General features: G+C 41.3%; 11 protein-coding genes, 2 long non-coding RNA genes and 2 pseudogenes across 20 annotated transcripts; 4 read left to right on the top strand and 11 right to left on the bottom strand.

Annotated features, from left to right (window-relative positions):
• Positions 1–596: 596 nt before the first annotated feature.
• On the bottom strand, positions 597–4975 carry LOC115680691 (uncharacterized). 2 transcript variants are annotated; one of them, XM_056303631.1, is made up of 5 exons: positions 4667–4975; positions 2729–3924; positions 2099–2281; positions 1779–1956; positions 597–1708 (listed from the first exon to the last, which is right to left on the bottom strand). In XM_056303631.1, the coding sequence occupies exons 1-5, from the start codon at positions 4770–4772 to the stop codon at positions 831–833; spliced, it is 2541 nt and encodes an 846-aa protein (XP_056159606.1). In that variant the 5' UTR covers positions 4773–4975; the 3' UTR covers positions 597–830. The 2 variants fall into 2 exon arrangements, with proteins under 2 accessions (XP_056159606.1, XP_030460370.1); XM_030604510.2 differs by having other exon boundaries at positions 1782–1956; positions 4667–4974.
• Positions 4976–8283: 3308 nt separating this feature from the next.
• Positions 8284–9103, bottom strand: LOC115680719 (uncharacterized). The gene is made up of 2 exons (XR_008814642.1): positions 8924–9103; positions 8284–8825 (listed from the first exon to the last, which is right to left on the bottom strand). It is a non-coding gene; the product is annotated as an uncharacterized LOC115680719 (long non-coding RNA).
• Positions 9104–15039: 5936 nt separating this feature from the next.
• LOC115680718 (heavy metal-associated isoprenylated plant protein 28) lies at positions 15040–16077 on the bottom strand. Its single transcript, XM_030604549.2, has 2 exons — positions 15833–16077; positions 15040–15429 (listed from the first exon to the last, which is right to left on the bottom strand). Exons 1-2 carry the CDS (start codon positions 15957–15959, stop codon positions 15182–15184), a joined length of 375 nt encoding a protein of 124 aa, XP_030460409.1. The 5' UTR covers positions 15960–16077; the 3' UTR covers positions 15040–15181.
• Positions 16078–21897: 5820 nt separating this feature from the next.
• Positions 21898–23837, bottom strand: LOC115680717 (heavy metal-associated isoprenylated plant protein 9-like). The gene is made up of 5 exons (XM_030604548.2): positions 23510–23837; positions 23256–23394; positions 22919–23097; positions 22689–22779; positions 21898–22424 (listed from the first exon to the last, which is right to left on the bottom strand). The coding sequence occupies exons 1-5, from the start codon at positions 23528–23530 to the stop codon at positions 21958–21960; spliced, it is 897 nt and encodes a 298-aa protein (XP_030460408.1). The 5' UTR covers positions 23531–23837; the 3' UTR covers positions 21898–21957.
• Positions 23838–26557: 2720 nt separating this feature from the next.
• LOC115680716 (protein NTM1-like 9) lies at positions 26558–31594 on the bottom strand. Of its 3 annotated transcripts, none has more exons than XM_030604547.2 (6): positions 31421–31594; positions 30677–30954; positions 29607–29840; positions 29199–29522; positions 28555–29001; positions 26558–27890 (listed from the first exon to the last, which is right to left on the bottom strand). In XM_030604547.2, the coding sequence occupies exons 1-6, from the start codon at positions 31584–31586 to the stop codon at positions 27813–27815; spliced, it is 1527 nt and encodes a 508-aa protein (XP_030460407.1). In that variant the 5' UTR covers positions 31587–31594; the 3' UTR covers positions 26558–27812. The 3 variants fall into 3 exon arrangements, with proteins under 3 accessions (XP_030460407.1, XP_030460405.1, XP_056159618.1); XM_030604545.2 differs by lacking the exon at positions 26558–27890 and adding an exon at positions 27944–28455; XM_056303643.1 differs by lacking the exon at positions 26558–27890 and adding an exon at positions 27944–28455 and having other exon boundaries at positions 29199–29360.
• Positions 31595–37574: 5980 nt separating this feature from the next.
• LOC115680645 (protein WALLS ARE THIN 1-like) lies at positions 37575–39162 on the bottom strand. The gene is made up of 4 exons (XM_030604456.1): positions 38982–39162; positions 38768–38839; positions 38054–38171; positions 37575–37842 (listed from the first exon to the last, which is right to left on the bottom strand). The coding sequence occupies exons 1-4, from the start codon at positions 39160–39162 to the stop codon at positions 37575–37577; spliced, it is 639 nt and encodes a 212-aa protein (XP_030460316.1).
• Positions 39163–40995: 1833 nt separating this feature from the next.
• Positions 40996–43827, bottom strand: LOC115680644 (WAT1-related protein At5g64700-like). Its single transcript, XM_030604455.1, has 7 exons — positions 43628–43827; positions 43392–43454; positions 42645–42761; positions 42218–42443; positions 41960–42118; positions 41299–41450; positions 40996–41191 (listed from the first exon to the last, which is right to left on the bottom strand). The coding sequence occupies exons 1-7, from the start codon at positions 43825–43827 to the stop codon at positions 40996–40998; spliced, it is 1113 nt and encodes a 370-aa protein (XP_030460315.1).
• Positions 43828–47239: 3412 nt separating this feature from the next.
• LOC115666786 (WAT1-related protein At5g64700-like) lies at positions 47240–50077 on the bottom strand. The gene is made up of 7 exons (XM_030588443.1): positions 49884–50077; positions 49639–49701; positions 48914–49030; positions 48483–48708; positions 48225–48383; positions 47563–47714; positions 47240–47435 (listed from the first exon to the last, which is right to left on the bottom strand). Exons 1-7 carry the CDS (start codon positions 50075–50077, stop codon positions 47240–47242), a joined length of 1107 nt encoding a protein of 368 aa, XP_030444303.1.
• A 17819-nt stretch (positions 50078–67896) lies between these two features.
• Positions 67897–69411, bottom strand: LOC115668408 (WAT1-related protein At5g64700-like; annotated as a pseudogene).
• A 9111-nt stretch (positions 69412–78522) lies between these two features.
• Positions 78523–79914, top strand: LOC115667062 (uncharacterized). Of its 2 annotated transcripts, XR_008814625.1 has the most exons (3): positions 78586–78764; positions 78901–79219; positions 79308–79914. It is a non-coding gene; the product is annotated as an uncharacterized LOC115667062 (long non-coding RNA). The 2 variants fall into 2 exon arrangements; XR_004004001.2 differs by having other exon boundaries at positions 78523–79219.
• A 1883-nt stretch (positions 79915–81797) lies between these two features.
• LOC115686669 (probable 3-hydroxyisobutyrate dehydrogenase, mitochondrial) lies at positions 81798–89138 on the top strand. 3 transcript variants are annotated; one of them, XM_056303579.1, is made up of 12 exons: positions 81819–81968; positions 82721–82809; positions 83197–83311; positions 83873–84023; positions 85733–85815; positions 86556–86651; positions 87463–87601; positions 87915–87976; positions 88185–88246; positions 88390–88459; positions 88580–88699; positions 88796–89138. In XM_056303579.1, the coding sequence occupies exons 1-12, from the start codon at positions 81825–81827 to the stop codon at positions 88973–88975; spliced, it is 1311 nt and encodes a 436-aa protein (XP_056159554.1). In that variant the 5' UTR covers positions 81819–81824; the 3' UTR covers positions 88976–89138. The 3 variants fall into 3 exon arrangements, with proteins under 3 accessions (XP_056159556.1, XP_056159554.1, XP_056159555.1); XM_056303580.1 differs by having other exon boundaries at positions 88185–88240; positions 88796–89137; XM_056303581.1 differs by lacking the exon at positions 82721–82809 and having other exon boundaries at positions 81798–81968; positions 88796–89134.
• A 9594-nt stretch (positions 89139–98732) lies between these two features.
• Positions 98733–100928, top strand: LOC115662368 (60S ribosomal protein L9). Its single transcript, XM_030584516.2, has 3 exons — positions 98733–99196; positions 100147–100269; positions 100578–100928. The coding sequence occupies exons 1-3, from the start codon at positions 98822–98824 to the stop codon at positions 100662–100664; spliced, it is 585 nt and encodes a 194-aa protein (XP_030440376.1). The 5' UTR covers positions 98733–98821; the 3' UTR covers positions 100665–100928.
• Positions 100929–103604: 2676 nt separating this feature from the next.
• LOC115662367 (L-type lectin-domain containing receptor kinase VIII.2-like) lies at positions 103605–106407 on the top strand. The gene has a single exon (XM_030584515.2). The coding sequence runs from the start codon at positions 104215–104217 to the stop codon at positions 106237–106239; it is 2025 nt and encodes a 674-aa protein (XP_030440375.1). The 5' UTR covers positions 103605–104214; the 3' UTR covers positions 106240–106407.
• Positions 106408–107509: 1102 nt separating this feature from the next.
• Positions 107510–109251, bottom strand: LOC115662369 (uncharacterized). 2 transcript variants are annotated; one of them, XM_056303611.1, is made up of 2 exons: positions 108558–109251; positions 107510–107776 (listed from the first exon to the last, which is right to left on the bottom strand). In XM_056303611.1, the coding sequence occupies exons 1-2, from the start codon at positions 108892–108894 to the stop codon at positions 107760–107762; spliced, it is 354 nt and encodes a 117-aa protein (XP_056159586.1). In that variant the 5' UTR covers positions 108895–109251; the 3' UTR covers positions 107510–107759. The 2 variants fall into 2 exon arrangements, with proteins under 2 accessions (XP_056159586.1, XP_030440377.1); XM_030584517.2 differs by lacking the exon at positions 107510–107776 and having other exon boundaries at positions 108327–109247.
• Positions 109252–113433: 4182 nt separating this feature from the next.
• LOC115662370 (cationic peroxidase 1-like) lies at positions 113434–115383 on the bottom strand (annotated as a pseudogene).
• Between the last annotated feature and the right edge of the window lie 2886 nt (positions 115384–118269).

The following is a 118269-nucleotide window of genomic DNA, read 5'->3' as shown; positions in this document are numbered from 1 at the left end:
TTTTAAAAATTAAAAATTAAGATATATATTATCGGTCCGGTCCGGGTGGGAGGATGGGCGGTTCCACACCTAGAACCGGGAACTGAATCAGTACCATCGGTTCCAATAAAATGGAACTGGGAACAGGACCGGTTCCCTTAGAAACCACCGATTCCAGACCAGTCTGGTTCGATTCCGGGTAGTTCCCGGTTCCTTTGCACACCCCTACTAATTACTAAGACAAAACGGGGTTAAGTGGGTTTGTGTTGATGTTATACTTCGCGAAAATGTAAGTCCGTTTTTCGATACATTACAAGTATATAAATTTGTTTACATATTTACCGTTGGACGAGAAATATGTGTCTTTGCAATTAGTTTTCTAACCAAATTCTTCCACATGTCAACCATCAGATAATGAATGTGTAACTTTACATTGATCATGCCAATATGATATAAATGATATTGATAAAGGGATTGAGGGGTGGGGCCAGAGAGTCTTAGGTCCAAGGTTCGATTCTCGTGAGCACTACACACGTATTTACATAGAAGAGAGGAGATACAAAAAAAAAACCTTTACATTAATAGCGAACCCAATGAAAATCCCGTTTTTTCGGCAGTTGTTACGAGTGGTAATGTAAAATTCGGAGAAATGACAGTGTTAAAACCATAGGGGAGGGGGTAGTACTAAGCACAGGTTCAAGCAGAGATTTACACGCGCTAAACTTATTCAAGCAAAACCGCAAATTATCAGAGGTTCCTGGTTCGGATGGATGACGAGCCTTCGTGAGGTCATATGGTTAAAGGAGAGTCCGTGCCTTCACCTCTAGGGACCATTGCCGAATTTGGAGACGTCACACTTCCGCTGACAAATCTCTTTCACCACAGAGCTCCCAGTCAGATGATGAAGAACTATCAGAGCGCCTCGCAAAATTCAAATTCGCGGAACCACCAATGCACTGAGATTGAGGTGCTTCATCGTCCTCAGGAATTGCACGTACGTCCTTCAAGGTCGACAATTGATCAGGAGGATTTGCAGTCTGATGTAGAAAGGCAGCAGAATTACTGAAACTCAGCACATCAGTTTTCTCTGCCCAGCCTGAAAAATAATCTTTCTTCAAAAAAGACCCAAGACAAGCAGCCTCCTCTGGCCTCGGTTGAATATTCACAGAGACCAAACTATCATCCCTTTGTCTCAGGATAGATAATCTCTCCATTACAGAAGCATTTGCGTTCTCCATCCGCTTAGTAGGGATATTCACAGGAAAATTATCAGAGTTGCCTTCAACAAAACCACCCACAGGACATGCTCTGCTTGTTGATTCATCAGCTTCCATGAGATTTCGAGATTTAGAGTCCTCAGGACTAACACATTCCACATCATCTCCAGCAGACAAGGCATTTGAGTTAAAGTCTCGACCTTTGAGGATATTAAATCTGGCCAAAACATCATTTGAGTCATGACCCAATTTAGAATTCTCAGGACTAACACATTCCACCTTGTCTCCAGCCGAGAAGACATTTGAGTTAAAGTCCCGCTCTTTTAAGATGTTAAATCCGGCCACAACATCATTTATTTCGGTACCTGCACTAAAGGCAGGGAAACACTGGGTAGTGGTGATTTGGTTTACATGACATCTGGCCTGGGGGGCTGATTTGTCTTCTGCCTGGGAATAGGAGGAGTGATTCGAACTCGATAACTTCTCCATATCCCACAAGTTGTCAGATGAATCTGCAACGAAATAAATTTGTGAATATGACGTTGGAAAAAAGTAACAACCGCTACTAGGTCAGTCTACAACCACCTCTTTGAAAGGACTTGAGCCTCTCCATCTCTGTCTTCACGCGCTTAAAGCAAGACTTGAACTTCATGGAACATAATGCAGCCTCTGCCTCAAGCCATAAATTCTTAAACAATTGAACTTGCAGATTCGGTTCCACCTCGTCATCAAGATTATCTATAAGAATTTTCTTGATGGCCTAAAACCATCAAGCAGACAAAGGAGTTTGGCTATTATTTGAAGGGAAAATATGAAATTAGGATCATTAGCCATAAAAGATACAGGTATTAAAACTTATCACTGCACTTTTAAATATAAGAAATATACCCACAAACAAGTACCTGAGTCATTTTATCATTGCCGACATTGTCAAGATCATCACTAGCAACAAGCACTGAATCAACTTTATTTGGATCACCTTGCGCAAGATAACGTTTTCTCTCCCCGGACAAGTGCGGAAGAATGGATTGACCTTGATCATTAGCCTGTACACTCCTTATCTGTGGCTCTTCTGATCTCACACTCTGCTTCATTAACATATTATACAGCTTAGCGTTCTTCTAAAAACAGAAGCATTAAGATCTTGACAAAAATCTATGAAATTACTATTGTTGAAAGAAGCCTTTCAACAACTCAATCCTTATCCCGCAAGAAGGAATTTACACAGAAGATGCCTATTATGGAGGGCACTGATTTCCAAGCACATAATTTCAATATTAATAGGAGAACTCCTTTAACATTATACCGCTTAGCGTAGTTTAACAAAAGGAAGCATTAAGATCTATACCAAAAATTTATGGAATGCTATTTCCGAAAGAAGCCTTTTAACAACTCAACCCGTTTTCAGTAAGAAGGTATTTACACAGAAGATTGCTATTATGGAGGCAGTGATTAGCTTCCAAACACATTACTTCAATATTGATAGGAGAACTGCTCCAATAAAAAATTCCAGAAGTCGTCAATGTAAGTACCTTTACTTGAGCAGTCGACTTTCCAAAAAGTTGGGCTGGACGAGGTGGTGAAGATGGTAATTGTTGCCTTTCAGTACCTCGCCGGAAGTGTTTCAGAGATGCACTGAGGTTATCTATCACACTTTTAAGGATATCATAGTCTTCATCCTTTAAGACCCATGGACCATTGGAGCTCTGAAAGAGAAACAATTCTGACAAACAGTGCATTGATTTGACCACCAAATGGGCCTGTTCTGTCAGCACTGATTCTGTCCCGCACAATCTGCTAAGCACAGTAGAAGCCCTACCGAGAGAATGAGATGAAGTTGGGGAACTAAAGCCATGCCTCGTACTGGTGAAGGACTCTCTGGATAAGCTATCGAATGAGGAGTTATTCATAATGTTCCTCGTTTTTGACACATAATCCATTAATTGCTGACCTTTCTCAGGTGCAGCTTTTCCTACTTCATAGCTGCATTGCATTGGCCAGTGAGGTTCAAAGCCATGATAATCTGTTGACAAATCAGTCTGGACATTTCTTTTACTTCGCTCATGGATAATATCAGATGAATAAGTCTGATGGAGACAGCTTGGTCTGGAATAGCAAGAATCAACACGCATAGCGTCATCCAACCTCTTGTTTGATGTATTAGCAATTGCATGCTGCTCAAAAGAAAGTGGTGAATTGGAAACACGATTTCTCTCGCCCAGTAAACTGCATGAGTCAATGTTTACATCAGAAACTGTATGTCCAAATTTTGTTCTCCATTGTGGATCGAACACATCATCAGCAAAATCCTTCTTCTTTGACCTATTATCATCTCTTTCTGACCATGATTTCTCCAACAGATTATCACCTCTTTTAAGGTGGTAGCTGACCTGCGATGCCTCAAACAGAAGCTTTTTTTCACGATTCTGCACTGCATGAGGCTCCTCTATACTGCAGAGAGTACCTCTGCCAGACTCCTTATTAGCTGCAGCAATGCCACAAGTAGCGACCCCTGGAAAACCACCAGAGCTGGTCCCAGTAGCTGGTGGTCTGATTGCAAGTATGGGGAAAGAATGAGAAACAGAATTTCCCTCAGTAAGGCTAGAATGATGCCGCGGTACGTTAGTGGTTTGCATTCGAACATCCCCACTGTCTGAACCTAACCCTAATGACGATGCCAGATAATGTTCTTCTGATACTAATGGCCCGTTGATGTCATCGGAAGCTTCTGCAAAAATGAAAATTGTTTAGATGGACAATCTCCTCGCAAGAAAAAGGGAAAGGGAAAAAATCTGGATTCACTCCTTCAAAAAGAGTTCTCAGACATCAATGACTGCTTTAGATGTTATAGGCAGAATGACAAGAGGTAAACAAGTGGAAACAAGCAAGTAATCAGTACACTCCAGTACAGTTTTTGTTCCAAAGTCGGATAACACCTATTTCAGAAGCCATAGGCACAATGACATAAGGTAAGGACATGACAATTTAAGAGGTAAAACACAGAGATATTCCACATAGACAGCATCCATAGTTTCACTGAGAACAATCATACATAATCTGGTCCAAAAGGTAGGCTCCTAACCCTTTACTTCTAGAAAGAATACGTGGAGATGAAGCCAAAGGAAGAATTAAATGGCAGTTTTCTCTCCGATGAATCTAATTCAAAAAAAACACAGACAGTTGAAATCTTACATGGACAGTAATAGCAAAATCTACAACAAGCGAACAAACTGAAGGAGAAGGGGGTAACATGATGAACTACAAACATTGTGCGTTGGAAACAACTCGGCTACTCTCGTATTCCTCAGATGGCAATTTATTGCTATTTTCGGGTGCTTTTGTGTTGAAAATACTGAACATCCATTTCCACATGGCAAACACACAGGCAGCGAATGCAAAGAGCTACCACAGACAGAAATTACCGCAACATCGACATAGCCTCGATACACTTCGCTGAGAAAAACAACTACCTTCGTCCGTGTCCCTTCCATCTGTGGGTAAGTCAGCTTCTCTTGCCCATTCCGACCAGTACCTGTCCACCGATTCCACCCGCTCACCTTGCGCTCGATCGTCCATCTCGTTACTACCACAGCAAGATCAAAGTTGCAATACTCAAATGGGATACCCTCGACCTCACAGGGCGCTGTCGATGGACTAATTCACTCCTCGTCCCAGCACGAGCAGACCGCCGATCACGAGCACATCGATCGGTATCTCCCGGGACTTCCTTTCCAGGATACGATGTTGGCGTCACCGACTTTCAAATGACCATGCCATAAAAAAAATCAAAACTTTAAAAAAAGAAAAGAAAGACAGCCTCAGCTGCTGTGGTAGCAACAGGGATCATCATCGTACACAAACGAAAACCCGTCCCATAAAAAAGCCCGAAAATTGCACGCGTCTGACGGAAACTCTCGATCGGAGTCGCAATCCGACAGAGTGACTCAGACACCTAACCTAGGAGACTTTCAAATCGAGCCCGGACGATCGTGTGTTCGCTCGATTCCTATTCGATTCGAAAGCGGAAAAAGACAGCTCGGTTAAGATCGGAACCAACACCGACGACGAGAGAAAGCAAAAAAAAACGGGTTCATCGGATTGCGACGAAGAGCGTATCGCCGTCGCGCGAGCTCCGGTCATCGAAGGGAAGGCATGCGCAATCGGTCGGCGAGCAGGAGGGATGTACAGAGATCGCACCTTGAACGGAGCCGGACCAGGAGCGTCGGAAGCAGAGCCAACAACAACAGTCCGAGCTTTCTTCCGACTGCAGCCGTCGAAGAAAATGAGAAGGCGAATTCGTGTCGACCGGCAAGGTTGTCCTCTGTTAAACCTCATCACACTAAGGGCACGTACGGTAACATTTCTGTTTTTCTATTTTTTATTTTTTTATTTTTTTATTTTCAGAAATAGATTTGGAACAGAAATTCGTTTAGTAACATAATTTCATTTTTCTATTTCTGGAACAAATTTTTACTCCGGAAATAAGTTTGGAAGTAAATCAAAAGTAAAAAATTTACTTTTCTATTTCCTGAAGTAAATAAGAAATAAAAACTTTTCTTATCGCTACCCTCGCTACTAATTCTGTTATCCCCTTGCCACTCGCTATTGCTGCCGGCCGCCTCATGCCACCACCGGCCGCCTCATGCCACCACCGGCCGCCTCCCGTCACCGCCGTCCTCTGCCGCCGGCTGCCGTGCTCCACCGCCCAGCGCCGGCCACCCTCCGCCGTCGGTCGCCTCCCGCCGCCGACCGCCCCCCGGGTGGCCGGCGGCCACCCACCATACCTCCGCCGCCGGCTGTCATGCTCCACCACCCGGCGGTGGAGGGCAACCATGCTCCACTGCCAGCCGTCGTGCTCCATCGCCCAACGCCACCGGCCTCAGCAGTCGGCCGCCGTGCTCCACAACCCGGCGCCGGCCGCTGCCTAGGGCCGATCGCCTCCCGCTGCCAGCCGCCATCATCCATCGCCACCGGCCGGCCACCTCCCATCGTTGGCCATCGTCCTTCGCCACCCGCCGTCCTCCGCTGGTCGTCCGGAACGGAGAAATTTTATGTAGTTATCAAACAAATTTCTATTTCGGAAACAGAAATTTTGTGTTGTTATCACACATGCATTTTTGCTTAGAAATTCGTCCATGAAATAGAAATAGAAAAATCTATTTCTGGCCAGAAATTGATTTCTGGAACATAAATGTTATCATGCGCGCCCTAAAAGATTTCCGTAATTTGTTCTTCTTTCTCTTGGTCCAAATTGCTCACTTTAATGTTGTTGTCTCTTTGCTATAAATCTTCGGCCATTTTATTTCGTGAAAATTAAATAATTTATATAATATATTTTTTTAGAAGTATCGTTTATATTACTTACAAAAATAAATAAAAGCTCAATAAATTTTCATGAAAATATTTAGATATAAACTATTGTCAATGATCAAAATATATTTTATCGGCTAATTATTTCAATGGATATAAGATATCACTTTTGGAAAAAAAATATTTTATAAATTATTCATTTTTCATAAAACAAATTGATCCATTAGCGTGTATCTAGTTTGTCTCTAGTTTCCAATACAAGTGAGTCATTCTTGTAGACAACTCTTATTAAAATGAAATGGACGATACAACAAATTTTTTCCATCATAAGAAATACTTCTCGCGTAAATCGCAACGATTTATATTGAAAAACGTCAAACAATGAATATCATGCATAGATTATGGGTGCGTTTGGTGCAGCATTTGTAAAGTCCTTGGGATTTTAAAATTTTTTGGGCAAATATAAATGACGTTTGGCAAAATTTTTGAAGTGCATTAGAGAGATGCAATTGCATCTCCAAAACTTTTCAAAGGCCTTTAGCTCAATAAAGGGTTGGAGGAACCTTGAGAAGTAGCATTTTCAAACTATGCTTTTGAGTGACAACCCTCACGAGTAGCCATTTTAATAGCTTAGTCAATCATCTGCATACGTCTGCATTGTATTCATGACTTGCATACGTAGAGTGCATATGTTTAAGCAACATTTTCATAGTAGTGTTTTCATATCATAAAGATAAAATCAAGCTGTTTCGAATCATCATACACATCGTCAGTGGACGAAAGTTCGCAAGCGACTTTCCCCATTTTCAATTTGATGGCTGTGATTACCTACGCTCTCACTAACTATCACATCGAGAGCGGATCAAGCCACTATCGGATAATTTTTTCTTCATTGTCCAGTGATAAGCCGGTCGCGCCGCGTTAATCGGGGCCTATGTCAAAATTTGCCGCCCAAATGGTACGGGTACCCATCATTGACAAGGGGGTTGAACATGATTAGGAGATGGAACCTAATTCGAGCTAATCCGTCCATTCCCGGTGCACCTATTGATGACAGATTTGAAAAATCAGACGGCATGAGTGAGCATGATGATAGATTGTCACGATGTGAGGTTTCAATCCGCATGGTCATCATTTTGGTCGTTGAATCTGCCGTGCCAGAGATAGCTTAGCTACATCACTCGATCGGAATTGACGGCTGTTCTTAATGTGATTTTTTAATTGCTTTTAACATCTTAAATTGTTTTTAATCGAAGACTGGGCTTTTATTTGATATAAAATGGGAAATTATCCTATCATTTTTTTAATATATTATACGAGTGTCAATTCCGTCCTAAAATTCTCAATTATTCTGATCATTGAAAATCGCCGCCAGGGTGACAAGCCATGTAGGACAATTAGCGATGATTAGATCACCACGCCAGCGATTTTCGGATAAATTTGACTTGAATAATTATATTGAAATTTCGCGCAAAGGTTCATGACTCACTTGATAAAATCGAAGAGTTTAAGACTGAATTCGCATCCCTTCAATAGCCTTGAGACTGATTGAGTGATTACAAAATATTCAAGATCCATTAAAGTCGAAACAAATAGATATTTAACGTTAGATTAGAAAAATGAACGAATGATTAGGTCAGTTTGGAATCACGTAAATCTTTTTCAAAAATTTTCAAAGGAGGAATTATTTTAGTTAGATAGTCAGTAAGCTCCTCTTTATTCAAAATTAATCTTTTTTTTTGGGTCGAAATTTATTTAAATTAATCAAAAAAACACGAAAAAGAAGCGTTCCTTCGACGGAAATTCTTTAATTTCTTCAACGATCCATCCACCAGATACAAAAAAGATAATATAATTATTATTTGCCCGAAAATCGAAATACCATTCGCACAAAAAAAAAATGATTAAGCGAAAAAAAAATTGCTCCTAAAAAATGTCAGAACCAATGAATACAACTCGACCCGCGCAGAACAGAGAGATGAATGAATGAAATCAGAAATAGACGATGAAAGTGGAAGAAGAGCGCGAAGCCGAGGAGGAGGAGGAGGAGGAGGAGGATGCATCGTCGTCCGAGGAAGAGGCGGCAGAATAAGCCAGGCGCAAGTTCCGGAGGCCGCCGCCCAAGCTCACCCGCGGCGGCAACAGCCGCTCCGACAGCCGCCTCACCGCCGCCGCGTACTCCTCCAGCAGCCCCGCCACGACCACCGCCATCATCATCCTCGACGGCTCGGCTCGGCTCGGCTCCTGCTGCGACAGCCCCTTCCTCTGTTCAGCGCGCGGCCAGCTTCGGGAATTCCAGAACGGAGGCGGGCGTGCCTTCTACGAGGAGTTTGAACGTTCGGGGTAAGCTATGGAGGCGAATATCATGCGCATACTTATGCAGAGAGAGAGAGAGAGAGAGAGGTTGAGTGTCTTACGTTCTTTTCTGGGACCTTCGAGTCTTTGTCTGAGATTGCTTTTGGGGAATAGGAACTGCAGGAGAATCACGCCCTTGTTCTTTGCTTGTTCCAATTGGCTTCGGCCTTTGCTTTTAGAGCTCCTCCCACGTTTTGGCTTCGCATTTTTTGACTGCTGCTTTGCCAATTCCTGATACTTATATTAACAGTAGCAAGTAAGAGTTCGATTCTTCTTCTGTTTTTTTTTATACCTAAAACGACAAAATGATCTTGCTTTGATTGACAGTTCAATTCCCTTTTTTGTCAAAAAGAAAAAAAAGTATTATGTGCTAAGAGATCTGCGCTGCGAGAGAATATATTACGCAGATCGTTTTGATCGCGTTGTGCATGCCGTGTCAGGTACAAGAAGCTGTGGCGAAATTAGCATCGACAAAATGCTCGATAAGAGAAGGAACTCTTGAAATTTCATGAAGAGTTGGATGTGTTGGGGGTGTGGTTCATACTCCCAGCGACAGGACAACAAGGGAAAGTTTTCTAATTCAATTACGCTTTCTATTTTGAATAGGTTTCCTAGAAAAAGTTTTCCTATTTTGAATATGTTTCCTAATTGAATGGTTTCTAATTGGAGTAAGTTTCCTAATTAGAGTAGGTTTCCTAGAAAGAGGTTTCCTATTTTAAATCAATTATTGCCTATATGTAGTTTCTTTATCTTGTAATTGAGAGATATAACAGAGAAGTGTGATGTGTTAATTATAGTGGAATCCTCTGCTAGACACAGCTCTAGTTTAAGGGTGAACTAGAATAAAAACCTTGTGTTTCGATTCTTTTTCTCGTTTTTTACTCTCTATTTTTTTGTGATTGTGCGGCAAATCCTGACATCTTGTCGAGAATGATCTGAAATCTTAGAGGTCGAATTGATATTCACATCGTAGAGCTCGATAAGCTCACTCTTCAGCTCCATCCAGAACATAACTCATGGCTCTCAAATGCATTACGATGTGTCCACTCTAGCTTTGAACCTGCATTTATAATTATTACTTAGATGAATGATTTGTGAATTTATCGGCAATCACGTCCGTGTCAAAAGCATGTTACAATATCCAATATGTGAGTACGTGCTTTGATTTAGGAATTTTTCTTTGAGTACGTGCTTTGATTTAGGAATTTTTCTTTTACTTTTGTTTCATATGCAGGAAAAATGGAGTAAGACTAATTTAGCTAAAAGCAGGGATAAAGTAATGACAGGCATGTGATATTAATTTTAGTGGTTGCATATACAAATCCCGATGATCAAATAATGTTACTATCCAAGGACTAATTGACAAAAACTTTAATATTCTTTGGGATGAAATTGTGGTCTCTAACTTTTTGTCCTTTAGATACTTGTTCTCCTCTCGAAGCATTGAAAAGCATGGCAAATTAAGCAAACATCTGTGTTATCTTTGTGGAACCTCAGTCGAGCATTCCGGTAAAGAAAACACAATAAGTGATCAGCAAAACGTACATACACGAAACGAGTAAGTCCTTTAGTACGTGGCACAAGTATTTAGATCTTTCAATTCGGCTAATTCCGTGGATTCCATTGCCCGGGTCAGATCGTAGGCGTGATGGAGGCTTTGTGTGGGTGAATCGGGCGAGAAATTAAGGGTCGGGTGGGGACCTTTTCGGTGTAAGATTGTTCAAAAAGAAGATGTTGAAAATTGGAAGTCAAATCGTGCATGAGAATTCCACATCACGACTTTGCTTACTCCTAACTTGATCATCTCACTATCTCCTCATCGCCGCCAAGAATGCCGGCTTGCAAATTTCCCTCCTCTTGATCCAGAGATTCGCAGCATTTGTTAGGTGGCCGACGACGAAGCAATGGGGATTATCTCGACCGGTCTTGGACATGCACTTTGTACTATTTGTAATCTTGATTTTGAAGATTTAAACATTGGTTTTTCTTTCTCAAAACTGAGGTATTGAGTTTTGTAAGTCCTAAGCAATAGCATCACGTCTTTTTTTCCTTCTTTTTTTTGGGGGCGCAGGGGGTTTGCGCCATGCTTTGAGTTTTGTAAGTCCTAAATTGCGTAGTCTGAATTTGAGTCTGAATAAGATAATAATATCATATATGGTGTTTGGCGATGTCCTTTGGACCGGATTAACCCGGATATACCTAGATAAAATGCCTAATAAGAAATCCGGATTAAGGGGTGGGATAAACCCGGATTGGATAATTTTTTTTTAGAAAAAAAACTTAACAATTTTCTTCCAACAATGAAGTAACGGAGTGATGCAGCCGACCGCTGCGCAAGGATCACCTCCACGACAACCGATCATTGTCACTTTTGACCACCGTACAACAATCATCATTACCTTTGAACCGTTGCCGATTGTCATCGTCGTCCAGTCGATCGTGCTTTGACGACTAAGGGTGAAAGGGAGAAATTATTTGTCAAATGGCCCATCACCATCGAAGGACTCGAATCCTTTCACAAGTGTGCCAAATTCGTCGACCACAACATAGGCATGGTCACCCACGTTACTCACCTCCGAACCATTGCCGATCGTCACCGCCATTTAGCTAATCATGCTTTGACGACTGAGGGTGAAAAGGAGAAATTATGTGTCAAATGGCCCATCACCATCGAAGAACTCGAATCCTTTCGTGAGTGCACCAAAATTATTCAAGGTCATTGTCCACAATAGAGGTGTGGCCGCCCTTGTTACTCGTTGCCCCAATGCCGTCCACGTCCGCCTCCTCTCCGCCCCTCACTACCCCAAATCGTTGGCTTCAATGTCAAGTTGCACATGAGCTTCATGTGCAACGTCCATCACCTGGTTGCCACCCTTCACTTTTACATTGATCGTTGCTGCCTCGTCTACCAGATCACTGTAGCTGCTACCTCTCCTGGTTGCTCCACAATGCTCTCGGCAACTCGAGGCTCGTCTTCGCCGAAAGCACTGAGATTTGGATATTGCGGGAGATTGTGCTGAGTAAGTGAGATTTTCAAAGATTTTGCATCCTATCTTGGATTGCACCAAATATGTGATGAAATTTGTTACAATCGGAGCATATTTGGAGAATTCCTAATCCCACTTTATTCCATCGTACTCTAATCCAAATTTGGACGATCAAATGTAGTCTAAATATTTTGGAGCGCCTTGCCGACTAAATTAATTTTCTAAAATTTAAGAATATCCATTCGAAATGACTTTTAATTTGTTCTTCTTTACTTATAGCGTTTTAGAAATGGGCTTTTGCCCAAAAAATGAACATAAAAATTTCTTTAAAATTATACATATATTAACCCTCGAAAATATTAAAGTTATCTGAAAATTTTTGCATCCCTTCAAAATTTGGAATGATTTTCTTTAATTTGGTGGAAAATTAATCAAGTTAGGGCTAATTTAGTAGATCAAGACAAACACATGCCGAGGCCAAGAGCTTGAAAGGCTCGTTGGCTTAAATTTACATTCATTCTCGTTGTCTTAGCAGTGGCACAACAGGAATCATTAAGTACCCATTGACATGTAATTAAGAATCGTTTATTTCGTGAAAAATAAATGATTTGAAAGACATTTTCCTAAAAACGATCGCTTGTATCGCTTAAAATAATTTATCCATAGAAAATGTTTTCATTATTGCCAAAAATTTATGTTCAAATATATTCGTAGACGATGAAAATATTTTTCGTTCATACATTTTTATAAGAGATATAAACGATGATTTATAATTTCATGTACTTTACAAGGAATTGGATCTCGTGAAGACTCTCTTCCAGCTGAGAGACCTGGACTTGATCAGATGCTTTGTTTAAACGAAAAGAAAATGCTCCTAAAATGGTAAACCAATGAATACAACTCGACAGTTAGAACAGGGATGAACGAATAAAATCAGAAATAAAGGATGAAAGTGGAAGAGTGCGAAGCTGAGGAGGAAGCATCGTCTGAGGAAGAGGCAGCAGAAGCCAGGCGCAAGTTCCGGAGGCCGCCGGCCAAGCTCATCCGCGGCGGCAACAGCCGCTCCGTCAGCCGCCTCACCGCCGCCGTGTACTCCTCCAGCAGCCCCGCCACGACCACCACCATCATCATCCTCAACGGCTCGACTCTGTTGCAGCAGTCCTCCTCTTTAACGCGTGGACGCTTCAAATTCCAGAACGGAGGCGTGCCTTCGACGAGAGTTTGAACATTCAGGGTAAGCTATGGAGGCGACTATCATGCGCATATATTTATAGAGAGAGAGATTGAGTCTCTTACGTTCTTTTCTGGGACTTTCGAGTGATGTCTGGTTGCTTTTGGACTGCAGGAGAATCACGCCCTGGTTTTGCTTGCTCCGATTGGCTTTGCCTTCACTTTTACAGCTCCACGTTTTGGTTTCGCATTTCTGACTGCTGCTTTACCAATTCCTAACACTCTTATTAACAGTTGCATTTAAGTGTTCGATTTTCTTACCAAAAATATAAAAGAAAATCCGATTTTGCTTCGATTGACAATACCCCCCTCGCCACAAAGAAATGAGTAATATTTGACGAGAGAGCTATGCTACAAGAAAAGATAGTATGCAGATTGTTTTGATCGCATCGTGCGTGCCATGCTGGGTACAAAAAGTTGTCACGAAATTAGCGTCTACAAATGCTCCATAAGAGAAGGAACTTGAAATTTCGTGATAAATTGGATGCTGAGAATGATCTTAAATCTTAGAACTCGAATTGATGATATTCACATCATAGAGCTCGATAAGCTCGCTCTTTAGCTCCATCTAGATCATAAGTTATGGCTCTCGAATGCATTACGATGTGTCGACTCCGGCTTTGAATAAGCATTTTAGTTATTAATTAGATGAACAATTCATGAATTTATTGGCAATCACGTCATGTCAGAAGCAAATTGTAATATCCAATATGGAAATACGTGCTTTGATTTAGAAAATAAATAAATAAATTCTACTTTTAATTCATATGCAGGAAAATTGGAGTAAGACTAATTTAGCTAAAAGCAAGGATAAGGGAATGACCGGCACGTGATATTAATTTTAGTGGTTGCATGTACAATATCCCATGATCAAACAATGTTACTATCCAAAGACTAATTGACAAAAACTTTGATATTCCTTGGGATGAAATTGTAGTCTCTAGCTTTATCTCCTTTAGATAATTGTTCTCCTCTCGAATCATTGAAAATCAAAGCAAATTAAACAAACACTCGCATTATCTGTGTGCAACGTCAATCAAGCGTTCCGATCAAGTATCAATATACTTTACAAAAAAAATAAAATAATAGGTAAGCAAAACGTACATACACGGGACGAGTAAGTCCTTTAGTGGCACGACTATTCAGACTTTTCGACTCGGCTAATTCCATGGATAGCAAATGGTCAGGGTGAAATCGTAGGCGCGATGGAGGCCTTGTGAGGGTCAATCGGGTGAGAAATTAATGGTCGGGGGACCTTTCCGGTGTAAAGATTGTTCAAAAAGAAGATGTTGAAAATTGGAAGTCAAATCGCGCGTGAGACGACCACTGTTCCACATCACGACTTGCTTACACCTAACTTTAATCCAGAGATTCACTGTATTTATTAGGTAGCCGACGACGAATCAATTAATGGAGATTATCTTGACCAGTCTTGGACGTGAATATTGTGCTATCTATAATCTTCATTTTGCAGATTTAAACATTGGTTTTTTCTTTCTCAAAATTGAGGTATTGAATTTTGTAAAAGTCCTCAACAATAACGTCTCGTCTTTTCTATTTATTTATAATTTTTTGGGGATTTTTGCGTTATAGTTTAAGTTTTGTAAGTCCTGAATATTTTGGAGCACCTCTACCAACTAGCATCGCCGTCGTTTTTCTACCCAAATCACTTTGTAACCCGTTTAGCTAAATTAATTTTCTAGGATTTGAGAATGCCCTTTTGAAATGACTTTTAATTTTTGTGCTTCTTTACTCGTAGCATTCTAAAAATGGGCTCTGCCCAAAAATGAACATAAGAAATCTTTAAAATCATACATATATAAACGCTCACAAAATATTTAAAGTTATCTGAAAAATTTTCGTGCCTTTTGAAAATTTGGAATGATCGTCTCTAATTCGGTGGAAAACTGATCGAACTAGGGCTGATCTTGTAGATCAAGACACATACATGCCGAGACCAAGAACTTGAAAGGCACATTGGCTCAAATTTACATTCATTCATTCTCGTTGCCTTTAGCAGTGGCACACAACAGGAATCATTAAGTACCCATTAACACGCAATTCAAGATTATAAGCAATTTTTTATTGGTTTGACGTGCTCTTTCAAAAGGAATTGGATCTCGTGAAGACTCTCTTCCACGCTCTCCAGCTCAGAGACCTGGACTTGATAAGATGCTTAACATCGTCGGTGCCCTTACGAGATTCCAAGTCATCTGCACTGTTGTCTTCAGGGTTCCAGAAACGAGCTTCTTTTCTCTTGGTCCTCATGGTCTCCAGCACGTCGTATTTGTTGCAGATCCCCCATATTGTCACCTTCTGCTGGTTGTAGTCCACGTTCACCGAGTATATCCCTGCGAACCCATCATTAACGATGCGGATTAGGGGTCTAATCAACTGTGTTTTGAGAGCAAAATGGTGGGAAAAAGAGAGAAGTTGCATCACGAATTCGGAAGCCCTAATGGGCCGAACTTTGTCAGTATAAGAACTCATTCTCTTTCCACCAAAAGAGCCCGTGGGCCTCCTGATAACTGGTGTGATGACAATGTCATGTTCTTGCAATTTTTTCAGTTTTCACTCTTCCAAGAATTTTGTTTTGTAAATTATCTTCATTTCATCCGGTTTCTATTATTTTGTTTAGGGTTGTTCATGGAATCAGAAGTTCCTTCTCCATCCGATTGAAACAAGAAAAATAATTAACATAAAATGAAAACAAAGGCACCCGAAACTCGAAAAACATCTGCTTATGGAAGTTACCCTTTGTATGAGCCAATGCCTTCTTGATCTTCTTCTCACAGCCATAGGAATACAGAGGCACCATCATCTCCACATACTGTGCCTCCACATTTGTCTTGTAAGCGGGAACGATCTGCATGTCCGTCATGATTCGATTTCTCAAGCCAACACTTCCAAACTTCTGCTGTCCTTGATAAAGAAGAGATTGGCTGATCGCTGCATTGCTCAATCACGTCCTTATATAGGATCATCAGGATCATTTTTCAATTGAAAAGGGTCTTAGCTAATTATCTATTTTCTTGTATTCCTTCACCTTTTTTCGGCTCTTGCTTTACATTTTCTCGACGTGTTTTGTTTGTGCTTTGCTTTACAGTCGTCGGCGGCTAGAGATCAGTTGGCCTTTTGAGAGGTTGATGTTGCAAGAAAACTAGGGTTTGTTCGGTGAACATGGACGATACGCGGGATCGTGAGTTGGAGCAGTGCGACGCTGCGTCAGCCACAATCGGAAAGTGCAAGACTAATCCCTACTTTTTCTTAGGGTTTCAGTTTCGACGTTTTCTTTTGCTTTCCCAGGTTGCATGTGGATGTTTCTACTTCATCAAGAAAGCGCCCCAAGACTTTGATGGAATAATATGTAGGGTATTTAGAAACCTTTAAGCTGCGTTTGGTTGTACGGATTTGGATTGAGATATGATAGGATAAGATCGAATTATAAATCCACCAAATATCCTCCGAATTATAGAAAATCCCATTACATGTTTGGTACAATCCAAGATAGGATAAAAATATTTAGAAGTCTTTGAAAATCTCACTTGTCCAGCACAACCTCCCGCGATATCCAGATCTCACCTCTTGAGCTCCTTCGCTGGCATCTCAAACCCGGTCTCTCTAGCTCCCTCTGGTTCGTCTCCTTCACCGCTAGTTCGCAAGATCCACCGTCACCTTCACCTCCAGACTATAGTCCTTGCTCAGCTTTATCATATCAGAGGCAATTCGAATGCTGGTGTAGATGAGCCTCAGGTCGCCAAGACTGTGAGGTAGCATTCGCAACAATCTAGTAAACAAGGCATCAATGGCCAATGTAGAGCTGAAGGGTGGCGATGGGATGATGAACATTGCGCGTAAAACTCAGGTGCCACTCGACGTTGAGCCGACGATCTGGGATAGTGAGGGGCGAAGAGGATGTGGACTGAGATCCACCAATGGCTAGCACCGGGGCAGCAAGTAACAAGGGCGGACACGCCTTTGTTATGGACGACGAGATATTTCAAGCATACTCATGAAAGGATTCGAGTTCTTCGATGATGATGGCCATATAACATATAACTTCTCCTTTTTACCTTCAATCGTCGTAGCACGATCAACTAGATGGTGATGACAATTGGTGGTGGTCGGAGGCAAGGACAATTGCACGATGGTTGGAAGTGACGATGATAGCTTGTCGTTGAGGTGCTCCTCATGTGGTGAGCGGCGAAGGTCACTCCATCGTTGGAAGAAAATTGTTAAGTTATTTTAACAAAATTTTATTCAATCCAAGTTCATCGCATCCCCTAACCGGAATTTAATTGGCATTTTATCCAGATATGTCTCGATTAATTCAGTCCAGAGAACATCTCCAGATATCGGATAAGAGAATTTGTTATTCTATCCAGACTCAAATCTAGACTATGAAATGCAATCTACATGGAAAAAAAGAAGCTTAAAATCTCTGACCTATTTTCGATTTGCTCAAGCCAAATCATGCCCCCATTCAGGTGCATGCATCCTCTTCTTCGTAGAGAGACCTATGGTTGTCGTATACGGGGTGCGGATATGCTGTAGCCATTAATGTGGCCATCTAATGTTTTCTCCACACTATTTTGCCACGTGTCCAACCTATTTTACACCTTACCCCACATGATTAAATTCTATACAAAAGACCTTGCTAATATCAAATCTGACCCAACCTCCCCCCCCTTCTCTTCTCTTCTCTTCTGTACATCTCCACCGTGGCCGCGGTGCTTTTTTTTTTTGTTGGAAGCCACGGTGCTTGACAGCCCGGGCTTTGAGCTTGTCGCCGGTGGCAGGGCCCCGCGCAGCACGCACCGAGCCTACAAGATGTGTACTCGTCCACGATCGTCTGAAACAAACGACGTTCTTTTCCGAGAGTTAAGGACACGACTGCTGAAATTGCCAGAATATCACATGAAACACGAGATAGAGATCATAGAGGATTCTAGCCATCACCCAAGCACTATATCCCTTAGATTTCAATTCTGGGCATATATAGCCCAAAAGACCAATTGGGTTCCTATCCGGTCCATCAATATTAGTAAAAACAATGCACTTTTTCGCATTTCGTGTGAAGGTATTAACGAGCTGGCAATTTTCTTCTGTAGGTTTTTGCAATTATAACAACGCCAATCTCCTAAAATACCACCATTATTTTTCCCCACTTTTCGTGGACCAAAGTAAAATTTCAGGTATGAGTTATATGTACAAACAGGGAAGGCAAATGAAGCAAACTCTTCCCTAACGGAGTTTTCGATGAAATATCTTTCACTGAAAGTTATTCTTTGACTTTTTAATTGAAGAAGACAGATTCTGCGCCGACTCCGGACAGGAAATATGGTAGATAATAAGGAAATCAACCACTTGGAGTCAAACGGGAATATACAAATATAAACCGTATTGGAATTTAATCAACGACAAGACTTGGAAAATAGAGACTCTATGACGAAACCAAGTGTAAATAAATTGTGCCGGAATTTAGTTGATGATAAAGCCCGAATTGCAAAGATGATAAGCTGGAATTTAATTGACGATACAACACCCAAGATAAAGATACACGCCGGAATATAGTCGACGACGCTAATCTGGAAACTACAGCAAAAAATTACGCCATAATTTAATCGACGACGCGAGTTCGGAAAAGAAAAGTACAATGCAAGAAAGTAAAGATAACTGAAAGATAGTAAATTTATTCGATTTGTGCAGAGTGCTCTTAATTAGATGAGCAACGGTATTTATAGGGATAGTGCCATAACCGTTTCTGAGCAGTTTTCAGCGGTTGTATTCATGTTCTTCCATCTCCGGGAATTTTGTGCTCATAGTCTCATGATGCCATGATCTTATTCTTGGACGGTTGCTCCTTCAAAAATGCATGCCAGTTGTTCCCTGATCTCAACTACTTTGTTCTTCAATGACTTCAAATTGGTAACGGTATCTCAATGCTCCTTATGTATTCGGCAATCTTCTAATATCTTGACCACTTACCAATCCTTACTTGTCGATGCTCTTGGCGATTGTCGTCGTAGGTTGACAACCGCCCGGTGAGACGACAAATGCCCGGTGACAATCATCGATGCATGCCAACATCTATACCGATTTTAGTCATCAACAATGGGTCACATGCTTATCACTATTTAATGTTCTAGTCACATGTCTACTTATGTTGACAACCTGGTCGCTTTTTGGTGCAAACAAACGGGAATAAGCTTAACCTTGTTGTCTTGAAGATGGTCCACTGCCTAACCTGATACAGTTTCAATTCCATGGCGATCTTCTCTTTAGTTACCTTTCTGTTGTAAAAGTCAGTGGACGCTCGTTCTTCTTTTTATCCATCCCCTCCACAACATCTTTTGCCCTTTAGCCACGAACCTTTTCTCTCCTTTGGCGATCTCTATCGAAAAGCTTTTCCTTACATTTTATACATCATCATCCACAACATCCAAAACCCTTATCGATTCTCCATCATTACTAGTCGCAAGCCTCATCACCGAATTGGCTTTCTTTCGTCTTCAAAGTTCAAACCCGAATCTTTCCGCAACAGCACCTCACTTTTGTCCTCCACTTCATGGCATCTTGAGCGGATCAGGGCACGACGAACTGCTGTCTAGTTTTTCTGGTTCATGACACGCAACAAGACGACAAAAGAGAGACGGGCCTCTTGGCATATTCTTCGTAGCGATGTCATGACACGTCGAAAAGGGTCCCACGTTCTTTCTTTCTTTTTGCCCTTTAGCTTGTGATTCGTGTCTTGGCTGATTCAGATGACTAGGATCTCCAAAATGTTATCGGGGCCACCATGTGAAACCCACAACCCTAGATTCTGATTTTATCGAAGAGAGAATCTCTAGTTGTTGTATGGTGCTTTTTATCGATCCGGCGCCTTTTGACATGTGATGTCCACAATATCATTAACACGTAGTCAAGATACGTGGTTTTGTCTAGGGAATGAATTGGGAAGCTTAATGCAGACAAAACCCGCAAGATTAGTTTATTGGAAGAAGATTCTGCTGGCGTTAGGAATTTCATGATTTTTTTATAAAGAAAGAGAGAGAAAAAGTTAAAAAGCAATACTGTAGAAGCTCGATTTCTTGGCATATTGTGGGTCCACCCTAGCTCATTCATCGTGTGATAATTAACCTGTCTAATTTGAATCATTAAAATAATTTGGTGCGATTTATTCTCTTGAGAATCATGTGAAAAGTACATCTCGATCACGTACAGTTTTTAAGAGGCGAATCGAGCTGACTATCATTACGTAAAAGAAAATTTTCAAATATAGATTCGAAGTGTCCTCATTTTCTCAAAAGATGGCCCAAAATGGATAATGTTTTAAATAACGGCCTAAAGTGGTCATGTCAGTTTTAAATAAGGGTTTAACCTCGTCGTCTAGCTAAATCTTCTGGCTGGTCAAGGGCATTTTCGTAATCCTAGAGAAAATACTGAGAAGCTTTCGAGATCGACAAGAGAATGCACGAGAGTTTCGAGACTAGCAAGAAATCGAGAGAGAGCTCCGACTTGGGGAGCGGAGAAGGTAAATCCAATAGGAAGAGTGAGAAAAATAGAGGTAGCTTGAATTTCGAGGAGATTGAGGAGAGAAAGCGCGTGAAGAGCGACAAGATGAAGAGGAGGAGGTCACAACTACTATACAGTAGTGAGTAAGGTGCCGATGATTTGAGCTTGGAGGATGTCAATTCTAAATTGGAATCAAAGAGTTTGAATTCAGTGAGAGAGAGAGAGAGAGAGAGAGAGAGAGAGAGAGAGAGAGAGAGAGAGAGAGAGAGAGAGAGAGAGAGAGAGAGAGAGATGACGAAGAAGAGGCAGAGAGAAGAAAGAAGAAGAAGAGAGTAAAGAAAAATTCAAAAAAAATATCTTGGGACGAAAATGCCTTTGACCAGTTGGAAGATTTGGTCGGCCGGCGAGGTTACACCCATATTTGAGATTGATGTGGTTGCTTCAAGTCCTTATTTGAAATAGGATTAACTTTGGGGCCTCTTTTGATAAAATTAGGACACTTTAGGTTTATTTGGAATTTTCCCTTACCTAAATCGCGATATTATCCTCATTTGAACCATAGGATAGGTTTTTTTATTTTTTGCTTTTGAGTCCAGACATAATCATCATTTAGTGATTTCAATGGATTCATCACATATGTCGATAACATGGATCTCCTGAAGAATTTACGCATGTAACAATTTTCTTTTTCATAAATTAGACCGATTTATGGAATTTATGTAGTATAAATGGTCTGTGCAAAAAATTTAGTACGTAACAGATGTAAGGTCGATTGACGAATGTACATTCTATTTTAGATGCGCCATTTGTCTTAAACTTTCATGTCCTAAAAGTACTGAAACCAATACATTCCGTGGATGATTGCTATAAAGGTGCAATATTCATCCCTTCTCCTGCACAAAACCTAGAAAATTGCCCATGCCCAACAAGATGCGATCAGTTGAACTAGCATAGGAAAACGGAGGAAAAAATCTGGCTAGCAGTTGATACAAATTTGATAATGCACTGAATGATACTAAAAATACTATTAGGGATTTATAAAATTTGTAGACAAAATGACTTGACTAACGTATGTTGAACATTTGAATATGATTCACTTATTTAAAACTCCAAACATAGTTCACCACACATTAGTTATTATACCAATTTTATGAAGTAGCAGCTTTCTAAATTTCATCGATGCGCATTACAATTTAACGAATACTTTTGGATAACATTTCGCCTGCCCGCCCGATCATGAATTACCCATAAATCGTCAAGATAATATATTGAAAATCCTTATATATACTAACATTAAATCGAGATACAGACGATGATTAATTACTTTATTGATGTTGAAACCCTTTTTTTGACATTGACAAAGACTAGGAGATACAACAAGCATTGGGGTTCTCATCACTGAAAAGCTGAGGAGGTGGGAGTCTCTCAATGACATAGAGCGGCTGATAGTAATACATCATTCTCTTCATACCCTCTTCATCCACAGTGATATGATTCACCATTGCTTCTTCTTCTCCTTCCTTCTTGTCCTCCTCTTCCTTACCTTTCTCTTCACTCTTATTTTCTTCTTCTTTTTTTTTCTTTACTTCTGGCTTATCCTCACTTTTCTGCTCACCATTCTCTTCTTTCTTTTCCTCCGGTTTCAGTTCCTCTGCCGGCTTCTCAGCTTCCTTCTTCTCCTCTTTCTGTTCGGGCTCGGGTTCGGGTTGAGGAACTATTTGGGCGTGCTTTCTGGTCCTTCTGTAGACATAGTCAACGAGCTTTTCGGCATCCATGGTTCCCGTCACCGTGACCTTCCCAGCACTAAGTTCCGTCACAGCTGTTTGAACTCCTGTAAGCGTCACAAAAATTATAAATCAATTTCAATAGTAAAAGAAAAATGTACTTTAAGAATCCCGTCCAAAGGAGTATGTATGTAAAGGTAGCCTTTTCTTTTGTCAAAAACAAGATAGGGTCCACTGTGGTTTCTTTGCTATGATTGATTTTGTCCATGAAATCTATATTAGAGCAATGTGATGCAGTTAATTACAAGACAAAGGGAACAATATATACATCGTGTGCATGCAACGCATCTCTCTTTTTTAGGGTTTAATACCTCTCATTTTCAGGATCTTTCTTTTAAGTTGCTCGGCACAGGCCTCGCAATGCATGTTCACATTCAGCTCCACAGTCGTCGGTCCACTAACCTGAATCAGCGAAGAACATAGTCCATATTAGACATATATATAAATCGCTCTCTACAATTGACATAATTAGCATAACCAGATTAAATTTGACAGTATAAAAGTACTAAAACAAGGTCAACGTGAATGAGGGGGCTGAGACCTGTGAACTGACAACTTGTGGAGCTGCTGCTTCACCTTCGGCCGCAGGTAATAAAGGAGATATAACTTTGACTCTCCGCTTGGTTCTCTTCATGATCATGTTGCAAACCGCTTGAGGATCGACTATGCCTTTCAATGTCACTTGGTTTTGAGCCATATCGATCACCACTCCTTCCACGCCTACAAATCATTATCATGCCGCGCACACCATTACTGAAATTTCTTAGTGGTTAATGTAAATGGCATTTACCACATCGGTCGTAGAATTCGTCTGTCTAATAATTTCGCGCGCTCAGGATTGTGATTGTGGGGGCCTTAGTTAAGAGAGAAGTATGTACCTCTTATTTTCATGATGCACTTCTCTATTTTCTTGGAACACCCAACACAATGCAGGTCAACATACAAGATGACCGGAGAGGGTGGCTGCGGTCGCTCTTCCTTCTTCTCCTCTGGCTTGGCCTCTGCCTTAACCTCTTCCTATATCATGAAAAATGCCGAAAAAAAGAGTCAGAAAACATACCGATGAAAACTACATCTAGTTTATCCATTCAAAATCAAAAACAAAAGGGCCATATTCAAAATCCCACATTACCTGTTTGGCCTCTTCCCCCATCTTCTTTTTGTGTCTCTCAGTCAACAAGAGCTAGCTTAGTTGATAACAGCAAAAGGGGCAAAGTTTCAAGAAAGAGGAGGGGGAGGACAAAAAGCAAAGGCAGGGAATTGGAAAGGAGAGGAGGGGTGAGAATATTTAGAAGTAAAGCTGTGAGCGATCTTTTTATTGCAGGACTGATGAGAAAAAGTGCCAAAGTGTATGGGCAGTCTTGTTTTAGGGTTAATAAAAAAGCGAGTCTCTGATCTCAAAAGAGACCACATGCAATGCATTCTTTAGTTTAATATTGGTTTTTCTCAGTCTTCATGGTAGGGAGAAGTACCAGGGGATCAGGGCTTGCAGATTAACAGAGGAAGAGAGAGAGAGAGAGAGAGAGAGAGAGAGAGAGAGAGAGCTGGAGAATTTGTTTTATTTTTCTTTTTCGGCTTTTGAGACATCAAGAGGATGAAACTTCAATCAACCACCGACCGGTTGATTTTTCATGACAAAAGGCCAAAGGGGTGGAGTGTCATGCAGGCGAGAGAATACTCTTCAAGAACTTATGAGAAAGTCCAGGGTTAAACTAGAATGTAAATTGATCTGAAGCATCAATTCTTGACATGAGAAAGGAACACGACACGAATTTATTGAGAGAAATCCGACTCCTATGTGACCCGAAGACACAACTTGCTCGAAGTTGATGGGGAGTATCACCACACACTAATTTTTTTTATAAAAATAAATAAATGAATTATCATCAAACCGAGATATACTGGTAACAAGAAAAATGATACGTATTATTAGAATGTTCAACCTAAAAATTTAAATTTATAAGCAAAAAGAGACCCCACACACACATATATATACTCCGTAGATTAGCAATGTCGATATCTTAACATCTCCTCTTATGTGCAACCCGGAATAAAAAAAGACGCGTGTAATTTGACGAGCAGAGGGCCGCACACGTATACTGTGTTAACACGTATCATACATACAATGGCCCAAAAAAAATCAATAACTCTGCTTTAAATCACATATCTTAATAATGTCTACCACTTAAAAGTTTCAAATAACATACTTTGTAAACTGATTTGTGTGAAACTTTCACCCTGATGAGTGATGACCTGGAGAAGTTATTCTACACTAATGTTAGTACAATTATGAAAAGTAGATAGAATATAATAGCATCATTACCTGAATAGTAAACGAATTTTTTTTAGTAGTTTCTCAAAGTTATAACCCTAATTGGGACGGGTGAAGCATAGGGACCCTAATAATACTGCAAGGCTTTTGCGTGTGAAACACTACGAGGTACGAGAGAAATTGACATCGCACATGGACATGGTCCTTTCCCTTTCCTTCGACCGCAAAACTCTCTCTTTTTTAACTCATCATCCTTCCTTTTGCTGTTCTTTAAGGTTATCTTAAAGCTCTGATTGGTGTTTTCAATCTCTCTTTGCTCACCCCTAAATTCATTTGTCGAGTTACTTATTAATAAGATTATAAGATCGATGTTGAAGTCCTTGATTGAGACAAGTGCGTGTCGATTACATCGTTCACGATGTCTATCACTTCGACAACAAAAGAGGTAACTGCATAGTTAGCTATATCATTTCATCAGGTTCTAAACTATTCCATCTTATCAAATTTAATTTAAGTTAGCTTACTGCTGCATGCAATAAACAGTTGAACTAAGAGAAAACAGCCAAGAACAAAAGGCACGTCGCAGAGTACTTACGTTAACCTAATTCGGCTGATCATTCCTTTGGTCTATTATGTTATCAATTAAGGAGATTCTAAAGAAAAGAGAATTGTGGGGTCCTTGTTCATTGCCAGACGAATGGAATATGGTGATTGCTTGGCTTAGGTATGTAAAAGCAACCTTTGTGCTCTTTCCACCTAGATGATTCGATCAGAACAACAATCATGCTCAACCGCTCCATTAGGACATTCAACCACTGATGACGATGGGTGTGTTATGCAATTGATGATTGCCTTATTATGGGATGATTTAGAAATTGAAACCTGGTAGTACATGAGGTGCTCATTATAAGGACAAGTGTATGATTGTCGTGCGCACAAGAGAAGTGATTAATATGCCCCTCTTTTATTTGAGAGAATTACCAAAAAAATTCTAAATCTATTATAATTGTGTCAATTTAGTTTTAAACCTTTTTTTTTGCCAATTGAATTATAAATATTTTGTTTTTGTGTAAATTCAGTCTATCCGGCTAATTTTGATCAGAAATCGCTAACGTTGACACCGACCGTCCTATATAGTGTGATTGGCACTGACGTGGACATATTTTAATATTTTTTCAATTTTTTATTAAATTTATAAAAAAAAATCTTTTTTTTGCCTTCCTCCGTTTGTTTCCCATTGTGGCCACCGAGCTGTGGCCAGCAAGGGTCACTGGAGCTCGCCGGCCTTGCCGGCCACTAGTTGAGGGCCGCAAAGCCCTCACCATCCGCCGGTGAGAGTCGTGGCCCTTGCTCGGCCTCGCCCAGATTTGGGGGAGGGAAGCCTTGCAATGGCTCTTCAAATTGTGGGATATCCGCAATTTGATTCTCATCTATCCTTAGTGCTCGCGACAGTCCTCGATTCAAACCTTTCTTTCATGATTTCTCATCTTAGTTGAATCAAGCCGAAGTATCATTCTCGTGTGGAGCCTTAGGGGATCAAAATCGAAGCCCTAAAATTGACAGTCGTCCAATTGTTCCAGAGTCGAAGTTGATACTCGAAACTTCAATCTCAAGGGCTTAGAGGTTTCTTCAGATCATCGCGAGGCGCAACTACGAGCGAAGGTGGCCTTCGCCTATGGTCAACGAGGGCATCGCGGCCCTTGCCTAATGGCCAGTGAGCTCTGGCAAATCTTGCCGGCCACAGTGGGAAACAAAAGAAGGAAGGGGAAAAAAAGAAAAAAATTCAAAAAAATATTATTAAAATATGTTCACGTAAGAGCCGACCGCGCCACGTAAGGTGCGTGGATGCGTAAGGTGCTTGGCATCCACGTTAGCGATTTCTAATCAAAATTGGTCAAATGAACCGGATTGGCATAAAAACAAACGATTTAAGACTCAATTAGCCAAAAAATAAAGTTCAGAATTGAATTAGTATAATTACAATAAATTTATAATTTTTTTGGTAATTCTCCCTATTGTCGTAGGCACAAGGGAAGTGATTAATGCCTCTCTTTTCTCTGGGGTACTCCTGATAATGGTACTGATGAACCTAGTGACTGGAATGATTGACAAAGAGTATATATCTATTCAGTCAACGTAAATGAACATGATCGAGTTAGAGATTTCTCCTATGAATAGGCGCTTGAATCATACATCAAATTAATGGGTTAACCAAAAACATCCTTCTAGATTAAGAGTAAAAATTACAATTGAAATGCCGAGAAGTCGTGAGACGCCAATTGATCATCCGCGGATTGAGCGACAAACTCGCGAAGGTAGCTTTCTATCTACTGTATGTTGTGAGGATGCCACTGTTTCTTCATAGATAGGAATTCGAGAGCTGTACTCTATATGTGAAGAGCGCATAAGCACAGAATACATCATTTCAGGGATGCTGCTTCTTCTGCTAGGCCATACACCAAAAGAAAAAGGGGGGGAAAAACGAGAAGCTTTTTTGCTTTAGGAGATCAATGAAAACTCGAGGATGCATCATGGGTCATTGATAAGGATCTCTTGACCGAAACAGAAGGTGGGGCAGGGATATTCGTTTGGTATGGGGTGGGTCCATTCGTGCGAGGATCCGAGATTTGCAATCTCAAAATGGCTTTTTGAGCACGTTAAGGAATCATTCCTTTGGTTCAATGTATGAATGCAAGGGGGTCTCTCACTTGTGTCCCACTCTGCATATATGAAAGCAAATTCCTCCTGTGCATCGTAGCCGAGTGAGCTTGAAGAAAGTATGGAGTCGTTGAACGCCATTTCTCTTCTCAGAGCAAATTATGATTACACGTACCACGTTAACCATTTGCTTCATACACCAAACCACCGATCTCTGTTGTCAATCGAGAACTGTCGAAATAAGTATAGACCTCGCTTGAAAGCCACGACATCCGGCGGCTCGGTTGCCTTAACCAGGAATGGACTGAGAATCAACCTCCAAGACTACTTTTTTAACCCAAAATAACATCACCATGACCCACAAAAAAGCTAAAGCTAAATCCAGCAGACTATCTTCTTCAAGTTTCTGATTCCTCCAAGCGACAGAACTCCTGTGCTTTCCAAAGTCCTCGGGCTAAACTAGCTGCAAATGTATGGCTTCCTCACATAAAAGCTGAGCTTCCTTTTAACCTCTCACAATTTCCCCTCCTTCATGCACGGGCGTGGGGGGGCAGAAATGCCATTTGACATGTTGTGCAGAGTGCTAAGAAAATGCAGAAATGATCGACAGAAAACAGAACTTCAGGGCAGAATAAATTGAATGAATAGACGAATGAATAGAAAACCGTATGATTAGAGTATCCATTGATCAGATCAGCCTAAATACACAATATATTAGACAAGGGGAAATCTACTGAATCTCCTCCACCTATGAGGTTAACTAGTCTTATGAAAAACGGCAACTATAACAATACACACAGAGGAATGATTGCTCAAGGGCCTCACAGGCGAACATATCTCCACGCACTGATGGCACCCAGAGAAAAAACTAAGAAAACCAAAAAGCTAAACCGATTAATGTGTGGCCACACTGATCGAATAGCTGGTCCCTTTGTGAACAGAGAAGAGACTAGTAATCTGCTCCTAGAATATTGCTTATTCGATCTCGCATCCGGTGTCAAGGTACTGACTACTTCTCGAGAAACTTCACTCTCTTCATTGATATCAGAAAGAGTAAGCTTCCGGGACTCACTAGAACTACTACTAACAGATTCGTCACCAACCGAATCTTCACCACCCCCAACCAGCTTATTGAAAACTTTTTCCTCCTGCGCACAACACTTTGATAAGATTCACACAGCAAATACAAGGCAACCTATAGAGAACTATTCTGTCAAAAAGACTACTGGTGCTCATGAACTTCTTACCTCTGCATTAACGGACTTGGATTTTTTAACTTCATCACCAGACATAAAATCACTCGACTTCCTACTGCAGCTTACTGGACCAATTTGAAGTTTACACTGTATACGTAACCTTCTTGGTGCGGAACCTTGTTTTCCATAATCAAACTGAGGTTGCAAATTTTGTGAAGAACGAGGCCTTATCCTGATTCCAGTTCCAGAAGTGTCACCGCTCTGAAAAGCGGTTGAACTAGTGCCCGGGCCTTGAAGGTGAATGCTATTTGGATTCGCATCAGATTGAAAAATTAGTTCTTCCCCATAAGAGACTCCAAGCATTGAAGCTTCTACAATATAGTCCTGACCAACATTAGACTCAGGGACCCCCATTTGGAAGTTTCCAGGAGCCATTCCCATTTGTAACGCGTCTCTCCCATAAACGTTTGCTTTATCCCACTCTAATTGAGATCCAATCTGCAGTATACAAAAAATGGAAAAGATTAGACATACAGAAAATGTTAAAACTATCGCCTGCTTGGCAAACAAACATTTAATAGAAAGGCACTCGTAAAGTCACATTGTGACCAGAAGCATTCAAAGGACAAGGTGGACAGAATTTAAATTCTGAGGTATTCTTAGGGAAAAGAGAAAGTTCAACTTCACAAGATCACCTGTCTTTCAGTCGCTTCGTTAAGTAGTTCATTGTATAACAAATTGTCCTCGCCTACAGGCCCGCTGCCAAAATCCAAATTACGCTGACCACTCCCATCACAAGAGCCGTCATAGTCGGCATTGAATATCGAGTCCAAGAAGTCGGATATTTCCTTGTCAGTCTGAAGCCGCGAACCAGTTTCGTTAATGCTAATATCATTCGTAACCTCAGGCATGTAGGGAGTTTCCAGCTCTTCTTTCACCGGCCACGGTAATGGTGGGAGAGAAAGCTCCATCGTTGGATCTCCAAGCAAGTTCAAATCACTGCCTTGTGGCAAATCCACCTGAAGCAGGAGCATTAATGAAGAAACTAAGCATTACAAAAGTGAGACAACAGCACCATGAGTGATATTTAGTTGCATTCTCACCACATTATTCTTTAAATGCACACACTGGTGTTGTTCTGAATCATGATCTTCATCTGGCGGTTCATCGTGTGTCGCAACAGATGGTCCATCTTGAGCTATCACTAACTCTGACTCAGTATCATCAGGTGAAGATCTGGCTGCTGGAGAAGTAACTGCTGGTTCTGCAGCATCACAAGTTGAGCCCTCAAGAGTCTCATCTTGCTTCCTGAACAGACGGCACAGAACAAATGCACCCTGCAATAGATGCCAATCAGATAAGGAAGTATACGACAAAATCGGGAGTTTAAAATTTGCTTATTTATTTTTCGAATAGCACGCTTTTTGCATTGATTTATTTTGAGGCCCACAAAATTCTCGTTTAGAATGATAGAGGTCACAAAAAGGAGATATCAACTATTCTTTCTTTACAGAACTGAATTAAGCAACAATGACTGCTACTACACATATTTTATCTTACCTAGAAGGGTCAAACTAATACATGTAACTGGTTAATGGGTTCACATTATAGCGCGGTAGCAGATAAGTGTAGAATTATCTGCCAATGACAATGCATGTTTATTTTAAAATGAACAATCCTCCTGCAAGAACTTACTAACTCTGCATGAGTTTAACATACAAAGTGTTGCACATGAACCTGCAGAGGAGGAGAAGACCATGACTAAACAAACTAACAGAGGAATCTACAATATAAATGCTACTTCATTTTGGGTAACACTACTAAAATCACTACACATACAAAGCTACAGAATCCGTATCATTTCTCAATTCGTGTGCAGTCACACGCCATTGCGTAAATGCAATTGGAGGCGTTTGTCAATATCGAGACCATTCTTGAGATCAGTGGGGGCAAAGTTATCAAATCGCCGCCTTTTGAATAAACCAGTTTTCTCTTAAAAAGGAAAAAAAAAAAGAAAGAAGAGAAAATCGGTCAAGTCCTTTCACTCACGAAAAAGAATGCAAACAAGATAATATCAGTTTGAGGCCCAAACAGAATCCTGAGTGAACACACACGGTACAATGAAACCCAAATGAAGATCAAGATCCAAAATTGAAGAGGCAGTCAATCTAACCTGTCCGGGATGATTACCATCCAGCTCTTCTAAAGTTGTTCGGTATTCATGCATCACCCAAAAGGTCCTGCTCCCCCTGGGAGCACGGCCGGTGTAAAAGACCAGAGTCTTCTTCATCCCAATCAAATTTCCTCCCAATTTTATCTTCCGGTCCTTCCCCGTCGCTTTCCAGTAACCAGCTCTTGTTGCGCGGTTAAGCCGATGCCCATTCGGGTACTTCCTGTCCCTCGGACAGAAGAAGAACCATTCTGGATCCTTTGTCTGTATAGCCGAAAAACCTACACCACCATCACGAAACATGAACAGATTACTTTTGTGAACCAACATGTCAAAGAGAGCATTTTTCGAAACAATCATCGATTGATCATAGCTACTCCACCACTAAAGAAATCATTTTGACTACGCAGGAGACGAATCCATTCCATCCAGAACGCGAAATCAAGCACAAGTTTCGTTCTCACATCAGAAAGAAAGCATTTTTAGAAAAATCAAGGAGAACCGCGAACCCCACTCGTTGACTACGCAACAGGCGAAAGAACAGAGAACCCCCACAATCACTCGTCAAAACAACAAATGCAGCAGAAAACGCGCGCACAAGCCAAAATGAAAGAAGAGGCGAAAAATCAAACAGCACGAGCGACGCAAAATCAAGCGAAACCCAAGAAACGATCAAGTTCAACGGCATCCCCAGAACACGAGATGAACACGAAACACGCGAAAAAGGCAAAAAAGATAAAAATTTACCGGGCAAGTCCCAGGGCTCCACTCTGCAGACGTCGATTTCTCTGATCACCCTCACCTCCCTGTCCCGCCCATTGATCTTCAGCCGCAGGTAGTGATCGACCAGCTCCTGGTCGGTGGGTCGGAACCTGAACCCCAGCGGGAGAGAATCGAGAGGCAAGACCGCCATCGCCAGAGCCCCCGACAAACCAGCGACACCGCAAAGGAAGCCGAACAGAGAGCGAGCGGGGGGGGGGGGGGGAACAGAGGAAGAAAACCCCCTCTATATAAATTCCTCCGGGGAAACCCCCTACGAAAACGACGGAGGAGAATCGAGGGGATGCTCAGAGGGCGGTGTCGCTGACACGGCCCATGGCTTTAGAGGGAGATCGCCCCCCCGCCCGGAGGAAAGCGCGGAGAAAGCGAAAGAAGACGAAGGAGCTGAAGGGCGCGAGCGAGCAAGCGAGCCGATTACTACTTCGTCTGCCAAGTCAATTTCTCTCTTCTCTCTCTCTGTGTCTGTCCATCTGTCTCTCTCTCTCTCTCTCCGCGTTTTAAATTGCCTCGTATATTCCGCGTGGGGGCGTCCGCCCCTGCGCTTCGCCCTTATTACGCAAGGTGCCACTCGCCCGGTAATGTGCTCTCGGGGGCAAAATGGGGAGAGCGCACGCGGGGGCAGAAGCGGGAGAAAGAGTGACCGTGTTAAGGAAGCTTCGGATGATTAGAGGGTTGCCGAGTTGGCGGGCCAATGACGCGGCGACACGTCAGCCGGCGGGAGAGGGAGGGTGTGGGGCCCGCCACGCCCGGGTGACGTGGACGGGCGGGCGGACGGACGGTGACGGATTTTGCGCCGTCGTGTGTTCCCCGCGATGTTCTTTTCACGCTGCCGCGGGGGGGGGGGGGAGGCCCTGCTGCGGCCTCCGTTAGCGGTCCATGACGGCGTTAAGGAAGGACACAGCCCCGATTGGTGGTGGTGGTGGTTTCCGACGTGGATTCGGGTCGCGACCAAAAGAAAAAAAAAAGGAAAAAGAAAATGAGAAAAGGAATCTTTAGAGACTTTGCTTTAGTATTGTAATTTTGGGGAATGCAATGTGAAACCCTAACGAAGTCGTTGTTTGCATCCTAACGAAGGAGGATTTTGCCTATGTCGATTTTAAACATGACTTGAGGACCCTTAATAAGGAAAATAAACCTAATAGACGAGTGAAATGATTACAATTTTGAATTTGCAATCAAACTTTAAAAAAAAGGCATATCCGATTTGTTTCTACACAGTGACTCGTGCTCGTCTTTTTAAGGAGCGCCGACACCCCAAAATGCCATTTGACTATGTAAACTCGTACCTAGGCAAGCTTCGTATCATTGATAGTACGCTGGAAGTCTTAAAACTTGTCACGAAAGTACAATTGAATCCCGAAACTTTTAAAAATTGCAATCATGTCCTAAAATTTATCACGAAAGTATAATCTAGTCCTGAAACTTTTAGATAGTGTAACCAAGTCCTGCAACTTGACAAGAAAGTGCAATCGAGTCCTAAAACTTTCAAAAATTGCAATTAACGAAAGAATTTGATTGGACCAATTTGATAAGTTTCACGACATAATTGCATTTTTGAAAGTTTCCGGACTCAACTGCACTTTCACAATAAATATTTATGACTTAATTGCACTTTTCAATAGTGTTATGACTTAATTGCATTTTCGTTACGAATTTTATGACTTCTAATGCGTATTAACTCACGACACGATAATAGACAAGCCAAAAGCAGTCCCTCTGCTGCAACTAAAGCTCAGCATGCGTTCCCATTGTATTTTCAACATGGCTTCCTAGATTATAGCCATTGGGGGTTAGGTGATCCATGCGAGACGATGCCACGATCGCTATCGAGATTGAATTCCAAACGGGAATCGAGCGGTCTAAAGTGGGATTACATACTATACAACACCGAAAAATTAACAAAGAGCATCAGTCCATCAGAAAAACACTGCTCTTGTTCTTTAGATCTTTTATATGGATTGATTGTTTGCATCTAACGAAGGTGGATTTTTCCTGTGTCAATCGTATGACCGATGCCTTTATAAGGAAACAATCTTCATAGACGCGTGAAATGACTAATTTCGAACTTTAAAAAATCGCATATCTAATTTATTTCTGTATAATGGCTCGTGCTTGTCTTTTGAAGGAATGTTGATCCATAACGCTACTTAACTAGCTAAACTCGTATCTAGGCAAGAGTCGGATCATTGATATAAACTCGTAGGGATAAGTGCACCGAAAGTCCTAAAACTTGTCATGAAAGTGCAATTGAATCATAAAACTCTAAAAAAATGTAATCAATTCCTAAAATTTGTCACAAGTACAATTGAATAATAAAACTTTCAAAGAGTGCAACCAAGTCCTACAACTTGACACGATAGTATAATCGATGTTGATTGCAATTTTTGAAAGTTTTAGGACTCAATTGCACTTTCGTAATGAGTGTTATAACTTAATTGAACTTTTTGAAAATTTTAGAACTTGATTGTACTTTTGTTATAAGTTTTAGGATTTTCAATGCATTTATCCAAAATTCGTATTAGCTCACAATGCGATATTAGACAAGCAAAAGCAAAAGCACTCCCTCTGCTGCAATTTTGGGAATGCAACGTGAAACCCTAATAAAGTCCCGACATGGATTGATTGTTTGCACCTAACGAAGGAGAATTTTGCCTATGTCGATTGTATGACCGACGCATTAATAAGGAAACAATCTCAATAGACGCGTAAAATAACTATGATCAAATTTGCGTTCGAACTTTAAAAGCGCGCATTTTTTTATTTTGTTTCTGCACAATGACTCGTGCGTGCCTGTCCTTTCAAGGAATGCCGACCCAAAACGCCATTGAACTAACTAAACTCGTACCTAGGTAAGATTCGGATCATTGATATACATAAACTCATATTAATTCGCGATGCGACAATGGACAAGTCAAAGCATTCCCACTGCTGCAACTGAAGCTCAGCATGCGTTCCCATTGTATTTTCAACATGACTTCCCAGATATAGCCGTCGCGGGTTAGGTGATCCACGCGAGACGATGCCACGAACGCTATCGAGATCGAATTCCACAGTAGAATCGAGTGGCCTAGAGTGGAATTAGATACGACAAGACGTAGAAAAAATTAGCAAAGAGTAGCATCGGTCCAACACACTGCTCTTGTTCTCCAGATCCTGTCGTGGCACAATGTGAACGCGAAGAAAAGGTGTGGCTAAAGTCAATGGTATCTTTCCACTAGACCAATGAAAATTTGGTGTCTTTTCCATTATGGTGGGGGGGGGGGGGGGGGTGGGGTTGGGACTGTAGTACGGCATAAATTAAACAAAACATATGTCCAAAGTTTAGAAAATTAAAAAAGCAAGGCGAACCGTCGCTATCTTAACTTTGCCCTCTTACGTGGACCAATCGGAAGCGAAAGCGGCGACCCCTCTCCCAAGTTTCGCCGGTCGCGACGCTTTAGTTTTGTTCATTACCGTGTATTTTTCGGTGACGAAAGACAGGAAAAGCTTTTGCGTATAGGCTTATAGTTAATGAATAGATTCGACGCTTTGCCTCGATGCTTATCAGAACACGAGACGACCCACTTCGTAATCGCAATAAAGCAGGACGAAAAAGGACGAGGTCTCAAAGTAACGTTCGTTTAGGACGACGGACGAACGACCATGAACTTTACTAAAGGGGCAAAGGGAGAATTTCTGGTGATCCCTCCTTCGAGCTTCGAAGCGTTTTTTTTAATTCGACCTTTAGGCATATTCCTGATTTCCTCTTTTGATTTTCAAATTGGAGGGCACGCGTTTCTTATTAAAATAATGAAGCTAAAAAGGTTGCGAATTTAGAAAATTCATCTTCTTTTTCCTTACTTTTAGTTGCCCCTGCCCCCCTCCCAAAAAGGTTGCGAATTTAGAATAACATTACATAAAAATCTAGACATTTTCAATTTAGGTTACGTTTGTTTCGCGGAAAATGAATGATTTGGAAAATATTTTTCTAAAAATGTTTGCTTGAATTTGTTATAAAAATGAAAGAACGAAAAATATTTTCATCGTTCAAAGAAATATTTGGACATAAATTATTGTCGACAATGAATATATTTTCTATTGACTAATTATTTTAAGCGATACGGATGATTATTTTTAAGAAAATATTTTCTAAGTCATTTATTTTTTACGAAATATACAGAACCTTGATGGTACGAGGGATTCGATTCCATAAATGAAAAGGCCGACCCACCATTTGTCCGAGCTCAATGACAATATATATTTAGTGAGATTGGGGCAACAGCTGCAACTTTTTGCTTAATCTCTTGGGTGATTGCGAAGCAAGGCCCTACCTATCCTTCGACGTTCAACGCCTTGACTCTGATCTTCGTGACTGTGCTAGAAGCGCTCATACTTGGCGAGGCAATCCACCTCGGAACGTATGACGAATCTCGTGATCCCAAGTCCTTTCTTCGCCTTCATGATTTTCATGAGCCGCTAAGGTTTAATTCTAAATTTTCAGAACTTCTACTGAGTATGAACCCCAATTCATGGCTATTGTTGCAGTTTAGTGGGAACTTTTCTCATCGTAGTGGGAATGTACTCCTTCTTAAGTGGACAAAGGAAGGAGTTGAGGATGAATGCCATGCCCCCGGTCAATAACGTAGCGGCTATGGCTGTCGAGGCAGCGGCCGATGAATCTACAGATGATCCTGCCACCAAAAGTGACCTGCCAAAGCGATTCACTAGCTATAGATATCACCGGACAGCGACGGAGTTCGGTTGTTAGAATAGTCCTTATGCAACTTATGTGCAGTGTCACAATATGTACAAACAAATTTAGGCTCTCTAGAGTTTCAGACATTGGAGCAGCAATAGGATGCAAAATTGATCTCGCAGCCAAAAAGTATTATCTAATCAAGTTTTAGAATAGTCTATAAGGTCGAGTTGGGAGATTGACACGTGAGAGATTCGGTTACGTAATTTAATTCTGATTTGTGTAAAACCTTCTTTTTTATATATTTAATCGGTGTCCAAATAAAAATTCTTCGAATATATGTTATATCTTGTATTGTACAAGACATTATCTCTTTATAAAACCAGCGGTCCTAACGAAAATTACTTTTGCATGTTATACTTTAAAAACGTTTATTCCCAAGAAAAAATAACCCATCACGTGTCGGATCATAATCGTCAAATATGAGGAAAACAAAAGGAAAGAAAAATGGCGATTCCTCACGTAACAAGTAGTTTTGCCGCGTCATTACTTTATTTATAAATTACACTAACCTCTCGGTTTTAAAGGAATTCCAAAACTTAAATTGAATTGGGATGTTATTTATTCCGCTTTAATTGAATATCATCAAGGTTTTGCTTGTCCTAAACCTTTTTTTGTTCAAATTGAGTCCTAAACCTTTTGTTTTTGTGCTAATTTGGTCCTTCCAACTAATTTTGACCGAATTTTGCTGACGTAGACGCCAGTTGGCCGACGGCCGGTCACCGGCGCTAATGTGGACAACTTTAATAATATTTTAATATTTTTTTGAATATTTATTTATTTTTCTTTTTTTTTTCTTCCTCCCCTCCCTCCTTCCTCCAGTCGGTCGCTAGTTCGGCGAGGTCTGGTGAGCCATGTCGGATGGCCGCAAGGGCGGCCTCACGCTGAGCTGGCGAGGGTCAAGCCTCGCCGGCCATGGGCGAAGCTCTAGCCCTTGCTAGAGGCCGCGAGGTCGAAGGCCTCTAGCGAGGGCTCGAGCCTAGCCGGTGGCTGGGCGAGGCTTGACCTCGCCAGATCTGGCCTCGCCCAGCCATGGCAAGGCTCGCCTTTGCCATTGCTGGCAAGGGCGACTGACTGGAGGAAGGAGGGAGGGGAGAAAGAAAAAGAAAAGAAATAAAGAAAAAAAAATTCAAAAAAATATTAAAATATTATTAAAAGTTGTTCACGTCAGCGCCGGTGACTGGCCGGCGTTCAGGTCAGCAAAATCCGGCCAAAAATTAACCGGAAAGATTGAATTGGCACAAAGATAAAAGATTTATGACTCAATTGACACCAAAAAAAGGTTTAGGACTCAATTGGCACCAATGTAAATAAGCTTAGCCTGTTTGGGAAAGCAATGCCCACAGGCATTGTGATCGGTGGACCATTTCCTTAATTTCATGAAGGTTATTTGCAGAAAAAGTAGGAAGGTGGTGTGCACACCTGCACTATGAACCAGACACCATACCATAGGCAGCTTCCGATCAGCATTAGCGCGCCTCTCGTCCAATTAGACGGAATGTTCTTAGGGATCGCGTGAGGGCGAGAGTGTTGATGATTCACGTGGAATGGTTTTCCTTGGTAGAATACAGTGGTTAGCGCGCCAGCGACGCAGAGTATTGCTCCTGCTGTCTTCACTTTTCCTGCCCTGGTGTTTAACCTCAATGACTCCACTCTGCCACGGTCCAAAATCCATGCCTTTTAGTAGCATCAAGCGACATTGGGATCGACCACGAAAGAAAGGCGCAATTCCATTCGAGAGTAGCTACTCAAGTTGCTTTTTACCGAGAACGTTTCTATGGCAGCAACGGAACATATCATTTAGAAATAAAATCCAAGTATGCCCATTACTTATATGTACCTGAAACGTTTGCATGTCATTATACCTTAGAATGATGCAAAAGACGAAGGTGACGACCGGGATCGTGTTCAAGAAGTTGGTAGCGTATGTTGCTGTTGTATCTCGGAGACCGTAGTAGTACAGCCCCATAGACAATGATATTCTACGACATTATGAGTGATGCAACAATTAGAAATCTCTATTTCTTTTCAAAATCTGTTTAGAAAGCGATAAAGAAAAAGTTGAAATCTTTGTACTGTGGTATTTTTCTTTTCATAGACTCAATTTACATCTTAATTGTGATGGGATGAGAAAAATTAGTCCGAGGTCACTGTGGTTCTAGATTTTCAAATTTGACTGATTTTGAATCAGAACATGCTATACAAAAATGCAAAGCTATAAAGATGCAAATTGTTAAATTAATTAACAATTTACATAATCTCTGTATCATCTATCAATATTCTATACACTATACATTTTTTGCCATAAAACTCAGATGTTCATTGTGCATAAGAGTACATTTCCAAGCCCTTTTAGATTGCAATTCTCATGAATCAGATTTTCCAAACTAAGTGAATATCAATCACCCAAAAGTATATGAAAAAAAAACTATGCTACATATGATGCATTGTGATCTTAGTCAATTGCATATAGTACATTTCACCCAAAAAAAATACACTTGTTTAAAAATAGAGGCAAGAGGATGCGTTGGAGAGGAAAAAGACAGAATTTAAGGAAAAGAAAGAAGAGCCATCTCAACCGGTCAATGCGCTAATGAAGAGCCAAATCCACACCTTCAATCTTAGCTTTGTTGTGTTGCCTCTGCAATGGTGACGCACCATTTTTTAGAGATTCTTTCACCCTGGTTCATACGATGCGAAGATGAAGAACATATGCCCAAGAAAGGGGTGGGGGTGAGAACTCAGATCGAGGAGAATCAAAGATTGAGATCAGAATCGAATCTTTCCAAGTCGAGAGAGAAGGGGGCAACACAAACCTCGCCCCGACCGCGTGACGATAAGCCATGAGAGCGAAAACGAAGGTCCCATCATTTAAAATGACCTTACAAAGAACTTGCAATCCGGTAGCGAACGCTTGCACCAGCAGCATACTCACCACAGCTTTTGACGACTCATAACATTTCTCGAACTCCATCGTCAGCATCTCTCTCTCCCTCGATCTCTCTCTAGTCAAAGGTTACTAGATGGTCATCTAAAGGCAATATAAAAGGGCTGCGCACACACTCTTGCATTTATAATATCCACGTGTTCGAAGAATACCAAAGAGAAGCCCATCCAATATATGTACCGGTCAATGAGTTAGAGCATGAGAGAATTTACCGCAGATTAGGGAAGTGCGTTTGGTGGGTTCAAATGCATTCTGACGACAAACGAAGGTCTGTTCAAGCAAATTATCAAACATCCCCATCACAAATTTTGGAAAGATTCGATCCAAAGTCGTTGGTCCCAAGTGTCAGAAGAAGGGTTTTTCTTGTGCTGATTCTACGCGCTGCTTGACCAAATTGTACTATGCTTCCGCGCGTATCGATAGTTCAAAAACCAAAGTAACCTCCGAAGTTACAAACATGAAATCGACAAAGACACACGGTCTAGTACCAGTAGGTAGGGGTGTCAATGGGTCGGGTCGGGTCGGGCTTTCATGATACCCGACCCGAAAACAATAGGGTTGTGCTTGGCCCGTCCAAACCCGGCCCAAGACCTTGTTCAGCATACACCCCAAGGGCCAGGTCGGGCCGGTCTGGACCGGGTCGGGTTTCAGGTTTTTTTCTCTTCAAACACACACACACACACCTTTCTCCCACCGTCTCTCCTCCTCCTCTTCGCCTTCTTCACCGTTTCTCTCTCTCTAGTTGCAGACAATTTGCAGAGACCAGAGAGAGAGAGATGAATTTGTTCAGCAACGGCGTCCGAAAACAGGGGCGGCCATCGGGCGCGGCCGCCGAGAGCGGCGAATGCGGCGGCGGGGGACGGCGGCTCTCCGGCAACTAAGGGAAAACGAAGAAGAACTGAGACGAAGAGCAGTAGGCATCTTTGCAGTGGTCAGCAATAACTCTCATGAAGTCCTCATTCACCTAAACCATACCAAAGAAATTCGATAGCAACCTCTAAATGTTTACAGAAACTAAGGCATGTTTTTCAGCTGGACATTGATTTTGCCTTCTAAGCTACGACCTACTCCACAGTCCACGGATGGTATGTAAGAGCGACTTGCGTTCTTGACTTACTTTTGGAATCATAGACAATTGAAACGAAAAGGATGGGCAAACGGCCAATACTTAAAATTAAATCGAATTACTTTCGAAAACATTGCTTTTAGCCAGATGAAATCCTACTTAGTTTTTTTCTTTTTGTGGGCTTTCGAACAGAGTCTAATGAAGTTCAAAACTGCTCTTAATCTTAGCACATCAGCAAAATTTGGTAGGCTGTCCGAGCTATCTTTTGTCCTAGAATGAGGAGTTCCATTTGCTCCTCCCCTTTCACGATGACCTTTGAACATATCTGAAAAGATGCATTCTGATAAACCTAACTAATCGAAGCACCGACACATTTTAGTTCGATCATGATGCTGTCATGTTGAGACCGTGTTTGATACAAATATAGGTAGATATTTCCATTTTAAAGGTGATCAGATAAGAATTTTTTGCATAGATGATCGCTATGATTAATAAGCACACCTGTTACAAAAGCAATCTATAAGCATACAAAATGTTCACAATACATGTTACACTGTCGGTGAATAAAGTAAAAATCCATATTTTAATCATACAAACATAAAAATGGAGCTGTGTCTATTCTCAAATTTGATTAGAAAATACTCTTGACTGTGAGATCAATTTTGCATGCTGTAATTGCTCCAAACTGTGAAACACTACAGAGCCTAAATTTGCTTGTATATATTGTGCCACTGCACAGAAGCCGCATTAGGATCATTCCTGATTACCCAGATTGCATTGTTGCTGTATGAAACCTATTGCTCTGGTGAATCGCTCAGCAAGACGATTGTCGCTTTTGGCGGCAGGATTGCTGTGGGTTCAGTAACCATTGCCTCGACATCCATAGGCGCAACGTTATTGACCGGAGGTTGCGGATTCATCAACAACTCCTTCCTTTTTCCACTTAAGAAGGAGTATATTTCCACTAGGATCAGAATAGTTCCCACTAAGCTGCAACACACTCAGTAAAAGTTCCGAAAATTTAGAATCAAACCTCAGTGGCTTATGAAAATTACGAAGGCAAAAAAAAGGACTTAGGATCACTAGATTCGTCGTACGTTCCGAGGTGGATTGCCTCGCCGAGTATGAGCGCTTCTAGCACAGTAACGAAGATCAGAGTCAAGGGGTAGAACATTGAAGGATAGGTAGGGCCTCGCTTTGTAATCACCCAAGAGATTAAGCAGAAAGTTGCAGCCGTCGCCAATGCTCCCTGCGTGAAGTAGCTAGTCTCGCTCATTAGTCATGAAATTGTAACGTTCATCAATGTATCCACACAAACATTGCCCTCTGATACGATTGCTGACATAGAAAGTTGTTGGCACCTCAAGAATTTCACAGTTAGAGACTCGTAGCGATTCCTAAGTATGGATTATAGACCATTCGACCATGTATGCTTAGGATGGAAAATTAAGCCTATTTCACAAGTTTAAAAATTACTTTGTAATTGTCACCGAGGAAAGTTTTCTATTCCAAAAAGACTTGTGCATCTTCCGCAGCATCACATGTTAAATGTTTGTTACGAAAAGATTTGTGAAATGCTTGCAATTGTTTAAAACACACTAATCTCTATCAAAGGACAGGACGATGGAAGCTCTTGATTATGCAATTGATGGAACTTTTCTGCTCATGATTGGTTAGATGCCACTTCAACAAATCGAGGACCGATGCAAAACGATTTAAGTAATCGCTGTATAACTTGTGGATAAGAAATAACCTTACCGAGTAGACAATGGTGATCAGCTGCAGATTCCATCCCAGACTCCACGACTTCCTGCTATGATTTATACATAAGCCTACGATCGTTGCTTGTCCGGACGCGATGATGCATGTCAACATCGTGGACCAATACTTTAACGGGAAGACTTTAATCACCTTAGCCTGTTCAAGAAAGCAATGTCCACAAGCATTATGATCGATGGACCATATCCTTAATTTCATGAATGTTATTTGCAAAAAGTGGGGACTTACTCGGCATACCTGTACTATGAACCAGATACCGTACGATAGGCAGCTTCCGACCAGCATAAGTGTGCCTCTCGTCCAATTAGATGGAATGATCTTAGTATGAGAGCGAGAGCGTTGATGGTTGATGTGGAACGATTTTCCTTGGTAGAAGATAATGGTTAGTGCACCAGCGACACAGACTATTGCTCCTACTGTCTTCACTTTACCTGCTCTGGTGTTTAACCTCAATGACTCTACTCTGCCATAACAACATCCATGTGTTTTAGTAGCGTGAAGCGACATTTGGATCGACCCAAAAGAAATGCTCAATTTCATTTAAGAGTCTACGAAAGATATGTTTTACCGAGAATGTTTCTATCAAACTAATGGAACGTAAGATTCATAAACAAAATCTGAGTGCGCCCATGTATACCTGAAACTTTATCCGAATATCGTATACCTTAGAATGACGGAAAAGATGAAGGTGACAATCGGGGTTACGTTCAAGAAGTTGGTAGCATATGTTGCGGTTGTATCCCGGAGACCGTAGTAGTATAGTCCCATAGTCAATGATACTCTGCGACATCATGAGTGATACAACAATAAGGAAAACCTTTTTTTCTTTTTTTCCAAAAACTGTTTACAATGTGATAAAGAAAAAGCCAAATCTTTATGGTGTTATGTATATCTTTTTGTAGACTTAGTTTACATCTTAATTGTGATAAAACAGAGACATAATCGTCCGAGGTCATCGTGGCTCTAATTTTTCAGATATTTGATTTTGAATCATCAGGAGGACTTGTGCAGAACTTGCTATAAGAATATGAAAAGCTATAAAGATGGAAATTATTAAATATATTCACATTTACATAATCTATTGTATCGTCTATGAATATAGTATATGACATACATTTTTTGCTATCAAACTCGATGTTCATTCCAATGCAGAAGAACACATTTCCAAGCTGTTTCAGATTACAACCCTCAAGAATCATATTTTCTAAACTTATCGGGACATCGATCACTCAAAAATCTCAAAAAATTACACGGTACATAGATGCATTTTGATGTTAGTCGAGTGCATACGATAGACGTCTCCCTGAAAAAAGCACAAATGTTCATAAATGGCAAACAAATAGCCTGGTAAGAAGATGCATTAAAAAGGAAAAAAATGAAGAAAAGAGAGAAGAGAGAAGAGCCGTCTCACCCGGTTAACGCGTTAATGAAGAGCCAAAACCCCACCTTCAAGCTTAGCTTTGTTGTGTTACGTCTGCAATGAAGACATACCCTTTTTAAGAGTCATTCTTTGTACTCTAGTTCATACAATTTTTACCCCTTTTTAATAGCTCAAAAGCTCAAAAAGAAAAGGTGAAAATGAAGAACATATGCCCAAGAAAGGGAAGAGAGAACTCAGAACAAGGAGAATCAAAATCTGCATCGAACCTTTCGAAGTAGAGAGCTAATGGGGCAACGCAAATCGCACCAACCACGTGACGATAAGCCAAGATAGCTAAAATGAAGGTCCCGTCGTTCAAGATGACCTTGGAAAGCAGTTGCAACCCGGTCACGAGTGCTTGCACCAGCAACATACTCACCAGAGCTTTTGACGACTCGTAACATTTCCCGAACCCTATCATCGCCATCTCTCTCTAGTCCAAGATTACTATATGGGCATCTAAAGGCAATGAAAATGGTTGCGCACAGACTCCTGCATTTATAAGAACTGCATGATTCAAAGAATACAACAGACACACAAATACATGGATATATAAGGGGTCAATGAGTTAGGACAAGAGGGAAGTGCATTAGTGGGTTCAAATGCATTTTGACGACAAGGGAATTCATGGGTTTCAGAGAATATTGAGTATTCTTTCTTTTTCTTTTGCCCTATATACTTGATGCATTCATCCTTGTTATTGCAATTACTTGGCTCTTTTGACTTGCCCGCCACTTGAAAACTCTCCAACTCAAGACACTTGTATGGCCCTCTTCACTCGGGACGCAGAAAAACAGTTCTTGTGCTCCACAATACTGACTGTTCTAAGGACAGAAGGGGCATAAGAAAAGAAGTTGAAAGTTTATGAGATGATGAGCCGGGTACATGGGCTCTTATAGACATAAGCAGAACAGAGAGAAATTAAAAGAGCGCCAAATCCTGAAAATGGTATCTCCGTCCCCCGGGGATCGCTTTGATTAGAAAAAGACCATGAAGACCAGTTAGAAACACTCCTATTAGATTACAAATATTTGGACGACTTCATGAAAGACTCTTGAGAGAACAGAAAAATAAAACATTAGAAAATTTTGATCGTTTCACGTATGAAAAAAGAATGCGTTAATTCTTCGGCAAGTCGATCAGAATAATCAATAAGTGCTGCGAGGTTTGAGGCACCAAAATAGGCAATTCATACTAACTTGACTGGCGAAGGATTAGGGATCTAGCTTGAGGGTGAATAATTTCATGGCCAAGAAAACGAATTATTAATATACCTGACGTGATTATCGAAGTATTAACCCTGAGGCATATGACTCACTAAATGACGTGTAATATATGACGTGCAACTAAAACTATATTCAATCTATATGACACCTTTTATTTGATTTTTATTTAATGAAAATATATAAACTATCCTAATAAGTCTATATGAAAAAATATAAACTATCCTAGTCCAGCTCAAGTATATCATGTCGCATGCGCACATGATAATAATACTGATAACTACACTTTCCAAAAGTCAAATGTTAAGCGAATATGTAGATCAAGATCTGGACATGATGGTCGAGACATGCTAAACAAAATATGAGATTCCTATCTGACTTGGTGTTCTTGCAGTTTTCAAATACTATCGGTGTAACTTAATTTCTTCGCAAACAGCGTGGATCTGCCTATATGGACACGTGTACGGAGAATGAGGCCCTTGTGCTCCGAGAGTCTCTACAAGTCGTTTTTCTTTCTTTTCAGCAACTTGCCTAGGATTCTTGGCAACAAGTCATTCATTGTTTTCTCCATCCTAGGTCTCCTCCCCTAGTTCATAAGTACACTACAGTTGTAAATGTTACGAACGACGACTTTCAATGTTTCTTTGCGATGTTGTGGACCCTCGTGTTTCCAATATTGTACGTTCTTGCCGCTACATGAAGCCGATGGGAAGGGATATAAACAGCTGATTTTTGATACTGCAGCTTCTTCCAGGGTATTTTCTCGAGTACCCTTCTTTTATTTACTCATTTTTCATATGTTTTTTCCCCTTTTGGCTGCTCGTACCTTGAGAAAACTTTTTTCGTGACCTGCCGGCCAGGCTAGCAGCGCCACCAAGAAATAAACTATAAAAAAAGAAGGGAGAAGAACAGCAGAAGTGCCAAAACTTGTATACGGCGCTCACTTTAATGTCAAAAGTTTCTTTTGGCTCACTTTAGTGCCAAAATTTTTGAAAAACGATCACTTCAGTGACAACTCCGGTCAGTTTGGCTGAAAATCCGACGTGGCATTTTTTTTATTAATTTCTGAAACTGATGTGGCTTGCCGAAGGCTTAATTAGCATGTAGACATCAAAACGACGTAGTTTAGCATGTACACTTGGATTTTTTAATTATTTTTATGATTTTTTTTCTTCTTTTCTTTTTTTCTTTTCTTTCTTCTTTTTCTACCTTTGGTCACTGCCGGTGACCGGAGGCCAGCCACCGGCCACGGCCGACCGCTTGGCCTTGCCCGGACGAGGCAGCTGTCGCTCGCCACAGGCGAGGCCGGCCTCGCCGTCATTGGGATGATGCCCGGCGAGGCCGAGCCTCGCCCAGCCATGGCCTCGGCGACGGCCGGCCTCGCCGGGGCTCGCCCTCGCCCAGGCGAGGGTCGGCTGGGCCTCGCCTGTGGCAAGCGACAGCGGCCTCGTCCGGGCGAGGCCAGGCGGTGACCGAAGGTAGAAGAAGAAGAAAGAAAAGAAAAAAAATCAGAAAAAAATATTTAAAAAATCGAAATATCCACATGGAAATGCCACATAGACTGATTTTTTTAAAAAAAATTCCAACTCAGATTAAAATTTTAATTATAAAAGCCACGTATTAATTTGGCTGGAATTTCTCGCCGTTGGCAGTTAAGTAATCGTTTTTCCTCTAATTTGGCACTTAAGTGAGCCAACGAAAACTTTTGGCACTAAAGTGAGCGCCGTACACAAGTTTTGGCACTTCTAGTATTCTTCTCCCACAAAAGAATGACCCGACAACTTATTGACCATAAGGTCACCCAAACGAAAAGACTTGCTCAAAAGAAAGACAGAATTGGCCGCAGTATAATATGTTTAGGACTAAACTGGCATAATTAAAATGTTCATGACTAAATTGACAAGTTGTCAAAAGGTTTAGAACTGAATTGGCACAATAAAAAGGTTAAGACTGAATTGGCCGCTATACAATAGGATTAGGATATTTTGGAAAATTTTCCTTCTATAAATGTGCATGCATGCACAAGGTGGAAATTCTAAGAGAACTTCTGTTAGGTACAAAAAACAACTATCACGCAAGCAAAAAGTTTCTTTTGTACATGCACAGAGTGTGCAATCAACATTTCAAAGCAAGCAAATAAAAAAATATAAAATCAATAGTCATATTGAGACGGTGTTCGATACAAATATAGGTAGATATTTCCATTTTAAAGCTGATTAGATAAGAATTTTTTACATAGATGATAGGTATGATTAACGTCGGTTAACTGGAAGAGAATTATGTGAAAATCCATATTATTAGGTTATGACAGCTAATCTCTCTATATGACGAAAACAGTCTATAAGCATACAAAATGTTCACAATACATGTTACACTGTCGGTGAATTAAGTAAAAAATCCATATTTTAATCATACAAACATGAAGATTGAGCTGTGTTTATTCTCAAATTTGATTAGAGAATACTTTTGACTGCGAGATCAATTTTGCATGCTATAATTGCTCCAAAGACCGAAACACTAAAGAGCCAAAATCTGCTTGTATATACTGTGCCACTGCACAGAAGCCGCATCATGACCATTCCTGATTACCCAGATTTCATTGTTGCTGTATGAAATCTATTGCTCTGGTGAATCACATAGCAAGACGATTGTCGCTTTTGGCGGCGGGATCGCTGTGGGTTCAGTAACCATTGCCTCGACATCCATAGGCAAAATGATATTGACCGGAGGTTGCGGATTCATTATCAACTCCTTCCTTTTTCCACTTAAGAAGGAGTATATTCCTACTAGGATCAGTATGGTTCCCACTAAACTGCAATATAGCAATGAATTGGGGTTCATATTCAGTAAAATTTCTGAAAATTTTTGAATTGAACCTTAGTAGCTAATGAAAATTAAGAAGCCAAAGAAAGGACTTAGGATTATGAGATTCATCGTACCTTCCGAGGTGGATTGCCTCGCCAAGTACGAGCGCTTCTAGCACAGTAACGAAGATCAGAGTCAAGGGGTTGAACATCGAAGGATAGGTAGGGCCTCGCTTTGCAACCACCCAAGAGATTAAGCAGAAAGTCGCAGCGGTCGCCAATGCTCCCTGGGTGAAGTAGCTAGTTTCGCTCACTAGTCATGAAATTGTAACGTTCATCAATGTATCCACACAAACATTGACTTATGATACGATTGCTGAAATAGAATGTTGTTGGCACCTCAAGAGTTTCACAGTTACAGACTTGTAGCCATTGTTAAGTACGGATTATCAACCATTCGACCAGGTATGCTTATGGTGGAAAATTAAGCACATTTCACAAGCCTAAAAAATTACTTTGTAATCGTCACTGAGGAGAGTTTCCTAATCCAAAAAGACTTGTACATCTTCCGCAGCATCACATGTCAAATGTTTTTTATGAAAACATTTGTGAAATGCTTGCAATTGCTTAAAACTCACTAATCTCTATCAAAGGACAGGACGACGGAAGCTCTTAATTATGCAATTGATGGAAGTTTTCCGCTCATGATGGGTTAGATGCCACTTCAACGGATTGAGGACTAACGCAAAACGATATAAGTAATCGCGGTATAACATGTGGATAAGAAATAACCTTACCGAGTAGACAATGGTGATCAGCTGCAGATTCCATCCCAGACTCCACGACTTACTGCTACGATTGATACATAAGCCTACAACCGTTGCTTGCCAGGATGCGATGATGCATGTCAACATTGTGGACCAATACTTCAACGGGAAGACTCTCATCAGCTTAACCTGTTCAAGAAAGCAATGTCCACAAGCATTATGGTCGAGGGACCATATCCTTAATTTCATGAATGTTATTTGCAAAAAGTGGGGACTTGCTCGGCATACCTGTACCATGAACCAGATACCGTACGAAAGGCAGCTTCCGACCAGCATAAGTGTGCCTCTCGTCCAATTAGATGGAATGATCTTAGTATGAGAGCGAGAGCGTTGATGGTTGATGTGGAACGATTTTCCTTGGTAGAAGATAGTGGTTAGCGCGCCTGCGACACAGACTAGAGCTCCTATTGTCTTCACCTTACCTGCTCTGGTGTTTAACCTCAATGGCTCTACTCTGCCAGAATCCAACATCCATGTGTTTTAGTAGCATGAAGTGACATTTGGATCGACCCAAAAGAGATGCACAATTTCATTTGAGAGTAGCTACGAAAGATATGTTTTACCGAGAATGTTTCTATCAAATCAATGGAACGTATGATTCAAAAACAAAATCTGAGTGTGCCCATATATACCTGAAACTTTATCCGAATATCATATACCTTAGAATGACGGAAAAGACGAAGGTGACAATCGGGATTATGTTCAAGAAGTTGGTAGCATATGTTGCTGTTGTATTCCTGAGACCGTAGTAGTATAGTCCCATAGACAATGATACTCTGCGACATTAGGAGCGATTCAACAATTAGATAAACCTTTTTTCCCCGAACTCTGTTTACAAACTGATAAGGAAAAAACAATGTCTTTATCATGTTGTGGATCTCTTTTCGTAGATTCAGTCTACATCTTAATTGTGACATAATTTGGGATCAATGAGTCCTAGGTCAACGGGGTTCTAACTTTTCAAATTTAATTGATTTTTAATCATCACGAGGACTTGCGTAGAACTTGCTCTAAGAATATGAAAAGCTATAAAGATGTAAATTATTCAATACATTCACGTTTTTCATAATCTATCGTATCATCTATCGATATTCTATATATTATACATTTTTTGCCATAAAACTCGATGTTCATTGCAATTCAGATTACAATCCTCAAGAATCAGATTTTCAAAACTAAACGGGACATCAATGTTCAAAAGTTATCAAAAAATACACAGTAAGTATATGATAAATTTCAATCTTAGTCGATTGCATACGATAAATATCTTCCTGAAAAAAGGACAAATGTTTAAAAATGGCAAACAAATATACTGGCAAGAAGATGCATTGAAGAGGAAAAAGACGAAGAAATTCAAGAAAAGAGAGAGGAGGAGCCATCTTACCCGGTTAATGCGTTAATGAAGAGCCAAAACCACACCTTCAAGCTTAGCTTTGTTGTGTTACCTCTGCAACGAAGACGCGCCATTTTTAAGAGTCATTCTCTGTACTCTGGTTCATACGTCTTTACCCATTTTTAATGGCTCAAAAGCTCAAAAAAAGAAAAAGGTGAAAATGAAGAACATATGCCCCAGAAAGGGAAGAGAGAACTCAGAACGAGGAGAATAAAAAATCAAGATCAGCATCGAACCTTTCGAAGTAGAGAGCAAGTGGGGCAACGCAAACCGCGCCAACAACATGACGATAAGCCATGAGAGCGAAAATAAAGGTCCCGTCATTCAAGATGACCTTGGAAAGCAGTTGCAACCCGGTCGCGAACGCTTGCACCAGCAACATACTCACCGGAACTTTTGACGACTCGTAACATTTCTTGAACCCTTTCATCGCCATACTCTCTCTCTCTCTCTCTCTCTCTCTCTCTCTCTGTCTCTCTCTCTCTCTCTCTCTCTCTCTAAAAGCTCTCTGAATCTCTCTCTAGTCTAAGATTACTAAATGGGCATCTGAAGACAATTAAGGCAGTTGTGCACAGACTCCTGAATTTATAAGAACTGCATGATTCAAAGAATACAAAAGAGGAGCATATTGAGCATTCTTTCTTTTCCTTTTGCCCTATATACTTGATGCATTCATCGTTGTTATTGCAATTGCTTCGCTCTTTTGACTTGCCCGCCACTTGAAAACTCTCCAACTCAAGACACTTACATGGCCCTCTTCACTCGGACGCAGAAAAACAGTTCTTGTGCTCCACAAAACTGACTGATCTAGGACACAAGGGGCAAAAGAAGAGGAAATAAAAAAAAGTTTATGGGATGATGAGCGGTGCACATGCGCTCTCATATATATCCTGAAAATGTATCTCCGTGGAAATAGTGGATACTCGTCTGGCACCGACCGAAGTCGCTTCATTGACCATGAAGACTAGTGACAGACACCTTGTTAGAGTACAAATATATGGATGACTTCGCGGGAGACTCTTGAGAGGACTAAAGAGAACATTAGAAAATTTTGATCATCCCGTGTATGAAAATAAAATGTGTTAATCGCTGTTCGCAGAAGGTCACTTGAGGTCAGTTCAACTGATAAATGAATCTCTCCTCTTGTTCTCTGATTGGTCTGGATTAAAACCGAATAAGGCGAAGAGCAACATCTTCATCACGGGAGGGACTCAGGCGTTGCATGACCAGTTAATTCAATGCCTCGGGTTTCAACAGGGTACATTGCCATTTCGTTATCTTGGTGTGCCTATTATCTCAACTAGACTGCGTAAGGTGGACTGTAAAGCCTTGATTGATTCTATCACGGCTCGTGCCCGTTCTTGGTCCCAACGCTTTCTTTCCTTTGCTGGTCGCCTACAGCTTATAAAGTCGGTCTTGCATTCCATTCAAGTATACTGGGCCACCATCTTTTCTTTACCCAAATCAGTATTGCATAGTATTGAGGCTGTTCTGCGGCAATTCCTATGGAAAGGTCCTGACCTTGGAGTTGGTGGAGCTAAAGTAGCATGGAAGGCTGTTTGCTTACCCAAAGAGGAAGGCGGCCTAGGCATCCGGAGACTTGTTGAATACAACAATGCTATGACTTTAAAGCACATTTGGCTTCTCTTTACCGACAAAGAATCCTTGTGATGTAAGTGGATACACTCCACCTTTTTAAAGAAGGCAAATTTTTGGCTTGTGCCCAAACCTACCTTCTGTTCTTGGACATGGAAGAAAATCCTTGATATGCGGTTATCTGCTCAAGCTATGTTCCGATGGAAGATTGGAAATGGGCGCTCTGTATCCTTCTGGTTTGACTGGTGGCACAGCAGGGGCCCGCTATACTTGCTTTTTAGTAATGCGGAGATCTATCAATCGCGCATTCCTCGGGATGCTACAGTGCGATCTTTCTACGAAGGTTCTTGGCAACTTTCTAACACCCTTGCCACTATTATGGGTTGGATGGATCCCCTTCCGTCTATTGTGGATAGCTCGTTGGACAGCTTCGGTTGGACACCTCATCCTTCTAATTCCTTTTCTGTTACTCTTGCTTGGAATCATATCCGAAGGAAATGGCATCCAACCCCCTGGCATTCCTTCATTTGGGATCGGCACATAGCTCCTCGTCATGCTTTTCTCCTTTGGTTAATATCCCTTAACCGGCTACCTACCCAGGTATTCTTGTTACAAAATCGCAGGATTGTCGATGCTCTCTGTGCCTTTTGTGGATCTACACCAGACTCAATCAACCATCTCTTCTTTGAATGCACTTCTACCAGATTGGCTTCTCTTTGGGCGACAAATTGCGGGCTACCTTGGCGCAATCGTCCCGGCAAGAACATATCCTCCGGGCTATGAAAGTTTGCGGAGGATCTTCGTTTGCCCACCGCATTTCTAGATTTTCCTTTGGTGCTCTATGTCACATTATTTGGACCGAAAGGAACAACGCTATCTTCAGGAACAAAAGCGTTTTCATCCCTGGTATGCGTAAGCATCTCTTCAAAGTCGTGAAAGACAAAGCTATTTCCATGGGGACAGTTGAGGATACTTATAGGAACTGCATTGTCCAGAGAAAGTGGGACCTTCCTCCTTCTATCTTTGATTAATGACGATTATGGCTGATCTGGTGCCTTTTGGAGCGGATTCCGGAGTTGTGGGCTTCACCTCCATGGTTCGGTTTGGCCCGGCTTATTGTGGTGGTTTTGGTTTCCCGGCGCCTTTTGTGCTTTGCTTGGGTAGTGCTTGCTCCCATGCCCGGGCCCTCTTCAGCAGATTGCCGGAGTTTTTGGCGTCGCCCATCCAATCTCGTACGGATTGGTTGTCTTTGTCTTCTTATTTCTTTTTCCATGTTCTTAGCCGTCCTTCGGCTTGTTATATAGTTCCTGCTGGACCCTCTTGACCTTGTATGGACATTACTATGTCCTAATATGGTCATGAGCTGGTTTGGGCTTAGGTTGTACTTGGTGATTTGGAAAGTTATACATATTCTTACCTTACCAAAAAAAATAAAAAATAAAATAAAATGTGTTAATTCTTCGGCAAGTCGATTGGACTCACCGATATGTGTTGCAAGATTTGAGGCACCAAAATAGGCAATTCATACTAAATTGACCAGAGAAGGATTAGGGATCTAGCGCGATGGTGAAATAATTTCATGGCCAAGAAAACGAATTCTTACATTTATTTTACTTTCTTGACTCATAGGCCATATGAGAGTTCAGTTCAAGAGTTTGACCGCGTTTGACTTGCGGTCAAACCCTCATTTCCCTCAAATGGTTTATACGTGTGGATCATCATGGAGTTCCATGTAATCAATGGCTGAAAATTAGCGTTATTGACAAAGGTTAGTAGGAGATCATAATTGAAGTTGTTCAAGCAAATTCTCTTGCAACTCTCTCTCCGCGCTCCAAAGTTGTCGATATAAAGTGTTGCTTCAAAGGGCTTTTTTTCTCATGCTGATTCTATGCATTTGTTGGGAAAATCTTCTTATGCTTTCGCTGTATATCGATAATGAATAGACCGAAGTAACCTCGGAAATTACAAATACGAGATTACTAAAGACGCATGGTCTGTACTAGCAGGCGTCTTTGCAATGGTCAAAGCAACAGTTGCTAACTGCTGGATTAAAAGTCAAACATGTCGTGCGAGCAGATGACTTGTTTATGGTAGTTAACATTTGGCCGAAGAGAAAACAAGAAGCTCTAGTAACGAGGCTAGGGTCAGCAATGATTATCATAGAACGGTTGTGCATAGGCTCTTGCATTTACGACATATGCATGTTCAAATAATACAAAAGAGAAGCCCGTCCAATATATGCACTGGTCAATGTGTTAGAGCATGAGAGAATTTAGCGCAGATTAGGGAAGTGCATTTAGTGAGTTCAAATGCATTCTGACGACAAAGGAATGTATCGGTTCCAAAGAATATTGAGTAATCTTTCTTTTCCTTTTGCTCTCTATGCTTTTAGTTTTGGCTTCCTCGTGCATGGATGCTTGATGCATTCACTGCTGGACTCTTTTGACTTGCCCACCACTTGAAAACACTCCAAATCAAGACACTTGCATGGGCCTCTTCGCTCGGACGCAGAAAAACAGCTCTTGTGCTCCACAAAACTGACTGATCTCTGTGAAAAACGTAGAGGAACAAAAGGGCAAAAAGAAGAAAAGATGAAAGTGTTCATGAGATGATGAGCACAGTGTGATTATACATGTGCTCCTACGTATTGTTCAACTGAAAAGTGTCGATGAAATATTTTTCGAAGTACGAACAAATCCATATAAATTGACAAAGGTTGCGAATGGTCGTTTATTTTTTTGGACTTGAAAGTAAATGACAAGAAATTTAAAGGTATGGAGATTGCAGAAATCGAATGATCGTATCCAGCTATGTAAAATGCGTAAAACTAAAGATAAAAAAAGATAAATTTACAAGAGAATGATGAGTTTTTGGATTGATTACAAAAAGTACGATATGGCTATTTATAGCCCATAATTGACAATTACAAACTATTATTAAATTTAAAAATAAAACTTCTAATCCTATCTTCAGCCATGTTGATGTTTGTTGTCAATAACTTCCTTAGTTCACCAGACTCTATTATTATTATTTTTTTTTTTTTGTAACCGACGATCCGTCACCATTCCCCGGGAACGAGCCCGCACAGGTAATCGGGGCGCCTATACCTCGGGGGAGACTAGCCCAGCAACCCATCGCCAGGGCCCCCCACTTAAATTATGGAACCAAGTGGGGATTCGTACCCAGAACCTCTGAGAAGGGAAGGAAATCGCCCACTGTTGACACCTATTTTTAATTTGCCCAAAATTAATTGCGCAAAATTTAGGAGTTAATTTCGTTAATTCCTAAAACAAAAAGTATTTCAATTTAAATGCATTGCATATAGACATTAGGCATATGTGAATTAATAGGGCCCAGTAGAGCATATTTTCTTAAATTTTAAACAAAAATTTAAAAAAAAAAAAAATTCCGAGTCGGGCCGGGTCGGAGCTGGGCCGACCCGGCCCATTTCTTTTTTTTCCTTTTCTTTTTTTCCCCCTCCGCGGGCCCGGGCCCTTTTCTTTTCTTCTCCCCTTTTCTTCTCCCCCTTCGCGCGGCTGGGCCTGGCCCGGCCCGGCCTTCCTCCTTCCTTCTTCCCCCCGTCGCTCTCGCCGCCCCTGTTAGCCTCTGTGCTCGACGGCAGCGTGACGCACGGCGGCGCTGCTCCTCACCGTCGCTATCCGGCCAGAGGAAGGCCGGATGAGCACGCCGACGGGACTGGCATTAATTGCCAGTCCCGTCCTCCCCGATTTCACGGCTCCCTTATCCCCTCCTCCTTCCTCTCTGCCTCGGTTTTGAACCGGCCCCTCTGCTCTGCTCTGCTCTGCACCGGCCTGCAATGGCCACGAAAGTCGCGGGGTGGCGTAGGCCGGTGCAGGCCGTCGTCACGCCGACGCAGAAGAGCAGAGGGGGTCCGTCGTCCGGCTGTAAATAGCCAGAGAGAGAGAGAGACCCGGGTCGGCCGTTTCTAAAAAGACAAGGAGAAAGAGAGACTGAGCGAGACAGAGAGACCGAGAGTTCTTCCGGCGACCGCCGTGCTCGCACCGCGCCTCAGCCACCCATCCCCGCCGCCGAGCCGACGGCGGCGACACAGTGAGAGAGAGAGGGGGGGTCTTTTCTCGGTCGGTTTGTGCATAGAGAGAAAACAGAGAGTCCCAGAGAGAATCAGAAAAAAAACAGAGAAGAGAGAGGAGCCTGGGAGCGTCTCGCAGGTCCCAGCCGGTCTCGCCGTCTCCAGAAAGCCGACCGGCAACCCCCGGAAACACCCCCGGTCGGCCATTTTAGAAAAAAAACACAGAGAGAGCGTGAGAGTGTGAACTGAGAGAGAAAGAGGGCTTCCGGCGGCCACCGCGCCTCAGCTTCAGCCATCCATCCCCGTCGCCGAGCCGACGGCGGCGACACAGAGAGCCAAAGCCGCCCCGGTCGGCCGGAGGGAGAGAAAAACAGAGCAAGAGAGAAGACAGAGAGAGCTGAGAATAGAGAGAGAGAGAGAGCGAACCACCGGAACAGGACAGAACCAGCAGCGTCGCCGTCGCCTTCAGACCCGCCGTAAGCCGCCCAGACGCGCCGTCGACCGGTGAGTCGTCCCCCGGCCCGAACTGCTCTGTTCTCCCCTGTTTTTGCTCCCGGTTTGGCCGGGACCCGCGCCGGCCGTTTCGCGCGAGTCCCGGCCCATACCGCCGTCCCCCGCCGTCCGTGCATCATCGTTAAAGGTAAGAACAGGTTTCCCGAGGACGGCGGGGCCTCGAAACAGGTCGGAATCTTCTGTTTTTGGTCGCGCACGCCCGGTGTTCGACAAAATGCCTCAAAGAGGCCGGTTTTTAATTCGGTCGCCGGCCGGCGAGCGGCGGTCAAACGGCGACCCAGTGGACGGCGAGGCTTGGCGGTGTTCCTAGAAGCCGATTTGGGGCGGCGCGGTGGGTCACCTGGCGGACGGCCAATTTTGGCCTCTCCGGCGGCCCCCTCCCCGCGGGTCTGTGTGTTCGGGTCGGATTCGACCCGAATCAACAGATCCGACCCGGGTCAATGCCCGGGTCAAATCCGTTGACTCGGGTCGGTTCCGACCGACCCGGATTAATAGATCCGACCCGGGTCAACGCCCGGGTCGGATCCGTTGACCCGGGTCGGTTCCGACCCGATCCGGATTGACCGATCCGACCCGGTCAACGCCCGGGTCGGATCCGTTGACCCGGTCGGTTCCGACCCGGCCCGGATCCGCCGACCCGGTTTAATATTATATTAATATTTTTATTTTATTTTATTTTATTTAAAAAAAAAGAAAATTTAAAAAAATAAAATAAAATTTTTTTTTCTTTTTCTCTTCTGTACTATTATTTATATATGTATATATATATATATATATATATATTTTTTTTTTTCTTCTCGAAAAAAAAAAAAAAAGTTTTTTAAAAATTATGTTATATCTAAGTGTTTTAATTTATTGTTGTATTATTATGCATGTTATTGTCTTGTTTAAATTAGACAATTCTGAGGTTGTGCGGTAAGTATTTTGCATGTTAATTTTATTACTGTTATGCATGTTTTTAATACAATTGCTTGAGCTGTTGTGTTTTGAATATCATCTGACTTAGTTAAGGTTAGAACCTTAGGCTGCATGAATGGTTGTGTTCCTGACTGCTAATCGTTTCTGATTATGCACTCGCTTGATCACCTCACATGTTAGGAGAAAGGTCCTAAAATCAATCAAAAATTGCCTGACAAATGTTTTCAGAAATGAACAGGGTAAAATGGTACCGAAAGGGCATTAGTTATCTAACTAGTGTAACCAAGTCCCCGAATTCAGTTAATCTCTGGTTCGTAGGAATAGGGTGATTCTCCCATCACCCTATTTGGGTTTCTAATCGACCCACCCCAAATCGATTAGTGGCGACTCCTCGATATAAACCACTTGCATGTTAAAAACTTAAACCCTAAGTCGCGATATGGTATGGGCTTGGGAGAGCCCGAGTTAAGTCCCGAACCTAGACTTAGCACGTACCAGGCGAGCCCCCCTTCTATTTGCATGTCGTTTAAAAAAGGACTCGGGAGTTCGATCGCGACAGACTGGCGACTCCACTGGGGACTTGTTTTTTTTTTTTTTTTTTTTTTTTTTTTTTAAAGTGGACTTAGGCCAAAAATTTTATCCTGTTCAAAATGATTTTTGTTTGGCAGCAAGGACTCCAGGTATGAACCTGACATTAAGGTGTTATTTGTTCTTGCAGGTTCGAATTGATTGTTTATAATTTGTTGTGCATGCTTTAATGATTTAGCACTACACTGTTGCACACACAACCACGCTGCCGGACCTGGGCCGCGATAGGGCATCCTAGGATGGTGTTAAGAAAGATACGACCTCGAACGCGAGTCCGCGATGTAGAGGTTGCCTTTCTTTTCCCCGGAATTTATTTCTAAAAAATCGTAAAATAAGTATCTTTAGCCGCTATTCGCGTGACTATAAGATATTCCTTTCGATTTGGCCGAGGTTAAAAGGACTTGACACCAACGCGAGACTGCGACGGTCAGGCACCCTTTTAATTTCATTTTGCTGAGCCAGTCTAGATAGAAATCGAACCTCACTCCTCATGTGCATGTTGTTGCGATTGCCATGGTTCAAGGAAAGGTATGTATATTCTATCCCTTCTCATTTTTTATATATACGGTCTACTTATTCAATTGATTTGTTACTTGTTAGGCCACCCGTTGATTGCAATCTATATACCAGGGATACGCTTATTGCGGAGCTTGTCCGTAAAAATAAGCGCCTCCGAGAGACCGTGATTTCCCCATCGTTTATAAAATGAGTATCCGGGAAGGGCACCCTTTTGTTAAAAGCCTCTGTCTTTTATATTTTCCCTGTATTTATGTTCAGGGATTTTGGTTATCTCCTGTAAAAATGTTTTTGGGTTGTACAAATGTTAATATAACTCGGGCCGTTTTTTATGCTTTAAATAAAATTTTTTGCCCCTTGATGACACCATCGCGGCCTTCGGCCCAGTGGTATCCGGGGATGAGCAGTAACGGTCCGAGGCGACCGGGGTTCGAACCCCGGGGACGCCGCCTGTAATGTTAATATTAATAAAAACCCTTTTTGCTTATTTTTTTTTTCTTTGCAAATAAAGAAAATACGCAATAATAATATGACTAAGTCATAGAATGATTCTTTATTGAGCATTATACTCATTCATATTAGCGTTTTCGCAGGTAGCTACAAAAAATGGCCGAAGAAAACGTCCGTCTCAACAACATGGAAGATGAGATGAAAATGGTCATCAATGCGATCCAAAATCTCACAAAGCAGGTGGAATCCATTCATGGCAAGCTCACACCTACGCCTGCAGCAGTTGAGGTGGTGTTATCACCACCGTCTACCGGAAAAGACAAAGCCTCTCGCCAAGGATGCAAAATGCCCCTCGCTGGAGGACGATCCGCTTCCCCTTGCTTGTCAAGAAGCTTGAACTTGAAGCCGCACCGATGATGAACAGACAAACGCCTTGCAAAGGTCGAGGAGATGCTAAAACAGCTACAAGGCCCGCAGAATGCTGTCCCACTTGACCTGTCTATATACAAACGGGTCAAAGTACCAGAAAAATTCAAGATGCCGGAATTCGAGAAGTATGACGGTACCTCATGCCCCAGACATCATTTGCACATGTATCATGTGCGGATGACCCAGTACGTTGACAATGAACCCCTCATGATTCAGACCTTTCAAGCGAGTTTGACGGGGTCAGCCCTGACATGGTATATGTCGAAGGATGTGGATACTTTTAAGTCTTGGGATGATGCCGCTGATGCATTCCTCAAGCATTATCAGTTCAACCTTGACGTCACCTTCACTCGTGACGATCTGGAACGCGCTGAGAAGAAGAAGAGTGAGTCCTTTAAAGAGTATGCCACCAGATGGAGAAACTTGGCCGCCCAGGTTACCCCACAACTCACTGATCATGAACAAGTGAAGTTGTTCATAAAGTCTCTTCCATATGAATACAGACACCGCCTGGTTGGTGCCACTGCTGAATCCCTTAATCGTCTTGTTCCTGTGGGCGAACGAATCGAAATGGGATTGCGTAAGGGGTGGTTTACAGACCCCACTTCCACAAGCAAGAAACTCGACATGAAGAAGGAGAAAGAACCCCTGACAGATGCGGATGTTGCATACACCCAAACCGTTCGTCCTTCCCCAATGATTCAGATAAGCAGTGGACAGCAACCGGCCTCAAGCCGCAAGCCGCCCCAAAGGGGAAATAACAAAAAGCAGTTCACGCCACTCCCTTTGCCTATGTCTCAGATCCTGCCTATTCTCCTGGAAAAGAGGTTGCTTGCTAAAGAGCCGAAGCGTGAAAATCCTGAGCGTTTCCCCAACTACGACCCCTCCAAGGCATGTGACTATCATTTGGGCGAAATGGGACATTCCGTCAATGACTGTGCTGTCTTGAAAAATAAGGTCCAGAAATTGCTGGATGCAAAGATGTTTTCATTCCGCAATGCACCACCCAATCAAGCAGGAGGCGCGGATGTCATCATTGAGTAAACTGAAGACTCAATTTTCCTCCTTTAGAATAGAGGCATATTTAATAGTTTGAATCCTCCTATGTAGGAGCTTTTCTTGCTTTCTAAAGTCTCAGCTGTTTTCTAGAATTCCCAGTTTTCTGAATTTGTAATTATGCTTGGAATTTTAGTATTGCAATTTCCATTCCAACAAATGTAATTCGCCTGAACTATTCAAAAGAATTACAAATGTTTTGTTTTGAGGGCCTGAGGAAGTATCCCAAACCGGCCCGTTGATGATAACCAGCCATGTAAAGGAAAGTGTTCTGAGGCCCGGGCTTCCTCATGCTCCCTCGTTTCTAAACTTTTGAAAATAAAACAAACGTTTTATCATTTTTCAAAAGGGCGAAAAAGAACGGTGGTGAAAAAGCATGCATGCTCATAGACCTGTCTGTCTTTCTAACTCGTTCACTTCGTTTCTCAGAGCATACTCCTTTTTTTTTATTACGAAAGGGACATTTGGAAATGACACAAACTGAAGAGCACATCAGCCCCTGGACAAAATTGAGTAAACAACACCCATGGTGCAAGCAGCTAAAAAGGACTTCGCACATGACAAACTGGCGTCAAGGCAGATCCTGACAACCACAGAAGTCTCGATGGTAGTCATGCCCATGTTCGTCAAAGACCTTTAAAGTAGAGATTAGCTTTGCTGCGAAGATCCCCATGCAAGCAATTACACATACCTTGTGCATGTCAGGAATCATATGATTCCCGAGAAACTCCCCGACGTACCGGAGCCGCATTGACACAGCATCCGCTGACAATAGAACCCTCTATTCGGGAGCACCCCTAATTATAGAGGATCTCATTCGAGCTTCATGACCAAGAATATGGAGGAGCAGACTGAGATAGAGAAGGCTGAACAAAGTAAAGAGGAGAAAAGACTCTGCTAGCTTTGAAGGCAAAATGGAAGAAGGGTAATCTGTATCGTTCTCAATTTACCCTCAATCCTCTCATTTCTAACATAAGCTCCTGTTTTTGTTAGGAGAAATTATCAACATCCGAGAAAACTCAAGGAGTTGTCAGTTTGATCTCAAATGAAGGGAATCACGAAGGGTAATGTGGTATCGTTCCCAATTCCTGTCCCTCAAAGAGCCGTTCATTAACACGGTCTTTCTCATTACCTTGCAGGTTTGCCCTACTGTTGCAGCATAGGTAAGTATCTCTTTCTCTAAAAAATTCTCTCATACGAGTACAAAGAAACAAAGGAGGAGGAAACATGTTAAAGCAAACAAATGTTTAACCTTCCCCCAAGTGCATTGCATGTCTATTGGAAAGAATTTCGCATGGTAATTTTACCTGTTTAATTCACCAATTCTCTGTGAAAATCTGGACAATTCGACGAATGGTGTCGAACTGCTCCGATGTATTGAACGAGGTGTCTCAGGATGATGAGAGGCAATCCTTAGCCTAAACACATTCTCAAGTACCAAACCCTTGCAAGATGAGCAAAAAGGTTTCACTTCTACAAGGTAAAGAGATTTCTCGCATAAGGTACGGTAGCCAAAATGACGAGAGGCAGTTCATTTCTCTGCCCCATACACTACCATTAATCCTTTGCTTGACCATTTGAGCCCATACACTTGGAGGTTCTTTTTAAATCACCCCTGTCAAGAACCACCCCACATTGGGGCAGCTTGAGGTAAATCAGCATCACAGGGAGAATTCAAATTCAGAGGGAGCAAGAGGAGCGTCCCTCCCTTTCGATCACTACTCCCGTGGTTTCGGCCTTGTCGTCCTTACGGATCCGGCGGTCCTCGACAGAGTCCTCCAAGATAAGCACACCATCGACGGCTGAACAGTCGAGGCTAAGAGGGCTTTGTCAAGAGAGAAGCAGCAAACTAAAGCTTGTCCAAAATGCCAACATCTTATTGATAACAGTGATGAGCAAGACAAGAAGGATGAGGAGTTTGTAATATCTAAAATTTTCTATGATCATCAACTGCATCAGCTCACACAAGGTGAAAAGATGAATAGAAATTTTCTTGCTTTCATTTGCATTAATCTTTGAGTGTTTTTATTGCAGATGAACTCTCACAATAATTTAAGTGCCCTAGGATGACGAAGAGCGGTTCTTCTTCTATCCCATACACTTATATCCCTTGCTAGCCCAATTGAGCCGGCGATTTCATTTCGTACCAACCCAGTTGGTGATCATCCCCTACACCGGGGCAAGGCAAAAGTCACCACAGCTTGAGCATCAGGGTCTAAAGTACCGAATCAAGATGAAGACTCCAAGAGCCTAATAACATTGTTCTGCTCAAACTTGTTTAGGCTAGTCCTGACAATACCAAAAGAGCAGCAAAAAAAAATGCTGAAAACTAGGGGCATGAAAAAGCAGTGTGCCTGGTAAAAGCAAGGCCAATGCCCATGAATAAAAAACAAAGAAAAAGAAAAAGGAGAAGAAGAAAAACGATGAAAAGACGACCCCAAAGGGTTAAACTTGAGTTCTTCTTCGATACAAATTCCTACTTTAGGAACTCTGTCTTGACAAAGATCTGTCACAGAGATAGAATGGTATCCAGGAAAATGCTGGACGCAGAAGCTTCTCAAGAAAAAGTTGTCAAAGAAGCTAAAACAAGGGATTACCCAGGGAGTTTTCCAAAAGAGTCCCGACGGTGGAGAAAAAGGCTGGTGACAATGCCAAGATGATCACCAACTCTCACCCTTACACACATTTTTGAGCCTAACGATCCTTTTGTTTCTCAACCTGTGAACCGAGCCCACGTTACATCCCTCATGAAGTCTCTTCTGATTAGGGCACTTGATTTAACGTGAAATTTCAAATGTTTATAAACAACGCTCGAGGAAGTGCGAGCAAGATTATTTCTATCTCGTTTTGCAGGGTTCTTGACTTGTAAACCCGGAGATGATTGCAGAATATTTTCTTTCATGGCATTGACTTGAACAGTCACCTTCATTAAGCCATTGACCAAGCCTACATTACGACCCTGAAGAAGACCTCTCAGATTGGCAGCGTCGTACCGCTTGCGAGAAAACTCAGACCCTTGCGGATGTGATAACGGTCGAGATTGAGTGTTTTCGATGGTCCCGCATTAATGGACGGGACAAATAGCCCTTTTCAACGAGAGCGAGTGGAAAGTCCTTTCTGACTGAGAATCCCTCGTTCAGCATCTTGAGAAGTCCACCTCCCGAGTGAATATTGTCTTGATTGACCCTCAGTGGATGTTTGGTGATGCAAACATGGCGAAATCATCATGTATGAACTTTCAAATACACATTCTGGGATAGCCTAGCTTGTCTATCCTTGATGAATGCATGCATGTTTGTGCTAACCCTCTTTGACAGCTCAAAGTTCTAATCCTCAGTGATAGAACACGAAAATTCGGGCACTGGAGAAGCCCTGATTATCATCACAAAAGAGATGCCCTGAAAAAGGTCGGGTATTCAGCAGATGATACATCAAACCTCCGGGTAAGAAATCCCAGGTATTTCATCAGATTTCTTTTCAAACTACCCAGAAGGTAAACAGGGTGTTTCTTTGAAAAAGAAAAGCATCTTGACCAGCTGGTCAAGATATTTCATACGATATTCAAGAATAGCCTCAGTTGTCTATTTCTCCGATGAATACGTATGTCTTTGCACAAAAAAATTTGTCTGACAGGAGACACGCCCTTAAGAGGCAGGAACGTGCCCAGGTAAGTACATTTTACCCATGCCTGATTCCAAAAATCCATGTACCTACGATTGTTATGGTACCCTTTGAACATCGGAGTGACCCCGTTGTTCACCCTCTGAACATCGGAGTGACCCCGTTGTTCACCAACTGAACATTGGATTGACCCCTTTGTTCACCCTCCTGAGCACAGGAATAACTCCCTCTGTTCACATCAAGTCTTTTCAGGTACCCCTTATGATGCAGGTACTTTGGTAAAGCAAAACCCAGTCAGTCAAGGCGACCGAAGAAAGGTTCGGGTCCTAGACATACAAAATCCAGTCAGTCAAGGCGACCGAAGAAAGGTTCGGGTCCTAGACAGGCAAAATCCAGTCAGTCAAGGCGACCGAAGAAAAGTTCGGGTCCTAGACAGGCAAAACCCAGTCAGTCAAGGCGACCGAAGAAAGGTTCGGGTCCTAGACAGACCAAATGAAATCCAGTCAAGGCGACCGAAGATAGGTTCGGGTCCTAGGCAAGCGATTTCCCCAGTCAAGGCGACCGAAGAAAGGTTCGGGTCCTAGACAAATGAAATCCAGTCAAGGCGACCGAAGATAGGTTCGGGTCCTAGGCAAGCGATTTCCCCCAGTCAAGGCGACCGGAGAAAGGTTCGAGTCCTAGACAAACAAAATCCCGTCAAGGCGACCGAAGAAAGGTTCGGGTCCTAGACAAACCATTTTTTCCGTCAAGGCGACCGAAGATAGGTTCGGGTCCTCGACACACAATATCAACCATCTGGAATTACTCTACCCTTCGGCAAGGTAAGTAGCCCCAGGTATGTTTTTATTTGCTTTAGCACGCATCATCTTATCGCATCATAAAAAATGGGACTCCGGTCTCGCCAAAAATAACATTCATTGAACATGCATGGGCCAAATTTAGGTGCCATTTTATCTTTGAACGTAACCTCTGCGAGCCCAATCTCTGCGAGCTCACCTTCAAAGAGGGGCAGCTGTTGACACCTATTTTTAATTTGCCCAAAATTAATTGCGCAAAATTTAGGAGTTAATTTCGTTAATTCCTAAAACAAAAAGTATTTCAATTTAAATGCATTGCATATAGACATTAGGCATATGTGAATTAATAGGGCCCAGTAGAGCATATTTTCTTAAATTTTAAACAAAAATTTAAAAAAAAAAAAAAAAAAATTCCGAGTCGGGCCGGGTCGGAGCTGGGCCGACCCGGCCCATTTCTTTTTTTTCCTTTTCTTTTTTTCCCCCTCCGCGGGCCCGGGCCCTTTTCTTTTCTTCTCCCCTTTTCTTCTCCCCCTTCGCGCGGCTGGGCCTGGCCCGGCCCGGCCTTCCTCCTTCCTTCTTCCCCCCGTCGCTCTCGCCGCCCCTGTTCGCCTCTGTGCTCGACGGCAGCGTGACGCACGGCGGCGCTGCTCCCTCACCGTCGCTATCCGGCCAGAGGAAGGCCGGATGAGCACGCCGACGGGACTGGCATTAATTGCCAGTCCCGTCCTCCCCGATTTCACGGCTCCCTTATCCTTTCCTCCTTCTTCTCTGCCTCGGTTTTGAACCGGCCCCTCTGCTCTGCTCTGCTCTGCACCGGCCTGCAATGGCCACGAAAGTCGCGGGGTGGCGTAGGCCGTCGTCACGCCGACGCAGAAGAGCAGAGGGGGTCCGTCGTCCGGCTGTAAATAGCCAGAGAGAGAGAGAGACCCGGGTCGGCCGTTTCTAAAAAGACAAGGAGAAAGAGAGACTGAGCGAGACAGAGAGACCGAGAGTTCTTCCGGCGACCGCCGTGCTCGCACCGCGCCTCAGCCACCCATCCCCGCCGCCGAGCCGACGGCGGCGACACAGTGAGAGAGAGAGGGGGGGTCTTTTCTCGGTCGGTTTGTGCATAGAGAGAAAACAGAGAGTCCCAGAGAGAATCAGAAAAAAAACAGAGAAGAGAGAGGAGCCTGGGAGCGTCTCGCAGGTCCCAGCCGGTCTCGCCGTCTCCAGAAAGCCGACCGGCAACCCCCGGAAACACCCCCGGTCGGCCATTTTAGAAAAAAAACACAGAGAGAGCGTGAGAGTGTGAACTGAGAGAGAAAGAGGGCTTCCGGCGGCCACCGCGCCTCAGCTTCAGCCATCCATCCCCGTCGCCGAGCCGACGGCGGCGACACAGAGAGCCAAAGCCGCCCCGGTCGGCCGGAGGGAGAGAAAAACAGAGCAAGAGAGAAGACAGAGAGAGCTGAGAATAGAGAGAGAGAGAGAGAGAGAGCGAACCACCGGAACAGGACAGAACCAGCAGCGTCGCCGTCGCCTTCAGACCCGCCGTAAGCCGCCCAGACGCGCCGTCGACCGGTGAGTCGTCCCCCGGCCCGAACTGCTCTGTTCTCCCCTGTTTTTGCTCTCGGTTTGGCCGGGACCCGCGCCGGCCGTTTCGCGCGAGTCCCGGCCCATACCGCCGTCCCCCGCCGTCCGTGCATCATCGTTAAAGGTAAGAACAGGTTTCCCGAGGACGGCGGGGCCTCGAAACAGGTCGGAATCTTCTGTTTTTGGTCGCGCACGCCCGGTGTTCGACAAAATGCCTCAAAGAGGCCGGTTTTTAATTCGGTCGCCGGCCGGCGAGCGGCGGTCAAACGGCGACCCAGGTGGACGGCGAGGCTTGGCGGTGTTCCTAGAAGCCGATTTGGGGGCGGCGCTGGCCTGGGTCAGCCGGCGGACGGCCAATTTTGGCCTCTCCGGCGGCCCCCTCCCCGCGGGTCTGTGTGTTCGGGTCGGATTCGACCCGAATCAACAGATCCGACCCGGGTCAATGCCCGGGTCAGATCCGTTGACTCGGGTCGGTTCCGACCGACCCGGGTCAACGCCCGGGTCGGATCCGTTGACCCGGGTCGGTTCCGACCCGATCCGGATTGACCGATCCGACCCGGGTCAACGCCCGGGTCGGATCCGTTGACCCGGGTCGGTTCCGACCCGGCCCGGATCCGCAACCCGACCCGGTTTAATATTATATTAATATTTTTATTTTATTTTATTTTATTTTATTTAAAAAAAAAAGAAAATTTAAAAAAATAAAATAAAATTTTTTTTTTCTTTTTCTCTTCTGTACTATTATTTATATATGTATATATATAAATATATATATATATATATTTTTTTTCTTCTCGAAAAAAAAAAAAAAGTTTTTTTAAAATTATGTTATATCTAAGTGTTTTAATTTATTGTCGTATTATTATGCATGTTATTGTCTTGTTTAAATTAGACAATTCTGAGGTTGTGCGGTAAGTATTTTGCATGTTAATTTTATTACTGTTATGCATGTTTTTAATACAATTGCTTGAGCTGTTGTGTTTTGAATATCATCTGACTTAGTTAAGGTTAGAACCTTAGGCTGCATGAATGGTTATGTTCCTGACTGCTAATCGTTTCTGATTATGCACTCGCTTGATCACCTCACATGTTAGGAGAAAGGTCCTAAAATCAATCAAAATTGCCTGACAAATGTTTTCAGAAATGAACAGGGTAAAATGGTACCGAAAGGGCATTAGTTATCTAACTAGTGTAACCAAGTCCCCGAATTCAGTTAATCTCTGGTTCGTAGGAATAGGGTGATTCTCCCATCACCCTATTTGGGTTTCTAATCGACCCACCCCAAATCGATTAGTGGCGACTCCTCGATATAAACCACTTGCATGTTAAAAACTTAAACCCTAAGTCGCGATATGGTATGGGCTTGGGAGAGCCCGAGTTAAGTCCCGAACCTAGACTTAGCACGTACCAGGCGAGCCCCCCTTCTATTTGCATGTCGTTTAAAAAAGGGCTCGGGAGTTCGGTCGCGACACCCACCAACTCGGCCATGCGCAGGTGGGTAGACTCTATTATTATTGAGATCGACTAAATCTGTTACTTGTCGATTATAATCAAAATTTATATGGGTTAAGAATTGGTTTATGACCCATTTTGACAGGTCCAACCGTCTGAGCTATTTTATGTCCTAAAATGAGGAGTTCCATTTGCTCTTCCCCTTTCACGATGACCTTTAAACATATCTTGAAAGATGCATTCTGATAAACCTAACTAATCGGAGTGCTGATACATTTTAGTTTGACTATGATGCTATCATGTTTGAGACGATGTTTGATACAAATATAGGTATTTCCACTTTAAAGTTGATTCGATATGAATCTTTTACATATATGATCGATATGATTAATAAGCATACATGTTACGAAAACAATCTATAAGTATACAAAATGTTCCCAACACATGTTACTCTGTCGGTGAATTAAGTAAAAATCCATATTTTAATCATACAAACATAAAGATTGAGCTGTGTTTATTCTCAAATTTGATTAGAGAATACTTTTGATTGTGAGATCAATTTTGCATGCTGTAATTGCTCAAAAGTCCGAAACCCTAAAGAGCCTAAATCTGCTTGTATATACTGTGCCACTGCACAGAAGCCGCATCAGGACCAGTCCTAATTACCCAGATTTCATTGTTGCTGTATGAAACCTATTGCTCTGTTGAATCGCTCAGCAAGACAATTGTCGCTTTTGGCGGCGGGATCGATGCAGGTTCAATAACCATTGCCTCAACATCTATAGGCACAATGTTATTGACCGGAGGTTGCGGATTCATCATTGACTCCTTCCTTTTTCCACTTAAGAAGGAGTATATTCCTACTAGGATCAGTATTATTCCCACTAAACTGCAATATAGCAAAGAATTGGGGTTCATATTCAGCAAAAGTTCTGAAAATTTTTGAATTGAACCTTAGTAGCTTATGAAAATTATGAAGGCAAAGAAAGGACTTAGGATTATGAGATTCATCATACGTTCCGAGGTGGATTGCCTCGCCGAGTACAAGTGCTTCTAGCACAGTCTCGAATATCAGAGTCAAGGGGTTGACCATCGAAGGATAGGTAGGGCCTCGCTTCACAATCACCCAAGAGATTAAGCAGAAAGCAGTAGCTGTTACCAATGCTCCCAGTGAAGTAGATAGTTTCGCTCATTAGTAATGACATTGCAACGTTTGTTAATGTAACCACACAAACATTGAATACGATACTATTGCTGAAATCAAAATTTGTCGGCACATCAAGTATAAGAGTTTCACAGCTGCAGATTCCATCATGCAGTTGATGGAAGTTTTCCACTCATGACTGGTTAGATGCCACTTCAACAAATCGAGGACCAACGCAAATCAATTAAGTAATCGCGACATAATTTGTGGATTAAAAACCTTACCTAGTAGACAATGGTGATCAGCTGAAGATTTCATCCCAGACTCCACGACTTCCTACTACAATCGATACATAAGCCTACAATTGTTGCTTGCCCGGATGCGATGATGCGTGTCAACATCGTGGACCAATACTTCAACGGGAAAACTTTAATCAGCTTAACCTGTTCAAGAAAGCAATGTCCACAAGCATTATGATCGGTGGACCATATCCTCATGAACATTATTTTCACAAAAGTGGGAACTTGTTCTATAGACCTGCACTATGACCCAGATACCATACGATAGGCAGCTTCCGAGAAGCATAAGCGTGCCTCTCGTCCAATTAGATGGAATGTTCTTGGTGATAGCATGAGCGCGAGAATGTTGATGATTGATGAGGAACGATTTTCCTTGATAGAAGATAGTGGTTAGGGTGCCTGCGACACATAGTATTGCTCCCATTGTCTTTACTTTACCTGCTCTAGTGTTTAAGCCCAGCGACTAGGATCCAACATCCATACGACTTAGTAGCGTGAAGCGACATTCGGATCCACCCAAAAGAAATGCACGATTTCATTTGAGAGTAGCTATGAAAGATATGTTTTCCAAGACCGTTTCTATCAAATTAACGGAACTCGTCGTTCAAAAACAAAATACGAGTGCGCCCATTATATATAGATGTACTTGAAACTTTATCTGAATATCATATACCTTAGGATGATGGAAAAGACAAAGGTGACCACCGGGGTTATGCCCAAGAAGTGGGTAGCATATGTTGCAGTTGTATCCCGAAGACCGTAGAAAATGACATAATTTTCCGGTGTTGGCCTGAAAAATGAAAAAGTCTTAGAAAATATTTTCCGTTGTTGAGTATGGAAAATACTTTCCTCTTTGCAATACTTTTCATATTTTTTTAAAATATTTTTAATTTTCTTTTTTTTCTTTTTCTTTTTCTGTTTTTTCCTTCTTCTTTTCCAGCATGTCGCCGACCACGGTCGCGGCCGATGACCGGCCATAGGTGAACTCGAGCCTCACCACAGGCCTATCGCGACCTCCCCGATCCGACCTCATCGTCTAGGGAGTTTAGCTAATGGATTACTAAGTTAAACCTGGCTCAAGCTCTCCCAAGCCTATACCAACTCGCGACTTAAGGTTTAAGTTGTTAACATGCAAATCAATTTCATCTAGGAGTCACCATTAATCAGTTTTCGGTGGATCGATTAAACACCCAAGTAAAGCACGGGAGAAATGCTTCACTTCTACGAACCAGAGACTTAATGGGTACGGGGACTTCATTACACTAATTGACCAACAAGTGTCATTTTGGTACATAACCTTATTCAATCACTGCCTAACATGTTCACACTAATTGGGAGTCTCAAAATTCCAACCCTAACATAGCTAAGGGAGGCAACAATCAATATATGAACCTAGCGTGCCTAATCAACTACATGCAAAGTTAAATTCAACGCATAATTCGAAATGTGTAAATCCAGCAACGTGCAATCATACGTGGCACTAATCACACAAAAAGGACAAGAAAGGCAATTTCAAAACCCAAATACCAATTTTTATTTTCGAATTTTTTTTTAAAAATATTGATTTTTTTTATTTTTTTCGAAAAAATAATTTTTATATTAAAATAATAATATAATATTAAAAATAATATCAAACGGACCAGGTCGGATCTCCACACCCGATCCGACCTCGTCGTCTAGGGGGTTTAGCTAATGGATTACTAAGTTAAACCTAGCTCGAGCTCTCCTAAGCCTATACCAACTCGCGACTTGAAGTTTAAGTTGTTAACATGCAAATCAATTTCATCTAGAAGTCGCCATTAATTAGTTTTCGGTGGATCGATTAAACACCCAAGTAAAGCACGGGAGAAATGCTTCACTTCTACGAACCAGAGACTTAATGGGTACGGAGACTTGATTACACTAATTGACCAACTAATGCTATTTTGGTACCTAACCTTATTCAATCAACGCCTAACATATTCACACTAATTGGGAGTCTCAAAATTCCATCCCTAACCTAGCTAAGGGAGACAACAATCAATATATGAACCTAGCGTGCCTAATCAACTACAAGAAAAGTTAAATTCAACGCATAATTTGAAATGTGTAAATCCAGCAACGTGCAATCATACGTGGCACTAATCACACAAAAAGGACAAGAAAGGTAATTTCAAAACCCAAATACCAATTTTTTATTTTCGAATTTTTTTTGAAAAATATTGATTTTTTCTATTTTTTTTGAAAAAATAATTTTTATGTTAAAATAATATAATATTAAAAATAAATATAAAACGGACCAGGCTGAATCTCCACACCCGATCCGACCTCGTCGTCTAGGGGGTTTAGCTAATGGATTACTAAGTTAAACCTAGCTCGAGCTCTCCCAAGCCTATACTAACTCGCGACTTAAGGTTTAAGTTGTTAACATGCAAATCAATTTCATCTAGAAGTCGTCACTAATAAGGTTTCGGTGGATCGATTAAACACCCAAGTAAAGCACGGGAGAAATGCTTCACTTCTACGAACCAGAGACTTAATGGGTATGAGAACTTGATTACACTAATTGACCAACTAGTGCCATTTTGGTACCTAACCTTATTCAATCACCGCCTAACATGTTCACACTAATTGAGAGTCTCAAAATTCCATCCCTAACCTAGCTAAGGGAGGCAACAATCAATATATGAACCTAGCGTGCCTAATCAACTACATTCAAAGTTAAATTCAACGCATAATTCGAAATGTATAAATCCAGCAACGTGCAATCATACGTGGCACTAATCATACAGAAAGGGCAAGAAAGGTAATTTCAAAACCTAAATACCAATTTTTTATTTGCGAAATTTTTTGTTTAAAATATTGATTTTTTTTATTTTTTTTCGAAAAAATAATTTTTATATTAAAATAATAATATAATATTAAAAATAATATAAAACGGACCAGGTCGGATCTCCACACCCGATCTGATCTCGTCGTCTAGGGGGTTTAGCTAATGGATTACTAAGTTAAACTTAGCTCGAGCTCTCCCAAGTCTATACCATCTCGCGACTTAAAGTTTAAGTTGTTAACATGCAAATCAATTTCATCTAGGAGTCGCCACTAATCAGTTTTCGGTGGATCGATTAAACACCCAAGTAAAGCACGGGAGAAATGCTTCACTTCTACGAACTAGAGACTTAATGGGTACGAGGACTTGATTACACTAATTGACCAACTAGTGCCATTTTGGTACCTAACCTTATTCAATCACCGCCTAACATGTTCACACTAATTGAGAGTCTCAAAATTCCATCCCTAACCTAGCTAAGGGAGGCAACAATCAATATATGAACCTAGCGTGCCTAATCAACTACATTCAAAGTTAAATTCAACGCATAATTCGAAATGTATAAATCCAGCAACGTGCAATCATACGTGGCACTAATCATACAGAAAGGGCAAGAAAGGTAATTTCAAAACCTAAATACCAATTTTTTATTTGCGAAATTTTTTGTTTAAAATATTGATTTTTTTTTATTTTTTTTCGAAAATATAATTTTTATATTAAAATAATAATATAATATTAAAAATAATATAAAACGGACCAGGTCGGATCTCCACACCCGATCTGATCTCGTCGTCTAGGGGGTTTAGCTAATGGATTACTAAGTTAAACTTAGCTCGAGCTCTCCCAAGTCTATACCATCTTGCGACTTAAAGTTTAAGTTGTTAACATGCAAATCAATTTCATCTAGGAGTCGCCACTAATCAGTTTTCGGTGGATCGATTAAACACCCAAGTAAAGCACGGGAGAAATGCTTCACTTCTACGAACTAGAGACTTAATGGGTACGAGGACTTGATTACACTAATTGACCAACTAGTGCCATTTTGGTACCTAACCTTATTTAATCACTGCCTAACATGTTCACACTAATTGGAAGTCTCAAAATTCCATCCCTAACTTAGCTAAGGGAGGCAACAATCAATATATGAACCTAGTGTGCCTAATCAACTACATGCAAAGTTAAATTCAACACATAATTCGAAATGTGTAAATCCAGCAACGTGCAATCATACGTGGCACTAATCACACAAAAAGGACAAGAAAGGCAATTTCAAAATACAAATACCAATTTTTTATTTTCGAAATTTATTTTAAAAATATTGATTTTTTTAAAATTTTTTTAATTTTTTTGAAAAAATAATTTTTATATTAAAATAATATTATAATATTAAAAATAATATCAAACGGTCCAGGTCGGATATCCACACCCGATCCGACCTCGTTGTCTAGGGCGTTTAACTAATGAATTACTAAGTTAAACCTAGCTCGAGCTCTCCCAAGCATATACCAACTCGCGACTTAAGGTTTAAGTTGTTAACATGCAAATCAATTTCTTCTAGGAGTCGCCACTAATGGGTTTTCGGTGGATCGATTAAACACCCGAGTAAAGCACGGGAGAAATGCTTCACTTCTACGAACCAGAGACTTAATGAGTACAGGGACTTGATTACACTAATTGACTAACTAGTGCCATTTTGGTACCTAACCTTATTCAATCACCGCCTAACATATTCACACTAATTGGGAGTCTCAAAATTCCATCCCTAACCTAGCTAAGGGAGGCAACAATCAATATATGAACCTAGCGTGCCTAATCAACTACATGCAAAGTTAAATTCAACGCATAATTCGAAATGTGTAAATCCAGCAACGTGTAATCATACGTGGCACGAATCACAGAAAAAGGGCAAGAAAGGCAATTTCAAAACCCAAATACCAATTTTTTATTTTCGAATTTTTTTTAAAAATATTGATTTTTATTATTTTTTTTGAAAAAATAATTTTTATATTAAAATAATAATATAATATTAAAAATAATATAAAACGGACCAGGTCGGATCTCCACACCCGATCCGACCTCGTCGTCTAGGGGGTTTAGCTAATGGATTACTAAGTTAAACCTAGCTCGAGCTCTCCTAAGCCTATACCAACTCGTGACTTGAAGTTTAAGTTGTTAACATGCAAATCAATTTCATCTAGGAGTCGCCATTAATTAGTTTTCGGTGGATCGATTAAACGCCCAAGTAAAGCACGGGAGAAATGCTTCACTTCTACGAATCAGAGACTTAATGGGTACGGGGACTTGATTACACTAATTGACCAACTAGTGTCATTTTGGTACCTAACCTTATTCAATCACCGCCTAACATGTTCACACTAATTGGGAGTCTCAAAATTCCATCCCTAACCTAGCTAAGGGAGGCAACAATCAATATATGAACCTAGCCTGCCTAATCAACTACATGCAAAGTTAAATTCAACGCATAATTCGAAATGTGTAAATTGAGCAACGTGCAAGCATACGTGGCACTAATCACACAAAAAGGATAAGAAAGGCAATTTCAAAACCCAAATACCAATTTTTTATTTTCGAAATTTTTTTAAAAAAATATTGATTTTTTTTTATTTTTTAACGAAAAAAAAATTTATATTAAAATAATAATATAATATGAAAAATAATATCAAACGGACCAGGTCGGATCTCCAAACCCGATCCGACCTCGTTGTCTAGGGGGTTTAGCTAATGGATTACTAAGTTAAACCTAGCTCGAGCTCTCCCAAGCCTATACCAACTCGCGACTTAAGGTTTAAGTTGTTAACATGCAAATCAATTTCTTCTAGGAGTCGCCACTAATCAGTTTTTGGTGGATCCATTAAACACCCAAGTAAAGCACGGGAGAAATCCTTCCCTTCTACGAACCAGAGAGTTAATGACTACAGGGACTTGATTACACTAATTGACTAACTAGTGCCATTTTGGTACCTAACCTTATTCAATCACCGCCTAACATGTTCACACTAATTGGGAGTCTCAAAATTCCATCCCTAACGTAGCTAAGGGAGGCAACAATCAATATATGAAACTAGCGTGCCTAATCAACTACATGCAAAGTTAAATTCAACGCATAATTCGAAATGTGTAAATCCAGCAACGTGGAATCATACGTGGCACTAATCACACAAAAAGGGCAAGAAAGGCAATTTCAAAACCCAAATACCAATTTTTTTTTTTCGAATTTTTTTTAAAAATATTGATTTTTATTATTTTTTTTGAAAAAATAATTTTTATATTAAAATAATAATATAATATTAAAAATAATATAAAATGGACTAGGTCGGATCTCCACACCCGATCCGACCTCGTCGTCTAGGGGGTTTCGCTAATGGATTACTAAGTTAAACCTAGCTCGAGCTCTCCTAAGCCTATACCAACTCGCGACTTGAAGTTTAAGTTGTTAACATGCAAATCAATTTCATCTAAAAGTCGCCATTAATTAGTTTTCGGTGGATCGATTAAACACCCAAGTAAAGCACGGGAGAAATGCTTCACTTCTACGAACCAGAGACTTATTGGGTACGGGGACTTGATTACACTAATTGATCAACTAGTGCTATTTTGGTACCTAACCTTATTCAATCACCGCCTAACATATTCACACTAATTGGGAGTCTCAAAATTCCATCCATAACCTAGCTAAGGGAGACAACAATCAATATATGAACCTAGCGTGCCTAATCAACTACAAGCAAAGTTAAATTCAACGCATAATTCGAAATGTGTAAATCCAGCAACGTGCAATCATACGTGGCACTAATCACACAAAAAGGACAAGAAAGGTAATTTCAAAACCCAAATACCAATTTTTTATTTTCGAATTTTTTTTGAAAAATATTGATTTTTTTTATTTTTTTTGAAAAAATAATTTTTATGTTAAAATAATATAATATTAAAAATAAATATAAAACGGACCAGGTTGAATCTCCACACCCGATCCGACCTCGTCGTCTAGGGGGTTTAGCTAATGGATTACTAAGTTAAACCTAGCTCGAGCTCTCCCAAGCCTATACCAACTCGCGACTTAAGGTTTAAGTTGTTAACATGCAAATCAATTTCATCTAGAAGTCGCCACTAATAAGGTTTCGGTGGATCGATTAAACACCCAAGTAAAGCACGGGAGAAATGCTTCACTTCTACGAACCAGAGACTTAATGGGTATGAGAACTTGATTACACTAATTGACCAACTAGTGCCATTTTGGTACCTAACCTTATTCAATCACCGCCTAACATGTTCACACTAATTGAGAGTCTCAAAATTCCATCCCTAACCTAGCTAAGGGAGGCAACAATCAATATATGAACCTAGCGTGCCTAATCAACTACATTCAAAGTTAAATTCAACGCATAATTCGAAATGTGTAAATCCAGCAACGTGCAATCATACGTGGCACTAATCATACAAAAAGGGCAAGAAAGGCAATTTCAAAACCTAAATACCAATTTTTTATTGGCGAAATTTTTTGTTTAAAATATTGATTTTTTTTATTTTTTTTCGAAAAAATAATTTTATATTAAAATAATAATATAATATTAAAAATAATATAAAACGGACCAGGTCGGATCTCCACACCCGATCCGATCTCGTCGTCTAGGGGGTTTAGCTAATGGATTACTAAGTTAAACTTAGCTCGAGCTCTCCCAAGTCTATACCAACTCGCGACTTAAAGTTTGAGTTGTTAACATGCAAATCAATTTCATCTAAGAGTCGCCACTAATCAGTTTTCGGAGGATCGATTAAACACCCAAGTAAAGCACGGGAGAAATGCTTCACTTCTACGAACTAGAGACTTAATGGGTACGGGGACTTGATTACACTAATTGACCAACTAGTGCCATTTTGGTACCTAACCTTATTTAATCACTGCCTAACATGTTCACACTAATTGGAAGTCTCAAAATTCCATCCCTAACCTAGCTAAGGGAGGCAACAATCAATATATGAACCTAGCGTGCCTAATCAACTACATGCAAAGTTAAATTCAACACATAATTCGAAATGTGTAAATCCAGCAACGTGCAATCATACGTGGCACTAATCACACAAAAAGTACAAGAAAGGCAATTTCAAAACCCAAATACCAATTTTTTATTTTCGAAATATTTTTTAAAAAATATTGATTTTTTTCTTTTTTTCGAAAAAATAATTTTATATTAAAATAATAATATAATATTAAAAATAATATAAAACGGACCAGGTCGGATCTCCAAACCCGATCCGACCTCGTTGTCTAGGGGGTTTAGCTAATGGATTACTAAGTTAAACCGAACTCGAGCTCTCCCGAGCCTATACCAACTCGCGACTTAAGGTTTAAGTTGTTAACATGCAAATCAATTTCTTTTAGGAGTCGCCACTAATCAGTTTTTGGTGGATCCATTAAACACCCAAGTAAAGCACGGGAGAAATGCTTCACTTCTACGAAGAGATAATTAAAGCAACTCTAGAGCAGCCTTTTCCCCCTTCCAACAGGCTTATTTTGCATTAGGGTTTTGAAAGCATTGATTGTGTACAGCAATCTGGATAATCAATTTTGGTACAGGAGTCACTGCAGTCGAGTTAGTCGGGGTCCTATTATTTACATTGCCCGTCAAAAGCATTGTCATCTTGCCAGCGATTTGGAAGAGCAATAGGTTGTAAATTTGCCCCCCCACAAAAAAAAAAACGAGAATAATAAAAGGGTCATTTTAGCGCGCAGAGTTAGATGAGCAACCTATGTGCGGGCGAAAGTGGGAAAATAATTAAATCATTTCGCGACTATATTATAATTGCGTGCCTCTCATTGATTCAGAGTAGAAACTGGGTAATATAAGGAGAGTTCTAGATAGTAAGGACCACTAAGGTTCTCTTGTATTACTTTTTCCCTCTTAATTAATCATGGAAGGAAGTGAATTCGATCTCGTCGCTATTAGGCCCCTCTTTAGGGCAATTTTAATAAGATGATGATAATCTTTTTGGCTTGTGTGCAAAGTAGAGAAAAGGGGTTAAAGAACTCGTATTTTTGAAATTAAGGCATAGTTTATCATGAGCAGTTGTTGGGCATCTAGTGGGCCTGAAATGTTTAATGATTCGAGTCCAATTTCGAAAAGGCCAAGGATCTCCATCAAGTAGCTTTTTACCATAGAAAGACAAACGTGATTTGGGGCTTTGATTACTCCCTAAATCTGATCTTGGGGTCACCCAACTTGTCTTTCTCGACCAGGCCATGGACTTGTCGTTTGTATCATAATTGCATGTTTGTGTTGCGATCTCGTGTTAAATCGGCATTCGTCGCGCTATTTAGAGGAATGAGCGACTGATTTTACATGCGACGTGCGACTTGAGGACAGAGCTTGACGACGTGGATTTGTAACTGGATGGAGTATTAAAATGATCGAATGTTGTTTGTGCATTCGAGCAAATAAAATGGTGCTCGCACTAGAGCGAACAGAGTACTAGGGCATGATAGTGCCCGTGCCGATCATGTCCATGTTCTGTCAAAACTTTGATTGGTGTTAAGTATAATCATGTGATGATTCCGTACTTGATGTGCACGGATCGGTCTTGATATCCTTAAAATCCATACATGAATAGATGGCTTTAGCAACTTTAGCACGTTCCTTCTGATTACATGCTTATCCTATGATAATATGATGCAATTGATTGATACAATGGGGTCATGCACCTTCAGAATCACCATAGCACCTATACTGTACATACAACGAGACATTATCTACATCAGAGAACTGCTGCAGCTACGCAGGACATTGATGATACATGAAATGAGAAGGGCAAAACAAGATTGACAGTCCTTTCCTTTTGTTGTTACTTATCCCACGTACTAAAACTAGACATTGATTTCCAAATAAGTTGGGTCTTACTGGATCACTTGATTTATCGAATTTTGAATCTAGTATTGCATCTTTGACCAAAAAAAAAAAAAAAACCTGATATTGCATGACCGACCAAAAAACCTAGTACTGCATCAAATCATTCTTAGAAAAAAAAGCTAACTTTAAACTTAGAAACTTGTATCTCAAGCTAAATGAAGGAAAGCTAACTTGACACGCTCATCGTCTTCCCCGACAGAGCTCGTGATCGTGCAGCCGAACCCCAGATAAGGACAGATCTCAAATTCCTCCGAGAACGCAAATCCATGCGTACAGAACAAACCACGGTTTCCTTCTTTTCTTTTCTTTTCTTTTTCTTGAGTTTTCTGAGGAAGCGACACGAGGCTCGCACGTTAATGTATGAAAGAGATCAGGTCGCGAAACCGGTAACAATGCCCTGCAACTTTTGTTTCTCTCTTTCTTTTTGGGGGGGCTCTCTTTCTTATCTCCGGGCACGTCATTGACGAGGGCGTGCAATGATTTGGCCTTAAAATAATGGTCTTGCTTGTGCTATTTTACTAGCAAGAAAATCAAGAAAGCGGGTTACAGAGAGAGAGAGAGAGAGAGCGCGTTCGTTCTCTCCAATGGGAGAATGGGCAGTGAATTTCCGTGTGTTCTTGTCATTCGATGCTAAGACGGGTCGGAAGCCTCTTCACTCCGCGCCCGAGTTCGATCGACGGATCGATGATCTGATGATAGCCCGCTGCTCGAGTTGAATTGGGCTCGCGAATTTTGGGGAGCTTCTTGGGTTTGTCCCAATTTTCCTCCGATCGCGTCTGTCTGTGGTGCACGCAATCTTGCTGTTTCTCCGCTTTCAAATCCACCGTTTCTTCTTTCTCGGGTAAATCTCTCTCTTTCTCTCGTCAGGATCTGCTCGAAAGTTTCGTTTTTTATTCTTTTGACGTGGCGGGTCGATCTTTCTCTAGCAGGTTCGTCGATCTAGTTCCTTTGTGGGTTTGGTTTCTTGGTGTGGTTGGATCGAAAGTAAGGGACTTTTCTTGATGATTTTATGCTTGATCTGTTCGTCAGAATTATGTTTATCGTGGTTTTTATGAGGATGGACGATCCAGGGATTGTTTGTTCAGGTCTCTGCTTGAACAACGCGTTTCGTAGAGCTTGTATCTTCTACTCATCTTGAGCTGATGATTGTCCCATTCAACTTAACTAATGCTTTTGAGAGGAACTTAGCATGGGAAAATGATGGAAGCATCTGGTGAAGATAATTTGTTTCCTAAAGTCCTGATAATATAAGTAGATTTTCATTCAAGCTTGTGGAGAGGGTGAGATTACTTCCCGTAGGGGTGGTGCTGGTGTGTTCATCTGGGTCCGGGACAATCTATAATCGTTCGAGATGTGTTGTGAGATTGATAGGACTACCTGCTGATAGTAGAATTGGTGCTGCAAATGGATCAGATAGTATCACGGTTTCTGTTAAAGAGTTTGCACATTATTTTGGATTCGAGGATTCCTTCTCTGCATCCAAATGACCAAAGAAGTGACCACCGTACAGTTTCTCGTGCGAGAAAGAATGACAAATGGTTTAACTTAGGCTACGCATGACAACTTGCCAAACAGTATTTGATTCCGTTCTTTTGTTCCAAGAATCAGTTTGGGAACAGAAATGCGTTTGTTTAATTTTTTTATTCTGGGCACAATTTTGTTAAAAATTGTTCCCAGAATCAGTTTTGGAGCAGAATCAAGAATAAAAAAAAAGTAGCTTCTTGATTCTAGGAATAATTTTGAGAATCAATTTTTTTTTCTTCTTCATTTTCTTGATTTTTAATTTAGCTTCTAATGTCCGGCCCGAGGACCGCCCTCGCCGGATCTGACGAGAATAAAATATTTTAATAAAAAATTTTATTAATAAAAAATATTTTACCGGCCATGGCCGGCGACCAGGCCATGGCCATAAAAAAGAAAAAAATATATTTTTAATAAAAAAAATTTAATAAAAAAAATATTTTACATGCCATGGTCGGTGACCAGGCCATGGCAAAAAAAGAAAAAATATATATTTTTAATAAAAAAAATTATTAATAAAAAAAATATTTTACCGGCCATGGCCAGCGACCAAGATATGGCAAAAAAAAAAATAAAAATGTATATATTTAATAAAAAAAATTATTAATAAAAAAATATTTTACAGGCCATGGACAAAAAAAATAAAAATATATATTTTTAATAAAAATATTTTAATAAAAAAAATATTTTACCAGCCATGGCCAAAAAAAATAAAAATATATATTTTTAATAAAAAATATTATTAATAAAAAAAATATTTTACCGGCCATGGCCGACGACCAGGATATGGCCCAAAAAAATAAATTTGTATATTTTTAATAAAAATATTTTAATAAAAAATATTATTAATAAAAAAATATTTTACCGATCATGGCCGGCGACCAGGCCATGGCCCAAAAAAATAAAATTGTATATTTTTAATAAAAATATTTTAATAAAAAATATTATTAATAAAAAAAATATTTTACTGGCCATGGTCGGCAACCAGACCATGGCCAAACAAAATAAAAAAATATATTTTTAATAAAAATATTTTAATAAAAAATATTATTAATAAAAATATTATTTTACCTGTCATGGCCGGCGACTAGGCCATGGCTAAAAAAAGAAAAAATACTTTTAATAAAAAAATTATTAATAAAAAAAATATTTTACCGGTCATGGTCGGCGATCAGGCTATGGCCAAGAAGGAGGAAAAGAAAAAAAGAAAAGAAAAAAAAGAAATAAATATTAAAATATTTAAAAATATTATTAATAAAAAGAAATTTTGTGGCGTTGCCAAACGCATTTCTGTTCTTTTTCTATTACAGGGATGGAATTTTGGGCCGTTAACAAATGCCTTAAAATGCTCAGAATCAATTCCGGACACAGAATCAAAAAAAATCATTTCTGAACATAATCTGTTCTCGGTCACAGAATCGTTGTCATGAGCAGTCTTAGTATTGGGAGACCGCCCTGCTGCCCTGGAAAACTTGAACTTTTGGCACAAGTGTCCGCGGGGACCCACGTGTCAGGAAGGCTTCACGGTAGAATAACTCCCACGGCACAGAGCTAAGCCGAGCTGAACTGAGAGCAGCTGGGAGAAAATTTTTAAAAAACAGCCCTCTCTCTCCAGTCTCCACACTCACTCTCTCTCTCTTTCGCGCTCCCAATCGAATTCAAGATCTGGAATTCGCTCTGCGCTCCGTCTCCCTCACGCCGACGAGCGAGGTCCGTCTCCTCGCCCCGACGCCGACGCCGCCTCACTCCGACGATTTCTCTGTCTTGCAGTTCGAGCCACGAAGCTTGGAGCAGCAGGAGCGGACAAGGCCCATATCCACAAGTGGCGCTCCGGAGTTTGGAATAATGCTTCACGAGTGAGTGGCGCTCCAATCCCCCTCCCTCCCTCCTCCTTCCTCTCTCTCTGCCCTTCTTTCCTTTTTTTTATGTGCTGTATGGCGAGTCGCGGAGCGAGAGCTCTCCTCTCTCTTCCCAAGCGCAAACTCAACGTGTCGTCTCCTCTCCTTCGACCGCCGCTGCCGGCACGCGGTCTCTCCTCTTCACCGGATGATGCACCGTCGAATCTTGGAGTAAGCAAAGCGAGCTCTTCGTCCTCCTCCTCATCCTTCTGTCGTACAAACCGCTTCAGTGTTGTACAGAACTAAAGAGATACGTTGTTTGTGGACGTTTGAGATAAAAGGGTGGCTTCGTGCTTTTGGGTTCTAGAATATCAACAAGATATGCTTATGTGAGCCAGTAATGAAGTCCTTGGCCTCGTTTTCTCTGTCTTGGTTCATCTTTCAATTGGGTACCGCTTTTTGCATTGAATTCTAATCCATGATTGGTGATATATAGTCTACTTGAAGAATATCAGACCTTTATGAACTGTGAAGTTGGTAGCCACAGTGCAGAGTGATGTTCAGTGGTAAAAATGAATAAGGACCCTCGAGTTTAGTGATGGTCTGTGGTATTACTACCCTTTGTGCTTGCAAGAAGTCTGAGTTGGCAAAAAGACTGGGTGCCCTGCTTGTTTGCTTCTCCCGTGGGAGAGTTGGATCTTGTTCATATGTGCTGCCACAGCATCTTTTTGGTTTTTAAGTATGCTCTGCGAGCCATAGATTTCAAGGACTTTTGTTTTTGTTTTGAGTCAAGAACCTTAATCCATCATCATCATGGTTTGCTCAATTTTTAGCTTCAACGATATCTCAAATATTGCCCTTTTAATTTACCATGTCCAGCTAAATCATAGATGGGGTTTTCCATGGTTAATTTCATATGACAGGTATGGTTTATAGCTTTTAGCTCTTGTTTGTCTCTGCTGAATTTGCTTTTACATTTACAGAATGTTGGCTTCATAGGCTTGGGAAATATGGGATCCAGAATGGCGAAGAATCTTGTTAAAGCCGGATACAACGTCGCCGTGCATGATGTGTAATGTTTGGGATTCTGTGAATCTAATAATCTGTAAATGCATTTCCTCGAAATGATAGTACTCCAAAATGATCTCATTATGTTGCTATTTTGAGCTTCCAATGCTTTGACATTAACTGATTAGCTAGACCAACAAGGAGATGAATGTGTTATGAGCAGATTAGGATCAGAATCTTGGTTTATTCACATCCCTTAGGAGACGTTCAGAGAGTTCTCACTAGACGGAAGCCTATCTTTGTAAGTAGTGTCCAGACTATCCTTTGACTTTCCCAGTAGCATCACCTTTTTCAATTTTGTATTCATGTATAATGGAACATTCTTGCAATCCAATTATTGTGGAGCATTTAGTGCCCATTTGTGTAAGTGAAAAAAATTTATTCCTTTCAGAAATGGTGATGCCATGAAGATCTTTGCTGGCATTGGAGTCCCCACCAAGAAAACACCCTTTGAAGTTGCAGAAGAAAGTGATGTAATAATGACAATGTTGCCGTCATCTTCCCATGTAAGTTCTAAATTTTGTCTTTTATGTTTGTCCTTTGCTTGCAGTAGCCTTTCTGTCATCACAGTTATATTACAACTGCAGTTAATCTTTACGATTGTCGTATAGATTTTAAATAGAGAATATTGTCTTGGTTGTAGTTCTAATATGAACCAGGAGTTGTGAATTGAACTGACCAGAAAGAGGGTAAATGTTTCAACCTTGGGAAATAATATGTCTTAATGCTCAGAGGTCCATTCTTTCCGGCTATAAGTGATCTTATATTCGGTGGGAGATCATTGGCATTAACATATAGGCTTGGGTATTGATGAAGAGGTCCTGTTTTCCTATTTGAGGAGCACTTCAATTACTTTGGACTCATGTTAGGCATTCACTTTTTTATTTCATGCATCAATCGTAAGTGTATGCTAGGAGCATGCCGTACGACGCAGAAATGTATTTAAATCAATTTGCTCGGCGTGTAAGTTGTTTATCACTGTGTTTGTGGAGCCTTTCTCATAAAATTTCCCAGGTGAAAGACATATAAGGATAAAATTGAATAATCTATCTATACGAATAATGAAGGTATTTGTTGTATACACTGGACCGAATGGATTGCTTCATGGTGGAAATCTCCTAAGACCGTGGTTATTGATAGATTCTTCTACTATTGATCCCCAAACATCGAGAAAGATTTCAGCACTTGTGTCTAACTGTACTTTAAAAGGGAAGAGAGGTAACGGGAAGTAAACTCAGAAGCGTTATCCTTTAAATAAAATTATTGCTTGTAAGTGTCATGCTTAATAGCCCATTGTTCCATCAAGATTATTTCCCAAATAGTGTGCAGTCCTTATTTCCTGAAAACTGCTTGACCGTCGTCGTCATCGTAACGTCCTAAAAATATGATTTACCAGGATATATGACTATTGCTATGGAGGCATACTTACGCCGCATCTCCATGTCCATTTGCAAGAACATGCACTCTTTCAGTGATATTTAATGGAATGTACGTGGTAGTTAGGCCCAATTCCCTAAAAAACCCCAAACTTTACCTTTGTCCCAATTATATCCCAAACTTTTTTTTGTCTTATAAAAAACCTCAAACTTTTACTTTTGTCCCAAATCTACCCAATTCACTTTTCGTCCAATTTTTTAATATTATTTTTATTTTTTCGAATTTTATTTTATTTTTTCTTTTCTTTTCTTTTTCCTTTCCTTTTCTTTTTTTTTTTTGTTTCACCTTCTGGCCGGTTGACCGGCCAGAGGCGGGGGCCGGCGAGGTCGGCCCTGCCGGCCGCTGGCGAGGCTTGGCCCCGCCGGCCGGCGAGGCCGACCTCGCCAATAGCCGGCGGGGCCGAGCCTCGCCATGGCCGGCGAGGCTCGGCCCCGCGGCCGGCTGGTGAGGCTCGGCCTCGCCGTTCTTGGCGAGGCCGACCTCGCCGCTCTTGGCGAGAACTCGGCCACGCCGCCGGCCGGCGAGGCCGACCTCGCCAATAGCCGGCGGGGCCGAGCCTCGCCGTGGCTGGCGAGGTCGGCCCCGCAGTAACCGGCGAGGTCGGCCTCGCCCGAGCGGCGAGGCCGAGCCTCGCCAGCCACACGGTGAGGCTCGGCCTCGCCCAACGCCCGCGGGGACCGAGCCTCGCCGGCCACGGCGAGGCTCGGCCTCGCCCAACGCCGGCGAGGCCGAGCCTCGCCCCGCCGGCCCCGCCTCTGGCCGGTCGCCGGTCCGGCGACCGGCCCAAAGGTGAAACAAAAAAAAGAAAAGAAAAGAAAAGAAAAAATAAAAAAAAATTCGAAAAAATAAAAAATAATATTAAAAAATTGGACGAAAAGTGAATTGGGTAGATTTGGGACAAAAGTAAAAGTTTGAGGTTTTTTATAAGACAAAAAAAAGTTTGGGATATAATTGGGACAAAGGGTAAAGTTGGGGGTTTTTTAGGGAATTGGGCCGTGGTAGTTATCGGTGCTTTTACTAGGACTTAATACTTTGGATGGAATGCCACCATTCTCACCATCCCCATAGTGTATGAGACAAATGGATGAGAAATTTAAGGTTTTCTTTTTTGTCAAAATAAGACTTGAGCATGTAATGTTCCATCAGGATTATCTTTGGAGGATTAAAATGCATATATCAACCCCTCCACAGATTCCTGCAGTGCGGGAAGCCTTGTGCACTTAGACGCCTTTTTTAATTGCCGTAATAAGCAGATATGGCATCTCAGACTTGGAATACTCAGATTGTTTGATGCAGGGCAAAGGCAACTACATACCTTGTATTAAGAAACTGAAGATGTATATAAGTCATACACATTCTATTACTGCCTTTTGAACATCATCTTTTGGTCCCAGAAGAATTGGTAGTTGCCCCCTTTGGATTTGTTTCTCATCTTTGTTTCTTGTGTTATATGTATATGCTGTACAAGCTTATATGTTGTAAATAAATAGATGGAGGTGGAGTTCCTATGATGCTGGATGCACCTGTTTCTGGAGGTGTTCTTGCTGCTGAAGCTGGCTCACTCACGTTCATGGTATACTCAGTATCTGCAATCGATAGATCCTGATATGATTATAATAGCTCAAGAGTATGGACTTGCTTTTGAAAGCACTCAGTTAAGAACTCTCAGTTGGTGTTTCTTTTGCTTTGTGCATGTAACTCTATTTCGATGAACATGAATTGATGGAAATATTTAACCATAGCTGCTCATGCTTTGGTTTCCAGAAAATAGAACCTTCATAACCACAATAATTGTTGGATCACCTACTTTATTCTCACTGATGTCAAGATTATCTCTTGTGGCGTCTTAGAGACAAAATTTCACTCGAAAAAGCTGAGAATCTCCACAATGGAATCACTTAATCATATCTCCTGGTAATCATATTTTTTCTGTGAAATAAATGGATTAGTTAATACAGAAGCCCCTAAGCAATCGTGCCTCCCTTGTAAAGTTTAAAAAAGAAGTCCTGGCCATGGTTTCTTTATAGTTTGAATAATTGGTAAATACATTCCTATTGATAGAGTTACTATTAGCTAGCTGAGATTTTGGTTAATATTCCAAAATCAAAGTTTGGTTTCTGTGGCCGTCTTAGATATTGCATTTTAGTGTACTGAATGAAACTAAATGCAGCAATACAGCTTATAGAAACAGCAGGGATTGGGAAGATAGTTAATGAATTTTCCGTAGTTTTGTGGAAAAGCGATTGCCTCAACACCCTAATTGATGCACTTCTCTTGAATGTTCTATTCGTTAATTAACATGGCATTTCGCAGGTTGGTGGATCAGAAGAAGCTTATCTGGCAGCAAAGCCGTTGCTCCTCTCCACGGGCAAAAGCACAATTTATTGTGGTGGAGCAGGAAATGGTTCGGTGAGTTCCATCATTATTGGTGCAATGACTCATAATCTGTGTGCGTCTACTGGAAAGTGTTAATTCATGTACTGCTCATGGATGGTACAAGCCTCAATAAGTATTCAGTGACTGCAAAAGGAGAGAAACATTGCGAACAATTTTGAAAGTTCCTTGCTTTCTTTATACCACTGCTAAGGCTGGAATTGGTTGTCTGATTTGCCGCATAAGAGGAGGTTGCCACTTATGGGCTGAATACTGATGCTTATACACCTAAAGCTTGTTGTCATCAACAAATAAGATTGAGATGGGGGTTCCCCTTGGTATCAATACATATTACTAATCATACTCTGAAGGTAGAATTTCGCTTGGTTGCTGCTTTAGTCTTGCTTTCACTTAATACGGTTAGTGGCTAGTTCTACTTGGTTTGCATTTACCAAGTTCTACCTTGCATTAGAATAGAATATCCATATTGTCTTCTGAATTAATTCATAGCCATATCTGAAACTGAAAGGTTGATAAATGCTTAGTGTACGAAAGACAACTGAAATCAAATTGAACAAGACATCAGCAAAGCATCTTCTTGAGCTCTTAACGACATGCACTACATTTTTCTAGTATTCAAAACCAGAAGATTTTGACAATTTTGTCCCATTGACTAAACTGATCAGTTTCCAGAGTTCCTCAATGTTTTAGCACACATCCTTCATATGACAACATATATTGAAGAGACAATACAAGTACAAAATTTGACCAAATGTATTAATTGTTCACAATTACTCTCGCCAGCCTTTGCCTGATTGTAATACTTTCAATGTCCTTTAATCTTTAGGCAGCAAAAATCTGCAACAACTTAGCACTGGCTGTGAGCATGCTTGGTGTATCTGAGGCACTTGCTCTTGGTCAGTCTTTGGGAATTGCTGCAAGTGTTTTGACAGGAGTGTTCAACTCTTCAAGTGCTCGATGTTGGAGTAGGTACTATTTGGTCACTTTTCTGTGGCACAAGTAGGGTTTATTGTGGCTTCTCTTTCTCCTGCACTTTTTTTTTTTATCTTCAAAGGCTTGTAGTTATTTATCCACAGCATTTAGATGTGGCTTGGAGATATTGTTGGTGTTGAGAAATCATAAGCCGATGTAATGTGTTTTGCAAGTTTGAATGACGGTGTCCTCTCTCTCTCTCTCTCTCTCTCTCTCTCTCTCTCTCTCTCTCTCTCTCTCTCTCTCTCTCTCTGTGTTTTTTTTCCTTTATAAAAGTTGTAGTAATGCCCATGGAAACTGACTTAGGTGAAAAAGTGGGGTATGCCATTCGTGTTGAGGATGTGACTGGGCCAAACACGGTAATTAAGGTGAGACTGTTTTCGATTGTCAAGAGCAAATTCTTTACGATACTATTTTTTTAATGCCGACTTTTCTGAAGTAGTGTTGTTGCTTTTAATCTGGGACATATCTCAAATTTTGTTGGTTCCTGATAAATTATAATCTATGCCTTTTCGTTTTGGTTTTGTGCTCCGTCATGTATAATTGTTTTTTTTGGTGGTCACTACCGTGTTGCAGTACATGACAGATGGAGTGCTTTTCCGTGAAACACTGAAAGATTCCGACCTTGAATGGTACCAGTATGACAATGCATGAGCAACTCTGATCTATTACTTCTTGTTAAACTAGGTTGGAGTGGATTTGTATATGCATGGAGAATAACCTACGTAGACTCAGGTTCTTCAAGCAGAGCCTTACATTTTGTTGTTTTTACTTGTTTCAGGGTTGTCGTGATGGATGAAGCACATGAGAGATCACTGAACACTGATGTTCTCCTTGGGATATTGAAAAAGGTGGTAGCTTGAGGTCGCGATTTTAAGCTCGTTGTAACATCTGGTACTCTAAATGCACAAAAATTTTCGAACTTATTTGGCAAGTAATAATCACATTTTATGCTCTTGATGGGCGATCAGTTAGGTTGCCTAGATGAGGTTTTGACAATTGTCTCGATGCTCTTGGTGCTGTTTGTATTTTTCCAGCCAAAAGATATAGTGGAGGAGAGCGATGCTGCAAGGGAGAAATTTTTCGTTTCGGTATTTGGCCACTTAACAATGCATAATGTCTATCAGTAGTGGAAAAGTAAATAGTACAGAGGGGATTGGTGTAATGATCACGTTTTGCTTGTCAAGAGCTTGCGGAAGGCTCGAGAAGTGAGATCTCAATTGCTGGATATTCTCAAGATGTTGCGAATCCCATTAACTTCAAGTTGGCCTGACGCAGATGTCGTTAGGAAGGCCATCTGTCTCTGCTGGAGCATAAGAAGCAGGAGGAAGAGAAGACAGCCATGGAGGAAGAAATGGAGAACCTAAGGAGATCGCAGGCAGATGCGGAGATAGAGATTGAGGTGAAAGAGAGGGAGAAGAGGGCGAAGCAACAGCAGCGAGTCTCATTGAATGGGTTGAGGCAGGGTACTTCTACTTACCTCAGACCAAAGAAATTTGGTCTATAACTGTACATGGCGTTGTATCAATAGCATATAGTGTAACATGTAATTGTTAGAGAAGTTTGTTTCACCATTGAGGCTCACCGCGAATGGCAACCCAAATTCAGAGTAGACCAGATCATCCAAATTCCTAAGCGACAGTACGAGGCTTCACAGTCCAAGTTTGGGTCCTGATTCCAATATTATCCCCATGCCTCGTTACCCAATACCAGCACTAAAAGAATACCTGTGGCTAAAAACATACATAACCTAGACTCTTACAGTGCTACGAAATACCATGCAAAACTAACCACAATATATCGTAAAATTATAAGTCTAACTGCAATAACTCATCTCCCACTGAATATATGGGGAGATACTGCCTTTGTTGTGTAATAGTTTTTGACTTCGCATATTCACTCACCGCTTCACCCTTTTTCATGTGCTGTGCAAACTTTGCCTCGTATTTAAAATCTACCTCGCCTCGTTCCCCAACTGCAGTAGTATCAGCATCATTCTAGTTTTAGAAAAATCAGCTTTCAGGCAATGGGCATTACTACAGTAACTTTTATAAATAAATAAAAAAAAACAGAGAGAATTATCGAGAGAGCGCGACCAATGAACAGTGTGCGACCAGCGGCTTTTAGGCAGATTTTCGTCGGGTTTCGGCTCGATTTTGGGACGGCCAAATTAGAATTCTTGTAGTGCTGTGAATGAGCTTTCTTTTAACTATAAGCTCGCTTAGAACGGAGTTTAGTGGAGAAAGTTATGACGCAACCAACTTTCGTGCTCAAGCTCTGCGTTGCGGATAATTTGGCTAGTCTTTCATTGAGCTGTGTATATATATAGAATTGGTAGTTTAGGGTATTGCAGGACCGTGGGATTTTACAGAATCCGATTTGGACTTACGGTTTGCCGGATATGAATTTTTGAAGTTGAGAGCGCGCAGTGAACAGTGCGTGACCAGTGCTCCAAATCCGTGCAAGGAACATTGAAATTAAGATTGCAGAGATATACAAAAAGAAGAAACTAATATTCACACCTCAAATGTGGAATTTATTTAATGAAAAAGAAACAACCACTTTCTTCCCACAAACAGTATGCAATGTCGACAAATACATAACATGTTCACAATAACACACTATGGCAAACTCATGACATCCTTGACCTTCAAATTCCAAATAACATGTGAGCTACTATAAACATCGACAACACAGTGTCTTCAATCTCGAATTTTCTTTCTTTAGCTTTGCCGCATCTTGTTTATCATGTTTTACTTGTGCCTTGAGAGCTTTGATTTTAACATCCATGAAATTGCCATCATTCTCATTATGAGTCGACACTAGTTCTTCTTCGACATTGATCCGGTGATAATTTTTGGACACACTCATTGCCAATTGACTAGTTTCCACATCAACCCACATAAAAAAAACCGCAATTTTCCCCTCTGTTGTAGTTTTATCTTGGGCAGCGGTAATATCTTGTTCCCCGATTGTCCTTCATCATTGCTATTCGTAAAGGAGATTTCAGGCCACAATAGCAAAACACAGATGTATCGTTGTTAGTTGGAGGAATCGACGTCATTGACGGTGACGAATTCGCCGATCCCTTCATTAATTCGCTACACATTCTGAAACTTCAAAATTGGCCAAAACTTGAACACAAACTTCAATAAATCCATGTCAAGAATGCTGAACAGTTCTTAATTCAATGATCCACGATACCTAGCCAGAGGAAATAAGGTCACAAAGTCAACACCACCATAGTATTTCCAAAGTTCAGCTTCTGTGGACAACATAAGCTTTCTAATTCATATCTCTGCTGTGTTTCAACTATAAAATGGATTATACGCATGTCAGTTCACTAAAATAGAAGTCCCACAAGTCCTTTGAAGCTAAAGCCAATATATAAACTAAATCGACAAATTCTAAGAAAGAATTTCCATGCCTAAAGCAAAACAAAGTTATTTGGAAAAGAGACATGTAGAACTACTAGAACCCACATCTACACCACGAGTAGCGTTTCCAGCAAGAATAACAATGGCTCTAAACTGACCATAAAAAGAATAAAAAAATAAAAACAATGGCTCTAAACTGTTTATATATTCTTCAAGTGAACATTATGGGGCTGCTTTAGCCTAACGAAGCACGTCTTTCTCGGAAGCTCCTCGCCGGAGAGCCTCGTCAAGATTCTGCTGGGCTCTGAATGCCGCAAATCCATTTCTTCTGAGTGCAGCAAAGAATTCACAGGAAGAGAGCGAATCAGCAAAAGTTGGGAGTCATGAAAACAAAAACAAAAAATAAAATTCCCAGCACATACAAATGCACAAAATCTTCACCTCACTTCAGTCTCCACACAAAACATAACTATGGAACTATGGATTACATAAGGTGCACAACGCAACTTGTCAAGATAACAATTATAAGCAGAATAATTTCTAAATTTCTTAGACCACATGGTGTATATGTTAAAAAATAATACAGAGGAACTCATTATTGAATTAGATTAATGAAGAAATAGCTATATTGAATAAGCTGCGCAGTGCGAAGATAAGAGCAGTCACAATCAACAATGAAGACCAACACCACCAAGACCTGGATCTGAAAGAAGTTAAGATGCCTTTAAGCAATGGCAATTCTGATTCCAAGAAAAGGAATAACAATCTCCATGGTCCATTGGCCGTTTCCTTAATTTACATACATGCAATATCTATGTGATGTCCATCATTGAACACAATATTGGTGATCAGACACTTCAAAACATCAAGCAGACAACACATGCAAACAAAACCCATATGACCATTTGAAACCCACTCGACCAAACACGTATCTTCCTTTTTGTTGCCGTCTTTGTTTTCTAAGTCCACTTTTTCAACTGATGCCGAGTTAGGTACGTGTTATTATTTTCAGGATCATAAACATAATAACTAACTAGTTATGTCAATCAAATGGATAAAAGGAGCTTGTCAAAGGCTCTAGAAATAGCTTTTAACTTGTCTTATGAGACATTTACTTCTGAAGGTCTTTTAAGAGCAGACGTTGTGATAACCTTTGAAATTTAAGAGATAACGGGAGTCTAATCAAACTATGGTGGTCCACTCAGCATTAAATAGGAAAGTTATTTCCGTTCAAGATGAAACAAGGTTGGAATAGCAAGAGGACTTGACATAAAATATTTTACCAATTGCTTGATGCTCAGTCTGAGCCTCCAGCCAATGCTGCTCAAACTGAATGTTGGAGAGAGCCTCCTCCAACTTCCCTATCTGTTCCAACAAGGGGTTGATATGCTCTGCAGATACATTCACAACAGATAAAAAAGAGTTACACATGGTACGGTCATAAAGTTTTCAACAGACAATAAAACAGAAAAAAAGCAGAGTCCTACTGTCCTTTGCAGTTTGCATGGTGATCGTAGTATGCAAAATGGCCAACATGTACATCAAAGTCGATGATTTCATGATAAGGAGACTTGTTAGTAAAGCAAAACCGATGAAAACCCTTATGGTGAGCCATACACTGAAATTTCTCACTGATCTTGTCATGAGAATCTTGAATCTGATTACCAGAAGATCCTTTCACCTGGCAATTTCAAAGGTTGCAAAGAACGTACAGTTATCTAGGTCATTGTCAAAGGATTAAAGATCGATAAGCACAATATTGACAGAATTAAGGAATTCGATAATCAATACATGACTTTAATTCAAAGCATGTCCCGACAAACATGAAAATCAAAAACTAAATATGCATATGTGAGATCTAGTTGACCCATCTAGGCCGCCAAAGGCTAATAAACTACACTGAATAATCTCCTTTAGGAAGATAATCAGCATCCCTCACAAAAAAATGTATATTTGAGTATAGTATTTCTTGTACATTACGTTCGATCCATTAACCATGTGCTATTACGTCTGACCCATTAACTATGTGCTATTAAGAACTCTCGCCTACTTTCCGAGATTAAGTGCATCACAATATATGTAGGGCCCAATTCCCTAAAAAACCCCAAACTTTACCCTTTGTCCCAATTATATCCCAAACTTTTTTTTGTCTTATAAAAAACCTCAAACTTTTACTTTTGTCAAAAATCTACCCAATTCACTTTTCGTCCAATTTTTTAATATTATTTTTTATTTTTTCGAATTTTATTTATTTATTTATTCTTTTCTTTTTCCTTTCCTTTTCTTTTTTTTTTGTTTCACCTTCTGGCAAGCGAGGTCGGCCCCGCCGGCCGCTGGCGAGGCTTGGCCCCGCCGGCCGCTAGCGAGGCTGACCTCGCCAATAGCCGGCGGGGCCGACCTTGCCAATAGCCGGCGGGGCCGAGCCTCGCCGTGGCTGGCGAGGCTCGGCCCCTCAGAGCAACTGGCGAGGTCGGCCTCGCCTAGCAACGGCGAGGTTCAGCCTCGGCCGACCTCGCCGTTGCTAGGCGAGGCCAACCTCGCCAGTTGCCGGCGGGGCCGAGCCTCGCCAGATCTGGCGAGAACTCGGCCACGCCGGCCTCTAGCGAGGCCGACCTCGCCAATACCGGCGGGGCCGAGCCTCGCCGTGGCCGGCGAGGTCGGCCCGCCGGCAACCGGCGAGGTCGGCCTCGCCCAACGCCGGCGGGACCGAGCCTCGCCCGGCCACGGCGAGGCTCGGCCTCGCCTAACGCCGGCGAGGCTCGGCCGCCCAACGCCGGCGAGGCCGAGCCTCGCCCCCGCCTCTGGCCGGTCGCCGGTCCGGCGACCGGCCCAAAGGTGAAACAAAAAAAAAAGAAAAGGAAAGGAAAAAGAAAAAATAAAAAAATTTCGAAAAAATAAAAAATAATATTAAAAAATTGGACGAAAAGTGAATTAGATAGATTTGAGACAAAAGTAAAAGTTTGAGGTTTTTTATAAGACAAAAAAAAGTTTGGGATATAATTGGGACAAAGGGTAAAGTTGGGGGTTTTTTAGGGAATTGGGCCCAGCAATGATTATCATATAGTCCTCATTCACATTCACCTAAAGTATATACCAAAGAAGTTGAATATGCAGCCTAAAGTATAGCACTATCCACATTGTGGCGAAAACAAGCGATCGAACAATAAAATTGACAGAACAAGAAAATAAATCAGACACCAAATTTATGTGGTTCGATCGTCTACATCCACGGGAAAGCAGTACGAAATTTCACTATAGATCAAGTAATACGACGGAGATTACAACCACACTCGAATCACTCAAACACTCCTAGGCTACGTTTGGTAATCGGGATAAAATTCGGAATAGGATAAATTTTATCCTATCCCATGTTTGATGCCTGTTCAAAATAGGATAAAGGCGAATATAGGAGGGATATAGCCAGGATAAAATTATCCCATGGGAGAGGTGGGACAAAGGTGGATAGGATTTCTAATATACATAATATAAAAGTTATTTTTCTCGAATAACAAGCTTGTTAAATTAATAACATTAAAATAATATTTGAATTTTAATATAAAAAATTCAAAATAACAAAAAGATAACAATAAATTAGTTTTTATTTATTCTTATATTTATTTATATATTCAAATTTCTTTCTATCTTATGATATAAATTTCATATATATACACATTTAGTATTTATATTTATTACATATTTTAGGCATTTTTGTATAATTTACTATTTAATAAAATTTTATTAAAGAATAATGGAAGGGGAATAAATAAAAAAGAAAATAATTAAAAAAGAGAAGGAAAAATAATAATAAATAAATAAAAATGAAATAAGTAAGAGTGTCAAGAGAAATTTTTATCATCTCTATTTGTGCAATTTTTAGGTTCATTTACACTGATATAACGTTCATACAAATAATAAATATGGTAATACGTGAAAATATCTGGCTTTATTATTGCGATTCACCAAATAGTAAATAAGATATGACAAATTCCTTGGATTTTATATCTTATCCTATTCAATCCTATCCTAACTAGAAATCTGGACAACCAAACGCAGCTCTAGTGTTTCTTAACCCTTAATTACACCCAACAACTCACACAATGTTTAGCCCCATAATTTCTCACGAAATAATTTATCAATCTCACGAAGGAATTATACACAAATCTTATCATAAGATTTAATCGGCTTGAACACTAAGTTTTCTTGGATATAATTCACCAGTAAACCAAACGTGGATGTCACACCATTATCATCTGCTCGCAAGTAAACCTCAGCTTCAGCGACAAAACCCTTGAGAATATATATGTTATACAAGCCACCGCCAGGGACAAAATCCAAGCGGGATTCGGTCAACAAAAAAAAAAAAGTCCAAGTTTCCTCTTCATTTTTTTTTCTTTTTCTTTTGTTTTGTCTGTCACATGTTAATTAAGTCGATACGCAAGGCAAAGTTCTCGTTCAGACTTTCCTATTTCGATAGCCAAACGCTCCAACGCAAATTCAGACTTTATTTCGGAAGTCGATTTCCTTCTTTCTTTCTTTCTTTTTTATCTTCGAAATTCAGCTTATCGCTTCAAGCTCAAACTCTAGAGCCATTCCAACACACATGGTGTGTAAGAGAGACTTCGGGATATTGACTTACCGTTGGAATCGGTGGAATTTAACGCGAATATCTTATTGTGACAATACGCATTTATCACAAGCCCAAATAATTTAGAATATAATTAAAAGGACAATAAGATTCGATGAATTAAACATTTCTAAGTCCAGACATATAATGGCAAGTAGCAACATAATCGCGAGAGCTCTTGACGACTCCTAACATTTCTTGAACCTTATCGTCGCCATCTCTCTCTAAAGCTCTCTCAATCTCTCTCTGATCCAAGATTACTAAATGGGCATCTGAAGGCGATTAAAACAGTTGTGCACAGACTCTGCATTTATAAGAACACCATGATTCAAAGAATACAAAGGAGAAGCAAATGCATGGATATATATATATATATATATAAAGGAATGTTGTTCACTTAACATTTGTTGCGGAAGTAAGAGATCGAACAATAAAATAGACCGAACAAGGAAAGAAATCAAACACCAAATTTACATGGTTCGGTCGTACTAACCTACATCCACGGGGAGAGTAGCATGGAATTCCACAATAGATTAAGCAATACAACGAAGATTACAATCACACTTGAGTCACTCAAACACTTTCAGTATTTTCCAAGCTCCAATTACACCCAATAGCTCATGCAGTGTATAATTTCATAATTCCTCACGAAATAATTTCTCAATCTCACGAAAGAATTACACACAAATCTTCAAGACCCACGCTACTCCTGACATCAACAACGGCGTATGCATATACCCAGGAAGAGAACGTGGCCGACTCAGAATTGGAAACCTGGATAATTTGGTCAACTAAGCAAGGCTTGGACTTTTCCTTTGTTGACCGTGACTCCCATAGGAATTAGGAAAGAATAATTTTATTCTTTCTACTTTCCTTTTTATTTCTCGCCGACTCCAACATAGGAAAAAGTTCTGTTTTTAGGGAATTCACCCCTTTTTCTTCATTACTTCCGAAACTTTTTTTTTTTTGGTTGAGAAAAAGGGGTTTCTAATTGTTGTATCACTTATAATGCTGTAGAATATTATTGCCTATGGGGCTGTACTACTACGGTCTCCGGGATACAACAACCAACATACCCTACCAACTTCTTGAACATAATCCCGACCGTCACCATTCTCTTTTCCATCGTTCTGAGGTATATGATATGTGAATGAAGTTCCACGTACATATATGCAATGAGCGTGCTTAGATTTCACTTCTGAATGACGTACATGTTCCGATAATTTGGTAGAAACGTTCTCGGTAAAACATATCTTTAGTAGCTACTCTCAAATGGAATTGTGCCTTTCCTTTGGAGTCAATCAGAATGTAGCTTCATGCTACTAAAAGGCATGGATGTTGGATTATGGCAGAGTAGAGTCATTGAGGTTAAACGCCAGAGCAAGTAAAGTGAAGACCACTCAGGCTTTATTTGTTTCACAGAAATTGAACTAGAAAATATTATCCGTTGTTTGGTAAAAAAAATCTTATTTGTTCAAAAATTTCTTACGTGGAAGCTGGTCGTCTTACGTGACACGGCCACGCTAACATGGACAACTTTTGTATTTAAAAAAAAAATCTTATTTTTTTTTAAATTTTTTTCTTTTCTTTCTTTTTTTTTTTCTTTTTTTCCTTTTTCCTCCTTTGGTCATCGAGCCTTGGCGATGGTTGGCGACAGCCAACCTCATTGGTCTCAGGCGAGCTCGAGCATGCTGAATCTGGTGAGGTGAAGCCTTACCCGAGGTTGGCAACGCTTGAGCTCAACCTCATCGGGATCTAGCGAGCTTGAGGCTGGCGAGGTCGGCCCTCGCTGGCCCTCTCTGGTGGCCGGTCACCACTAAGGCCCGGCGATCGACAGAGGAAGAAAGAAAAAGAAAAGGACATAATTTTTTTTTTAAAAACTAAATTTTTTTAAAAAAATTTGTAAAAATTATCCACGTCAACGCTAACTATGCCATGTAAGATGGCCAACGTCCATGTTAGCAATTTCTAGACCTAGTGTCCTGGGAAAATGTTGCTAAATTTAAGCTTTGATAGAATAATATTTTCTGTTAATTCATTTTCTTAAGTGAACTAAACGTCCAAAAATGAGGAAAATGTTTTCCTAAAAATATTTTCCACGAAACAAACGGAGTCTAAAACTTATGTCCAATGGGAGCAAGAATTTCTAGGAACATTTGGAACATTTCGTTTCTAAGCAAAAGGGCCGTTCTCAAGTAATCTTCGATCGATTACGTATTAATCAATATTCAATTGATTGGTTTGAGGTTATCGACAAAAAAGATTTGTCTAAATCACTTCGTTTCATTTTGTCCAAGTTTCTTCTTTTTTTGTCTAACTCACTTCCTTTTTTCTTTGTGAGTTTTGGGAATACCCCATTCATAAGCCTGAGATCCACGTCTATGAATTGAAAGGTTTGAATGATCAACTCTACAATCAGTTGTTAGAATCAATAGGTCTTCAAATTGTTCATTTGAAAATATGGAAACCATTATTATTGGATGATGATAATATTTCCCAAAAATCGAAATTCTTGATCAATGGAGGAACAATATCACCATTTTTGTTCAATAAGATACCAAAGTAGATGATTGACTCATTCCATACTAGAAATAATCGTAAGAAATCTTTTGATAACACGGATTCCTATTTCTCAAATGATATCCCACGATCAAGACAATTAGTTGAATCCCGTGAAACCATTTCATAGAAGTTCTAATAACTGATTGCAGAGTTTTTTTTCTTTTTGGTTTTCCTTTACTTCCTTAAGTTTAAATTGTGCATACACACCTTTTGTACCTTAAAATCAGTTAAAGAAATCATCTCTCGAACTTTTATTTCGGTAGAAAAAGGAAAACCCAAATGTACTACATAAATTTGTAGAGGAACTCCTTTGAGTGTTTATCATCCTAATTTGTCGTCTCGCCATGCCACGTAACATGTTCGAGCCAGGTCGGAGGAGGGAGGGTCACTCTACAAATATGCATACGGTACAGGGGCTATTTCGCAAATAAATGAAAGCCTAGGGGGCTAGCCTTGACTGTACTTCAATTTGGGCTCTAAAAGCCCAAACCTCTTTTGGGCCTTTCCCCTCACGGCCCATCATAGTCGCATCGCATATAACCCGGCCTTCCTCGCTAGGGTTTTACTGTCACCTTCCTCCTCCTCCTCCGTCGTTCACGCTTCCTCTGCGGTTGCAGCTTCCGCCGGCCAAGCCGACCGACGCCGGAGAGATGAAGACCATACTGTCGTCGGAGACGATGGACATCCCCGACGGGGTGAGCATCAAGATCAGCGCGAAGGTCATCGAGGTGGAGGGGCCCCGGGGTAAGCTCACCCGCAACTTCAAGCACCTCAACCTCGACTTCCAGCTCATCCGGGACGAGGCCACCGGCAAGAGGAAGCTCAAGATCGAGGCCTGGTTCGGCACCCGCAAGACCTCCGCCGCCATCCGCACCGCCCTCAGCCACGTCGAGAACCTCATCACCGGGGTCACCAAGGGCTACCGCTACAAGATGCGCTTCGTCTACGCCCATTTCCCCATTAACGCCAGCATCACCAACGCCAGCAAGTCCATAGAGATCCGCAACTTCCTCGGCGAGAAGAAGGTGCACACTGTTTGGATATCTCGTTTTTCCAGTTACTTCTGATTGTGTACACTTTCCTTGCGTAGCTATTGACTGGTCAGATGTTAGACTACTGTATATTGGTTGAAATATGGTCGCTTGGTTGCTGGTTGGGAACTTGCGTGGGTGGATCTGCTATGGGGTTAAACTTCTGTGATGTGCACTGAGACTGGGAAGGTTTCTCAATGTCGGTATCGTGCCTCAATGCATTAGTAAGCGTTAAGCCTAGGAGCTGCAAGTTCTATTTTGGGGACCCAACAATCTAATTAAAAAAGCCGAGAAGTCGTAGTAAAAGCTCTAATGATGCCGGGTATTGTTCGAGTGGATTGCTAAACTATAATGTAGCTTGTTGCTTTAGTTGTGGTAAATTTGTTCTGAAAGGCCTATGTAAATACCGAATGTGGGTAGCTTTCATGCTAAACTGTCTGTCAACTGCTAGTTGTGATGTAAGATGTTTTAATCTGGACCTTTGCAGGCATTTACTTCATACTGGTGTTATTCACTTCGAGCATTATGTCGAAATATGTGGTTAGATAAAAACTGCATTTGACATGTCCTGTGTAGACTTTGCATACTAATTTTAAAGTATTGCCATGGTGTCCCTGCGTGGCTTTGATCTGTTGCCATTTGTGAGGACATCCAGCTTGTGAGCTGCTGAATGACTTGCTTGATTTTAACACTAACTGTTAGCTATATATTGTATAATGGCCACTGATCGAGAATGGCTTGATTTGCCATTTTGAGTATGTTTGCTTGTAACTGTATTGTACTGTTGTAGACTCTGAGAGTGTGTGTTGAGAGATGCTAAAAACTATGTTCATGGAACTCTAGCTAAAGGCTTGATGCAAATACTCAAGCAGTTGATGTCTGCAACTGCCTTAACAGTTTGATCCTCACTGACTGGATACTAATAAAGTTCCTATTTGAATCAGGTGAGAAAGGTCGATATGCTTGAGGGAGTGACAGTTCTTCGTTCTGAAAAGGTCAAGGATGAGCTGGTTCTGGATGGAAATGATATTGAACTTGTTTCCCGATCATGTGCCCTGATAAATCAGGTATCGGCCGCCCTGTTCGCTCCTCTCTCCATAACATATTTAGATGCACTTGTGCTTATGCCTACTTGCGATATTTTGGGGAGAGGAAGGAAGACTCCAGTAATATGCCTGTTTAACATTGTAGTTTAGTTTTTCATGTTGCAATAGCTCTCTGAAGTTTGCCTATAAAACAGAATGAAACCCAACACAGGAAAACAATCTATTTGCCTGTAACCACTTACTTTCTTCCCCCTTTCTGAAGAAACATACGCATGCATGTATGCATTGCTTAGCATTGCTAATCCAGCTTTTTGTTTTTTGGGGAACAGAAATGCCATGTCAAGAATAAAGATATCCGGAAGTTCCTCGATGGTATCTATGTTAGTGAGAAGGGAACAATTCTCGAGGAGGAGTGATTGGTGCAAGAATTGCATCTTATATTTGTTTCAAGAATTTGAGTTGATCTTGTTTCAAGCAGGTTGTTAGGTGGCCTTTTTTGTATTATGGGTAGTTAAACATTTGTGGGTCTAAAGTTATTTACTCTTTTGCTTTTGTCCTTCTTTTTGGACAGTGGCCGGCAACTCAGCAGAGGGAAAACACATCATTATTGGATTAAAATTGATTATTTGAGCACGTTATCCTCTATGAAACCACTAAAAAGTGATGACCTGTTGATTGAAGGCATGTGCAAGACATTTCTCTTATCTTTGTTCAGTTTTTGCCATGCATGTTTCTCGACCTGTCTGCCCTGCAAGTGGAGTTTGTGAACTTTGTGCCAGTATTTGAGGAGGAAGAAGAAGGTTCACCGATAATCTCAAGCTGGTTATACATTGACAAAGGTGAATGAAGAGTTGCTATTGATTTGTCTATTCCGTATCATTTGCCTTTGGTCGGTCAATTGACATGAGGGCCGAGACGAATGATACGTCGTCTGTCTAATTGTCACAACCACAAAGGAGTACGTCTATACTTACTCTCCTTTGTGGTTCACTTGAAAGTATTGCTCCAAGAAAAGAAGGTGCATCATGCTATATCTTTGTCTATTTCCAGGCCCGATCCTATATCCCTTTTCTGATGTTTCTTGCAATTCCCATTCTCGACATAGACTTTTAGTGAGTAGATACGTATTCTCAATCTCTCTGGGTCAAATGCTTATGAATCTCCTTCGTTCTCCTCTATATTGATAAATCGAACCCACATCGTTCCCTATGGTAAAATCTGTTCTGATGGTGGTGGCAGGGCAATGATTTTGAAGAACTCGAGGCATTTTATTGAGCAGATGCTTCTTTTACAAAGATTTGGCTAGAGAGATCTTCTCTGCTGATCTCTTGCAGCAAATCATGAAACTAATGTATCTCTACTGCTGAATTAAGCGTCAAACGACAGCATATGTATGCTGTGTTACTGATATTTATCCAAGCAGTTTTGCATGCAGGGTTTATTATGTCTGAAATTGCCGGGAATTTGCTGAGCCAAAAGGAAGAACAGTCCTTTGCGCTGCCTGCGTGTTGAACTCCCCATTGCTTATGTTTGCGGTCTTCATTTGTGCCGTTTAATGACGATATCAACCCAAAATACGGATGACTCTACAAATTCGTGATTGACTACCATGTTTCAAAAGTTACCTACGCATTCGAGTATCTTAAAAATTACCAATTTTATCATTAGAATTCTGGGCAGAAATCCAGAATCCTGTCGATAAATTAAACAAAGAAGAACGGGATGCAATGAACCCACTCAACGAGGTGGCCCATACATGATTAACTTCAATAAATTCGGGTTGAAATATGGGTTTGTGGCCTAATTTGATAGCCCTATCCAAATCAAAAAGTCCGGAAGGCCATGTCGCATCATCAGAATGCGAGTGCCGTTCCAAACCGATATAACCATATGATTAAATCTGTTAAAATGGGTTAAAATCCCATTTCTTAATTCATATTTTATAGGCTAAGTTGTTATATGAATTAGTTTTATTTATTAAATGGGTTATGAATGGGTTTATAATAGTAAAACCCATCATATTTTGGTCACCTAGCCGATTGTCGGACCCAAAACCAACATCCACATTGTAGATCAGCTCATGACACTTATGATTCACGTGGATGTGGTAATATCCGGAGCATATGACCGAGTGGCCAGAACATTTACAAAGTGCCAACATCAGTTTGCTTAGAAGAAGCATGTATACTATGATGTTGCTGGAGCACTGTGCCTCTGCTTCCGGTTCTAGAGCCACTTGCAGAAGGGAAGAAGAGCCTTCTCATGAGTACCCACTAACAAAATAAGAATTCCCACGATGATGCTTAAATTAGGGTTCATAGAGTGACTAACATGTGCAGGCACCAAAATAGACAATTTGGCCATTGGCTTACAAATCGTCCCCGCCATCGTTCACTATAACGAACTACTACTGATGGTGGTCGGGACGATTTGGAGGAACTCGAGGCGCTTGTTAGCGGATACTTCTCTTCAGAGCTTTGGTGGGAAATCTTGTCTACTGATCTGCGGCAGCAAATCACGAAACTAATCTGTCTCTATCGCAACATTAAGCGTCAAACGACAGCATATGTTCGTTGCGTTACTGATTATTATCCAAGCAGCTTTGCACACGGGGAAATCGCTGAGCAAAAAGGGAAAACAGTCGTTTGCATTCCCTCTGGTTAACTCCTCATGGCTAAAATTTTGCGGTTTTTTTACTGTACGGATAATAATGATATCATTCCGAAATACAGATAATTCTACAAACTCGTGATTGATTACTGTGTTTCGAAAGTTACCAACACATTTGCAAATTTACCGTCTCTTGAAACTTACCAATTTCATCTCTACAATCGTGGGCCAAAATACAGAATCTTGTTGATAATCCGCAAACGAAGACAGAACGGGGAGGCTATGAACCCCCTCAAGGATGGCATGGCATCGAGACCATACATGTCCTCTAAAAATAATTGATAGAGCGATTCTGCTTTCAAACAAAAATTCCCTCGAAAGACTATGAAAACGAATTCTCGGGTATTGATGAACCTGCGGATGAGGTTGTTCGGATGGTGATGCCCGCCTTAAATGTAAGCGGGCATTGTCCGCGACAGGTTTCATTTGCCAGAGCTCGCGGTTGGTGTCTGTTAAGGATGTGGAGTCCATTCAAGGTAAATGCCAGAAGCTTAAGCCCTCGTCGTGTCCTTGCCATCCTGGTATGACATTTGATAATACTACATTATAAGAAAAATGTTGGCACGCATCTTGTGTAGATATTTCTTCAGATACCCACCAAACTTGCCCACGCATCAGATCTACCAATTTGAGTTCTCCACGAATTTTCCAACTTCGAGTGGTGGTGCCATATCAATCCTACCCAGAGATGCACATAGATTTTAAGTTTCATACCTACCCTGCTGCAATCATCTGTGTAGAAGAATCTGGATCTGTACTGCTCACGTTACGGAAAGAAGCGGACCAGAAAATTCTCGTTAGGTGACACGACACGGCCCGCCAGTCTTTCGTCTCGTATCGGGCAACGGACGGTCGGGTCGTGTTCTACGCAGAAGGACGAAACAGGTGTTCCAAAGCGGGACGGCTCAAGAACTACAATCCACCACACACCGTCTTGAAACATGCCCCACAAACAAAAGTTGATAACGAGCGCATGATACTGGAAATCATTCCGTCGCTATCCGCTACTGGAACGCCACACAAAAATGAAAGATTCCCACTCAGGTGTGTCCCCCTTGTTTGTCCTTTGCTCATGCAAGTGGAGTCACCTCGTGCTTAGATATGTCCAAGTCTGGCCTCAATCACGATCGTCAGTCTATTAACAGACGGGTCAAGACACTGTCACGACATCCCCACATCAGCGTAATGAGCGCTCCATGTTCTTAGCATAATCTAGGAGCACCAAAAAGATATGCATTAGCTTGATTTCACAAAAGCGAAACCTGATCTCTCTGCTCTCCTCTATCTTTTGCTATCATGGCCTTCTCATGTTTTCCTCTTCTGCTTCTGCTCTTGGTAGAGAGCTCGCTCGGGGTTGATTCAGCCAATAAGGAGAAGCTTTCGGGACCCGTGATCAACGTGACGAAGCACCTTTCTTTCCCCGATTTCAGCTTAGACAACCCCGGGATAGTTCATGATGTGAAGCTCTTGGGCAGTGCGAAGCTGTCCAAGGAAAAGAGTGCGGTCCAAATCCCCGACGTGTCCGAAGCCGCTGATCTTCGGCATCTCGCCGGCCGAGCCATCTACTCCTCTCCTGTCCGCTTGCTCGACCCCACCACCAGAACCCCGGCTTCCTTCGAGACCACCTTCGATTTCCAATTCGAGAACGACAGCTCGGTTGTTCCTTCCAAGAATGATGCCGGCTCTGCAGGTACAAGGGGCAGCCATGGCGGCAGCGGCTTAACTTTTATCATAGTACCAGATGAGTTCACTGTGGGAAGATCAGGGCCGTGGCTAGGGATGCTTAATGATGCATGCGATGAGGAGTACAAAGCTGTAGCCGTGGAATTCGATACGCGCCACAATCCTGAATTTGGAGACCCGAACGACAACCATGTTGGCATCAACTTGGGTAGCATTGTGTCCACAAGGACAATCAACTTGTCTGATATCGGGGTTTCTCTCAAGGACGGGTCCATTCACCGAGCTCGAATTAGATATGACGGTCCAAAAAGATGGATAGAAATCCATCTCGGATCAGAGGGGCAAGAATTCCCCTCAACTCCTGCATTTTCTGGATTCCTAGATCTCTCTCCTCATCTGAAGGAGTATATGTTTGTGGGGTTCTCGGCTTCCACAGGGAACTTGACCCAAATCCATAACGTTCTCTCATGGAACTTCACATCGACAAGCCAAGCTTTTCTCCGGATCCCATCAGAAGAGACCTGTGAGAGCAAGATTATTCTGGGAATTACTGAGACTCCTGGAGAAGCTAGATCAGAACCAATTAGCAATTTCTTGATTTTTGCAGCCGTCGTGGTGCTGGCTCTCGCAGTTCTAGTCAGCTTGTACTATAATGGCAAGCGCAGAAGAGATAAACCGAGCACCACCAGCTTGCCGGAGAAAATACAACGACCAAGGCCTCCTAACAAGCCCCGGAGCTTCACGGTCAATGAGGTATCCTGTGCAACACGGGGTTTCGGCGAGTATGAGGTACTAGGAAGTGACTACAGAGGTACTTTCTACAGGGGAAAGCTACCGAATAGCTGCCAAGTAGCCGTGAAACGGTTCTCAGCTCATTTTCTGAACTCAAATGGATTAGATGGGCGAAGAATTTTGAAAGAAATTTGCGCCATCAGTCGTATTCGTCACCCCAATTTGGTTCCCATAAGAGGGTGGTGTCAGGACAAAGGGGAACTCATGGTTATCTACGATTTCTTCCCGAATGGAGGTCTTGATAAATGGTTATTCGGAGTCGGTGTCTTGCCGTGGACAAGGCGGTTCAAGGTCGTCAAGGATGTGGCGGAAGCTTTGAGTTTTTTGCATTCAAGGAAACTTGCACACAAGAACATGAAGACGACCAGTGTCCTTCTTGACGTCACATTCCGTGCTGTATTAGGGGATTTTGGATTTGTGCTCTCCGGTTCGGGATCAAGAAAGTTCGAGTCAGCGGTGAGTCAAGCGGCCGATGTCTTTGAGTTCGGGGTATTTGCTCTGGAGGTCATTGCAGGTAGGAGCAGGAGCGACCCGGAGATGGAAAAAGAAGAAAAGGATTTGCTGGATTTCGCATGGAGAATGCATGAGAGAAACGAGAAGGTGAAGGTGTTTGATAGGAGGATGGGCTCGCTGGTCAGCCTTGAACAAGCAATTCGAGTTTTGGAGATAGGTTTGCTTTGTACCCTGAACGAGAGTAAAGGAAGGCCTAGTATGGAGGAGGTGGTCGAATTCCTGGTCACAGATGGACCAATTCCTGAGCTACCGCCGAATCGACCTGTCGCTTTGTTCCCTTATAGCAGTGCTACAGGTCTCTGCGCCAGCTATTCTTGTGCACCTTTCCAGTGAGTAGCTGGCCAAACGGTAGCTGCTAGATTTGGTGTACTCCATCCACAGACTGCAAGATATGGACTTCCTGAATTGTTATCTTAGGTCTTTGGTATAACCGGCGTTATGATGATGATAGACTGGATCACTGATAGTTAATGTTGAGCGAATGAAAATTTTCTTCTGGAATTTCAGACTCCGCCCTAGCGAACTGTGCTTCTAAGTTGGACTGTCTGCATCACTTCATTTGTTTTCATGATCGCTTGAAAGAGACCCGAGGTAACATAAAGAGATCAAATGTCCAACGAAATTTCATGCCTTAAGTTTACGGCTGAAGTAATGTTTGTACTAAATGTCCATAGTCAATGAAAACTTGTGAGGCCTCCTCAACTCTCAAAGGGGAATTAAAAAGATGATAAACCACATGAGCATTCGTTTTATGCTTCCACAGGTCATCAGAAAATGCCGAGAGAAGCAAGATATTACAAACAAAAGCAACGACTATCCATAGCGCAGCACCAAAGTCAGCACTGATATATGCGTTTTCTAAAGGATACACAAGGTGGAAACATGATAGCGAGACTCACATGTCATACCCAATACTAGTGGTAAGAATGCTTCTTATAAACTGGTGCAATTCACAATTTAGAGAAGACATTCCTTGACCGTGGCTGTCATTTTGTTGATCCTTATAATGGACTTTCGCCATGATTCTGACGATGTGACTAGGCAAACAAGAGATTACATTGTTGACAGAATTCTGATGATCATCAGCCTGTAACTTGGTCTATGCATTCCATCCAAAAGTGAAAATAGCAAAGTTGCATGACTTCTCTGTACAATATTTAAAGCTAAATCTGCTCGAACATTGATGTAGAGGTTGTAGAAAAAGCAAAGCAGTTTCAGCTAGGAAAAAGCAAATACATGCTTCCAACTTCTATCGACTTAACCGGACACTGATTTAAGGCTCCTGCAATGTGCTGTACATGCCCATTAATACTTCAACTTGTAGCAGCCAATTCGCAGCTTACCTTGCACATGTACTATGTGACTACAAGTGGCCATAACTAAGGAGTTTACTATAGATACTAAAACCAGGGGAACAAATTATCACACGATACTATTAAAAATTTAGGAGACACAAATTTTCGGCAGCTAAGGATAATATAGGTGTCCATTAACCACTCAGCTCGTGCCTCTAATTGTTCTGCCGCTCGATGGAGGCAAAAGAGGAGTGCAAGTAAGAACATTCTAAGACGGTCAGCATGCATGGTGTTCAGGAGGGGAGAGAGACAAAAATTTACTCCATTCTTTCAGCATGTGAAGTTGTACCCTGATCTAGAAGGCAACGCCTATGCTTTTCTCACTTGTTATTTGTACGTACTCCACAATTAACAATACCTTCCATTACCGTACATAAAAGTTACAGACACAGTTTTTGTGCTCATATGCCGCCTTCGGTTAAAGCTCACAGAAGAATAGTACAGATGATGTAGCTCCTCCTTGTATCCTCTGCTACTCTTTCATGTTTGTCTCAAAGTCTAAGAAAAACCTGCTCCTGTACCTAGTACAGATTTCGCTAAACTTTTTCCCCAGTAAGGCAGTAATTATATAGCTACCAAAAGCAATTTCCAATAAAAAACCACATCATCACACCAAGTAGGAGTAACACTAACATATGCATTAGTTTCTCCATCAAAGTTTGACAGCACAAGAACACAGTGAAACTCCTTTACAACCCGATCAACGAGCAGATAAGAGGCGGTCAAAACAAATACTTCAAGCTTCATTGCAAACGAGGACAGACATCATGGAAAACCGACATACACTTCGGAATCTATGCCTCTCACTCCTCGCGTATGTCCAGAATTTGACAATTGAAAAGGCTTATAAGAAACTAGAGCACAGCGATCAATTTGTCCCAATCCGATAGTGCTAATTAAGGATTTCCAGCAGAATTTCATCGAATTTCTTTCTAACAATTAAAAAGGGAACGAAAACCAATCTCGTTATAAGAATTCAGCAATTTGCAACAGATCAATCACGAAACGTCGAGCTCCAAGACCAAACTTATGCACAACCAAGAACTCTACAGGCATTTCACAAGATCACACAGAAATGAATCGATATATCATCAATGATTAATTAATTAGACCAAAAGAATTAACTCCCATGGAATCATCCAACTCTTGCATACACCAAAAGCAACCCCAGAAAGAGAGAAAATAAAAAACGCCAAAATTCAATTGGCCTCTCACATTATGTTCAGAAAAGCCCGAAAAGAACCGAGAACCCTAGCACAATCAACCAAACAATGTGGACCAAGAGCAGCGCCTGACCCGACAACGGACCCGACCCGCCGTTCCCGACCTCGCAGTAGCCCAATTTCGCGACTCCCACGCCGGCGCACGCGGCGTCGGCGCAGCCGCACCAGTAGGTCACCCCGTCCACGCCGCAGACCGGGTCGGCACGGAAGCACTTGACCGGGCACGAGCCGGGTCGGGCCGCCCCGGAGCAGGGGCCTCCGCCATCGCCCTCCTCGGTGGGCAACCTGATGACCGAACCGGAGACCCCCCGCGGCTCCTCCGACCTGACGGCGGAGGGGAAGGAGAGGAGGGCGGCGACGATCGCGAAGGCGACGACGAGACGGAGCTTGGGAACCGGGGGATCCCCCATGGATCAAGGGTTCCGGCGAGCTTTTCCAGGGTTCCGGCGAGCTTTTCCCAAGGAAAAAGCTCGCACGCGCCTTGAACGGGGGGGCCCAAGATCAAGAAAATTCAAGGGGGCGAACCAGGTGCGAGGATCCGAGGGGGTAATTCAGGAGCGAAGAAGAAGAAGAAGGGAACAACGCAATCTGGGTCAAGCGAAGGATCGATTCTTAGGCTCGAACGCCAAGAATCCAACGCAAACCGAAACAAGAAATGAGAAAAGATGCGAATTGTTTTCGAGACGTTGGAAAGAACAAGAAAGTTCTACGTTTGTTGGCAGCGGTTGGACAACCTGCGCCAACCTGCGCCGCTTACTTTTAGGTAAAATAACAAAAAGAGTCTTGAACTTTGGTAAATTGTGTAATTTAATCTCAGAACTTTTAATTTATTTAATATAATCCTTAAAATTTAATCTATGCTGAATATTTTCATATAATTCAGGGATTGAATTGAACATGTACCAAAAGTTCAGGGATGACATTGAACAAATTAAAAATTTAGGGACCACAGTGCACATTGGATTAAATTTTAGAGACTATATTGAACAAATTAAAAGTTCATGGATCAAATTGCACATTGGGCCAAAGTTTAGAGACTGTTTGTGTCATTTTCCCTACTTTTTAAACCACCTTGTCTTTTTCTCTTTCTTTCTTACCTTATATTTTCTTGGGAAAACGATGAAAACAAATCATAAACTTTGACTCTATGTGTAATGTGATTTCTAAATTTTTAATTTGTTCAATGTAGTCCCTGAACTTAAACTCAATGTGCAATGTGATCCCTGAACTTTTAATTTGATGAACTTTTGGTACATGTTCAATTTAGTCCCTCAACTATATGAAAATGTTCAATGTAGTCCTTTCATTAATTCAAGTTCAGGGATTACATTGAATATGTACCAAAAGTCATTGGACCACATTGAACAAATTAAAAGTTCATGGACCACATTGAATATTGGGCTAAAAGTTCAGGGACTACATTAAACAAATTAAAAGAGGTAAAATTCAGGGACTGTTTGTCTCATTATCCTTGTCATTAACTAGATAAGGGCTGTTAGTGCTATTAATCAATTTTACCTTCAATAGATGTGCCTTATCATGGTTAATTATTTTCTCTAGGAATGACAAAAATCCCTAATCGCAGTCATCCGTCTTCACGAGGTAATCATAGAGATATTGAATGTGAAATCAAGAGACAGGAACATGGACCGGAGACCATATATTACTTGATCGAAACTCAAGAATTCAAGTGGCGAGACATTCGATTCGCCTTTTATCATCGGGGCATCTTGCCAACGAATCAGCTCGAAAGTAAGATCGTGATGCGCGTGCTCAAACACTTAACAATAGTAGTAGCATTCGCAGAATATATAGCCGCTGATGTGCTCGGGCTTGCAGAACGCTTCGTAGAAGACGAAGCCGCCATAGGTGCTCGTACATTTCGCCACACAAGCCTCGTTGGTACACTGCGGGAAATCCAGAGAGTCGTGGCACAGCCCCTTTGCTTCTGCACGGGGCCACACGTACATGGCTGCATTTTTCCATCGGCAAAGAAACGGTAGAAACAAAGCAAGTTTACCGGTCACTTCACGTCATGCAAAGCAAGATCGCCACAGAAAAGCTCATGTGTGAAAAAAAAACCTGAAGGAACGAGGGCCGCAATGAAGAATTGCACGAACGAAAGCTTGGCCATCTTCGCAAAGTGAGCGTCGGATGAAAGATATATAAGAAAGCGTAGGGTAATGTGGAGAAGACAATGCAATGTCAAGATGTGATCTGATCCCGGGGGCTGATTATATATATATATATAGCTTGTACGAGGCAACATCAAAAGGAAAGTGACTATGTGAATCCAGAGATTTAGGAAAAGTTCATAAAGCTAATGCCTGTTTTTTTTCCCTTTCTAAACGCTTGATACTTTTTACTTGAAATCACTACCTTAATTTCATAAGTGCGCATGTGTTCATGTCCGTTTTAGGGATTCAACCATAGTTTTGGAAGCTTTTTTAGTAGGATATATGATGCCTCAAAACGTTACCCGTGATACTTATCTTTTTCAATTATTAATCATATTTTTTCTATAAACATGCGGAAGCAATAACCATTCCTAACATTCAATACAATATAACCCGTCTCAATTAATTAAGGTACATATGCATCTTCTTTATATTAAATATAAGTATTATCACTTTCATATATCGTCAATGAAAAATACAAAATTCCTAGGAGGGGGGTTTTGGGTCATCTATCTCCAACACTACTCCTATGTCCAAAACCTATGTGTACAAAAAGTTAAGACCGACGGTATGGGTCGACCACCTTGCCCATCGATGTGTCGCGTCACCGTTGAAACCCCTCAACGGGCCAACCAACTCACCGTCGATGTTCAAGTACCAAGTGACAAATCGTTGGGGAACCCACTATATAAAACCCACATCAACCCATATGATGGAACTACTCTTAGTATGTACTGTCTCCGATTTGGGTATAAGCATACTTTCATAAACACGCTCGTAATGCATGGGACTCCAAAAAGCATTGGCTGTGAGCGATCTATCCTATATATCTGAAAAATAAAGAAGTAAGCCAAAATCCAGTAAATAAAATCTCTCGATTTAAGTTAGATGATCATCTTACCACTCAACCTGGTACGAAACAACATAAATACATAACATGCAAGCATATATGCCAAGTGCATGAATAAATGTTTTACATTTCCTATTATTATATGCCAAAGTATTCAAATAACAACATTATTTCACTCATATGCATGCGGATGCGGATGACATAACATTTTCAGATGCAAGCTGACCTCCAATTAGTTTATTCATTGACATGAGTGCGTATATGCATTTACATATACATATACACATGCACTAGATTCTTTACTTCTCCTCCCAAATATTCACATGGCATCTCGACTCCCACGGCATCTTGAATACTCCCAGGGCATCCCGACACACGGGGCATCGTCACCATTAATATATGGGTGACGGAAACATATTGTTCTCATGCAAGCAATGATAAATAAATAATTACATGTATTTCAATACATATCTCCTCCTTCTTATTTCATCACACATTCATCAACGCAATGAAATGCATTAGTCAAACCATCAAGTGCGAAACAACATACTCAAGAACCGGAAATAAGCAGCAAGGGTTGATAATAAGGTGAATAAAAGCAGCGGCTAATGTACATAATGTGAATATGAACAGTAGGTACTGGTGTACATAGCGTGAATATGATCAGCTGGTGGTGTACATAACATAAATATGATCAGCGTGTGAGTGTACCTGGTAAGAGTCAATATTACGAAGATAACACTTTCAAGCCCGATTTCATCATTTTCACATACATGTTACCACAACTCAAGAAAATCCATTAAACACATCGTGACATGTAAGAACTTATCAATGCAAATCAAATCATCACAACATCTCAACACACTGCTATTAAACATGCTCACACTTATCACTAAAGTTAACTAAAACTAAAATTTACATACATCAACCAACCAAATCAAAAGTATATCAATCTAACTTAGCTCCTAGAGTTTTCACTTATCCTGAATAAAACTTAAACAATCAAAAGCTCTAACCACCTTGTAACTCTAAAGAAAGATGAAATCTTGCCTTTCAATTCAAGGATCGGAAAGTGAGAATAGTAAAGGAAAAATTCTTTTGAAGTTTTAAGGTGTAGAAAGGTACGGCCAAGCTTTAAGGATTATTCTTAACTACAAAGACTATGTTGCTTTTATTTACATATTTTACATCGACCTCCACAGATAATCAGTTGATTACTTGCTTGAAGTAAAACCACACATATCGGCAAGTGAAATAAGTAGGTTTTTGGTTATACAGCCTGTGTCGCCAAATATTTATACGTATTTCATTGGAATACGGTCTACTTTCTAAGTTAGACTTGTTATTTTCTAGAATTATTGTAGCTAAGATTTGTTGAGAATTACGCTGGAAATAATTGTATCGATTGCAAAGAAATCAAATTTTAGTAAATTGAGTAATTAAGATTAAATTTAATTGCTTGGTTGCAAAATCCACTAAATTTAGTCTTCAATGACTCTGTATGAGATTTTACCCCAAAGTCTTCATATGTTCCTTCTTTGCTGTTGTTTGGAGAAACACTATTGGAGTGTAATAATGTTGAAAGTTAGGTACGACATTGGCCTAACGAGACCCACGGCAAAAAAAACACCGGAAGGGAAAGGAATTGTCAAATTCTTACTATTATAATTTGCTTTACGTGAATCCCTAGTTGTAAAAAGCTTGGTTGGATTTAATTCTAACATAAGTTAAATAAATTGAAATGGCAAATAATGAATTTGCAATCACGCCACGTGCCACAACCACATGAGCACCACTTTTATGCACGTTTAGATAGATATTAAAAGGGGATCAACCATCTAAGATAGACAATAAGGTGAACCTTGTATTATCGAAATAAACTCGAAAACATAAGAAATGCAAAGTAAAACCTAGAACGAACATCAATTGACTTTCCCGCAGTTCTTCCTAATCTGACCACTTGAACCGGTGAGCGGGCTGAGATTACCCATCTTCACCATGGCATTAGCAAAATCTGTCATGAAAGTTGTCGAGTTACTGTTGTAAGCATTCACTCGAGTGTCCGTGGAACCATTACTGAACAATTGATGCTCTGAGTGAAGAAGACCCTTTTGGATATGCAAGTTCTTGTGTTAGAGATAATTAGAGATTTTGGATAATTTCCTATATCATAGATATTTGATAATTCTATTGATTATCTGTATTTCACAAGATTATAAGTATGTTGCAAGTGTATTGCACGTATATCTCCTTTTAATTGTATATATCTTGATTGAGATATTATATTAGAGTAGTCATATAATGAAACTTATAAATAGGCCAATGTATTCTTCATTAATATATATTATTGAAATACATAGAAAATTTCACAATTCTCTCTTCCACTTTATTATTCTCAACTAAGTAAGCATTGTTTAAGGACGTCGGGCTTGTGACGTCGAGAGGAGAGAGGTTTTTGTCACCTCCACAGCGCGGGCGGTTTGCTTTTAGTGACGTTGTGTTGATGTTCTCGTTGTAAAGCTGGTCCCGAAAAGTCAAGCATCGGGCTTGAACTATCGTGTGCAATCCTGTTAACAATCGAACAATTTTTGTAAATTGATTTCAATATATCAATGGAGCAGTATTATAAATTCTCTATTAAAAGGTGCAAAAAAAAAACATACAATGACCTAAGAATGGCACCATTTCTTTGTGATGGAAAAATTATCCAAAAAATCCTAAACCTATTAAACTTTTGCCAATTCAGTCCTAAACCTTTTAGATTTACCAATTCAGTCTTAAACCTTTTCACTTCTTGCCAATTGAGTCCATCTGGCCAATTTTAGTCAACCAATGCTGACGTGTCCGCTGGCCGGTGCTGGCCGTTCGGCCAACGCTGACGGTGCAATTTTTAAATATTTTTTTTGAATTTTTGAATTTTTTTTCTGCCTTCTTCCCTCTGGCTAGCAATCGGCCAGAGGCGCGGGCCAGCAAGGTGAACCCAGTGACGGCGAGGTACCTCACCATCGCCGGGCAAGGTGAAACTCGACCTCGCCGAATCTGGCGAGGTGAACCAGCGACGGTGAGGTCGGCCTCGCCGTGGTTGGGTGAGGCTCGACCTCACCGAATCTGGGCGAGGATCTGGGCAAGATGAACCTAGCGACGGCGAGGTCGGCCTCACCGTGGCTAGGTGAGGCCTGACCTCGCCAGATCTGGGCAAGGTCGGCCTAGCAGAGGCGGGCAAGGCTCGCCCTCGCCAGTGGCCGACTTGGGCGAGCTTTGCTAGAGGCCAGTGAGGTCGACCTCGCTGGCTCGGGCCTCTGGTCGCCAGACCGACCAAAGGGAGGAAGACAGAAAAAAAATATATATATATATTTTAAAATTGCCACGTTAGCTTCACCGGACGGTGCCGGCGGCCACATCAACACCGGTTGGCCAAAATTTGCCGGATGGACTCAATTAGCAAGAAGAGTGAAAAGGTTTAGGACTGAATTGACAAAAGTGTAATAGGTTTAGGACTTTTTGGATAATTTTCCCTTTCTTGGGCTGTGAAGCCTTTGTTTGAGAAGGCAGAGATGAGGTCGCTAAGGTTCAAACTTGGGGCAGGAATGTTGCTATTAGTAGCACTTTGGTTTGCGGTGGTTGAGTCTCTTCTTCCAAGCGAGACTATCCAATTTGGACCACCTAACTAAAAAATAAGTCCAACGACGGAATCTCATGCAGCGACTGCCAGCGCAGGACACAACCCCAGCGCACTTGCTCTCCAGCTGGGAATTGATCGTGTCGGTCACCTTGATTCCCCGTATGGAATTGGCGTTTGGGCAGGCGTTCTTCTCCCTGGTGAAGTTCGCGGTGTCGTCCAACAAAATCGACACGTCGCATCTCTTTTTCATGTTTTGCACGACACATTGTTAATCAGTCCTTCTAGATAGAAAAACGATCCGATTGGAGTTCATTAGATTCAATGGTTGCAAACAGGTTAAGGGCTACACTTCTTCCTGAAAATAGAGTATGGACAATGATTGTTTCCCTTATCATTTTCCCCCTTTTTCGTCCCCCGTTATGAACGCCTAGAGAAACCAGCTTTGACGGGGGTGCCACTGAATAGGAAGCTCTGCAGCTTTTCTCATGCCTTAGTAGGAGCAAACCACAGTCTGTCAGGACAAAATGACTGTGCTCTTGCGTACGAGAGAGAGATCCTTTGAAGTGTTCTTTAAATCAAGGTTTGGTAGCAACATGGCGTGTTCTTTGATATTTATCAGAGGGAGTTTAATGACCAATTATATATCGATTAAATTGAAAATCTAGACAATTTCCAATCTGTACAAGAGAAAAAAAAAAAAAAGAAACAACCTGTTAATCTACTCGAGAAGTTGTAAGCATGCCATATTTGTTATTAAAAAATCAATCAAGCTTTGAATATCAAGATCGAAATGGAGACGGCACGTTTGATGGAGAAAGGTAAAGATCATGAAGAGGATAACAAAGAAGGTACGCTAAATTGTTTAGTTAATTTAGATTGATACTCTAAATTTTGTGTGGAAGCAAACCAGTGAGGTCATGCACGGGGCGCGGTTCGCTCGTTCAAAAATCTAACAAGATTTTAGAATACCATTTGATGAACAAATTTCCATTAAAAATGATAATTTACCATAAAAGATCATCTTTAATGTAGAAAAGTATGGTAACCACAGTGACGGGGATCAAAGTATGATTAAAAAACCTATGAAAAAGACTGATTGGTTTGCCAAATGCGATAAATAAAGTATAGTCAACCACCGACATAAAAAGCAGAGGCCCTCTCTCTCTCTCTCTCTCTCGTTTTGCCAGCTCCAACGTTTAGGACTTTGCATGGTCTGATTCATCGAGTTGGTTGGATTTAATAGTTAATCACAGAGACACACGTATCTAATCAACATTGTTTTTGTAAAAGGGAGAATTAGAACATGCATTGTCGGTGTAAAGAAAACTTTACATAACCATTCTGATCCACCCTTGATTTGAGGATTCTTATTACCAATTCCCTTACTAACTAACCGCAAAATTAAGGGTGGATAAGACCGTTTGTGAACAAAAAAATATTTTTACAACGGCAGTGTATGTTAAGAATAGTCATGAAAAAGTTTTTATGAATTACCAAATATTCCTCTTTGTTGAACTAGTAAATATAAGATATGGTTTCCATACATATATAAAGATGAAATTTTGTACATAATGGACTCCAATGTCCTAAAGATAGTATCTTGTTCTAGCTGAGATTTACAAAAAAAAAAATTAGAAAATTGAATTAGAAATAGTGTAGTAAACTCTTCTAGGATACTTACGCACGACCCGATTGTTTGTGTGGGTATGTATATATATCTTCTTACGGCCCACATCTTATTGTCGGTTAGTCGTAATATCTTATTTCTTGTAACAAGTCATACTGAAATACTCCAGAGTCCTCTAGTATTCTTTTTGGGTAAAGATGTGCAGACCCATCTTACATAAATAAACTCCAGACCCCATGAAATACCCCACTAACCTCTTGGACTCCATATAACAAGAAGCAAACTCCGGGGGATTGCTCAAACACAGAGCTTAGTACCCTTAGTGGAGTAGAGATTTGAACTCTTCTCGTGCGCCCTAATTTGTATAAGCATCAATTATACTTCTCAATCAAGAATGAGTCAATCCCTTGGGTTAATCAGTGATATTCCTTGCGTGCCTCATTTTGCAAACATTTCGAGTGATTACTAATTATGCATATTCTCCTTTATAGTCCTTTTGATTAGCTTAGAAGCAAATTAATCAATTCGCCAGACCAAACAGAACCAACTAGCAATTTCTTGGATTTTTGCAGCCGTCGCGGTGCTGGCTCTTCGCAGTTCTAATTAGCTTGTACTATGATAGCAAGCGCAGAGGAGATAAACCGAGCACCATCATCATGCCGGAAGAAATACAACGACCAAGGCTTCCTAACAAGCCACGGAGGTTCACTGTCAAGGATGTATCCAGTGCAACGCCAGGTTTCGGCGAGTATGAAGCACTAGGAACTTAGGAAGTGACTAAAGAGGTTCTCTTTAAAAGGGGAAAGCTACCGAATGGCTGGCCCGGAGCTGTGAAGCGGTTCTCAGCTGATTTTTTTGAACTCAAATGGATTAGAAGGGCGAAGAATTTTGAAAGGAATTTGCGCCATCAGTCGTATTCGTCACCATTTCTCCCCAAATGGAGGTCTTGATAGTTGGAGTCGGCATTTTGCCGTGGACAAGGCGGTTCAAGGTCGTCAAGGATATGCGGAAGCTTTGAGTTTTTTGCATTCAAAGAAACTTGCACACGAGAACATGAAGACGACCAGTGTCCTTCTTGACGTCACTTTCCGTGCTGTATTAGGGGATTTTGGATCCGTGCTCTCTAATTCAGGATCAAGAAAGTTCGAGTCAGCAGCAAGTCAAGCGGCCGATGTCTTTGAGTTTGGGGTCTTTGCCATGGAGGTCATTGCAGGTAGGAGGAGGAGCGACCCGGAAGTGAAAGAAGACGAAGAGAACGATTTGCTGGATTTCGCATGGAGAATGCATGAGTGAAACGAGAAGGTGAAGGTGTTTGATACGACGGATGGGCTCGTTGGTCAACCTCGAAAAAGCTATTCGAGTTCTGGAGATTGGTTTGCTGTGTACCCTGAATGAGAGTAAAGGTAGGCCTAGCATGGAGGAGGCGGTCGATCTCCTGGCCACTGACAGACCGATTCCTGAGCTGCCACCGAGTCGACCTGTCGCTTTGTTCCCTTATAGCAGCGCTAC

The sequence above is a fragment of the Syzygium oleosum genome, unplaced genomic scaffold (assembly GCF_021117445.2).
Source record: "Syzygium oleosum isolate NSW1041296 unplaced genomic scaffold, Sole_v2.1 Sole_v2.28, whole genome shotgun sequence".
Classification (NCBI taxonomy): Eukaryota; Viridiplantae; Streptophyta; class Magnoliopsida; order Myrtales; family Myrtaceae; genus Syzygium; species Syzygium oleosum.
The sequence above is the reverse complement of the archived record's forward strand: the minus strand, read 5'-3'. Positions and strand labels throughout refer to the sequence as shown.

What these genes read in the sequence shown, in the direction of transcription:
- LOC115680718 (XM_030604549.2), bottom strand. Translation starts at nt 15,959, where the DNA reads ATGACGGACATGCAGATCGTTCCCGCTTACAAGACAAATGTGGAGGCA. An exon ending in GGCATTGGCTCATACAAAGG is followed by an intron (nt 15,430 to 15,832) that starts GTAACTTCCATA and finishes ATGGGTTCGCAG; the next exon opens with GGATATACTCGGTGAACGTG.
- LOC115680716 (XM_030604545.2), bottom strand. Translation starts at nt 31,586, where the DNA reads ATGGCGGTCTTGCCTCTCGATTCTCTCCCGCTGGGGTTCAGGTTCCGA. An exon ending in TGCATTTAAAGAATAATGTG is followed by an intron (nt 29,523 to 29,606) that starts GTGAGAATGCAA and finishes CTCCTGCTTCAG; the next exon opens with GTGGATTTGCCACAAGGCAG. An exon ending in CCAAGTCCGTTAATGCAGAG is followed by an intron (nt 28,456 to 28,554) that starts GTAAGAAGTTCA and finishes TGTTGTGCGCAG; the next exon opens with GAGGAAAAAGTTTTCAATAA.
- LOC115662367 (XM_030584515.2), top strand. Translation starts at nt 104,215, where the DNA reads ATGGCCTTCTCATGTTTTCCTCTTCTGCTTCTGCTCTTGGTAGAGAGC.
- LOC115666786 (XM_030588443.1), bottom strand. Translation starts at nt 50,077, where the DNA reads ATGAAAGGGTTCAAGAAATGTTACGAGTCGTCAAAAGTTCCGGTGAGT. An exon ending in GTATCTGGTTCATGGTACAG is followed by an intron (nt 48,384 to 48,482) that starts GTATGCCGAGCA and finishes TTTCTTGAACAG; the next exon opens with GTTAAGCTGATGAGAGTCTT. An exon ending in TGATCACCATTGTCTACTCG is followed by an intron (nt 47,715 to 48,224) that starts GTAAGGTTATTT and finishes TACTTCACCCAG; the next exon opens with GGAGCATTGGCGACCGCTGC.
- LOC115680644 (XM_030604455.1), bottom strand. Translation starts at nt 43,827, where the DNA reads ATGGCGATGATAGGGTTCGGGAAATGTTACGAGTCGTCAAAAGCTCTG. An exon ending in TTCATTAACGCGTTAACCGG is followed by an intron (nt 42,762 to 43,391) that starts GTGAGACGGCTC and finishes ATGATGTCGCAG; the next exon opens with AGTATCATTGACTATGGGAC. An exon ending in TGATCACCATTGTCTACTCG is followed by an intron (nt 41,451 to 41,959) that starts GTAAGGTTATTT and finishes TACTTCACGCAG; the next exon opens with GGAGCATTGGCGACGGCTGC.
- LOC115680691 (XM_056303631.1), bottom strand. Translation starts at nt 4,772, where the DNA reads ATGGACGATCGAGCGCAAGGTGAGCGGGTGGAATCGGTGGACAGGTAC. An exon ending in GCAATGATAAAATGACTCAG is followed by an intron (nt 1,957 to 2,098) that starts GTACTTGTTTGT and finishes TGATGGTTTTAG; the next exon opens with GCCATCAAGAAAATTCTTAT. An exon ending in CAAGTCCTTTCAAAGAGGTG is followed by an intron (nt 1,709 to 1,778) that starts GTTGTAGACTGA and finishes ATTTCGTTGCAG; the next exon opens with ATTCATCTGACAACTTGTGG.
- LOC115662368 (XM_030584516.2), top strand. Translation starts at nt 98,822, where the DNA reads ATGAAGACCATACTGTCGTCGGAGACGATGGACATCCCCGACGGGGTG. An exon ending in ACTTCCTCGGCGAGAAGAAG is followed by an intron (nt 99,197 to 100,146) that starts GTGCACACTGTT and finishes TATTTGAATCAG; the next exon opens with GTGAGAAAGGTCGATATGCT. An exon ending in CATGTGCCCTGATAAATCAG is followed by an intron (nt 100,270 to 100,577) that starts GTATCGGCCGCC and finishes TTTGGGGAACAG; the next exon opens with AAATGCCATGTCAAGAATAA.
- LOC115686669 (XM_056303579.1), top strand. Translation starts at nt 81,825, where the DNA reads ATGTGCTGTATGGCGAGTCGCGGAGCGAGAGCTCTCCTCTCTCTTCCC. An exon ending in GTGGAGCAGGAAATGGTTCG is followed by an intron (nt 86,652 to 87,462) that starts GTGAGTTCCATC and finishes TTTAATCTTTAG; the next exon opens with GCAGCAAAAATCTGCAACAA. An exon ending in GGGAGAAATTTTTCGTTTCG is followed by an intron (nt 88,700 to 88,795) that starts GTATTTGGCCAC and finishes TTGCTTGTCAAG; the next exon opens with AGCTTGCGGAAGGCTCGAGA.
- LOC115680717 (XM_030604548.2), bottom strand. Translation starts at nt 23,530, where the DNA reads ATGGGGGAAGAGGCCAAACAG. An exon ending in TGGGGGAAGAGGCCAAACAG is followed by an intron (nt 23,395 to 23,509) that starts GTAATGTGGGAT and finishes TTCATGATATAG; the next exon opens with GAAGAGGTTAAGGCAGAGGC. An exon ending in CACAAGTTGTCAGTTCACAG is followed by an intron (nt 22,780 to 22,918) that starts GTCTCAGCCCCC and finishes TCGCTGATTCAG; the next exon opens with GTTAGTGGACCGACGACTGT.
- LOC115662369 (XM_030584517.2), bottom strand. Translation starts at nt 108,894, where the DNA reads ATGGGGGATCCCCCGGTTCCCAAGCTCCGTCTCGTCGTCGCCTTCGCG.
- LOC115680645 (XM_030604456.1), bottom strand. Translation starts at nt 39,162, where the DNA reads ATGGAGTTCGAGAAATGTTATGAGTCGTCAAAAGCTGTGGTGAGTATG. An exon ending in TGTGTTGCCCCCTTCTCTCT is followed by an intron (nt 38,840 to 38,981) that starts CGACTTGGAAAG and finishes AAATGGTGCGTC; the next exon opens with ACCATTGCAGAGGCAACACA. An exon ending in CTTCATTAGCGCATTGACCG is followed by an intron (nt 38,172 to 38,767) that starts GTTGAGATGGCT and finishes CATAATGTCGTA; the next exon opens with GAATATCATTGTCTATGGGG.